Raw genomic sequence first — 144179 nt, forward strand, 5'->3', positions numbered from 1 at the left:
GATGAATAATATGCACCTGTAATAGTTTTACCCATTTCCAGATAGTCGATGAGGATTATCCCTTGCGAATCCCAAAAGACAGTCGCCATAGCCTTTCCGGCCAAAGGAATTTTCTTCGCCTTTTTTGCTGCAGATTCTCCCTTGGTAACCCATTGTTTCGATTGTTGTTTTGTCTCAGCAGTATAGTAATGTATCCATGTTTCATCCACAGTCACGAAACGAGGCTTAAAGTCCTGCGCTTTTTTCCTGAACAGCTACAAACCATCTTTGCAACACTTCACACGATTCCGTTTGTGGTTAAGCGTGAGCAATCACGTAACCCATCTTGGGGATAGCTTTCTCATGTGCAAATGCTTATGCAAAATATTATGTATCCGTTCATTCGAGATGCCCACAGCACTAGCAATCTCACGCACCATATCATGGATTTTATCAATGATTTCTGGATTCGTAACCTCCACAGGGCGTCCAGAACATTCAGCACCACTTGTGCCCATATGGCCACTGCAAAAATTTTGAAACCACATATAAACTGTTCTAATGGAAGGTGCAGAGTCACCGTAATGTTTATCAAGCTTCTCTTTAGCCTCCTGAGGCGTTTTACCTTTCATAAAGTAATGTTTAATCACCTCACAAAATTCTTTTTCCTCCATTTTTTGACAATCACTCGACTTCCGCCGGCCGGTGTGGCCGTGCAGTTCTAAGCGCTTCAGTTTGGAGCCGCGTGACCGCCACGGTCGCAGGTTCGAATCCTGCCTCGGGCATGGATGTGTGTGATGTCCTTAGGTTAGTTAGGTTTAAGTAGTTCTAAGTTCTAGGGGACTGATGACCTCAGAAGTTAAGTCCCATAGTGCTCAGAGCCATTTGAACCATTTTTGAACTCGACTTCCTTGATTCACACGAATGCCAAACACAAATAAATAGACCAATATGACTGAAACTCGGTGTGCGTTGTTTCCAAAGATGCTACTAACTAAACATGACCTCGATACGCGCCAGTGGTGCCATCTCCCGGACTCTGCACGGACTTTTCAAACGCCCCTCGTAAGTGGCACAAGGAAAAGGTGTCCGATGCGTCCGTCGTTCTGTTTCGCCACATATCGGATTTGTCCGGAACACCCCACGTCGATTTCCCTATATTTTCATTTATGCAGCGACCCAACAGTTTTCCTGGCAAATTTTCGTGGTGAAGATGGACGTTGCAGTTTCTGTCGGTAGCGCCGAGGGCTGGTTACGTGAACATTTCCGCTCGCACGTCTACACCTACCGCAGAGACCAGTCTTGTTGAAAAAATGGTTCAAATGGCTCTGAGCACTATGGATCTTAACATCTGAGGTCATTAGTCCCCTAGAACGTAGAACTACTTAAACCTAACTAACCTAAGGACATCACACACATCCATGCCCGAGGCAGAATTCGAACCTGCGACCGTAGCGGTCGCGCGGTTCCAGACTGAAGCGCCTAGAATCGCCCGGCCACACCGGCCGACGACCAGTCTTGTCATTTAGATTTTTGTTAATCATTTGCACAAACTGTTTTTGAAGAATGAAGATGTGAAGACATAGCACAAGTTGCGTTAAAAATTATTTTGTAACGCAACAGGTGTGCTATTTGTTATTCCATTCACACCACCACTCCCACCCGCCCCCTCCCCACCCCCCGCCACACCGCCGCCAGTTCAGTCGAACTTCTTCTTTGTGCTAACTGTGCTTGCTTCACACAGTCAAAGAGAAAGGCTGGACGTGATTAAAGCTCAAAATTCGTAAGACTCTTTCACACAGTGAAAGTAAAATTATGTTTTACAGTATCAAATAACAATTTCAATTATTTACTGAAAATTGCGATAAAAATATAAAATAAAATAAAAATTTCAGCACTCGATACTGCCATTTCTAAATCGATATAATGTGGAAAAGTCTCAGGTAAATATCGATGTCTTTATAAAAATATCGATGTATCGGCTTTTTTATGTACAGCCCTAATTCGATGCAAAAAGAGACTGATAAACATGGGCTCTGAAATGGGTACCTTAATTGCTATGAGCACTTCTTCATTTCGGTCTGTGAAACAAATATCTTTTACTGGAAGCTCTATGGTTTCCCATTTTCGGGAGGAGGTGGTAAAGACTAAATCAGGGGAAAAGAGTCTAGTGAACATGCGCTGTAACATGCATGCCTGCATGGCTGTGAGCACTTGTTCAGTGGAAGAGATGTCTTTCTAATTAGCGAAGATGAACAAGTGCTGATAGCTCTTAAGGTATGCATTTTATAGCCCATGGTCACTAGACTATTTGGCATCGTATGACCGTTACTATCATAACCCTGAATATTGACTATTCCACATGGGATACAGTTTATATACAGGATACATCGTAATTAATAGCAAAAAGAGGAAGGAAAAAGGTTGCAGTAAACATGAGTCCGCCACCGAGGCGTTTGGAGTTGTAATTGGTCGTTGATATTCTGGATATCAAAGGAGTTGACGCCGAGCAGGTTACACAGACAGTTCTGGGAATCTTGCTAGCCATGGAAGTGCCTCAGCATTACACAGATAGTTCATAATGGTATGTGCCATGCGTGGGCGAGCATTGTCCTGTTGAAAACAGCCTCAGTACTGTCGCATTGTAAGTAGGCTGTTTATGTTTTCTTTATGTAAGTAGGCTGGTTATGTTTTCTTATTGGCAACGTTAGGCAGCGCTCTATATGAAAATCACTGACTGTGCTGTGTACAGTCTGTGGCTAGTTTGCATTGTTGTCTGCCATTGTAGTGTTGGGCAGCGGCAGCTGGATGTGAACAGCGCGTAGCGTTGCGCAGTTGGAGGTGAGCCGCCAGCAGTGGTGGATGTGGGGAGAGAGATGGCGGAGTTTTGAAATTTGTAATACTGGATGGCATGAACTGCTATATATATTATGATTATTAAGGTAAATACATTGTCTGTTCTCTATTAAAATGTTTCATTTGCTAACTATGCCTATCAGTAGTTAGTGCCTTCTGTAGTTTGAATCTTTTATTTACCTGGCAGTAGTGGCGCTCGCTGCATTGCAGTAGCTCGAGTAACGAAGATTTTTGTGAGGTAAGTGATTTGTGAAAGGTACAGGTTAATGTTAGTCAGGGTCATTCCTTTGTAGGGATATCTGAAAGTCAGATTGCGTTGCGCTAAAAAAATATTGTGTGTCAGTTTAAGCATAGTCATGAATAATTGTTCAAAGGGGACGTTTCATATGGCGACCCTGCCAGGATTCGAACCTGGAATCTTCCGATCCGCAGCATTGCTGGTTCTAAGGACATTTCAAACAAATTTTTTGTGAGTGGACAAGTGGTGGTTTACGGATTTCCTATATTCTCTGCAACACTCTTCGATGGTGATTGTGCACCTGCACAGTCGCAGCAGATGGCTGCTGGCCATCTCTACAAGGACTACAGTGGGTCTGCATCTTTGATGACCCAACAATACCATTATTTCTACCAGGACTACAGTGGGTCTGCTCTGTGATGACCTAGCTACCAATATTCTTCAAAACGTCGAATGACTCTGCTGTGGGTTTGCTCTGTTGTGGCCCATTACCTGTCAACATGTCAAGAGTCAGCACTGTCTTTCAGTTGGAAGGACAACACTACGTCTTCAAGACTGCATGGAAATCCACTACTTCCGTATGCATTGTCTTTTACTGCTCAGACTTTGAAAAAAGAAAACACTGAAATTTTACTGTGATGAACAATCTGGACTGTCTTTATGGACTGTGAGAAAATTTTAGCTTTTGACCAACATTGTATAAATAAGTGTGTGCATTTGATATCTTTGTTATTGTTATTATGAAAATTTTTTTCAAATAATTATTGGCCACTGCCCAAAACAATTTGTAAAATTTTTTGTGGGGAGCATGGGGGCTATGTAAGTAGGCTGTTTATGTTTTCTTTATGTAAGTAGGCTGGTTATGTTTTCTTATTGGCAACGTTACGTAGCGCTCTATATGAAAATCACTGGCTGTGCTGTGTGCAGTCTGTGGCTAGTTTGCATTGTTGTCTGCCATTGTTGTGTTGGGCAGCGGCAGCTGGATGTGAACAGCGCGTAGCGTTGTGCAGTTGGAGGTGAGCCGCCAGCAGTGGTGGATGTGGGGAGAGAGATGGCGGAGTTTTGAAATTTGTAATACTGGATGGCATGAACTGCTATATATATTATGATTATTAAGGTAAATACATTGTCTGTTCTCTATTAAAATCTTTCATTTGCTAACTATGCCTATCAGTAGTTAGTGCCTTCTGTAGTTTGAATCTTTTATTTACCTGGCAGTAGTGGCGCTCGCTGCATTGCAGTAGCTTGAGTAACGAAGATTTTTGTGAGGTAAGTGATTTGTGAAAGGTACAGGTTAATGTTAGTCAGGGCCATTCCTTTGTAGGGATATCTGAAAGTCAGATTGCGTTGCGCTAAAAAAATATTGTGTGTCAGTTTAAGCACAGTCATGAATAATTGTTCAAAGGGGACGTTTCAGCATGAGAGGTAACCCACGAGGACGCAGGACCTCTGGTGACATAACGTTGTGCCGTCAGATGTCGCTCAGTCACTACCAGCTGTGACCCCCTGAAGTCATCCCCGATGACTCCCCGTAGCAAGACACCTGGGTTAACACTGCTATGACCCTCCGAAACACTGAAACTGTACGACCTCTACTCAGGACGTCGTCATGCTCGTCGACGGTGGTCGCCTTGCATAGCGCGCAACCGCGATTCATCGCTCAACACAACGCGGCGCCATTCATTCCTGGTCACGACACCGCCCCCAACGCAGCCGTTAGTGTTGTGCTGTTAACGGCAGCCTACGCAGTGGACGTGATTCTCCAGTCTGACTGCTACTATACTGTGTTCATCATAAGGATAAACCTGATGTAAACAAACACAAACACAGTGATGGCAGCCAATGTACACTCGTGTTGTTACGACCTTGGAAGTAAGTCCTTCTTATGTATCAGCTATCTTATTACTAGGTTACATTAAATGAAACTGTAAGACATTCTAATGTATTACCAGCCATCAGCGTTCTTCTTAATCATGCTTTAGCTATGTAGTTTTTACTTCAAAAATCGTGTTCAGTCACAGTCTCTGGACTGTTCTGCTCTGATTGCCACACTGTTAATACGCCGTATGAAAATGGCTGAGGTAGCTTCCTGCTCCGTAGTGAAACACACGTATGGAACACGGTTAAAAAGTGCTGAGATAAGTTGTTTCTTAACGTTTTTTCATAAATTTACAAAAAAAGTCGGCTTTACAGTTTTCCGAGGGACTGTATTTAATGCAGTTGAAATACCATTACACTTTGGATGTATAGCGAAAACGGTATCGTAGTAGATAGATGATACGGTGTAGTTTGTGGATCGCTGGTTCAAGTCTCGCCTTTGGCATCCTTTTTTGATTTGAAATACTACCATAGTCATCATTTTTATGGATAATGCCCGTCTCCTTCATTCTAAAGACATATTGCACCGGAATTCCTCTTTCCATTTCACATATAAATTCTTAATTATGGATATTTTATGTAAGATTCATAACACAGTTTCCTTAAATTAAGGAAACATAACAATTCAGTTTTTTGGACAAAAATTAAAACCGAAATACTCTTTATTTGAATTGTGTCCATCATTTTACTCCGCAGATTTAGTCTGATACGAACCAGAATGATAAGTGTCGCAGAAACATAAAGAAACATCTTTTTCGCAGCTCAAATGGTTCAAATGGCTCTGAGCACTATGGGACTTAACATCTGTGGTCATCAGTCCCCTAGAACTTAGAACTACTTAAACCTAACTAACCTAAAGACATCACACACATCCATGCCAGAGGCAGGATTCGAACCTGCGACCGGAGCGGTCACACGGTTCCAGACTGAAGCGCCTAGAACCGCACGGCCACACCGGCCGACATGCATTTTTACATTTTCCACTGTAACATTTGAATATGAAGCCACCAGAACTGATCTGGAGCTAAGTTAACGAAGGTATTTGTCGCGAGAAGTAACAAGGCTGTTAAGCTGCCAGACGTACCGGAACTAACGCACGCAGCTTTTCCACGTGTCACTGCCGAACGCCGGCGGGATATAGAGCGGCACGTCGTAAGAGAAATGCGGCGAGTGGATGGCTTCGTGGTTCCTGTTGTTTATCGACTCGTTATCGACGTAGCATACGACAGTTCCAGAAATGAAATGTATTTTTCGGATTCGGACAAGGAAGGAGCTAAGAAATTACCAGACGACTGACTGTAATTGATACCTTCAGTGGCTTCAGTATTCAACAATACGGTGAAATCCTGCAGTATGCTTTTGCGCCACACATACTTAGCTCAGAAAAATTACCCTGTGTTTAAGTTAGGAATTTTCATCTCTCTTGTTTCTAATTAGAATACTATGTTTGAAGAGAACGAAAGCATTTTATGCTTTCCGTCTTGCCACCTAAGAAGCGTGTGGCAGTGCTAGAGTTTTGCCGAATATCATTTCATTCTCTTGAAAAATTAAACGACATTCGAAGCTATATTGTTTCTCTGCTAGTCTCTGTTTACGCCTGAACTGCAGCTGCTCGCATCATCGCAGGTTAGCTGGGAGAGCTGGCTCGCCAGTGCTGTCGAAGTTCAATGCGCCCGTAAAGCTGTTGTCCCGCATTAGCGCTAAGTCTATAAGCGTGGAACACAGCATAAAACGTATCCTTATGATCGCACTTGACTGTACTGGACACGACTTGGCTTCCGCTCCACGTGAAACGAAATCCAATGAGATTCAAGCAAACGCGGATGAATACGTAGTGTAGTGTTGACACCAGGTTTATTCTTATGATGAATACAGTACAGTCTCCGACCAATGGTGCGGGATGACGACACAAAATGTTGTAGGTTACTTGCTCTCGATTAGTAAGCAAAGATGGCAAGCGATTACTATGTGCTTGCGAAAATGAAGCGCATTTAAAAGCCTGTCACGCACTGATAATGCTGGCGCATGCGAGTACGCTGAATCCCCATGTCCCTCGCAGTGATCACTCATCATCATATGCCGCTGGCACTCCAGGGTGGTCCATTGGTAGTGACCGGGCCAAATATCTCACGAAATAAGCGTAAGGTGTAACGTGAAGAAGCAGTATTGCAGTCCTTGCTGAGTTAGGCCAATAGTAAAGTTCAAGGCGAATTAGATGAGGACCTAATCAGAAACTTCACATTTCAGAAAAATTTGCACTAACCAGGACAATATATCATACTGAATTCAGTGGCCACTCATAGCCACATTTTTTTTCAGTTATGCTCGTTTGCAAGAAAAACTGTCGTAGTGCTTTTCCATCAGTGTTTTCGCTCTTATTTACGATTCAACCTGCAGAGATTGAGTCGTTCCTAGAGGACAGGCGTGAACACATAGGAAGCTGGAAATACGTCCTTACAAAGGAGTGTTTGCGCATATATACAGGGTGTTACAAAAAGGTACGGCCAAACTTTCAGGAAACATTCCTCACACACAAAGAAAGAAAATATGTTATGTGGACATGTGTCCGGAAACGCTTACTTTCCATGTTAGAGCTCATTTTATTACTTCTCTTCAAATCCCATTAATCATGGAATGGAAACACACAGCAACAGAACGTACCACCGTGACTTCAAACACTTTGTTACAGGAAATGTTCAAAATGTCCTCCGTTAGCGAGGATACATGCATCCACCCTCCGTCGCATGGAATCCCTGATGCGCTGATGCAGCCCTGGAGAATGGCGTATTGTATCACAGCCGTCCACAATACGAGCACGAAGAGTCTTTACATTTGGTACCGGGGTTGCGTAGACAAGAGCTTTCAAATGCCCCCATAAATGAAAGTCAATACGGTTGAGGTCAGGAGAGCGTGGAGGTTATGGAATTGGTCCGTCTCTACCAATCCATCGGTCACCGAAACTGTTGTTGAGAAGCGTATGAACACTTCGACAGAAATGTCCAGGAGCTCCATCGTGCCTGAACCACATGTTGTGTCGTAGTTGTAAAGGCACATGTTCTAGCAGCACAGGTAGAGTATCCCGTATGAAATCGTGATAACGTGCTCCATTGAGCGTAGGTGGACGAAACTAAAATGAGCTCTAATATGGAAATTAAGCTTTCCGGACACATGTCCACATAACATCTTTTCTTTATTTGTGTGTGAGGAATGTTTCCTGAAAGTTTGGCCGTACCTTTTTGTAACACCCTGTATACGTCTGTGTCTGTGTGTTTGAGAGAGAAAGACAAAGAGAGAGAGAGAGAGAGAGAGAGAGAGAGAGAGAGAGAGAGAGAGTTAATAATTCCTACTCTCCACACATTGAAATATTATAAATTTTTCTATAGAGTAGGAGCTGCCAAGGACAAAATTTTTCAGATTGTTTTCAAATTTTACTTCGTTGTCTGGCAGACATTTTATAACACTGTGTAAATGATTGAAATTTTAGTTGCAGCATTGTGCGCCAGTTTTTGTGCTAAAGATAGTCTTAATATGGTGCAATGTTTTCTTCTATTATTGTACTTGTGTACATCATAGTTCCTTTTGAACTGCCGTGGACAATTTACAATAAACGTCAGGAACAATGCTGTGAGGCAGTAGTCCAATTGCCCAATTCCTTAAACATATGCTTACAAGATGATAGTGAGTGAGCAGCACATATTATTCTGACACCATGTTCTTGAACAATGAAGATTTTCTTTCTTGAAGATGAGTTATCCCACAATATTACTCGATGCAATATTATTGAACGAAAGTATGCAAAATATGTCAGCTTACTCATTTGTCCGTCCGCAAGATTTGCAATGATTCTAAGTACAGCTGTGGCTGAACTAAGTTTCTTTAGGAGTTCCAAGATTTGCTTCTTTTACTTTAAATTCTCATGAGTATGGAACCCTAAATTACCATTGGTGTCGCACCACTGGAGGTGCAGGACTGAATACTTTATCTCTCTTTAAAATTGAGAGTGAGGTCATTGGCAGAAAACTATTAAATGGCACTGTTAAGAACAGTGTATGTGTCGTTGAACTGATTAAGATAGCAGTCTCATTTGCAAAAAGAACTAATTCTGTTTGTTGTGCATTACACAAAGGATCCTTTGCTATATACGGAACAATGCGGACCTAAAATTGAGCGTTGGGGAACCCCGTATGTGATTTCTGCCCAGTCAGAAGAATCTCCCCTGATTTCATTGGTGGAATTCCTAATTACAATTTTCTGCATTCTTTTGGTTAGATACGACATTATAGATTAGTTGCCAATGCCATCAGTTCCATCAACTCTCAATTCATATACGATGATATTCTGATTCGTACTGCCAAATGCCTTAGATAGGGCGTAGAAAATACCTAGCGGTGCTACTTTGTTATTAATAGTTGTAAAATTTGGTGCGTGAACCTGTAAATGGAATTCTAAGTAGAGGAGCGCTTCTGAAACTCAAATTACGGTTTCGTGGTGGTATGATTGTGGCTCAGGCGGGTTAGTATCACAGAACACATTCCATTTCCAAAAATTTTGGAAAGGGATGATAATATTGAAACAGGATGGTAGTTATTGACATCTCTCCTATCACCTTGCCGAGAGAGAGATTACAGAATGTCGTATTCAACCACTCTGTTAAAAGACCTTAAGTTAGTGAATACCCAAATCAGACAAAGTCTGAGCGTAAGAAGTGTGGTGAAGTTAATAACGTTGTAGAGAAAATGCCGATTTTATTAGTGGCGTTTATGTAATAGGTCTGTGGAAGGCAAACATGCACAAATAACTGGTTTCCCACTCGCTGCGCTAGCAAAGAACACGAAATGCCTGACAGCACAGTGAGATTTACTGAAATAGATACTGGCAAGCACTAAAAGTGAAAATAGTTTGCCATAAACCGATTAACATGCCGAAGTAAATGAACTACCAACAAATTTAATAACTTGAACGAAATTTAAGATTCTCAGAAACGTTGCGAATAAAACACAGTTTCATTCGCAATACAGTTTCATTTCTGTAGCCGTGTGTCTGAAGCATCATGGTAAATAATAGGTCGTAAAACAAAAAACCTGCAGCCGACTTTTGATGTTATTTTATGATATTGCAACCAACTTCGGTGACGCAGAACACATCTTCAGGCCTTAATTGACGCTGGGGAGGGAAGGGGCTGATGAACTCCAATAGTATACACGATTCCATCAATGGCCAACATCTATGAACTGGCTTCCGTAGAATACTGTAACATCAACTTATCGTTTGTTCGTTGCAGGAAATGGTCCAGTTGTGCTGTCTTTCATCAGCCCACATCACACATTCACCTCCTTGCCGTCTCTTACATGTTCTCGAAAACAATGGGGGTCTTCTGAATCCCAGATGGGAATGTCGTGCTAATTAACTTTCCTACATGTGTAGAAGGTTGCTACGTCATAAGAAGACATTTCCTCCATCCGGTCCCAAGACCACGACAGCAAATTCGTGCCGAAACTGCGAGTCGTTTCGCCCCAGTGCTTGCACAATTTTTGTAAGTGAGCAAACACCTTGTGAACTGTTGAACGAGGGATATGTAGCTTTCGTGATTCTAGGAGAACTGCCTTTGAAGCGCTTCTTTACAATGTCTCTATGACCTCCTCTACTATTACGTCAGATAAACCGATTGACATCTCAAAGTAAATAAACTACCAACAAGCTAGGAACTCGTTATTCCATGCTTTAATCGTCTCAACATCTGATGGCTCCCTTTGGGTTCACGTCGGGAATTTCCTCGATCACCAGTGGGTGATTTTTTTTTCCCATTCCACACCAGGCATTGCGCTCTCTTGGCTTGTAGTCATTTCTGGTAATTATTTAGACCCTGCAAAACAAAAAGGATCGTTTGGAAAAAAATCTACAAAAAACTTTCTGAGTGTCGTACAGAATGCGCAAATCACTATTTTCCATATCGCAGTTTTTTAACTGTGTTTGGAAAACGGCGATTTCATGTGGGCTCCATTTATAATACAAAATTAGGACAGAGCTACACACTGAAGACTTACAATAGCAATGTGTATATCGACTTCAACTAGGCGTGCGTTGTTAGCACTAATCAACAAAACAGATATTGTTCGGAAATGGTTGAAACATTCTTAATGTCTATCATTCATATATTATTTCTGAATATTTGTATGTTGTTGTTGTAGTCTTCAGTCCTGAGACTGGTTTGATGCAGCTCTCCATGCTACTCTATCCTGTGCAAGCTTCTTCATCTCCCAGTACCTACTGCAACCTACATCCTTCTGAATCTGCTTAGTGTATTCATCTCTTGGTCTCCCCCTACGATTTTTACCCTCCACGCTGCCCTTCAATATTAAATTGGTGATCCCTTGATGCCTCAGACCATGTCCTACCAACCGATCCCTTCTTCTGGTCAAGTTGTGCCACAAACTTCTCTTCTCCCCAATCCTATTCAATACTTCCTCATTAGTTATGTGATCTACCCATCTAATCTTCAGCATTCCTCTGTAGCACCACATTTCGTAAGCTTCTATTCTCTTCTTGTCCAAACTATTAACCGTCCATGTTTCACTTCCATACATGGCTACACTCCATACAAATACTTTCAGAAATGACTTCCTGACACTTAAATCTATACTCGATGTTAACAAATTTCTCTTCTTCAGAAACGCTTTCCTTGCCATTGCCAGTCTACATTTTATATCCTCTCTACTTCGACCATCGTCAGTTATTTTGCTCCCCAAATAGCAAAACTCCTTTACTACTTTAAGTGTCTCATTTCCTAATCTAATACCCTCGACATCACCCGACTTAATTCGACTACATTCCATTATCCTCGTTTTGCTTTTGTTGATGTTCATCTTATATCCTCCCTTCAAGACACCATCCATTCCGTTCAACTGCTCTTCCAAGTCCTTTGCTGTCTCTGACAGAATTGCAAAGTCATCGGCGAACCTCAAAGTTTTTACTTCTTCTCCATGAATTTTAATACCTACTCCGAATTTTTCTTTTGTTTCCTTTACTGCTTGCTCAATATACAGATTGAATAACATCGGGGAGAGGCTACAACCCTGTCTTACTCCTTTCCCAACCACTGCTTCCCTTTCATGTCCCTCGACTCTTATAACTGCCATCTGGTTTCTGTACAAATTGTAAATAGCCTTTCGCTCCCTGTATTTTACCCCTGCCACCTTTAGAATTTGAAAGAGAGTATTCCAGTCAACATTGTCAAAAGCTTTCTCTAAGTCTACAAATGCTAGAAACGTAGGTTTGCCTTTCCTTAATCTTTCTTCTAAGATAAGTCGTAAGGGCAGTATTGCCTCACGTGTTCCAGTATTTCTACGGAATCGAAACTGATGTTCCCCGAGGTCGGCTTCTGCTAGTTTTTTCCATTCGTCTGTTAAGAATTCGTGTTAGTATTTTGCAGCTGTGGCTTATTAAACTGATTGTTCGGTAATTTTCACATCTGTCAACACCTGCTTTCTTTGGGATTGGAATTATTATATTCTTCTTGAAGTCTGAGGGTATTTCGCCTGTTTCATACATCTTGCTCACCAGATGGTAGAGTTTTGTCAGGACTGGCTCTCCCAAGGCCGTCAGTAGTTCCAATGGAATGTTGTCTACTCCGGGGGCCTTGACCGTAATATTCCACATTCATTTATATAATGTCGTGTTTCATTTCTATAAGTGATTTACGCGTGCGGTTTGAATCTACCGACGCGTATCTGCATAACCGCGCTGAAGAATTTTCGAGTTCCGCTGTGTGCACTACTGCCAGGTTGGAGATACGTAACGCTCAACGAAGCTCGCAACACGCTCAGTTCCGAATAGACTACGAATGAACTTAATTTAAAATATGCGCTGGAAAGACAGTTGGTCCACAGACCGCTACTGCTGCATGCATCGCAGAGTATTAGAGTTATCATATCGCGTCAGCAACGTTTGGATCCCTGTCGTGTCGTAGCACACACGCAGACTGGCATCTTGCAGTTTTCTGTAATAGAAAAATTTCTGTAACGACCGTGGGTCGGTACCGCATGAAGGCAATTAGAGTGGCGCTAGTTGTGGTGTCACCGCCAGACACCACACTTGCTAGGTGGTAGCCTTTAAATCGGCCGCGGTCCGTTAGTATACGTCGGACACGCGTGTCGCCACTGTCAGTGATTGCAGACCGAGCGCCGCCACACGGCAGGTCTAGTCTATAGAGACTCCCTAGCACTCGCCCCAGTTGTACAGCCGACTTTGTTAGTGATGGTTCACTGTCTACATACACTCTCATTTGCCGAGACGACAGTTTAGCATAGCCTTCAGCTACGTCATTTGCTACGACCTAGCAAGGCGCCACATTCAGCTACTATAATCTGAACAGATAATATTGTGAATCATGTACCGTCAAGAGCGACGTTCATCATTAATGGATTAAAGTTAAGTATCAAACTAATTACGTCCGCTTTCTGAATTCTAATTCCTTGTCATGTTCCAGACCTCACGTCAGTAGAGTCCTTCCCCCCTCACGCCAGCCTGCGTGAGCTAAAACGCGTGCATTTCGGCCTCCTCTCGTAACACGGTGTTGGCTCTTCTGCCAACACAACACTAGGGATATAAGTAGTTCATTGCCTAGAGTATTACTCAAAGACTATAAAACCATCGTTTCGGCTAGGGCTACGCTGCCTTCCTCTGGGTCAACAGGACACAACACGGTAACAATAAAAAAATCAGTGGATTGATAGGTGTAGCAGGAATAGCGTGTGTTTTTCTCATCTGTATTCCTCATTCAATTCTTCTCAGCTGGCTGTACAGGTTCCAGCCAGAGGGATCAACAACAGTAGCATGAATTGATCGTTGATACTTTGCAATTGTTTTAAAATGAAGATTACGGCACAACAGAAAAATACGAATACCTATGAAATACACTCCTGGAAATTGAAATAAGAACACCGTGAATTCATTGTCCCAGGAAGGGGAAACTTTATTGATACATTCCTGGGGTCAGATACATCACATGATCACACTGACAGAACCACAGGCACATAGACACAGGCAACAGAGCATGCACAATGTCGGCATTAGTACAGTGTATATCCACCTTTCGCAGCAATGCAGGCTGCTATTCTCCCATGGAGACGATCGTAGAGATGCTGGATGTAGTCCTGTGGAACGGCTTGCCATGCCATTTCCACCTGGCGCCTCAGTTGGACCAGCGTTCGTGCTGGACGTGCAGACCGCGTGAGACGACGCTTCATCCAGTCCCAAACATGCTCAATGGGGGACAGATCCGGAGATCTTGCTGGCCAGGGTAGTTGACTTACACCTTCTAGAGCACGTTGGGTGGCACGGGATACATGCGGACGTGCATTGTCCTGTTGGAACAGCAAGTTCCCTTGCCGGTCTAGGAATGGTAGAACGATGGGTTCGATGACGGTTAGGATGTACCGTGCACTATTCAGTGTCCCCTCGACGATCACCAGTGGTGTACGGCCAGTGTAGGAGATCGCTCCCCACACCATGATGCCGGGTGTTGGCCCTGTGTGCCTCGGTCGTATGCAGTCCTCATTGTGGCGCTCACCTGCACGGCGCCAAACACGCATACGACCATCATTGGCACCAAGGCAGAAGCGACTCTCATCGCTGAAGACGACACGTCTCCATTCGTCCCTCCATTCACGCCTGTCGCGACACCACTGGAGGCGGGCTGCACGATGATGGGGCGTGAGCGGATACGGCCTAACGGTGTGCGGGACCGTAGCCCAGCTTCATGGAGACGGTTGCGAATGGTCCTCGCCGATACCCCAGGAGCAACGGTGTCCCTAATTTGCTGGGAAGTGGCGGTGCGGTCCCCTACGGCACTGCGTAGGATCCTACGGTCTTGGCGTGCATCCGTGCGTCGCTGCGGTCCGGTCCCAGGTCGACGGGCACGTGCACATTCCGCCGACCACTGGCGACAACATCGATGTACTGTGGAGACCTCACTCCCCACGTGTTGAGCAATTCGGCGGTACGTCCACCCGGCCTCCCGCATGCCCACTATACGCCCTCGCTCAAAGTCCGTCAACTGCACATACGGTTCACGTCCACGCTGTCGCGGCATGCTACCAGTGTTAAAGACTGCGATGGAGCTCCGTATGCCACGGCAAACTGGCTGACACTGACGGCGGCGGTGCACAAATGCTGCGCAGCTAGCGCCATTCGAAGGCCAACACCGCGGTTCCTGGTGTGTCCGCTGTGCCGTGCGTGTGATCATTGCTTGTACAGCCCTCTCGCAGTGTCTGGAGCAAGTATGGTGGGTCTGACACACCGGTGTCAATGTGTTCTTTTTTCCATTTCCAGGAGTTTACTAAATTACCGTGACGGGGCTGACTGACGTGTGGAACAATGTTAGCGTGATAACAGTTGTGATATTGTGTGGCTGGTTATGATATCCGGTTTCAGAACTGATCTGAACTCGTAGCTCTCAAAACATAGAACCGACGTGTACGGGGCTGCATTTGAAGTGCACACCAGGAGATGGGGCTGGGGCTGGGTTGTTTGGGGACAGAGACCAGACAGCGAGGTCATCGGTCGCATCGGATTAGGGAAGGACGGGGAAGGAAGTCGGCCGTGCCCTTTCAAACGAACCATCCCGGCATTTGCCTCGAGCTATTTAGGGAAATCACGGAAAACCTAAATCTGGATGGCCGGACGCGGGATTGAACCGTCGTCCTCCCGAATGCGAGTCCCGTGTGCTAGCCACTCCGCCACCTCGCTCGGTGGTACACCAGGAGGCAAATGCTGAGAATCCCACGGACTGACGAGGAGGCGTCTTAGGGACGGTTAGACTGTCATGGCTCGTAGGTATGGAGGTCATTAGAGACGAAACGCTACCTCAGATGAGAAAGGGTGCCAGAAGAACTCGGCAGCTGTCTATTTACGGACGAAACTCGGCATCCACCTTAAATCCGTAATAAACGTTTAAAGTGTGAAACTAATGAAAATGCATAATTGATTATCTGCAGTACATTTGTATTTATATCAAGGCGGTAGTTCATATTCGCTCGCAGTGGTAACGTCGGTTCCCGTACGATCGCCGAAGTTAAGCACTTTTGGGCTTGGCTAGCACTTGGATAGGTCACCGTCCGGGTCTGCCGAACGCTGTTGACAAGTTGGGTGTACTCAGCACTTGTGAGGCCAATTGAGGAGGTACTTGATTCAGAAGTAGCGGCTCTGGTGACGAAAACTGACGACAGTCGGGAGAGCGGTGTGCTGACCACAAACCACTCCACAATCGGCATCCAGCGACGCCTATCGGCATAGGATGACATGGTGGTGGATCGGTACCGTTGCGCATTTTCATGCCTGTTCGGACGGTGTTACCACCTCTTATTCGGATGTATCGACTGCTAGACTGTTTCAGCTGAAGTATGTAATTCATTCATAGTCTTCTAGAGACGATTTATCTACATCTACATCTACATTTATACTCCGCAAGCCACCCAACGGTGTGTGGCGGAGGGCACTTTACGTGCCACTCTCATTACCTCCCTTTCCTATTGCAGTCGTGTATGGTTCGCGGGAAGAACGACTGTCTGAAAGCCTCCGTGTGCGCTCGAATCTCTATAATTTTACATTCGTGATCTCCTCGGGAGGTATAAGTAGGGGGAAGCAATATATTCGATACCTCATCCAGAAACGCACCCTCTCGAAACCTGGCGAGCAAGCTACACCGCGATGCAGAGCGCCTCTCTTGCAGAGTCTGCCACTTCAGTTTGTTAAACATCTCCGTAACGCTATCACGGTTACCAAATAACCCTGTGACGAAACGCGCCGCTCTTCTTTGGATCTTCTCTATCTCCTCCGTCAACCCGATCTGGTACGGATCCCACACTAATGAGCAATACTCAAGTATAGGTCGAACGAGTGTTTTGTAAGCCACCACCTTTGTTGATGGACTACATTTTCTAAGGACTCTCCCAATGAATCCCAACCTGGTACCCGCCTTACCAACAATTAATTTTATATGATCATTCCACTTCAAATCGTTCCGCACGCATACTCGCAGATATTTTACAGACGTAACTGCTACCAGTGTTTGTTCCGTATCATATAATCATACAATAAAGGATCCTTCTTTCTATGTATTCGCAATACATTACATTTGTCTATGTTAAGGGTCAGTTGCCACTCCCTGCACCAAGTGCCTATCCGCTGCAGATCTTCCTGCATTTCGCTAAGTTTTCTAATGCTGCAACTTCTCTGTATACTACAGCATCATCCGCGAAAAGCCGCATGGAACTTCCGACACTATCTACTAGGTCATTTATATATACTGTGAAAAGCAATGGTCCCATAACACTCCCCTGTGGCACGCCAGAGGTTACTTTAACGTCTGTAGACGTCTCTCCATTGATAACAACATGCTGTGTTCTGTTTGCTAAAAACTCTTCAATCCAGTCACACAGCTGGTCTGATATTCCGTAGGCTCTTACTTTGTTTATCAGGCGACAGTGCGGAACTGTGTCGAACGCCTTTCGGAAGTCAAGAAAAATAGCATCTACCTGGGAGCCTGTATCTAATATTTTCAGGGTCTCATGAACAAATAAAGCGAGTTGGGTCTCACACGATCGCTGTTTCCGGAATCCATGTTGATTCCTACATAGTAGATTCTGGGTTTCCAAAAACGACATGATACTCGAGCAAAAAACATGTTTTAAAATTCTACAACAGATCGACGTTAGAGATATAGGTCTATAGTTTAGCGCATCTGCTCGACGACCCTTCTTGAAGGCTGGGACTACCTGTGCTCTTTTCCAATCATTTGGAACCTTCCGTTCCTCTAGAGACTTGCGGTACACGGTTGTTAGAAGGGGGGGGGGGGCAAGTTCTTTCGCGTACTCTGTGTAGAATCGAATTTGTATCCCGTCAGGTCCAGTGGACTTTCCTCTGTTGAGTGATTCCAGTTGATTTTCTATTCCTTGGACACTTATTTCGATGTCAGCCATTTTTTCGTTTGTGCGAGGATTTAGAGAAGGAACTGCAGTGCGGTCTTCCTCTGTGAAACAGCTTTGGAAAAAGGTGTTTCGTATTTCAGCTTTACGCGTGTCATCCTCTGTTTCAATGCCATCATCATCCCTGAGTGTCTGGATATGCTGTTTCGTTATGACGGTGGATCTTCTGGACAGGTAAAATATAGCCTAGAAAAATGTTAATGGCAGTTTTATTATATATTCTGATATGCAGAAGGTGCCACCTCTAAGAAGCTTAGCAAAGTCCGATCGTGATGCAACGAAACTTTGCACGCTCCTTGTCATTGTTGCATGACATTTTTTAAATGTGTATGTGAAATAACAGTTCAGGAGCCATCTGCATAGTATTTACATGGCAGTTGTTTACGAGACCCTAGAACAACAATGGAGTTATCGAAGATCTTCAATATAAATATCAGTTAAACAACGTTAAATGTGATATATTTTGGCAGTGCACTGGAATAACAGTGGAGACGGCTCATCTGCATGTAACTGGCGGTGCCATAAATTTAGTCCCAACACCAGCATCCGAACGTTTTTATGGGGACAAGAAAAATAACTATAACGCGGAAACACAGATCTGATAATACAGTGAAACGTCTATATTATGTGATCTACAGGGACCTTCAGCAACAATATGTGAGACAATTTCGACCGAGTTTCAATTAAAACCACCATAACTTTGGAGCAGTAACAATCGACTATTAAACACAATGGGAGACTGAATACGCCGCGTCCAATTGTGGAGCGCGTAAGGTGTGTTTCCAACGAAGAACGATACCATTAACATTCTCGAACGTTTAGCAGGGTACAATCTGAAAAGGAACAATGGCGGGATAGATCTCTGGCGGTAATAAAGCCGGGTGTCCGACTTGTCGGCCACATTTCGCTACGATGGTCAGTATTTCGCCGTATTTGGCGCTAGTTATCGACTGAATGGTGGCATTTACCACCGGTTGAGTCTAGTTTACCAGCATTACACAAAGAAAAATAGTTTGGCGCTAACGAGTAGTTGTTGCTGGAGTTATTTTATTTGCATAGTGGCCACCGCTGTATAGCACACGTTCAAAAATTTCATAGATTTTTCGTTTCCCTGAGCACCTAATTTCGACGTGTGAAGTAAATAGCTAATACACAAATATTGTTTTGCTTTCCAGTTCATTGTTTCGCTTTCCATTTTCTAAGATTAAAGTTGGAACGTAACTAAACCTTGATTCTTACTTCTCGGAAGATACTGAAACAGTTTCGAAGTACATGTTTCTTAAACTATAGATGTTATTCACATCGTTACCTCGAATCTAAACGGAGATTGTGGGAAGAAAAGAAATCTGAAACACGAAATTAGCGAAGGGCTCAGAAAATGCAGTGGTTAGAAACGAAAACGAAATTACGCATTGATCTTCAGTCATATGTTCTAGTTGATTGTTGAAGTCTCGTATTCAGGTGCTTAATATCAGTATGCTGTTATTCGTTGGCGCAACATTTTCCACTTATTTGTTTCTAACAACTGTTGAACTGGATTAAGACACGGATGATTTGCATCGTAAAACACATCGCTCACTTATTGAAATTGAATATTTGTGTACGTGATAAACGGCACCAATCGTTTGTTTTAATAAAAACTACGATACGTGACATAAGGTGATGTGTCTCTTGCCATGCGTTGCGAATTCAACTAATGGAAAGATCCAAATTGAACCACACTCGATAAAATTATGTTGAAGTCGAACTATGAAATTGAAATGAAGAGATACTTTGAAGAATGAAGAATGAAAAAAAAAATTGTGGAAAGGCCTAAGCAGGAGAAGGTACAGGTTACTGTGACTTGCATTTATAAGTCAAGGAATCATTGACTTAGCTTTGTAGGGGAACAGGTGTCGGGCCAATTGCAGGAATAGTCAAAAGAAATTATTTGTAAGTTATTGCAGGGGATATTACAAGAGGAAGGAGTGTAAGGTTTATCGTAAGATGGGATGATAGGGAGGATGGAACTAAACTAATTGACAATGAAAAATACATACAAAAGAAAGGAACTCTACCAAAGTGTCAGACATTAATACCGAACATTTTCTTTGGTAACGAGATTAGCTCACCTGTGAGAACCGAAAGAACGTGATTAATATCTACTTTTTCATCCGACAATAAAAAAACCTCGACTTACATAAACCCGTCTACCTCGTCTGTACTTTTCATCCAAATTTGTCAGTGAAGCGAGAATTCTCAGTAACTAATGAACGGTATGAGCCTAAGTATGCAGTTACGTTCTCGTTTTCCAGTTATTGAGGGCTCTATCAATCATGGCAAAAGTACTGTAATATATACATCTTTTTATGATAGAAATCAGTCATTTAAATTGTACGGCAATTGCAGCCCTGTTCATGTAGAGTGAGTGAAAGGATCTACTGAACATTGTTGTAGAGCGGCGAAATGATGGAGTACCTAGTCACGAGAGGACAACTGTTAGCTGTGACTATCAGATACCTCTCTTTCTCCTTCCCTTTAATTCAATATGAAAATCGAAAAGTGCGCTTTATCGAACTTTCTGTGTCGGAAATTGTCAGTCCGGACATTTTACTGACATCCAGTGGAAATCGTGAGCATTCGTTGATCGGAAATACGATAATGGACGTGACATGAATACCTGTAAAATTAGTGCACGATGTACGAACCACCCTATGTAATTCTTAACTGACCACTAGATGTCACGAGACGTCGACCCTCCTCCTCTCCCCAGTATAATAGGGGGCTGCGAGTATTGTGCTGTCGGCAGAGGTGCAGAAATAGCAGAATGAGTCGGTCAGCGGAGCACAATTACTTCGAACGTGGACTCCTCGTTGGAGGTCACCTGAGTAACAAATACATCAGGGACATTTCAAACCATCTAAACCTGCTCGAGTCCACTATTGGTGAAGTGACTGTGAAGGAGAAACGTGAAGAAACAACGGTAGCTAAACCAAAGCCAGCCAGACCACATATACTGACCGACAGGGATTGTCAATGATTACCGAGTTCGGTTGCAAAAAATCACATGAAATCAGCAGCAGGAATCACTGGTGAGTTCCAAAGTGCTTCCGGCAGTCCATGTAGCACAATGGCGGTGCGTAGGGAGTTAAAAAGTATGTTGTACAAAGGTCGAGCTGCTCCTCACAAGCCATACATCTCTGTAAATGGTAACTGACTCTTGAGGTGGTGTAAAGAGCGACGCTATCGGTCAGTGGATGACTGGAAACGACTGATTAGGATTGATGAATCACGCTGTACCCTGTGGCAACCCAGTGGAAGGGTTGGGATTTGGCGAGTGGTTGGAGAACGCTACCTGTTAATAATTGTCAACCAATGCTGTTCAATCACAATAAAGCCATGAGATGTTCAATTGACTCTTTTATTAGAACATGTTATGCGTTTCGGTATTACACCCATCTTCAGACATCACAAACTTCAACTTCTTCCTAACCAATCAGGCGTACAGCCTTGACAACTCAAAGGAAGTGTCGAATAACAAATGACTATAGCTGCGACACAAGCAGTCTTGAAGCAGAGCGTATACACTCTGCTTCAAGCCTGCTTGTGTCGCAGCTATAGTCATATGTTATTCGACACTTTCGTTGAGTTGTCAACGCTCTACGCCTGGTTGGTTAGGAAGGAGTTGAAGTTTGTGATGTCTGAAGATGGGTGTAATCCCGAAACGCGTAACATGTTGCAATGAAAGAGTCAGTAGAACATCTCATGCCTTTATTGCTATTCTACAGCATTGGTTGACAATTATTAACATAAAATGATCGCAGGCCTCAGACGGGATTTTATGTCCTGTATATCAACGCTACCTGTTTCAAGTGTAGTATCAACAATGAAGTTCGGAGGAGGTATGGGGATGTTTTTCGTGGTTAGGGTGTGATCCCCTTACTGCGCTTAAGAAAACGCAAAATGTGGAAGAATATCGACATATTTTATGCCACTGAGTACTGCATACAGTACAGGGAGAGGTCTCAGACATTATTTGTATCACCATGGCATCGCACCCTGCTATAAAGCAGCGTGTGAAGCAATGGTTTGTGGACAATGATGTTCCTAAAATCGACTGGACTACCCAATGCCCGCATGAAACTAATGGAACACATCTGCAATGAATGTGAACGTCGCCTTCGCTCCAGACCCCAGCGTCAACGCCACTACAGTCTCCGGTATCGGCTGTCGAGGAAGAATGGGCTGCCATTCCTCATCAAACATTTCAGACGCTTCATTGAAGGTGTTTCCAGCAGAGTTCAATCCGTGATAAATGCGAAGGGTGGACACATCCCATATTAATGTCCTCTAATAGTCGCCCGGATACTTTTAATCAGACAGTTTACGGTTTCTACCCTAAGAAATTTGCTACAGCTGAATCAGATGGATACGGAAATATCTACTCCATCAGGAAGCCACGCCTATGCGCTGCACATACATTGGCACGCCTCCAAGGGCGCCCTCAGCTCGGATTACCTAGCTGCAAGTCAGCTCGGGAATTATGTCGTCACTCTTATTAGCAACGGCGGCTCGTGTGCACCTTGTTCTTCTTTTAGGAAGGAGTAGTTTCTTTGCGACCCGACAGGTACCTCGCTGGCGCAGCAGGTTCTAGGTGCATAAAAAGAGGCTTTGTGTCCGTGGTTAATCTAGCTAGCACTGCTTGTATATGGTTGGAAACCCTCGTTATTGACTGGTTAGATGTTTGCCCAACGATCACTGAAAACAGTCACATTCTTTATAATGTGGGAGCAAACGTACAGAGTGACTGAAAGTAGAACGGGAATGCAAAATTAGCCGAAGGAAAGATACACAGAAATTCATTAGAAGAACAATCGGGAAGTGTAATTCCCCCACTACTGAGTTAGCTTGCTCGATCGGTTTTATCACTCCTCACTCTGAGACCCTTACAAGATAAGTTTGACAAAAAATATGAGATCCAAAGAATCGCAGTACGTTTCTTCACACGTTCGTTTGCTAAGTGCGAAAGCGTCACAGATATGTTCATTCAACCGCAGTGTAGGGGCTACAAGAGGCTTCATGAATCATGGTGGGGCATTGGTTTCACCCACAGGTATCTTGCGATGAGACCAGGAAGATAAAGTTAGAGAAAGTCTAGTTCACACGAATGCGTATCAATGGTCTTTTTTCCCTAGCATCGTGCACTGTTGCACCAAGGTGGCAGTGGCTCAAAGTACCCTCTACCACATTACGAAAAGTGGCTTAATTCTTTTTCTTTGTGAGTCTACAGCAATTGATTAGCCTCGGCATGCTCTAGCACATCATTCCATTCCTTCCTGTCCAGCGTCTTGCGTCGTTTTGTAGCAACGCTGTTTTTGTTATGTTCTCGTGTTTCACGTGAGAAACATGGCCGATCCGTTTCAGGCGGTTTATTATTTCAAGATGTTATATGATCTGTTAAGTTCAACATTATAGCGTACATTCCACGCTCTATCTTTAATAGTCGCCCCATAGGTTTTGCGTAATACCATTCCTGCAGAACATCCTATTAGCTGTAATGAGATTTTCTTTCTGCAGCGGAGTGTGCGCTGGTATGAAACTTTCTGGCAGAGACAGAGACACGAACTCGGGACCTCTGGCAGCGGTCCGGCACTCAGTTTTAATCTGCCAGGAAGTTTCATCCTATTAGCTCTTCATTCTGTTGTGTGTCCATGTTTCTGCGCCATACTTTAATACCTTATGTAGTGAAGTTCTATACAGCTAATCGTTTTGTACTACTGGACAGATTTATGGACGTAAGCTGTGGGGCCAGCGCATAACAGCATTTATTAGCTGGGTGAATGTTCCGTTTATTTTAATATTAACATCGTTCTGTGACGTTACCAGTGTTCCCACACAGAAAATGGTTCAAATGGCTCTGAGCACTATGGGACTTAACAGCTGTGGTCATCAGTCCCCTAGAACTTAGAACTACTCAAAAACCTAACTGACCTAAGGACATCATACACATCCATACCCGAGGCAGGATTCGAACCTGCGACCGTAGCAGTCGCGCGGTTCCGGACTGCGCGCCTAGAACCGCGAGACCAGCGCGGCCGGCGTTCCCACACAGACAAGTCACTAACAGGTTCTATTTACGTCTTGTCATTTTCTAACATTGTATTTACTCATGGTCGTATTATTCGCTTATATTTGGTTTTATTGATGTTCACTTCCAGTTCTGTTTCTATTGTTGCTTCCACCAGTGCCCTATATGTGTCTTTTGCAGCTGGTTCTGTTCTTGCAATAATATCCACATCTCTGCATAGGCCAGAACCTGCACCATTCTATTGTACATTGTGCCTGTTGTGTTGATTTTAGCTGTCCTTGTTACCTTCTCCAGTGCTTGCCTCAGTCCTTGTTACTGACAGAACTTGGTTTTAAATTTCCTTGTATGTGTACGTTACATACTACTTTTCTCAAAGTCAAACTTAGAGGGCGCATTAACTGTTGTGGTATGCCGAGTTCATTCATGGCTTCAATAAGCTTATCTCTTTTTACTGTGTCATATGCTGCTTTAATATCAACAATTATATGATTCGTTTCTACATTGTATCCCCTTGTTTTTTTTTTACGATATCTGCCTCATGGTGGATACTTGGTCAACAATTGATATACCAGATCTAAAGTCTGCCTGATATCTCCCAATTGCTTTTTCTGCAAAATTTTTACGCGGGTACAAATCAGGGAGGAGAATATTTTATATGCACTTTTCAATAATGTAATTATCTACAATCTGAACATTCCAGGATGTTACTTTTCTTATGTGTAGCACATACTACTCCCATGTTACAGTCATCTGGGATGACGTTTAGCGTTCACATATCTGAGACGAGGACACGCATGCATCTAACTCGATGTTCTGCACCAGCTTAGTTGGCAGTTGTTTTTGCGAAGTGACTTATTCTTCCTGTTTCTGTATTAATAACCGAATCCCTTGCATTGAGGGCATCCAATTTTCCTCTTCTTCCGCCTATTGGTTTTCAGTTAGTTCTTATGCTTCATCATTCTCTGACTACAATAATTACTTAAAGTACTCTGCCCACAATACCGTGTAACGGAAAACTAGTGAACAAATAGTAGCACAGGAAGGACAGTAAGGTGGCATCCAGAGTATTGACTTGGATGTAGAACTGACAAGTAGATTGTAGACCGAAGACTATATCTGAAGTTGAGGACAGAGTCATTTTACAGTATGCTTCCGTTTCGCATTTCATTAGATACGCTTTAGTTAAAAACCTGAGAAAGGCTGGTTTTAGATTTACGTTAAGTACTTTTAATTGTTTGGAAGTGTCTCCAAAAATGCTACAACGAAATGCTTTCGTGCGCGTCCACTGTCCCATTATAGCATCTTGATTGAGTCTGAGAGTCCCAGTGTGTACCTTAAAATCTGCTTTGCGTAGTAGTTACTGATTTTATATTAATACTACACTTCTAATAAATATGAACAACTTACTCTAAAGATTATACCATTTCAGTTACAATAAAATATCCTGAAAGATAGGATATTGCGGAGACATGCCTTAGTCACAGCCTGGGGGATGTTTCCAGAACGAGATTTTCACTCTGCAGCGGAGTGTGCGCTGATATGAAACTTCCTGGCAGATTAAAACTGTGTGCCGGACGGAGACTCGAGCTCGGGACCTTTGCCCTTCTCGGGCATGTGCTCTACCAACTGAGCTACCCAAGCGCGACTCACGCCCCGTCCTCACAGCTTTATTCGAGTCTCGGTCCGGCACACAGTTTTAATCTGCCAGGAAGTTTCATATCAGCGCACACTCCGCTGCAGGGTGAAAATCTCATTCTGGACTTTTAAATAAGTTTGAGGTAAAATAATGGTATGTAGCTATACAAGACCAAGTACTGTAGGAATTTATGTAAGCTTCTTCATACCGACCAGGCAAGGAAGCAAATATGAAATCGTACTGCGAGAAATTGTTTAAGAAAGTCGACTACGTAAAAGGCCAGATGTCGAACAGGGCATGAGCGGATTATTGCCGTGGAGTGTACGAGGCTATTTAATGAGCGAAAATGACAAAACATCTTTCCCCGAGGTAAGTAGGTGACATTGATGCTTGGTACCGAGAAAATGAAAACCAGCACCATAGCAACAACAATCTCCAAAACAGGAACAACTTTGACAACAATAACTGTTATAATGATTATGAGGTGAGACGTGCTCATGCAGAAAGGGGTAGAAAGAGAGGAAGTGATGGCGGTCGCGGAAGAGGAAATCAGAATCCGCTACAGTAACGCGGCACACTGGTGCGGTGCGTAGTATGCGGCCCCACCGTCAAAACAATATTACTATAGCAATAGGAATAGAGCGCTCAGTTACCAAAGAAATAAATCTTGTAAACATGAGCTGGTTCAAGTAAGAAACAATGCGCACGAATGTCAGTGAAAGGGCAATTAATTTCGTGGACAAAGTAAATCAAATGCGAATGAAATCGGAAGTGTTGGCGAAGAGAGAGCGGGTCCGGCGCGTACAAGTAGTACGGCGGATCCGATAATGGATCATGGTCCAGCAGCGAAGAGGCGTGTTGTCATTGTTAAGCAGATCGGATCAGTAGGCAAGGAGAAGGAATAGCTAATGCAGTTGAGTAAAATGTGCGATGGGTTAGAAGAATCGAAGACAAGTAGAAAATAAATTTCAGTGGGAAGAAAATAAATAGTAGTGATAATTATTAAGTGTGTGAGACGAAGGGAGCGAGAGAAATGCTGTGTGGCGAAGATGAGGTTGGTATGTGTATAATGAGTTGATAATATTAATGAATAAAGTGAGGAGAAGGGACCACGTGAAGCACGAGTGAAGAAGAATATTGCTGATGCCATTTTCGATTCATTCGAAATCGACAGACTTAATCCGATAGCAGGGAACTGAATATAGGGCAAGAGTATACAGCTTCTGACAACAGTGTGAAATTAATAAGCGAAGCGGATGGTTGCAATAGCTGAGAAGTCAAGCTTGACGTGATTCGGTCAGATGACAGTGATGACGAAGGTGAACCTGCCGATTACTTAGATATATAGATTGTTAAACACATCTTATGTCGCCCGCATCTCGTGGTCGTGCGGTAGCGTTCTCGCTTCCCACGCCCGGGTTCCCGGGTTCGATTCCCGGCGGGGTCAGGGATTTTCTCTGCCTCGTGATGGCTGGGTGTTGTGTGCTGTCCTTAGGTTAGTTAGTTATGTCAAAACGAGGAAAGAGATAGAGGAACACTGAAAGAAATACAGCTTCTGACAACAGTGTGAAATTAATAAGCGAAGCGGATGGTTGCAATAGCTGAGAAGTCAAGCTTGACGTGATTCGTTCAGTTGACAGTGATGACGAAGGTGAACCTGCCGATTACTTAGATATATAGATTGTTAAACAAATCTTATGTCAAAACGAGGAAAGAGATAGAGGAACACTGAAAGAATCCCCATTAAAATTAGCACAAAATGAATCTACTATGCTGGCTAACCTTGATACACCTGTAAATATTAAAGTTGAGCTGGCCTTACTTCAGTGAGTCGCTGCTGGTGCTTCCTAATGTAATAATCGCCGACATTTCATGGCAACAGGCTCTTCTTAGCGCCGCTTTGCAATAAACAATTTTGGACCGTCGGTACTCTTCTTTAATATTGATTCCTCTTAATGCTTTTTGCACCGTGTCTAATTAACACCGTAAATATGCCTGGCCATAATATACAATTCTTCCACTTTGGTACCTTAGAATGTGGTGCAGTACATGCCGCTAGCAACCGCTATGCCTAAGCGCTTTTGTCTACTGTACGCACGGCGACGATATTCCCTACTTGAAATATACGCTTTGACTTTTCACAGAAACAAATCGCCTGACTAGACCAGCGTGATTACTGCATGTTATTACATGATTCTTATATGGATATAGCATTTAAATTACATTATCATATTCATCCATAAGAAAATACACTCCTGGAAATGGAAAAAAGAACACTTTGACACCGGTGTGTCAGACCCACCATACTTGCTCCGGACACTGCGAGAGGGCTGTACAAGCAATGATCACACGCACGGCACAGCGGACACACCAGGAACCGCGGTGTTGGCCGTCGAATGGCGCTAGCTGCGCAGCATTTGTGCAGCGCCGCCGTCAGTGTCAGCCAGTTTGCCGTGGCATACGGAGCTCCATCGCAGTCTTTAACACTGGTAGCATGCCGCGACAGCGTGGACGTGAACCGTATGTGCAGTTGACGGACTTTGAGCGAGGGCGTACAGTGGGCATGCGGGAGGCCGGGTGGACGCACCGCCGAATTGCTCAACACGTGGGGCGTGAGGTCTCCACAGTACATCGATGTTGTCGCCAGTGGTCGGCGGAAGGTGCACGTGCCCGTCGACCTGGGACCGGACCGCAGCGACGCACGGATGCACGCCAAGACCGTAGGATCCTACGCAGTGCCGTAGGAGACCGCACCGCCACTTCCCAGCAAATTAGGGACACTGTTGCTCCTGGGGTATCGGCGAGGACCATTCGCAACCGTCTCCATGAAGCTGGGCTACGGTCCCGCACACCGTTAGGCCGTCTTCCGCTCACGCCCCAACATCGTGCAGTCCGCCTCCAGTGGTGTCGCGACAGGCGTGAATGGAGGGACGAATGGAGACGTGTCGTCTTCAGCGATGAGAGTCGCTTCTGCCTTGGTGCCAATGATGGTCGTATGTGTGTTTGGCGCCGTGCAGGTGAGCGCCACAACCAGGACTGCATACGACCGAGGCACACAGGGCCAACACCCGGCATCATGGTGTGGGGAGCGATCTCCTACACTGGCCGTACACCACTGGTGGTCGTCGAGGGGACACTGAATAGTGCACGGTACATCCAAACCGTCATCGAACCCATCGTTCTACCATTCCTAGACCGGCAAGGGAACTTGCTGTTCCAACAGGACAATGCACGTCCGCATGTATCCCGTGCCACCCAACGTGCTCTAGAAGGTGTAAGTCAACTACCCTGGCCAGCAAGATCTCCGGATCTGTCCCCCATTGAGCATGTTTGGGACTGGATGAAGCGTCGTCTCACGCGGTCTGCACGTCCAGCACGAACGCTGGTCCATCTGAGGCGCCAGGTGGAAATGGCATGGCAAGCCGTTCCACAGGACTACATCCAGCATCTCTACGATCGTCTCCATGGGAGAATAGCAGCCTGCATTGCTGCGAAAGGTGGATATACACTGTACTAGTGCCGACATTGTGCATGCTCTGTTGCCTGTGTCTATGTGCCTGTGGTTCTGTCAGTGTGATCATGTGATGTATCTGACCCCAGGAATGTGTCAATAAAGTTTCCCCTTCCTGGGACAATGAATTCACGGTGTTCTTATTTCAATTTCCAGGAGTGTATTTACAAAATAGCGACAAGATATGTTACATAAAAATTACTCCGTTACTCAGAATTCAACACTGATACTGCGGAAATTTCTTTTGTTAGACACTATGTTGTTGAGTTACGTATGTCCCGCGTTTCATTGATCTATAGTCGTACATGTAGACTCGAGGAAATGTCAAAATATCAACAACGAGTGGCTAGGATTGTTCGTGTTTTATTAGCAAGATATTATAAAATCTGACTAATTATTTTACACGGGCTTTGCTTGAAACATTTTACTCTATTTGCATGACATATCTTTTCAGTTAACATCTTATCTGCTACAAAATATTTTTTCTGATACACAGGCATACACATATGGTTTACATTACCTAAGTCATTTTTAATTAATCATTTTACTGCAAAGCAAATATGTTGTGTGATCACACACAGCTAAGGGCAACTGTTTTTTTTTTTTTAATCTAGCACTTCTCATTAACTAATGTACTGTGCATTTGAATACTATTACTCAAAGCGGTTCATGAAATTCATACATCGCTAATATTACATATGCTCACATAAATTGTTTGATTTTTGTTTTTATGTCCACTACTAAATTTTTCTATTGATGAAGTTCACATAAATATTACAAATATATTTCCGCCCTGAAAATAAAAACGCATTATTAATGCTGCACTGCCTCGTGCATTTTCAGCACCTTCATATCATCCCTGTTCATGCGTACAACTTTTTTATATTACTTTCCTTTTTTCCTTATAATAGGCAACACATAAATCCGTGCTATTATAAGCGTCCATTTATTTTAGGTTTTCACCTGCAACTAAAAGGACAAGTCTATGTTCATCTGGAGCCTCCAAATTTACTAAATGCTGCTCTAGCTGTGCCTTTTCGGAAGTTTGAAGGATATGGAAAAGGTTCAAATGGTTCAAATGGCTCGGAGCGCTATGGGACTTAAAATCATCCCCCTAGAACTTAGAACTACTTAAACCTAACTAACGTAAGGACATCACACACATCCATGCCCGAGGCAGGATTCGAACCTGCGACAGTAGCAGTCGCGCGGTTCGGGACTGAAGCGCTTAGAACCGCTCGGCCTCCGCGGCCGGCTATGTAAAAGGTATCCAACAGGACCAGAAAGTATACAAAATTACCAACTGTTTTGGGTAACACACCGTAAAGGTCCGTTCCCGGTATTTCTGAATTACCTTTAGGTTGGATAGTCTGCATGGGACCACAACTAGATGCATTCGTAACTTTCAACTTCTGACATCTATCACAGGTCTGTTTCCTCTCAGCCACTCTGCGGTTCATATTGTCGAAAAACACTGACTATGCTACCTTGTCTAAACACTTTTTGTCCCATAATGACCAAAAGTTAAACTCAGTTACATACTCCCTTGGCTACTTTACTCGCCACCTTCCTTGCCGGTATCTTTACGTGAGTATAGTATGCTACCGTAGATCTTCTAATGTTTCCGCAATTTCTCATCTTTCTCATCCTGGGTATCGTAATCAGTTTTAACCAACTTCACACACTCATCTTCGTTCTGATAGCGGGACATATTCTTATATCTATTTTCTATTTCCTTTTTTCTGTCAACTCCCATCTAGTACATGATTTTAAACATTCCCTCTGAATTTTCCTTTTTAATTATCCCACCAGGATCATAAGGTAGCCTAGAAAATGCGTCTACAACACTATCGTCTACACCCTTTTCACGAGAAACTTCGTAATCGAATCGTTCCATGTGTTACACTCGTCTCGTCAACCAATCATGCAACAATCTACAACTTTTTAAATACACCAAAGCCTTATGGTCAATGCTCACTGTAACTTTGTACCCCATAAGAAACCGACCAATTTCTTGAGTTCTCATACGGCAGCTATAGCTTCTTCTTCCGATACAGTACAATGGGACGACTGTCCTTATTTCCATCTTCCCCTACATCTTGGAAAATGTCAACTGTGATACCATAGTCGCATGAATTGGTTCCCCATATAAAATAGCACCATCAAATCTGGATGATGTAAACCTGTGAGTATCATAAGTTCTTCGTTTAACCTTTAGAACGCTAGTTGACAGTCTTCTTTCCACACAAATGTACTATTCTTCTTCAGTAAATTACTAAACTCTGAATCAATAAAAACTTGCTTCTTTGTGTAGTACAAAGGTCAAGAGACATCTGCAGTTTTTTTTTTATTCTCAGTGGCGAGCAGCCTCTTTTCGCCTCTAATTTCCACAGGTCTTTTGTTGTTCCAGAAGTTGTAATAACATTTTCAATATCATTCTTCCATGTCTAATTATTTCGAAATGTCATTCAACAGTTCACGATGCTCCTCCCATGAAGAGGTTGATATTAACAAATCGCCAGCGTAAACTGTAGTGCTGGCATCAAGTTCTTTCCCTAGAACGCTATCCAGTTCTCGGATGAACACTGACACAGACGTGTCAAATCTCAAAGGAATGACTTTCTACTGATAAAATTTTCTGCAAACAAGAATGTGGTCGGTTTGCGCGATTCTTGTTCGAGAGCGATCTGCCAATAGCCGGCCATCAGGTGGGGGCTCGTCATGTACTGCACGTTACGAAATTTTTTCAGCACCTAGCCTAAACAATCACATCGATCTGTCTCACGCTTCACAACCGTCTTAAGGCCACGTGAATCTGTTACGACCCTACGCTAATACCTTTCTTAATTACCAAAATGAGCGGGTTATTATATTTTCTCTTAGATCTTTCTATAATGCCCCATTCCTCCATACGGTTTATCACTTATTGTTCTGTTTCTTTCATAGCTAACGGTACCTGATACACTGGTCCAAAAAATGGCTCATAGGCTATCGTTTCTATTTTGTACTCAAATTCACGTACCCGACCGGGTTTGTCTGAAAATACCGCCCTGTTAATGATCGAAATGTCACACAACTCTCCTTCTCTTCGGAGATATACCTGAAACACTTTCTACTGTCTCTGCAAATTTATCATGGGAGGGAGATTCATGTTCACATTTCTGACCTGATGAGCCTCAGACCCTTCACTCAAACCTTCAGTCATAGGTAACGTAATTGAATTCGGCCTTGTAATTTTCAATCACCTGATTAGCATCGTCAAAATTCACTTAGAAATTAATGTCTCATACAGAACACGCCATTGACATTTTCTCACAATCAACAATTACTTTATCTTTCATCATCCAATCTATGCTGATAATAATTTCAATACTTGACTGATATATCACTAAAAATCATGCTCACAAATAATATCTTTAATACGAAACTGCACGAAGACTTGCTTCTTAATTGGTCTCCTATAGACACCAGCAGTATCTACAACTTTTACATCCAAAACAGGCATCTCAATTATATCTGTTACTGTTTTTATATGCTCATAAAATTATTGAGACATGACACTAATTTGGCTACAACTATCAATTAATACTTGAGTTTCTATTTCTCTTATTTCAATAGATATCACAATTTGCTCATAAAACTTCGATTCATTAACTTTATCTTCCCATAACAAGTCTCACTCCACTTCCAGTTCATTCCAGTTCACCGTCCCTGCAAGTCAGAATGTGGAACGACTACTTACTACTGGCAAAAATATTTATGGGTTTGTCGCCTCTCTGTTTTTGGCGTCCAGGTAGCTAACAAAGTACATTCAGTGTCTCTGTCAGTCTCATTTCAAGAGTTGTGTTTCTTACTGCAGTCCTACGACATGCTGCCAGAATACCTTGTATCGGACAGAAAATTTCGAAGCACACGTCTCTATTAAGCCGTCACCTATATCTAAATGTTGTCGCTCCTTTCCGATTCCCTTTGCTTTGTGCGACAAGCTCAAGGCCGAGTTAAGCTTTGGCGGGACCACGACATCATTTTTCCTATCCCTTCGAGTCAGTGGGCCTCCCCTTTGGTGGAGATTCTGAAACCAAACAGTGCCATGTACCTTTGCAGAGATTTAAGCAGACAATGAACGTGCAATGTGCCATGGACTCGGGTCGATTTCTACAGAGAGAGGAGTTGTTGGCGAATTGCTCATGGAGCCAGTAAGTCGTATGCATCGACTTCTGTGATGCATACCTGCAGTTGCCATTGGACGCAGCTTCTTGGAATTTCTTCGTGCTCAACATCCCCAATGGCTTTTATCAGTTTAATTGTTTGACGTCTGGAATCTCATAAGCACAAGTAATTCATCAACGATATTTGGAGCAGCTGAGTCAGTGCGTAAACTACCTCAGTCACATCTGGGTAATGGACTCTATACTCAAGGAGCATTTCTGAATTCTGCAACAGGTTTTCCAACGCCTTCTCGAAAATGGGCTTCTCTGGAAGCTGGAAAAACGCCATTTTCTGACCTCAAATATGCATTTTTGGGGCATGTGCTTAGCAAAGATGGCCTCGTCAAGAACGTAAAGTAGCTCCAGTCCTTTTTGGAGACATTTCTTATCAATAAGTTCATTTCCCAGGTCATCACAGTTGCCATTCCCTTCATCAGGTTTGCCATATGGGTGCCAATTTCGTGTGGTCTGCAGACTTTCAATGGGCTTTTCAGTGTGTCTAGGAGTGTTTGTGGTCTGCTTCCTGTTTCCTTCTTCATACCAGGTAAAGTGTTAATCTGGTCATCGATGCCTCACAGTACGATATTGTTGCACCCAGATGGGACCTAGCAAGTTATATGTTATGCATCGTAGGCATTTTTGTTTTGTAACATAACTACTCAGAGGTGGAATAACTGCGGATGGCTATTATTTAGGGCATTAAGAGTTCCACATTTTCATGAATGGAGCGAATTTGTTACTTATGATTGACCGCAAGCTTCTGGTTTCTTTTTTTTTTATCTTCACCCTAAGCTACAGGAGGGGACTGCCGACTTGTTGCGGATGTGGTCCCTCTTTCTCAGTAATTATAATTACGATATTCTTCACTATTCCACCGCCAAAACTGTCAGGAAGATGCAGTATAGCTGTTGCCAGTTGCTCCTAATCCTGAGTTCAATATATCGGATACTGTAGTTTTTGCTTTAGATGATATGTTGCAGCACATATTTCTGGGTTTTCCTTTGAGACTGCTTGAGGTCTCAGCCACCGTGGCCGCAGACCTGCTTTTCTGGCAAATCGTTTCAGCTGTCAAGGCAGGTTGAACGAAGCATGCTCAGTCAGGAGCAGATTTTGTGCAACGTACGTTTCTTTCGCTGCAATATTGGCTCAGCATTGTCCAAGGGTTCCTCATGCTTGCCGCAGGTGCAGGAAAGCTGTCCAGTGGTCACGCCTCCAGCCCTGCATTGTCACATACAGCTGTTGCTGCATGGGCTTCAGTGGGTTATATTTTGCATGAGACACCTGGTGTGGCATAATGTCTACTGGCCAGTGACCGATTTCAATATTTATCACCTAGTTCTAGAGCCAGTTATGGACCACCCTTGGAAGATGATGCATGTCAGTTCATGCTAAGGTTTAGAAAAAATATGTTTCTGCCTCATAATGTAAAGATGTATTATAAAGTTCTGTAGTCAAGTACCAGGGACACTCGTTAACATGTGCAGTCCAGTGGACCAGTGGAGTGTTCGCTTGCGTTCCAAACTCAGTGTCTTTAGTATTTGTTACATCGAATGTCGCGCATGCCAACCACTGTGACTAGCACTGTTTTCCTCCCAGGATGGCTGTTTGGACCAAGTCTTTCGTCAGCAGAAGGGATGGCTGTATGGTATTTGGGTAAAAGGGTTAGTTGTAGTGTTGGTCTGATGGAAGGCTCCCAAGTGTGTCCACTGCCGCCCCATCAGTGCTTTCAGCTATGCTGTTACCGACTACAGGCTGGAGCACCAGCAGGGGTCATTCCTGTGACACCTGATGTGGAGCCCCAAGACTGACCAGGCACCCCCTTCCACCATTCGCCATTGTACTTTTTCGTGGCGACAGGCCTTGCCTGGCAGTTCTTAAGCTGATTTCAACTATCACGGACCAGTCCTCCGCCTCCACACAACCACTTCTTTACATACTAGTGTCAGTCGTTCGTGATGGTTGAGCTACTGTTTATGTCCGTGCCTCGTCTCTAAAAGGTATTTAAACTCTCTGGCCATCCGTAGATTGACTTGCACGTCGAGTCTGGATCAGTCTCCAGGGTTCAGTTCCTGGCTTGTTGTCGACCTACAGTAGTCAACTCGTATGGTTTTACTACTTGCGGAAAGTGACAGTTTGTGTCGCTGTCATAGCTGGTACGTGTACTAAACCTACGTACAGGAAATTCATTTTAATGTCCTAACCACCACGACACAACTCACGACATCTCACTGCTTCAATACCATCAGTTCCTCTCTTCTACGTTTTTAACAGAGTTATTGGTGGACATAATGGCGTGAGGGTATCTCGTGAGTTGTACTTGGATAGTTTGGTCCTTAAGAGCAAAACTAGTGAAAGACGGGATTTTTAGGGTTCCTGTTGCAGAGTAACACGAGGTTTTCACGTGCCAGGAAGATTCAACACACACTGTAAGTCCGCTGCATAGTAAAAGATTATTTCTGCTAATACATCTACATCCACATCTACATGACTACTCTGCAATTCACATTTAAGTGCTTGGCAGAGGGTTCGTCGAACCACAATCATACTATCTCTCTATCATTCCACTCCCGAACAGCGCGCGGGTAAAGCGAACACCTAAACCTTTCTGTTCGAGCTCTAATTTCTCTTATTTTATTTTGATGATCATTCCTACCTATGTAGGTTGGGCTCAACAAAATATTTTCGCATTCGGAAGAGAAAGTTGGTGACTGAAATTTCGTAAATAGATCTCGCCGCGACGAAAAACGTCTTTGCTGTAATGACTTCCATCCCAACTCGCGTATCATATCTGCCACACTCTCTTCCCTACTACGCGATAATACAAAACGAGCTGCCCTTTCTTGCACCCTTTCGATGTCCTCCGTCAATCCCACCTGGTAAGGATCCCACACCGCGCAGCAATATTCTAACAGAGGACGAACAAGTGTAGTGTAAGCTGTCTCTTTAGTCGACTTGTTGCATCTTCTAAGTGTCCTGCCAACGAAACGCAACCTCTGGCTCGCCTTCCCCACAATATTATCTATGTGGTCTTTCCAACTGAAGTTGTTCGTAACTTTAACACCCAGGTACTTAGTTGAATTGACAGCCTTGAGAATTGTGCTATTTATCGAGTGATCGAATTCCAAGGGATTTCTTTTGAAACTCATGTGGATCACCTCACACTTTTCGTTATTTAGCGTCAACTGCCACCTGCCACACCATACAGCAATCTTTTCTAAATCGCTTTGCAACTGATACTGGCCTTCGGATGACCTTACTAGACGGTAGATTACAGCATCATCTGCGAACAACCTAAAAGAACTGCTCAGATTGTCACCCAGGTCATTTATATAGATCAGGAACAGCAGAGGTCCCAGGACGCTTCCCTGGGGAACACCTGATATGACTTCAGTTTTACTCGATGATTTTCCGTCGATTACTACGAACTGCGATCTTCCTGACAGGAAATCACGAATCCACTCGAACAACTGAGACGATACCCCATAGGCCCGCATCTTGGTTAGAAGTCGCTTGTGAGGAACGGTGTCAAAAGCTTTCCGGAAATCTAGAAATACGGCATCAACTTGAGATCCCCTGTCGATAGAGGCCATTACTTCGTGCGAATAAAGAGCTAGCTGCGTTGCACAAGAACGATGTTTTCTGAAACCATGCTGATTACGTATCAATAGAACGTTCCCTTCGAGGTGATTCATAATGTTTTAATACAGTATATGCTCCAAAACCCTACTGCAAACCGTCGTCAATGATATAGGTCTGTAGTTAGATGGATTACTCCTACTACCCTTCTTAAACACTGGTGTGACCTGCGCAATTTTCCAATCTGTAGGTACTGATCTATCGGTGAGCGAGCGGTTGTATATGAGTGCTAAGTAGGGAGCTACTGTATCAGCGTAATCTGAAAGGAACCTAATTGGTATACAATCTGGACCTGAAGACTTGCCCGTATCAAGCGATTTGAGTTGCTTCGCAACCCCTAAGGTATCTACTTCTAAGAAACTCATGCTAGCAGCTGTTCGTGTTTCAAATTCTGGAATATTCCATTCATCTTCCCTGATGAAGGACTTTCGGAAAACTGCGTTCAATAACTCCGCTTTAGCGGCACAATCGTCGGTAACAGTACCATCGGCACTGCGCAGCGAAGGCATTGACTGCGTCTTGCCGCTTGTGTACTTTACATACGACCAGAATTTCTTCGGATTTTCTACCAAATTTCGAGACAATGTTTCGTTGTGGAACCTATTAAAGGCATCTCGCATTGAAGTCCGTGCCAAATTTCGCGCGTCTGTAAATTTTAGCCGATCTTCGGGATTTCGCGTTCTTCTGAACTTCGCATGCTTTTTCCGTTGCCTCTGCAACAGAGTTCGGACCTGTTTTGTGTACCACGGGGAATCAGTTCCATCTCTTACCAATTTATGAGGTATGAATCTCTCAATCGCTGTTGCTACTATATCTTTGAATTTGAGCCACATCTCGTCTACATTTGCATAGTTCGGAAGGAATAGTGATTGTCTCTTAGGAAGGCTTCTAGTGACACTTTATCCGCTTTTTTAAATAAAATTATTTTGCGTTTGTTTCTGGTGGATTTGGAAGAAACGGTATTGAGCCTAGCTACAACGACCTTGTGATCACTAATCCCTGTATCAGTCATGATGCTCTCTATCAGCTCTGGATTGTTTGTGACTAAGAGGTCAAGTGTGTTTTCGCAACCATTTACAATTCGCGTGGGTTCGTGGACTAACTGCTCGAAATAATTTTCGGAGAAAGCATTTAGGACAATCTCGGAAGATATTTTCTGCCTACCACCGGTTTTGAACAAGTATTTTTGCCAACATATCGACGGAAAAGTTCAAGTCCCCACCAACTATAACCGTATGAGTGGGGTATTTATTTGTTACGAGACTCAAATTTTCTCTGAACTGTTCCGTAACTATATCATCGGAGTCTGGGGGTCGGTAGAAGGAGCCAATTATTAACTTAGTTCGGCTGTTAAGTATAACCTCCACCCATACCAATTCGCACGGAGTATCTACTTCGACTTCACTACAAGATAAACCGCTACTGACAGACACAAATATACCACCACCAATTCTGCCTAATCTATCTTTCCTGAACACCGTCTGAGACTTCGTAAAAATTTCTGCAGAACTTATTTCAGACTTTAGCCAGCTTTCTGTACCTATAACGATTTCAGCTTCTGTGCTTTCTATTAGCGCTTGAAGCTCAGGGACTTTCCCAGCACAACTACAACAATTTACAATTACAATTCCGACTGTTCCTTGATCCAAGCACGTCCTGTATTTGCCATGCACCCTTTGAGATTGCAGCCCACCCCGTACTTTCCCGAGGCCTTCTAACCTAAAAAACCGCCCAGTCCACGCCACACAGCCTCCGCTACCCGTGTAGCCGCCAGCTGAGTGTAGTGAACTCCAGACCTATTCAGCGGAACCCGAAACCCTACCACCCTATGGCGCAAGTCAAGGAATCTGCAACCAACACGGTCGCAAAACCGTCTGAGCCTCTGATTCAGACCCTCCACCCGGCTCTGCACCAAAGGTCCGCAGTCGGTTCTGTCAACGATGCTGCAGATGGTGAGCTCTGCCTTCATCTCGTAAGCATGACCAGCAGCCTTCACCAAATCAGATAGCCGCTGGAATCCAGAGAGAATTTCCTCAGATCCAAAGCGACACACGTCATTAGTGCCGACATGTGCCACCACCTGCAGCTGGCTCTTCACGGCATCCGGAAGGACCGTTTCCACATCAGGAATGACTCCACCCGGAATGCACACGGAGTGCACACTGGATTTCTTCCCCTCCTTAGCCGCCATATCCCTAAGGGGCCCCATTACGGGCCTAACATTGGAGCTCCCAACTACCAATAAGCCCACCCTCTGTGATTGCCCGGACCTTGAAGACTGAGAATCATCCTCTGAAACAGGGCAGGCAGCTGCATCTGGCTCAGCCAGAGACAGTGCCTGAAACCTGTTTGTCAGACGCACTGGGGAGGCTTTCTGATCAGCCTCCGGGGACGTCTTTCGCTGCCTGCCACGTCTTGGAACGACCTCCCAATCAAACACAGGCGAGGGCTCAGCCCCACTGCGGGCAGCAACCGGGGCAACCACAGCGGCAGACCGATCAGGGGACAGACGGGACGAGGTTGACATCCCCACAGTGGTACCCATTGGCAACAGCCTCAAGCTGCGCGACCGAAGTCAGCGCCGATTGCAGCTGTGAGCGAAGGGATGCCAACTCAACCCTCATCCCCCTCATCCGAACACAGCAATCACAGTCCCTGTCCATTCTAATGGATGTTGAACAACAGTTACTGAAACACGAGTCAGTGCCTAGATAACGCAAGGGAAACACGCAAAGAATGTATGAACTAACCTGTACAAATGCCTAACGACTGCGCTACAATCTGCCTGAATTTACGATTACAGTAACTAAGACTCGAAATTACACCTCCTATACGAAACTCACACACAATTTAAGTAAGAATCTACGAGGTAAACACTAAAGCGCGATGCTACAACTCTCAAATACTATAATACGCCCGAAATTTATGAATTAAACAATGCAAGTTCCCAAAAACACGCAAAGAAATTAAGAATTAAACTATGTAACAAATAAGTAAACTAGGGGTATACGACTTGCTGCTGCAGCTGCTTATCCAACGGCGGCAGGGAGCACAGGTCTACTGTTATTCTGTAATTAAAATACCCAACTCTCCAAATAAATATGAGCAAGATAATCTTGGATTTCCTACATGTTTTTATGGATCGAAAACTTTCTTTATACTTCATAACATGAGAATATTATTCTACAGAACTTTACTCCTCAAAGATAAGAAAATTATGTCAACATACAGATTTGCTTTGCTTTCAGTCGCCGGCCACGGTGGTCGAGCGGTTCTAGGCGCTTCAGTCCGGAACCATGCGGCTGCTACGTTCGCAGGTTCGAATCCTGCCTTGGGCATGGATGTGTGTGGTGTCCTTAGGTTAGTTAGGTTTAAGTAGTTCTACGTTTAGGGGACTGATGACCTCAGATGTTAAGCTCTATACTGCTTAGAGCTATTTGAAACATTTGAGACCTTTCAGTTCTGGAATGAAGCGAACTGAAATCTGGCGGAGGTGTGTTTGAAACGTAGAAGAATGAATGCAGAACTCCAAGAGGGTACTCGAGGGATGTTGAAGGAAATAAAAAATGTAAGATAAACACTAACCCAGCTGTGTTTCCGAGAAATTAAGAAAGTTCACAATTTTTATAAGTAATCCGAGCTAGCAGAACTAGGTCTCATTAGCCACCAGCCCTCAAGCCGCCATTTTCGAATGAAACTGTACGCTCTGAATTTTGCGTCAATTAACGTCACGTTCAAGAGTACCCAAATAACGCGCTTTGGCCTAATGTCAAGTAACCAAACGTCCTGAATTACGTTTAAGTTGGCGCCATGTTCAAAAGTATCTGAATTTTGCGCAATTAGTAGTGTTCGTGACAGAGGAAACACACTACTATTGATGTGACTGATCGCAAGGGACAAGTGGACTTTTATTAGATCTAATAAACAAAATATAATAACACAGTTACCTTGGGATGTCGGTCAACATTACTTGGTTGAACGTGGCAGTCAATAACCGATGTTGCACTGGAATGTTCTTAAGCAAACGAAATCCACGAGGTGGTGGCCAGAAGAGTGCGGTAGGCTGCTTGAAGACTTATCGAAGATAACAGTCCAGTGATGTGTACAGTTGAGGTAAGGTCCATTGTGGCGGTGGTTTGAGGTCAGTATAATTTCATGGAGGCTTATGTGAGATACTCCTCATCAAATCGATGAGGTGTGGGCCCAGCCAGCGTAAGCCTGTAGTGTGAACTGACTGCAAAGCATTCGATCTGCAGTTTAGCTCAATTCAGCTTGGGCCTCGAGGGTCACATGACTCACGCATGTTAGGAAGCAGGTAAAACTGTTGTTTAGTAAAACAATAATAAACAACAATTTTAAGTGCTGTTACTGGCGTTTTTCCTAACACCATGCCCTTTTACAGCTGCGGCTGTCCGGAATGTAAAACAGGAAGCGAGATACTTTCATGATGGCAGTGCTGTTTGGAGCTATGCTTGCACCTATGGCAGCCAGGCTGGTACTACAGGGTTTCTTGGCGGCTGTTACGAGTTTCGCCTCAAAACAACCTGGCGCATTTGTGTCGATTTCAGATTGTTTTTATTCTATATCCAGATGTAGTGTCATTAGCAGGCCAGAGCCTCCATAACACATGGAATAGGACTGTATGGTTGGTGGCTGTGTCAAAGCAGTAGCCTGGAGATGCAGCATCCCTCCCCTCATAAGAGGGAGATGGTAGAGCCAATTCACAGACGTCGAGGCACCTGAGAGGAAAAGGACCCCACAGTCAGGGAAGCAGTCCCTGGAATGAGTGCTTGCAACAGCGGATGTCGGGACACAGGGTGTATTGGACTTAGGTAGGCAACTCAGAGTCAGTCACTATCGATGGCTCTGGCTAGATGAAACTGGTAGGAGCAAACGTGAAAAAGACACGTAATGCCATCGCCTGGGAAAGTTGAACGGGCCACCAAAGGCAGCGATGGAGACGGGAAGTCTACATCTTGGAATATTGATTGGGTCACCAAAGACCATGGTGGAGGGTTTGAATCGAAATTTCCATGAGAGGACAAGCAGAGGCCAAGGGAAGTCGAGCAGGGGCCTAAGGAATGTATGTAGACTAGGAACAGCTGGAAACCGAAGGGGCTAAGAGAGGTGGAGAAAGCAGTGGTGGTGGGGCCTGCAGAGGTCAGACTGGCTTCAATGGGGCCAGCTGCAGGTGGGCTGACTGTATGTAGGCACACTGCAGTTGGACTGGCTGTGCTGGTGCCAGTGGTACTGGTGCAGAGGTGTCACTGATGCCAGAGGGGGTGCTGGTTCCAGTGGTGCCAATACTGGTGGTGCCAATGTCAGTGGCGTCATTGCTGATGGTGCTCGTGCTGGTGGCGCCAGTTCCAGTGTCTGAAGGGCTGGTGGCATAGGAGTCAGTAACAGAATAGCTGGTGGCAGATGCAGAGGCAGTTGTGTTGGACGTGGATGTGCACAAGCAGATGTGCTGGTGGTGGAGGTGCTGGGGGGGAGTTGGTGAAGGTGCTGATGGCATAGTTGCTGTATGTGTGTGGAGAATCTTATAGGACCAATGAGAGAGCTGGGGTGTGGTCTGAAAGACGATACAATTTGTAATATTTGCAAATGACCACAGAAAAGAGAAGTATACATGACAAGGTACAAAACATGTGGCATTGAGAGAGGTGGCTCAGAATGGAGAGTTGCGCAGCATTGGTGGTCGTACGTCAGTATGGGCGCTCTATGCAGGAGCACAGAAAGTGTCGTATTAGAAATTAATTTGATCCTATTAATGAACATAGGACACGGTCACATGTTCTTCAACAAGGTTGTGGAGTTGAAGAGCATTACAGGTAGGGGCACTGAGATAGGTGAGGAAAAACTTGCTGCTCCCTACCCAACTCACAGAAGCTCTGAAATACTACTCTAGACTTGTGAGTAAGGTGGGTCCTAGCACCAACTCTTGATTGAATTCCTGAGGTGGTAACAGGTGTGTCTTTGGCCCTGGGGTGAGTGCAGAATCTGGGCAGGTTAACTTCTGTAAGATAAACTTGGAGTCATGTTGTAAATGCTGTAAGCGAATCAGGTGTTGCATTGCTATGTCTAAGGTCTCCGGTGCCATATCGAAATAAAACCGTGGATGTTAAGAGCACACATGTGTAGCGATGAATCAGCAACAGTCCGTAGTAATAGGTATGGGAAGCTAATGTGGACAAATAGAAAAGCATGAGAAGTCTGACAGTATGGACAAGTCTTGTTCTGGACATGGTCTGTCGATCAATTATTCTCATCGTCACTGCAGCGTTCATGATCGACAGCAACAACATGGTACTACTGATGTGCCCATTTAGCCAGGAACAGTTATATTTTTATTAAGTCTAATAAAGAGAAAATAGTAACAGAGTTTCCTTAGGATGTCAGTCAACAATGCTTTGATGACGCTGAATGTCAGTCACTAATATGGTACTGGAATGCTCGACAAGAATTCCATCAGGCAGTGGTCAGTGAAAATCTATCAGCTGCTCAGAGATGAGAGACCAACAAGTTTGTCAGCTTGAGTGCTGTTTAGATGAGGTCCAGCGATGTGGTGGCTTGAGTAGGGTGGGAGTCTGTGGATGCTCCTCATTGGGCTTAGCAATGTGAACTGTGAATGTTAAGCTGATAGGCCCATCTAGCATCAGCTGGAATGTGAACTGAGTGTATAGTGGTGAGTTAGCATGCTAACTACCCACGTGGCTGAAGAATACCAGATATTTACTCCAGGACCACGTGACTGCCAGAAGCTAGGTGGTGTTGCACTGGCAACATTGTTTGTTACGATGTTCACGACACTGTATCTTGGCAATGGCTGGAGTATCAGTTGAAAACAACCTGACATGCTTATGTTTATGTCAGATTGTTTTCATTCAATATCCAAAGGCGGTGTCTTTACTGCCCTGGAGCTTCAACAACGTATGGTTCACGACTGTATGGTTGGTAGCTGTATTTCAGGCCTGAGCATGTAAATTGGTGCCATCTTCATAGGTATTCATTTGGCACCATGTTCAAAAGTATCTGCATGACCTAGACACTGCATGAATTGGCATAATGTTCAAAAGCATCTGTAAAATCTTAATGAGGTGCAAATTGGCGTAATGATCAAATGTATTTGAAAAGTCTGAATCTTGTGTGCATTGGTGCCAGTTTGAAAGCTATCAAAATGACTTGAAACGTGTGTAGATTGGCGCCAATTTCAAATGTATGTGAGGGACCTCAGTTTTGTATAAATGAGCTCCATCTTCAAAGAATCTAAATTATCTGAATTTTACATAAGTTAACGCTATGTTCAAAGGTGAGCAACCGATTTGATTTTTGTGTAATTTGGCCCCATGTGCAAAACGAACGAAACAACCTGAATTTTGTGTAAATTTACATCATGTTCAAATGTATCCTAACGATGTTTATGTTGTGTAAGTGAGTGTCATTTCAAAAGTAGCTGAGCAATCTGAATATTGCATACGTTGACACCACGTCGAAAGCATCCTGACAATCTGAAGTTCCCATAAACTTTCATATTGATCAAAAGTATCTAAAAGTACTGCTGGGTTTTTAATAACACTAAATTATTTAACATAATCAACAATTACACTGCTTAGTTTATGGGTGCAGGTTAAAAATATAACTGATGCTGGTCAACATAATTCTTGGTGTACCTATAACCCATTTTGGAAAGTGTCAGAAATTATGTTATACAGCTAACACTTGTCATAAGTTGATCTGAGTCCACTCAGCAAAGTATGATGATTTCTTGCAGCCATCAGCACGTCTGAACTTTCTCACTAAGTGTCCTACTTGTTGGAAAAGTCTTCATCTTCTGGAATCTGCATGTCTGAAATTATTGACTAATCGCTTTTGCCGTTTTGAACAAGTTTGAATTTGTCAGAACACATCTGCACCAGGTGTAATTAGTTCGAACTTGATGGCACACAAACAAAAATAGGTAATACAAGAAAGGAGAGCCATGCATGCGAAATTATTTACGCTGAGCCATCATAGCGATCATTCAACCCTATCTTTGTGCCTGTGTGACTCTCACGAAACATGTAAGAACGACGTATTATTATTAATAAACTTATACCTTCCGCCTACTAGTTACCTGCTGTAACTTAATGATCCTTTTCACATTATGTGTTGCAGAATTTCAAATAGTTGGAGGGCAGAGAGTGTGGCTGTCCTCTCTGTCCTCTCTGTTAGAAAAAAGGTTCCCAATCAGGGCAGTGGTTAAAAAGGACTGTAGAAGAACAAAGACTATCCTGTGTTTTCCTGAACTCTGTACAAGTCTGAGGTGGCGGAACATTGACCTCTAAATTTGTGCTAGTGAAGAGCCTTTCAACAACAGTGAAAGAACACTGAATATGTGTTAGTGAAGTATGTTGCAAAAATAGTATTTGAGCGTTCTGAGAGGAAGTGTAATAATTCTTTGTGCTCTCTGTTTTGTCTGTTGTTTGCAATAATGGGTTGATTGTCTTCAAAGTGTGTTCAGTTAAATCCAACTAATGATCTGGAATGGGTTTCAGCTAAATTTGCCATTAAATGTCATATGTGCTCAACTATGATAGCTAATCGACTTAGGTGTAGTGACCCTAATTGAACACCTGTTTCCACATTTTTAACAACAGAACATATAAAATTACCTAACATATTAAAATCAATATTTCATCATTCTCGAACTCTTCTTGTTCTATTCAGATGAAGCAAAAGACATATACCTCAATAAATTTAAGTTAAATATCATTTGGAATTAGTGATGAGCGATACTCAACTGATGTCAGTAAAAATGGAAATGTCGTGTGGCTAGGGCCTCCCGTCGGGTAGACCGTTTGCCTGGTGCAGGTCTTTCGATTTGACGCCACTTCGGCGACCGGCGTGTCAATGGGGGTGAAATGATGATGATTAGGACAACACAACACCCAGTGATGAGCTGTTAAAGTAAATAGACATTTTCAGGAGAGAGATTCTGCCAGGGCAATAAAGGAAATAGTTCAAATTCATCTTTAAGAAAATAAAGGGTTTTATGGAGGACTATACAAGAACTGCCAATGGAGGCAGCAAAGAAAACTGCACCAATAAACGTCCACTCAAGAACAACGCCTGTATCAAACAGTCAGTTCTGTCTGATTTGCATCCTGTAAATCAGCATCACAACATATGTCCAGATATTGGCTGTAAGTAAATAAATTAATGTTTCCAACATTATATTTCCTAATGAGGTGAAGCATGTACACATTTTCGAAAAGCACAATGCTAGCATTTCAATTATTGTCCTGGCCTCCAGTATTTTGATTGAGTGGATGGTCATAGACGACAGTTAAGACGAGAAATAATTTAGAATTTTACCGTTATATCTCACCAAACCCCGTCAATCGCAGGATACATACAAATCTAATTATGTTGCAGATCGCTAATACAAATACATACCATTTCTACTACATAAAAACCTTTCAAGGTTTGCATATAGTAGCATTACTGATCATCTGCGTTCAGTTGTACTATGCGATCACTGTTTGTGTTACTTTCATTCTAAATAGAAGCTGACTACACATTTGGTTCATTGTTCACAGCTCACAGCATGCCGCTGCCAGTGAAGAAACAGTTAATAAAATTCTACTGATGTAACAAAGAATTAAAACTGTCACTGGTCATTTATGCAGACATTGAATGCTTGCTGCAAGTAGGTTTTAATAACGAAATAGTTGTGCACATGTGCACAAACTGCATGCAAGTGCTTTCTATGTGTACTGCAGTTACAGTGACGAATATTTAGAGCTTCAGTTGCCCCAGCATGCAGAGTGCGTGGAACAGTTCAGCAAAAAGCTGTACAACATTACTGAACATAGTATTTGTTGCAAAACAAGCGGATTATTGGTAGTAGTAGAGGAAGAAGTGTTTCAAACAGCAAAAACTTTTCACATCTGCCACAAACACATTAAGCAAACAGATGTGAAATAGAGTGACCATTGTCTTACAGGCATATTTCATGTAGCCACATATGATAGCTGCAGTTTCAGCTACAAACCTCATTTTACGTTACCATTTGTGTTTCACAATCGAATGAATAACGATGCACATTTCATAATTATGGAGCTACGCAAGTGAGTGGAAGGAACTACTAAAATAAATCTGGACCATGTTTTTTGCGATTGCAACAAGCAAGAAAAATATAAATCTTTCATTAAAGTAATTCCAGTGGGTTATCATAGTGATGTAAAATTTGGGACTACAGATTTCTTTAATTTTCTCTAACAAAATGTCTCATATTTTTAAAACCTGATGAGTTGGAACTAACAAGAGATTATTTCCCCAACAGCAAGCTGTTGAATTTAATCGGTAAGAAAGGTGTTTCTCCTTATGAGCCTATTAGTAACTAATGAATTTTTCTGTAAAAACTATTGCTGCCAGTTAAGTTGTTCAAAAGCTTAATGACCAATATAATAACAATTGAAGAAATTAATTGTTGTAGAGCATGTGAACTGTGGAGTCTATATGAATGCAACATGTTAGGAGATTACTCTGACTTACACTTGAAAACGAATATCTTGTTTTTATCTAAAGTGTTTAGAAATAACTGTGCCATCTGTCTTGTAACACTCAAAGTAGATGTGGCCCATTATGTAACTTCACCTGACTTGGCATGGGATGCTGTGCTGAAAACTACTAGTGTAAATTTTGAACTTGTTATTGACATAGAACAATTACAGTTCGTTGAGCATGACAATCAGAAGTGCTGCTGTTCACTGTTCACGTAGATGTACAAACGGTAAGAATAAATTCATGGCCGCTTATGAAGAAAATATTCATTAGTCTCCTGTATCTTGTTGGCAACAGTCTGTACAGCTGGCTATGATTCAATACTTACCACTCTGTGGGGTTGGATGGGTGCCTGTGAATGGCTTTGATGTACCAGGTTGTACAGACAGAGGTTACGTTTTAGAATGGAATATGAGTATCTGGGACATTTACATAACCATCATTCTGACTTTCCAACAAGTCCAGAGGAAATTGTACCACCACCCAGTATCAACAAGCCAAGAGTGTCAAAGGTGATGATTTCCACACTATACGATAAGAAAAATAATTTGATTTTTAAAGTACTATCTGAAAATTAATCTCGTTTTGTGCAAAATTCAACAGATAGTGTCAGTCCAGTAAGCTCCTTGGATGAGATCGTACATTGATGTTAATTATTAGATATGTATGAATAAGAAAAACGACTCTGAAAAAGTTCCTCCAAATTTTTGAATAACAGTGTTTTTCTTAAAAATGTATTACATGTGCGAAAAAAGTATGATGCGAAGCTATTTACGAGTTGGAAAGGTGGATGTGGCGTTGCCGCTGTGATTTCAAGACGGAATTTGAAGAACAGTGTTTCATGAAAATTTAGAAGCTAATAAAATTAGCAGACTTAACATTATTTTTGATAAACCTATAGCTTTATCATGGAATGAAACCTATAGCTGTAGATATTTGTAACATACTGCTGGTAGGCTTCCACTATGGGTGTATGTTGAAGAAATTTGACCGAAAAAATGTTATGCAGGCACAGATAGGTTGATGTATCATTTAACTACCCGAAATATTTATGATGTTATTAAAATTTAAGTTCATAGGATGTCTGACACATCGGCTTACCCTGACGATAAAATTTAGATCATCCCACGTGTCTCTAAAAAGAAAGCGAGTTTAATGACAGAGAAATCATCAAGGGTGATTGTTACAGAATACATAGAATTGAGACCAAAAATTTCTCTTGAACCTAAGGCACAGTGCGAAATGCATAGAGTGAAAGGTGTGAAATGCTCGTCAGCAAATGCAGTAATCATTGCTGTATACAGAGTAGGTGTGTTAAGTGATATTGAAAAATCAGCTGTGCTATATATATTTCGAAGTAAATTGCATACAGTTTCGACTGTAAAGGAATGCAAATTATCACATTTGCCTAAAGATGATGAACTTTGCATACCGAATGATTAAGTGAGTATGAGCTCATGGCTGTGTGTGCAGTAGTCGATTTATCAGTAACCTACTGTAATTTTAGCGGTTTTACAGTAAGATACAAATTTAGAATTTGATCTAAATGTTGTACATTCACATTCACACAAACACAACACATACTATACATATATAGGGGATAGTTCACAACGTTTTCCCATACATATATTCACAATAATGTATTCGCCTTCACTACTTACAAGAGTCTGCCAACGCTGGGGAAACATTTAGATTCGGAGATGGCAGAAATCGCGTGTTTTTGAGGTAAAGAATTCGTCGAGCCTTGTTCGGTGCACATTACTGCCTTGAAGGTTGTTCGAAAGGGAGCCCAAAAGGTGAAAACCTGAGGGCAGAAGATCAGGTAAATAAGATGGTTGTGGAATGACTTCCAAACCCCACTTCTGTACAGTGCTTTTGTCGGTCTAGCACAGGGGCGGGCAAATGTTGCACGCGGCTCATGAGCGCACAGCGCTGCACGTGTGCTGCTCGCGTGCAGGCGTCGACCGGGGCTGTGGCGACAGCCGGCAGGTTGCGGCAGTGTAGTGCCAGGCTACGCTGCGGACGTTGATGCGAAGCGAGCACTATGTAGTGAACGTTGTATTTCAAGAAACGGAGAAGTGGAGATTTGCTATCTTTTAAAAAGTAATGGGAGAATCATTTTTTCTTTGTGCAAAAACGTGAAAATTCGAAATGTTTAATATGTGGCAGTATTCTCGCCTGTCAACGGAAGTTTAGTATTGAAGGCCATTACAATAAATTTCACAAGGACGAGTACAATTTATTGTCGGATTCTGAGCGGATGGGGAATTGACTGAGCTTAAGAAGAGCGATCTGACAATACCAGATGAATCTGTCGTAGTTGGCCGGCCGGAGTGGCCGAGCGGTTCTAGGCACTACAGTCTGGAACCGCGCGACCGCTATGGTCGCAGGCTCGAATCCTGCCTCGGGCATGGATGTGTGTGATGTCCTTAGGTTAGTTAGGTTTAAGTAGTTCTAAGTTCTAGGGGACTAATGACCACAGCAGTTAAGTCCCATAGTGCTCAGAGCTATTTGAATTTGTCGTAGTTGCTGTTGTCACGAGAGATCTGCGACTTTCTCTCGTCATGTCTCTCATCTAACTGATTTAACATTTTATGGAGCACTGTTTTCAAGTTTTCAGGACGACAACAATAATAACCCAGCGGTATGTGCAAGTTATAAGACTGCGCTTCATATAGCGAGAGCTGGAAAACCATTTGCTGAATTGATAAGTCTAGGTTAAGAGCAAACATCAGTGATGAAAATTTACGTAACTGTTTGTGTCTGTCTGTATGTAGAAATTTTGTTCCAGATATTAAACGTATTGTAAACTCCACCTGTGATAATTAAATAAAACGTATCGTAGGTAATAGGTACTCTTTCAAACCATGATTTCTTTCAAGCACTCCTACTTACCATATTCATTCACTCAATAGAGCAAGCTAGGAAACAAAACGCATTACAGAGGAAGGAGCGAACAGAAGGTATGGTAGGGATGGGAGATAAGCGGGTGGCCAGCTTGCCCCTGTGTGCACGCGGAACACCTGTTAACTGCACGCGTGCAAGTGCACCGCACATGTGCAGGATTCCGGCCCGCCCCTGGTCTAGCAGAATACTGTGATGTAGCATCACTTGATGCAGTCTTCTTGCTAGTTGTTCTTGGACTGTGTCTCCAAGACGTTTCACTTGTTGGCAGTAAATGTCAGCGGTGATTGTTATGTCTCTGGGAAGCAATTCGTAGTACACTACACCGCCGCTGCCCCATGAGATACATAACATTACCATTTGTGCATTGGCACAGGTCTTTGTACATGGAATTACTGCTTTGTTTGTGGTCAACCATTCAATTTCTTTTCATTATGTTAGCGCAGAGACACTATTTTTGTCACATAGTGATTTTGGCTTTGAGCATGCTGTACCGGTACACCCGATTTTTGAAATTTTCATATTGTATGAAAATATCACACGACCGTGGAATGATCACAGTTCATCACGTTTCCCATTTATCGAATGTTTAAAAGATCGACATCAAACAATGAATGTCTTCCCGAATGTCGGGATCTACTAACGTCCAAACGATCCTCCTCAAAATGAGAAAACAATTTTCTTTCTGTGTTCTGTCCAGCGGCACTATCCCCCCCCCCCCCCCCCCAACACACACACACACGGCGCAAATGTTTCAGACTGCCCACGCTGCTGTCACCCCTCTATTGAACTCAAATAAAGGACTATGCCGGAAATGCCGGAAATGTTCCGATTTCTCCACTTAGAATCCCATTTCCTAGCGTCCACAGCTCCGGTCACTATCTACAAATGACAGAATGAATGTAGACTCAAATATCAATAATGAACTACAAATGAAAAAGACACTCGATAAATAAATCCATAGTAACCATAATACCAACATGCAAAATAAAAGCACTAGAAAGTTATCACCATCGTAATATGTACATATAAGCTAAATGTTGTAAATATGGAAAAGACATGAAATAATATTGTAAACTTTATACTGCAGATATAGAAGATGATGTAAACTGAGAAATGTCTCCTATATGCTGCAGATGGATTGTTAGTCATCTGAACTTTCATAACTGAATATTCCATGTCCTTGAGTGAAGCACAGAAGATAGCAAAGAAGTGAAGTTTACTTAAGAGGCAGTACGGTATCTGACATTGACAGTGAAACTATAAGACAAAGTAATGTTCCATCTCTAAAGGATGACTGTTGTAGTTCTGTTTATGATTTGCAACCAGTACAATGTTATTGGTTCGCTATGATATAAAAATCTTTTCAGAAGTAAATGTGAAAATAATAGTTACTCAAGAGAGACTTACTATAGTGTCTGAACACTCTGTAACATTTTAAGTGTACAGTAAGTACCAAAGTATTTATTCTAATGAACTGCTTCTGATTCATTACAATAGACTATTTGATCGTTACATGAAAGGTATCGACAATATGGGCAGTTTTCTACAGTTTCGTTTGATACTTGTCTGTAATGCTGCAATGTATAGAAAAGCGAATTGATGCAGTGTCATGGGAGCTACATTTTGAGAAATTATACACACAATTTGTGACCCTCTAAATCAGATTATGGCACATGCACTCTCAACTTCTGGTGTAGAATACCGTTTTAAGATCCAGTAGCTGAAACGCACTGTTAAGTTAGGCCTACATACACTGTCAGATTCTGTGGGGATAACACTGACATAAACACTGGGTAGAGGTGTCTGTGTGTGTGTTTACGTATTTTTGATGTGAAAATACTGTATTGCCAATATCTTTATTGTTTTTGAAACATGACGCAGACTGTTTGGATATCTCTCCCCAGGCGGCAAAATTTAGATCTTTCAGAAACTTTTGAATTCTTCAGAAAAATTAAGATAGTTTGAATACGGCGAAAAATTACGACTGGTCGCATACTTTTGATCATGACATCAGTTTTTGCAGAGCAAGTCGTTCGGTTGTTTTTGGCATTGTCAGTTACATTCTGTATTAAAAACACTGGTCGGCGACTGGGTGAGCGAAATGTGTGTGTGTGTGTGTGTGATTGTGTGTGTTGTGTACGTGTGTGTGTGTGTCTGTGTGCGTGTGTATGTATGTTGTTGGCGAGGAGGAATTGTTGCTGACGACGCGTTGTATCAGGTTTCTGATGACATAGAATCTCGCCACATCATGTAGGGAACACACACAAGTGGCATCATGCGTCCAAGGTCAATGATCGCATGTGATTTCACAATTGTTCAAGTTCCGTCAAAGTGGCTTGGAGTCACTACAATACCCTTAGACGTAAGGTGCTCTGCTAACTTGTTCTTTGTATATTTGGAGACGCCTTATAGTATTTAATATATTCTGCACAGAGTCAGTGAACATTTTGTAGGCTATAAGAGCCACCTTTGGATATGTTTGACTTAGGGTTCTGTCATGAAACACCCCTCAATAACTCTTAAAATTGTATAAAATTATGTTAAGAGAAGATCTAAGAATACGTAATCTAATGCCATATGAAGGACGTTGTTTCAAGTTCAGCATGTCGTTACTTATGTATTTTGTGGCAGATTAATCGATTTGCGATTTCGTCTCAACATTAACTGCATTGATACGGCCTTGTTTTAGTTTGCTTAAAACACCAGCCATATGAATAGCTGTTCCTATTCCCGCTCAACAGTTTATTTGCCACTCCAGCTGAAAGAGTTCGATACAGTAGAGGAAGCCAAGGGGAGTGGAGGGGGTTAAAATCAAACCGGTCAGACGACTAATGATTCGTTAAGATGATAAATTAGAAAGTACTTTATTTTTTCCATAGTTTAAATGAGTTTTACGCTAATGCAGTCCGTGAATTCAACTGTTCCAAGCTTGTCACGTAAGCTCTGAACTGATGTTAAATCAAATTAACGGACTGTATAATGGACACAGTAAAACCAAGTGTAGAATATTAACAGCAAGGTTGCACAGTATGGGCACAACAAAACGTAAAGACAGTTTCCTTAAGCAAAAGACAATAGACTGACTTTAGGCAGCAGGGGGGCTCATTTTACGTACATGTAAGCCACCTAAAAGTAATCTGTCGCAGGCTCAAAGGAAGGCGCTGAGGGATATAAATGGAGATAAAAACATTATTGTTCTTAATGCAGATAAGGGTAATGCCACCGTCATACTGAACAGTGAGGACTATCATGGAAAAATCAATGATATTTTGGTTCCCTCCAATTACAAAAAACTCCAGAAAGATCCGACTAGTAAGATTTTAAGAATGACAAATCATCTGGTGAAAGCGTCTTCATTTGGCTCCGACGCTAAGAAGCTGCTTTGTAAAACAGAAGCGTACCCACCTAGACTTTATGGCTTACCCAAAGTTCATAAACCCGGGATTCCGTTGAGGCCAATTGTCAGCGCTATAGGCGGACCAACACACAAGTTAGCTAGACACCATGCCTCCATGCTGCAGCCTTATGTTGGTAGGACGGACAGTCATATTAAAAATTCAGCTCATTTCATTGACAAGTTAAAGGAAACGAGCGTGGGCCCGGATGATATCCTCGTCAGTTTTGACGTTGTGTCGTTATTTACCATGATTCCGGTAAACGAAACTATCTTATGCATAGCTGATATTTTTCCTACCGATATTGTGGCATTATTCCGACACTGTCTCACCACAACCTACTTTCAATACAATAATAACTTTTATGAACAGATTGACGGGGTGGCTATGGGCAGTCCTCTCAGTCCTGCTGTGGCTAACTTATTTATGGAGGCTTTTGAACAACGGCCGTTGCAGACTGCCAGTAAGAGACCAGCCAGATGGTATCGCTATGTCGATGACACGTTCGTAGTATGGACACACGGAGCAGAGGAGTTGGATGCCTTCCTGACACATTTAAACAGCATTAATACGAAAATCCAATTCACTATGGAGACGGAAAGGAATGGGCAATTGAAATTCCTGGATGTGTCTGTGATTAAACGACGGGACGGAACGTTGGGCCATAAGGTGCATAGAAAGCCCACACATACTGATCGTTATCTACACAAAGAATCAAACCACCACCCTAGACACAAAAGAGGTGTAATGAAAACTTTGGTAGACAGGGCGAACAGACTTTGTGAACCTATTTATTTAAAAGATGAGATTGAACATCTACGGTCAACTTTCGTGAAGAATGGCTATATAGATCGAACACTTCGCTCTAGGCAGAGAATCAGGGGTAACGACGAACAACAGTCGCCCAAGGGCAAAGTTTTTCTTCCGTTCATTAGTAAGGTCACATATCGCATTGGGAAAGGATTAGGCAAGTATGGGGTGGAAACTATTTTCAGACCCACCAGGAAAATAAAAGAATTTTTAAGGTCGGGAAAAGACGCACGACACCCTTAGGCTACCCCGGGGGTATATAAAATTCCTTGTAGTTGTCGACAGGTTTACATCGGTACCACAAAGAGAATTGTGAACACCCGTCTTGTTGAACATAAGAGGAATTGCCGCCTGGGTCACACGGATAAATCGGCCGTAGTGGAACACGTTTACCAGGAAGGCGATCATGAAATAAAATTCAGCGAGACGAGCGTCATATCGAAAACCTCGTATTATTATCCACGCTTGTATAGAGAGGCTATAGATATTGATAAACATCGTAATAATTTTAACAGGAAAGACGAAGGTGTTAAAGTGGATAAAATTTGGATGTCAGCGTTGCACCGCAAGCGTGACGATCGATTACTTTCAATGTAGAATGTTGGCATTACCAGAGACAATCTCATAGCCGACGCCACGTGATCGACAGTGGCGCCCTCTGTATTGCCTATATAATCAGCGCTACCTCGAGTTCTCTTCGCAGTTCGCCGCTTTACCTCCGAGGATGTCTCCCGCAGTCGGAGACGAAACGTCAGGAGAGAGTTTTATACTTCGACCACGGCCTATCAGCCCGGAAGTTTTAAGTGAAGACAATACCGGCCGTGAAAGCTTACATTGTATGATTTTAGATAGATTCACTTTGGTACTTAAATAACGCGACAAGAAAGCTGGCGCTGCTACTGAACATGGCACTGGTTTCTAGGTGTTGCGCAGACGTATATACCCGTTGCCGATGCCTGCCACGCAGTATTTGGTAAATCAGTGCTACATGAAAAGCTTTGAAATGAGTTGGTGCCGTATTGCAGGGTGGTTATAATCAAACTATTGATACTTTAGAGGGCATCCATGTCAACCGAGCGATTATAGTAAACTGAAACATTTTAGAAACGTTTGTAAGGACATGCGGAAGAGAAATAACGAATAAACCGTTGAATGAATCACATTTTAATTTCTACATTAGAGGTTAACATTTGCTAACTGCGTACCATGTTTACGTTCCAGGTTACAAACATTGCTCTACGATCTGCAACCACAAGAGCCTGGAACAACACTAAAGATACCATTTCACCGTTACTCTCAGCAATTTTCATTTGTTGTGATGCAGCTTCTGCACTTCTTGAAGATTGCACGTTGCATCCAACATTCTTAGCCATGGCACCAATAACGTCTTCAACAATTTCTGGCACAGTTGGGCGTCGGCCTCTCCCGGGAGCAATTCCAAAATTGCCAGATAATTCGAACACCAGAATCATGTTCTTCAACCACGGTGCGGAAAGAAGACCTCTCCGCATTCCTCTAATACGTCGATACTTACTAAGAGCAGGAGCACTATGGCTGCTGTTTTGTACCGACTCGTAACGGCAAGTCATTACACTAACTACTAACAATGCAAATCCTGCAACGTACAGTGTTCTTATCATTCCTATTAAGTTGGGTGTCCTTAAGATAAATAGTTTTCCGTCTACCCTCGTTCAAGTAGCGAAAGTTTAATTGCAACCATCCTGCACCACGTATAGGGCTCCAGCTGGAAATTCAGTTATATTTTCATTGTGATAATACTCAATTTTTTTTCAACACAGCTGTTCGATCGCGTTAATACACTACTGGTAGCCAAGAGGATCCTTTGGGCTTCTGCAGATTGAGTAAACATGTTAATACAACACAACATGTTGTACATGAGTTTCTTCATTGATACGTGCGCCGCTCGCGTTAAATTAGGGTGAAGCTGCCCACGAAAGTCTGCAATTATATTTTCCCTCACAGCTGTCTTTCTAAACATATTCGATTTCAGATGATAGATGGCAGATAGTGCCGCTGGGAGCTGTACCCACCACGTGAATGTAATGAAGCCGGTTGTACAGTAATTCCAACGTATTCCACATTTCCTACCATAATTAAGTTTTACAAGTTCCTCTACAATTACGGCGACTGCCGTTTCAAATTACCTGTCTCAGAGTGCAAGGGAAAACACTGTCCCATCGTAAGCTTTAATGAAACACGGTGGGATTAATTACACATTTTTCAGCCAGGGAGCATGTAGCACCACCTTTGCCCTTGCATAAGAGCGAAAGATAGGCATGCGGACCAAGTCGTCCATAATTAACTTACGCATTTCGTTTTTGGGTCAACGGAGAAAACTATGCTTTCGACAGTGTCATCATCGAAATTACACAGTAACTTTCCAGTTTTAGCTCACAAGATTGTGTAAACTTGTAGAAGAGTCTGTTTCGCAATGTCTGTTCCTTTCTTTTTTTGTGACAGAATCCTTGAGATATGAAACGCAGGTTCATAATTGATATCCCCCCCCTCCCTTTTTTCCGTCATCTGACCAGTTTCCCCCCACCTGCTCTCGGGTGGTATGTCATATTTGTGCCAACTTTTTAATGCAGTGTTTAAGTGAGTGTTCAGTGTTGTGCGTCTTGCCACAGTGTTGCGAGCAGAAATCATGCTGTCGCTGGGTGTGCATTTTATATCTCTTGCGAACAGAAACCAGACTGTCGCCGTGTTTTTTTAATTCTCTGTCTATTATTTTTTCTGCTTCCTGTGTATTTTATTAGCATCATCCACCCTGTGTTTTATGTTTTAAGCTCCACTATTTTCTGCCATTTTACCTTTAAGTCACCGATTTTATCGCCAACTGTTATTATTTTTTTATTATCTTCATCTTTTTAAAACAAATTCTGTAGGCTGAAGAGCGGCGTAATAAGCTGCTGCCAGCCCGCCCCCTTTAGGGGGAATCGAAACTCAATAAAGGAAAAAAAAACATAATTGATACGTTTAGTGTACTGTTCACATTTGCTTGTGGATTCTGTAACTTTCTGATCTTGATTTGTCTTCAGTTCTTCGGGTGACCTTAACAAGAAGATCTGTTAATAATGTGGGTTTGTTAGATGTATTAGCAACACCCATCATCGTTTCATGAGATTCTGCTCCATCGTGTTGTGTTCGATTCAATTGTAATTTGACAGTTCTCGAAACAAACTTCTGGGGCTTCATTGTGTTTACCGAGTGGTGTTGTCCATTTAGTTATTTCCTTCTTGTAATATGCAACATATTTGAAGGGTTCGGCTGCAAGTAATAGTGAGGAAGAAGTTGGTTGTTTTGACAAACTGCACAGTAAAGTTTCAATAAAATCTCACAAATAAAATATTTTTCTTACACGTAACACGATTTTTTTATGCGGACAAGTTGTTATTTTCAAATATACCTAACAGTTACGACATATTTTAAAATAGTAAATTATACACAAAATTTTATTCTTAAAAATTCGTCAGAGGGTAATTAACGTTGCTTGAAACATGGGGCAGCACTGATTTACCACAGTGTACTCGCCGGGCAAATTAACGAAAAATTGCTTCTAAACCTCTCATAAACACAGAGTAAAAAACCCGAACTGGTTCAGTTTTTCATATTAAGGTTTGCATTAACACGATTTATGCAAATAAAGCATAACAATCTCAAAAATTAATCATAATTCAGCACAAAACGAAATCAATTGTAGCAGTACGTAGACAATGTTAAGGATGTGCCTTAACATTTCTGCCATCACTCTGTTACGTAAACGGTCGTAACCGGTGGTAGTTTACAAACGGTTTTCACTTACATACATAAATAATAACATTTATCTGATTAGCAAGAACTTTTAAAGCTCACTTGCATTCAGGAACGTATTTAGGATCTTTATCTAAATGGTAGTTGTCCACATTATCCTCAGCTTTGTACAAATCGTCCATGAAATGCATTTTTCTGGTACAAACACTGTACGCAGCTTTTTTTTTTTTTTTTACTGTGTTTGGCATCCTGTCAAAGTGGTCATCAGGGATTATCTGGAATTTGGGGCAGCGCTATATCTTGATTTATAATGGAACTATCAACCAATATAAATAAAGCAAATCGCTTACCATGTCTTACATGTAGTGACTTTGTTTCTCATCAACTGATTCCTGTCACTGTTTACACGCGGCGTCTTCATTCATCATTTGTCTTAGAAGACATTTTTTTACATAAAATATGTGTTTGCTAATCTGAACTGAGAGAAAAATGAATCGTTATAACAGTAAAACATCAATAAGCTGTGCATTTATTATGTCTCTCTACACATATCAATTTCATTGTGATTTTCCGTGTAACACTTTGAACATTATAAGTACCTTAAGGCAATTATGATGTTCAAAGTAGCTATGCAGTTAATTCACTGTATTTACTGTGAACTAACGATCCCAGTGAAGGAACTGATCATTATACAGCTTACGGAGTAACTATCGTATTTAAAGTTTTGGCTGAAGTGTGCCTGCGAGTAAAGGTATTCAAATCATCTGACGTGCATCATGAAGCGAATGAACGATACCAGCTTGGTAAAACTGTATAAATAATATTCTTTCTGAATCAAGTACAATATAATGGATGTCGCTGCATGTTTAGTTCACTGAAACTGCTGTCACGAAGACAATGCTGCTATATGTTTATCGAATAATCTAAGTACAACAATATTTCATGGGTGCAGTTGTGTTTACCGAGTAGAACTGTCTTGTTTGAAGAAATAATCCAAATATTCTCCTCGGTTGATTAGAGGAACCACGAAAATTGAGATTCAGGATGACCATGTAAGAGCTCCAATTTTGCGTTCAACAAGAAACGGGTTACAATGTCCCTTGCGAAACGTAGTAGCTTACGTAGCCGATAGCTGCAACACTGCTTCTTATGACCCATAGCTAGTGGTCATTGAGGAACTTTTCTTTTTCTTTCAGTTACTCGACCCCGTATCGCTCACTTATCCTCGGTAGCTAACTAGATTCCACGCGGAAGAACAAATAATAATAAAATTAATAAGTTCACATAGGAAATTTACCTGTAATGGTTCAAGATGCTTACAGAGTGATTTTGATGCCATGTTGACACTGTTATTACATAAATGAACTACAAATATTACTATTTGTTCTTTTATTATTTATTATCATTTTTCCTGAATGGTCTGCCACATTTACGCACTTCTGTTCCTTAATTTCCTACAGAGTGACGATAAACGTTCTGCAATTGCACTTATTACGTAGCAAACGACATATCGATACTGAACAACATTAATCAGTCCGTCATAGCCATGTAAGTTCTGTAACTGCTGAAGCCTAGGGAAATGAGAGTCTTGTGAAAATGAGTAAGACTTGCGCTGTTCTTTTGGTTCATCAGGCTTCTGACTGGTTTGATGCAGTCCATTACGAATTCCTCTCCTGTGCCAACCTTTTATCTCAGAACAGCAATTGCACCCAGTGCCATCAATTACTCGTTGGGTATATTCCAATCTACGTCTTCCCCTACACTTTGTATCCTCTATTGTTCATTGAAGTAGTTGTTGTTGTTGTGGTCTTCAGTCCTGAGACTGGTTTGATGCAGCTCTCCATGCTACTCTATCCTGTGCAAGCTGCTTCATCTCCCAGTACCTACTGCAACATACATCCTTCTGAAGCTGCTTAGTGTATTCATCTCGCTGCTTCATCTCCCAGTACCTACTACAACCTACATCCTTCTGAATCTGCTTAGTGTATTCAACTCTTGGTCTCCTTCTACGATTTTTACCCTCCACGCTGCCCTCCAGTACTAAACTGGTGATCCCTTGATGCCTCAGAACATGTCCTACCAACCGATCCCTTCTTCTAGTCAAGTTGTGCCACAAACTTCTCTTCTCCCCAATCCTATTCAGTACCTCCTCATTAATTATGTGATCCACCCAGCTAATCTACAGCATTCTTCTGTAGCACCACATTTCGAATGCTTCTATTCTCTTCTTGTCCAAACTATTTATCGTCCACGTTTCACTTCCATACATGGCTACACTCCATACAAATACTTTCAAAAACGATTCCCTGACACTTAAACCTATACTCGATGTTAACAAATTTCTCTACTTCTGTAATGCTTTCCTTGCCATTGCCAGTCTACATTTTATATCCTCTCTACTTCGACCATCATCAGTTATTTTGCTCCCCAAACTCCTTTACTATTTTAAGTGTCTCATTTCCTAATCTAATTCCCTCAGCATCACCCGACTTAATTCGACTACATTCCATTATCCTTGTTTTGCTTTTGATGATGTTCATCTTATATCCTCCTTTCAAAACACTATCCATTCCGTTCAACTGCTCTTCCAAGTCCTTTGCTGCCTCTGGCAGAATTACAATGTCATCGGCGAACCTTAAACTTTTTATTTCTTCTCCACGGATTTTAATACCTACTCCAAATTTTTCTTTTGTTTCCTTTACTGCTTGCTCAATATACAGATTGAACAACATCGCGGAGATGCTACAACCCTGTCTCACTCCCTTCCCAACCACTGCTTCCCTCTCATGTCCCTCGACTCTTATAACTGCCATCTTGTTTCTGTACAGATTGTAAATAGCCCTTCGCTGCCTGTATTTTACTCCTGCCACCTTCAGAATTTGAAAGAGAGTATTCCAGTCAACATTGACAAAAGCTTTCACTAAGTCTACAAATGCTAGGAACGTAGGTTTGCCTTTCCTTAATCTAGCTTCTAAGATAAGTCGTAGGGTCAGTATTGCCTCATGTGTTCCAATATTTCTATGGGATCCAAACTGATCTTCCCCGAGGTCGGCTTCTACTAGTTTTTCCATTCCTCTGTAAAGAATTCGTGTTAGTATTTTGCAGCTTTGACTTATTAAACTGATAGTTCGGTAATTTTCACATCTGTCAACACCTGCTTTCTTTGGGATTGGAATTATTATATTCTTCTTGAAGTCTGGGGGTATTTCGCCTGTCTCATACATCTTGCTCACCAGATGGTAGAGTTTTGTCAGGACTGGCTCTCCCAGGGCTGTCAGTAGTTCTAATGGAATGTTGTCTACTAGCGGAGCTTTGTTGCGACTCAGGTCTTTCAGTGCTCTGTCAAACTCTTCACGCAGTATCATATCTCCCATTTCATCTTCATCTAGATCCCCTTCCATTTCCAAAATATTGTCCCCAAGAATATTGCCTTTGTGTAGACCCTCTATATACTCTTTCCACCTTTCTGCTTTCCCCTCTTTGCTCAGAACTGGGTTTCCATCTGAGCTCTTGATATTCGTACAAGTGGTTCTCTTTTCTCAAAAGGTCTCTTTAATTTTCCTGTAGGCAGTATCTATCTTACCCCTAGTGAGATAAGCCTCTACATCCTTAAATTTGTCCTCTAGCCATCCCTGCTTAGCCATTTTGCACTTCCTGTCGATCTCATTTTTGAGACGTTTGGTTTCCTTTTTGCCTGCTTCATTTACTGCATTTTTATATTTTCTCCTTTGATCAATTAAATTCAATATTTCTTCTGTTACCCAAGGATTTCTACTAGCCCTCGTCTTTTTACCTACTTGCTCCTCTGCTGCCTTCACTACTTCATCCCTCAAAGCTACCCATTCTTCTTCTACTGTATTTCTTTCCCAGATTCTTGTCAATTGTTCCCTTGTGTTCTCCGTGAAACTCTGTACAACCTCTGGTTTAGTCAGTTTATCCAGGTCCCATCTCCTTAAATTCCCACCTTTTTGCAGTTTCTTCAGTTTTAATCTACAGTTCATAACCAATAGATTGTTGTCAGAGTCCACATCTGCCCCTGGAAATGTCTTACAATTTAAAACCTGGTTCCTAAATCTCTCTCTTACCATTATATAATCTATCTGAAACCTGTCAATATCTCCAGGCTTCATCCATGTATACAATCTTATTTTATGATTCTTGAACCAAGTGTTAGCTATGATTAGGTTGTGCTCAGTGCAAAATTCTACCAGGCGGCTTTCTCTTTCGTTTCTTACCTCCAATCCATATTCACCTACTACATTTCCTTCTCTCCCTTTTCCTACTGACGAATTCCAGTCACTCATGACTATTAAATTTTCATCTCCCTTCACTACCTGAATAATGTATTTTATTTCATCATACATTTCTTCAATTTCTTCATCATCTGCAGAGCTAGTTGGCATATAAACTTGTACTACTGTGGTAGGTGTAGGCTTCGTATCTATCTTGGCCACAATAATGCGTTCACTATGCTGTTTGTAGTAGCTTACCCGCATTCCTATTTTCCTATTCATTATTAAACCTACTCCTGCATTACCCCTATTTTATTTGTGTTTATAACCCTATAGTCACCTGACCAGAAGTCTTGTTCCTCCTGCCAGCGAACTTCACTAATTCCCACTATATCTAATTTTAACCTATCCATTTCCGTTTTCAAATTTTCTAACCTACCTGCCCGATTAAGGGATCTGACATTCGACGCTCCGATCCGTAGAACGCCAGTTTTCTTTCTCCTGATAACGACATCCTCTCGAGTCATCCCCGCCCAGTGATCCGAATGGGGAACTATTTTATCTCCGGAATGTTTTACCCAAGAGGACGCCATCATCATTTGACCATACAGTAAAGCTGAAGTAGGATGCGTAACAAAACTGGTTATGGTGCGATAACCGATCTTCAATCATATGAAATGACCGATTCCCGAACTAAAGTCTTAAAACCCAGAAATCCACTACCATATAGCTATGTGATAATGTAATTACGATGGGGATTATGGACTTCGTAAAAAGATAAGCAATTATAAACAATTATTTGTACTTTATTTTTGAAACACATGTCGATAGATGATAGTACTTTGCTTGCTACATGCCGTTACAGAGAAATCTTTGTTCTTGGGCCGTTCTTAGTAGGAGTTTCAAGTGCGAGGATGGAGCACAAGTTACGTGTGTTGTGTTAGCGTCGTGGTTGATCTTAATTTGTGTTTTGAATTGAAATGGTTACTGGTCTGATGAAATGTAGCTGAGTTGTATTCCACGTCAGGGGCTGATCAATGCGGCGTGCTCAGTTTTAACATGCGCCACGTGACAGTTTACGAAAGTTTCTGCTTTGGTTGTCCCTGCTCCCTGAAAAATCTGAAGCGATCCTGAGCTCAATAATTATTTTTTTTTGGTGTTGTGGGGAAAGATTCATGTATTTACGATCATATCGGTGTTCAGTACAGGAACAAGAGCTTGTAGGTAAAGAAAATATCATGGACAGATTTAATTCTTGGCAGGGATAAGGCAGATGTAACTAAATTGAATGTTTCAAGTGATTTTCTGTAAAATGTGTCCTGGATGTAACATAATAGCAGGTTCTCGGTATGTAGCTATTTTCTGCTAAGAGTAAGCTCCGCTTGGGCTAAGAAAGAAACAACAGACCAGATTTTTCAATTCCATAAGATTGTTTGTGTGTCTCTGCTGGTTCCTGGAGTTTGAGGGAATTCTTAATATTTTGTGCTGCACAGATTACTTAGAACGTACATCATGCTACGTAGCAATCAAATACACTGACGTACAAAATTAAAACAATAAAGGGAAATTTTGCAAGCTTGCTCTTATTCTTCCACAAAATAGCATAAACGGGTGATGATAAAACAGAAACGGAGGCAATACAGAAAAAATGTTCAAATGTGTGTGAAATCTTATGGGACTTAACTGCTAAGGTCATCAGTCCCGAAGCTTACACACAACTTAGCCTAAATGATCCTAAGGACAAACACACACACCCATGCCCGAGAGAGGACTCGTACCTCCTCCGGGTCAAGCAATCATCATCATCATCTTGGACAGTTTCCAGCCACTGGCTGGGTCTGTCGGGAACACAAGCCTCTCCATCGTGTTCTGTCTTTCCACCATTCCCCCTCTTCCACCTTCGTCCAGTTCTCTCCTCTTCTCATCCCACATTCCTTCACTCCCTTCACCCATCTATCCGTTGGTCTTCCTCTGGGCCTCTTCCCCTCCAGTTGCAGATCAAACATCCTCTTTGGAATTCTTCCCTCATCCATTCTCTTCATGTGTCCATACCACTGCAGTCTTGATTTTTCTATCCTGTCCTGTACTGGTTCCTCCTTTAGTCTTTCCCTCACATACACATTTCGCAATCTGTCTCGTGTTGTTACACCCAGCCTGCTCCTCTGGAACTTCATTTCACTAGCCTGTATTCTACTTTTGTCGCTTTCGTGCATTACCCATGTCTCACTTCCGTATGCCAATATGGGGACAAAGTAGGTTCGGTATATAATTCCCTTGGATTTCTGTGGGACCTCCTTGCTCCAAATAAGCCCCCTACTGCATTTGTAGAACTGCCCTGCTTTTCTGCACCTTTCATTTATTTCCATTGCGTTTCCCCCCTTACTTTCAATCACGCTTCCCAGGTACTTGAAGTTCTCTACCACTTGTAGTTTTTCCCCTCCACAAGTTATATCCACATTTGGCCTATTCTTCTTCCTTGTTGTGACGATTATTTCACTTTTCTTTGCAGAGAAATGCATTCCATATTGTGCTGCCGTTGCCTCCCATGCATCCAACTGCTCTTGCACCTCCTTCTCGCAATTTCCCCATAACATCAGGTCATCGGCAAAAAACACTGCTTTCATTTTATGATCTCCAATTGCATCAGATACTTGCTGTAGAATTTCATCCATAACAATAAGCAATACAGAACGTAATTCATTGCAACGTGCATAACGGTGGACAAAAACATTCTTCCTTTTTTCCAACTTAACGGATCTGCACACACATTCCGACAACTAGTTAATGGGCTCAGTATGGCATGTGACCGACTCTGGCTGCAGTACTGGCCCAACAACGACGGGGCATGCTGTGAATGATGTCATCAATCTCATACTGAGGCAATAACGCCCTTTCGTCCTGCAGAGCACCTCGTAAGTCTTGGAGAGTGGTTGGTGGATGCTGATGTGATGCAACCCGTCTCCTTAGTGCATCCCAGACATGCTATATGGGATCCAAACCGGGAGAGCGTGCAGGCTACGCCATGTGTGCAGTATCTTTCGTTTCCAAGAAAATATCAAGCACCCGTGCTCTAAAAGGTCGAGCATTATCGTCCATCAATACGAAGTCTGGGACCACAGCACATCGCAACAGCAGAACGTGAGGTCCAAAGATCTCGACACGATACCTGACAGCAGTTAAACCTTCCCGATACACCCACACAATTTCATAAAAAGGTGTTCGAGTGGTCAACATAACCACTGCCCAAGCTATTAGGGTCTCTTGCCACAATGTTTGATTTCCGAGGTCGTGTTGCACGTTACCTCCAGATGGGAATCCATCGAGAATCACTATCCAGACCGAATCAGGACTCATCTGTGAAAACAAAACATTGGTCCTCTGTCCAACTATTCAGGACGCATGTTAAAGATTCCATTCTACACGTTCCCTTCTGTGAAGACGGGTCGGAGATACACATATAGTAAGTCTCCGACAATAAGGGCCGCTCTGCCGAAGCCTTCTGTACACCCTTTGTCTCGTTACATCAACTCCAGTGGATGCAGCGAAGTCAGATGTCAGCTGGCGTGCAGTACTAAGATGGTACCGTCGTGCCATTACAGCCAATTAACGGTCTTCTCCTTCTGATTCCACAGGTGCTCGGCCCCGTGCTGGTCTACGGGATATAGTTTCTGTCTCTATAAACTGTAGCCACATCCGAGAAACAGCGGAACGATTCACGTTAAGGGGCTCCGGAAAGGCTCAAAATCATGAAAAGTTCAATTTTTACTTTTTTTCGTTTTCTGAATCTGCAGACTATTACCTTTTAATAGATATATAATTTATTCAATTCCGAAGACTACAACTATTTTAAAATTTTTTTTGAAATGTGATGATGATGATGATAATGTTTGGTTTGTGGGGCGCTCAACTGCGTGGTTATCAGCGCCCGTAGAATTTCCCAACCTTTGCTCAGTCCAATTTCGCCACTTTCCTGGATGATGAGGAAATGATGAGGACAACACAAACACCCAGTCATCTCGAGGCAGGTGAAAATCCCTGACCCCGCCGGGAATCGAACCCGGGACCCCGTTTGAAATGTGTTCTACATGGGCGTGACCCACTGTGGCGCTGTTAAACTGCTGTCAAATGGTGTTATTATTAACGTCCGTGTTCATCAGGTACATTTTAGTGCTGTGAGATAAAGTATGTGTTGTGGCTAACCTGTGATGGTTCAATATATATCGCTGGTGTGATTGTCGATTGTTTCATGTTTATTTACTCTGTCGTTATCTCGAAAATATTCGTAATTAATTCTGTTTCTTGAGTCTCTGTTTTGTTGAAGTATAATAATGAGTAAAAATAAAGTTATTAGAAATCCTCTGAAGGCTTTTAAGAAAAGGAGAAATGTTGGAAAGCCAAAGGTATGTGTTATTACTGTAAACAATAATGACGATAACTAAGAAAGTATCGCCCATATGTAACGACGCAGAACGCCTTCGGGCTGCAGACAGGGCTGTAAAGAGTCTAGAAATACAAGCAAGAGTAAACAGGAGGAGGAACAAGAGGAAGCTGGAGGAGGAGTTTGCAGAGGATGAAGATAATCCATCCTATGGACCTGGAATGCACTAAAAAGTTAATCCAATCTTTGTCGCTCGATTCCCAAAACTTTTATTTTCTCGTACTAATTACATGTTTTCTAAGGGTCTTCCAAACATATTTGTTTCAAACTTTCCGTAAATGTTACACAGTACCTTCTGCATAATTTAACACAGCCTTTTTCCAAAAAACTGTATATTTTTGAATATATAAATAAAAAATTGCAAAAAAATGTTGTGAATTTTCATTACAATTGAAAAAAAAATCATCTTTAATAACTGAACTAAAATTTTGTAAAATCCCTGTGTTAAGTTGTAGCCCATATTCCAATAAATAATCTGTAAAAAGTTCAACTTCCTACCTCAAATACTTTGTGAGGAAAGATGTAATTTATAAGCGTTATTTTAACATTGCAAGTATAGGGCGTTCCGGAGCCCCTTAAGCCATCGGGCCCCATCAGTTTGCCACTGTCCTGCTTCCATTCTTCCTACGGCCCTCTACCGCAGAGAGTGCAGTAAGCGTCTTCTCTGTCCCATACTGCATGCACCGACTGTGACTGTGTGCACAGCGCCCTGACGTCACCGTAGGCGTGGTTTTCCTGTACCAGAATGACGTCTTCCGTGCAGAACACGATCGTACGGACACCTGTTGACAGTTTGTGTGAGTACATTGTGAACTAGACACAGGATGGAGAAATAACGGTTTGTTGCTTTGATTTTTGGACACCAGTGTAGTTTGAAATATCACATCGATTTCATTTACGCGACAATTTATTAAAGTATCCAACACCAGGAACTTGGATACTACCATTCCAAACGAGCATTTTACAAATCTTCTACCCCCATACAAACTAGAATTGAACATGCATCCTCCATTAGTTAATTGTCTATGAGAATTTCCTCTCAGTATGTGACTTACGCTAGGAAAAGCATCATCAGCAACAAATAGTAAGGAAACTTGTAGCCGTCTTGCGGTAAAGATATAACAAATGGGAGATCGCCACCAAATAATGTTTCACCTAATGAAATTAGTTTTGTATCCCGTTGTAATGTATCACGATCAGAAAAGAAAGATTTTGTAATTTAAACTGGGATTCTGATGCATTCTTCCGAAGTCTAATCGTTCGAAAGCCGGGACACATCACAATGAGCACCGCGGGATTGAAATACAGAAATCATAATAAAAAGTAATAAATTCAGCGTTGAATTATTTCCACTGCGGATGGTCAGTTTAATTTCATTCGGATACCCGCGTTGCCGTGAGGCGTTGAATCTTCGTTGGCGAACAAATAAGTTTTGTGACAGTAAACCGAGTTTGCATGAAATATAATGCACGAAATAATTTGCATTACACTGTATACCACGAGTCTGACTTTGTTAAAGATATTTAGACCACAAGGTTCGACTTTTTCTCTACAGTGGAAATCCGCACACAATGGCGCGCCGATGGCGTGGAAATCGACAAGTCCCCCAACTGACTTCCTACCAACGCAGATAACACTCAAACGTAGCAAAAAATTTGTATGTAATCAGCAAAAGTTATTAGTATCATTTCTCACAAATAAAACATAGACTAAATCAGAATTTCCAGTTATTATTTCAGGTATACTAGGAGCAAATAAGAAGGCATGCTGACACTCTGTAAATCAGAAGAAGATATAAAGTATAAAGGAGGCGATTCGTGCGTCTGTTATTGTGCAAGATTAACATCGAAATACGGTAATAGTTTTATGTAATTTTATCTTTGAAGAGCGAAATACATTCTTGGAAATGGAAAAAAGAACACATTGACACCGGTGTGTCAGACCCACCATACTTGCTCCGGACACTGCGAGAGGGCTGTACAAGCAATGATCACAAGCACGGCACAGCGGACACACCAGGAACCGCGGTGTTGGCCGTCGAATGGCGCTAGCTGCGCAGCATTTGTGCACCGCCGCCGTCAGTGTCAGCCAGTTTGCCGTGGCATACGGAGCTCCATCGCAGTCTTTAACACTGGTAGCATGCCGCGACAGCGTGGACGTGAACCGTATGTGCAGTTGACGGACTTTGAGTGAGGGCGTATAGTGGGCATGCGGGAGGCCGGGTGGACGTACCGCCGAATTGCTCAACACGTGGGGCGTGAGGTCTCCACAGTACATCGATGTTGTCGCCAGTGGTCGGCGGAAGGTGCACGTGCCCGTCGACCTGGGACCGGACCGCAGCGACGCACGGATGCACGCCAAGACCGTAGGATCCTACGCAGTGCCGTAGGGGACCGCACCGCCACTTCCCAGCAAATTAGGGACACTGTTGCTCCTGGGGTATCGGCGAGGACCATTCGCAACCGTCTCCATGAAGCTGGGCTACGGTCCCGCACACCGTTAGGCCGTCTTCCGCTCACGCCCCAACATCGTGCAGCCCGCCTCCAGTGGTGTCGCGACAGGCGTGAATGGAGGGACGAATGGAGACGTGTCGTCTTCAGCGATGAGAGTCGCTTCTGCCTTGGTGCCAATGATGGTCGTATGCGTGTTTGGCGCCGTGCAGGTGAGCGCCACAATCAGGACTGCATACGACCGAGGCACACAGGGCCAACACCCGGCATCATGGTGTGGGGAGCGATCTCCTACACTGGCCGTACACCACTGGTGATCGTCGAGGGGACACTGAATAGTGCACGGTACATCCAAACCGTCATCGAACCCATCGTTCTACCATTCCTAGACCGGCAAGGGAACTTGCTGTTCCAACAGGACAATGCACGTCCGCGTGTATCCCGTGCCACCCAACGTGCTCTAGAAGGTGTAAGTCAACTATCCTGGCCAGCAAGATCTCCGGATCTGTTCCCCATTGAGCATGTTTGGGACTGGATGAAGCGTCGTCTCACGCGGTCTGCACGTCCAGCACGGACGCTGGTCCAACTGAGGCGCCAGGTGGAAATGGCATGGCAAGCCGTTCCACAGGACTACATCCAGCATCTCTACGATCGTCTCCATGGGAGAATAGCAGCCTGCATTGCTGCGAAAGGTGGATATACACTGTACTAGTGCCGACTTTGTGCATGCTCTGTTGCCTGTGTCTATGTGCCTGTGGTTCTGTCAGTGTGATCATGTGATGTATCTGACCCCAGGAATGTGTCAATAAAGTTTCCCCTTCCTGGGACAATGAATTCACGGTGTTCTTATTTCAATTTCCAGGAGTGTAATTAACTGAACCATCACCGTTGATTCCATATTTCCCAAAGTTCCCTGTTAAAAATAATCTATCTGAATTTAATTCTGTTAACAAGACTATGGAAGGGAAGACTTTGTAATTATAAAATCTAGATTTAGCAGGAGCCTTAACTCAGATGTGCTTTCCGACTAATCTACCAATACAGATCGACAGATTTCGTAGTTTCCTGAAATTATCAGCAGTTTTGTGCCAGATTTTTTGCGCCGGTGTTGGTAAATACTGAGGCTTCAAGTGTTCAAACATTTACATCGACGTCTCTGCCGCAATTCGAAAAAAATTGATAGCAGGATGCATATGAAATTCTCCAAATACCTTAAAACTAGCACGTTCGTTTACATTAGCACTACGCCAGTAAGGCCGTAACCAAGAACGCCTTTTAGACTTTATTTGATTAACATCAGTTACGTTGACTAAAGCCAGAACGTCTTCGTCATCCGAGGGAGACATGGTGCCACGTTACTAACGCTTGTATTGGCGGCGGCGAGTCACACGTATGCCCTGCTCGTGCCGTTCTGCTGCCATGCGTCACGTCGCTTATCACGCCACGCCATTTTTTTAATAAAGGATGGGGCCCCTTCACGCCCACACCAACGTGGTGACCAAACCAAAAGTTCTACTGTCACCTCTGTAAACATGTTAGTTTTTGAATCAGGCGTCACAGGATGCGGGCTGTGATGTTGTCCATGCGTCTGGGTAAGATTACTCATTAACGTGGTCCATCAGGAGATAGAAGTGGTCGAAAACGATTGAAGGGTAGTGGTTGTAAGTGCAGAGGAAAAAAAGTTCCAAGACAAGAGCCAAGGGGTAAAAGCCTCTGCGACAGTAGGGCGGGTAGTAAGGGCAGTAGCGGCTTGCTATCTGCGACAGTGCATGCAAGGTGTGGTTGTGTTAGTTCGAGGTATCGTGCATCGTTACCTTTGTCGTTGTTGGAGCTTGTTGCGGCGCTTGCTGCAGTTGCTGCGTCCCTGCAACAGTTCAAGGTCGTTGTAGATTAGTGGGCGATCGGTCATAGATCGGCTCACAGACGGTGTAGGGGTGTGTGTGTGGCTGGTTTGCGTGCGGTTTCCCTGCGGTTGCCTGTTTTTCGGCTGGTCGCACATCTGGGTTTCCAGTAATAACTGTGTTGCAGGGGCTCGCCAGTACAGTCGTGTTAGCGTTCTATGGTCCATAGATGTTTAGTTCCCAGTCAGTAATGTCTTCTGTTATGCTTCCATCTATGGTTGTGGTCGTAGTTACCCAGAGAAAGGATAAACGGGTTGCGCGAGTGTCTCGTGTTATTGTAAAGTCGTGTGGAGAGTTTTTGGAATACCTGCAAGGTGGTATCTAGCCGGTATTCCCGGTGAAGGTCCGCGATGCGTGTGTAGCGCGGAGCGTTGCTTATGATTTTGAGTACTTTGTTCTGTATGAACTGCAGACGGCGCAGGCGAGTTTGCGCAGCGTATCCCCAGACAGGGGCTGCGCACGTCATCAGGGGTCTAATAAGTGTTATGCACATGGACCTAGACACCCTCCTGTTCAGTGTGCTACGCCTGTTAAGCATAGGGTAGAGTTGTTTGAGCCTCGCGTTAGCTTTGTTGGTCACGTGTTGAATGTGGTCCCCCCAGAGTAGTTTCCTGTCCAGCCAGACACCGAGGTATTTGACCTTCTCGCGGAAACGTATTGGGCGTGTGTGTAGTGTTATTGGGTTGCACTGCTGATGTTTGCGCAGTTGCTTCGGTCGTCTAGTGAACAGAACGGCCTCGCACTTGTCGACGTTTACTCTAACACGCCATTTCACCAGCCAAGGCTCCGCCGTTCTGAGTGCAGTCTGTAGTCGTGAGTTAATGTTAGACGGCTTCCAATCTTGAGCAAGGGTGGCAGTGTCATCCGCGTAGATTGCTACCGTCGTGTTATGTGTAGCTGGGAGGTCGTTAATGTAGAGGTTAAACAGCAAGGGCCCTAGGATACTTCCTTGGGGTACTCCTGCCTGTATACCATGTCGTGTCGATTGTTTGCCCTGTACGTCGGTGTTGAAACTTCTGTCCGTGAGATATAAGTGTATGAGACGTACGAGCCCGTCGGGGAACCCTGCGTCGCTAAGTTTGCGTATTAGGCCGTTGTGCCATAAACGATCGAAAGCTTTTTCGATGTCCAGGAACACCGCCCCAGTTGCCTTGTTTGTGTTGTATCCGTGTGTTATGTATTCAACGACGCGGAGGAGTTGTTGTGTTGTTGAGTGGTGATTCCTGAAACCGAATTGCTCCGGTCTCAGGGTGTCGTTTGTGATGCAGTGCCTGGTGAGTCGTTTTAATATTACCTTCTCAACGATCTTGCTGAGCGTGCTCAGCAGACTGATGGGTCGGTAATTTTGTGGGAGGGAGTGGTCTTTCCCCGGCTTCCTGAACATCAGGACCTTGGCCGTCTTCCAAAAGGCGGGGAAGTGTTGGTGCTTGAGTATGGCATTCGTGATGTGTGTTAGGTAGTCTACAGCTTTGTCCGTGAACTCCTGGAGGACACGGTTTTGAATGCCATCGTGACCAGGGGCCTTCCTAGCGGTGGTATGCATGCATGATGGCCCATTTGACTTCTGCTGTACTAGCTTGTCGGATGTTGTTGCGCGCCGGTTGGGCCAAGATGCGTGTGACCTTCTGGTCCGTAGCAAGTGTGAACGCTGGGTCTGAGGGATCCAGGTTCGGTGTGAATGACGCTGCGAGTGTGTGGGCCATCAGTTCCGCTTTTTCTTCCGCAGAATATGCTGGTCCGTCGGGCCCTTGTAACGTGGGGGTGTACAGTTTCTCCCTGGTGAAGTGTCGGGCTAGCTGCCACACGCCAGGTGGCGTGGTGTCCAGCCCTTCGAGTTTCTGGTCCCACTGTTGTGTCTTGGATGTTTGTATTTTTTCCCGGATTATACCCTGGAGCCTGTTAATGTGCTGTTTGAAGTGCTGGCGCCTGGTACGCTGCCAGTGTCTCCTGAGGCGGTTCCTCATTGAGATTAGGCCCAGGATTTCCTGGGGCAGGGCAGCACTGTGTTGTTGTGGCGTGCGGATTGGTATGGTGTCGGCTATTGCGTCCTGGACGGCGTCAGTGAGGGTTTCAACTGCCTCGTCAATTTGGGCTGTCTCGTTAATCGCGTGGATGGGTGGGATGCGACTGTCAAGCGTTTTCTTGAACTGGGTGCAATTCGCGCGCCTGTAGTCTAACATCTTGCGTTGTTCCATGTGCTGCAGTGTTTCTTCAATGTACAGTATAACGGGTTGGTGATTTGAGGGCAGATCGTTTTCGACGGCAACGTTGAGTGTCGTTGTTATGTCCTTGATGAGGGCCATGTCTAACACGTCTGGCCTGTGTCCCCTCCGGTAGGGAATGTGCGTCGGTTCGGTCCGCGCTAGTGTGATGTAGTTTCGTCCTAGTGCGTGTTCGTATAGTTTCTTGCCGTTGGAGTTTCGTATTCGTGAGTTCCAGTCCGGGTGTTTTGCGTTAAGATCTCCAGCGGCTATTACGCGCGGTGATATGTTGAGTATTATGCTGATGTCGCGTGTTTTAATGTTTTTAGGGCTGTTGTATACTGACACCAGTGTAGTGTAAGCTCCGTTGAACTTGACCCTGACGGCGGTTGCCTCTAGTTTTTCAAGTTCAGGGAGCACTATGTTTGTGTGTTCTATGTCTTTGTGTATGATGATGGCTGTTCCGCCGTGACCGGAGCTGTCCGGTCGGTCGGTACGATAGACGCAGTAGCCGGTGAAGTTTAGTTGGTTGCGTGGTTTGAGCTTTGTTTCGCTCAATAGGGCGATAAGGATGCCCTTACGCTCCATGAGCGCGGCAAATTCCGCCCTTTTGTTGTTGTTCCCGTCTGCATTCCAGAACAGGATCCGTGTTAGTGTCTGGTTGTTTGCGATGGGGGTGGGGTGTGGCGTGTCACCATGTATGGGTGTAAACAGTGTGGTGAACGCTGTTTGTATGGCGGCCCAGTACTACCCAGGTTGAACAGTCGAGAGCTGCGTGAAGAGTGTGGTGACGACCGCCATGATCTTGCTAAAGATCTGAGCGGTCGTGTAATGGGGTAATATTGTTTCCAATAAACCCCCAAATGTTGTGTCGGTGTTGTGTGTGTCGGCCTGTGGCTCGGTTGTGGTGTTGGCGGCCGCTGATGCGGGTGTTGGCGTTATGTGTGGGCTGACGCTTGTGTTGTTGTTATGTGGAACACTTTGAGGTGCCTGTGTGTCAGTCGTGGTGGGGGGTGGAGTAGTGTGTGTGCTGGTGCCGCTGGCTTGCTGACTGTGTGGCTGTGTGTCATTGTTTTGTTGTCGCTGGGTATTTTGTTGTGGTGCACGTGTGTTCCCGCTCCGCGTGTTCGCCTACGCCTTCTCTGGGTTTTTGGTTCTGGGGTTCCTTGTGTGAGTGTGTTTTCCTGTGTGTCGTGTGTAGGTTCGCAGGCAGTGGCTTCAGGGGGTGGGGTTGTGTTGTTTTTGGGGGCTGGTGTTGGTACCGGTGTGGTTGCAGTGTCGTGTGTTGGCTGAGGCGACTGTGTTGTTGTCGCAGCGGTTGTGTTAGGTGCGTGTGCTGGGCGCAGAGGTTCCGCGGCCTGCTCCGCTCCTCCAGGGCGTGTAGCCATGGCGAACGACACTCCGTTCCTCACAGGGTTTGGTGCGGGCCTTGGACGTGTTATGACGTTGGGTGGCTTCGACTTTTGATTTTTGCGCCTTTGCGCCTCTCTGTATACGTCGCAGCCCCTGTAGTTGGCCGCATGGCCTTGGCCACAGTTGGCGCAACGGCGTATGTTTTCGTGTATTAGTGTACATGCGTTGGATGCGTGTTTGCCAGCGTATCCGCGGCAACGGGGTGCCAGGCCGCAACGGAGGGCCGAATGACCGAACCGCTGGCAGTTGTTACATTGTTGTGGGACCTGTGGCGGTTCGTATATCTCTACCCTTACATCCATCCGCAGAAGGCTTTTCATCTGCAGAAGGCCGCGGGAGGCGGCCGTGTCGGCCATCTCGACCAGGTAGTGTGGTAGTCGGTGGTGGGAGCGGAAGCCTGTCATCCTGGAAGCACTTTTGCAGTCGAATCCAAGGAAGTTGCGCGCGCCGGCCGCGGTGGTCTGGCGGTTCTGGCGCTGCAGTCCGGAACCGCGGGACTGCTACGGTCGCAGGTTCGAATCCTGCCTCGGGCATGGGTGTGTGTGATGTCCTTAGGTTAGTTAGGTTTAAGTAGTTCTAAGTTCTAGGGGACTTATGACCTAAGATGTTGAGTCCCATAGTGCTCAGAGCCATTTTTTTTGAAGTTGCGCGCCGCTTGTACTGTGCTGTTTGGGGTACTGGGGTCCACTCCCTTTACCACGTACTGCTGTGTCCGTTCTTCGGCGGTCCTGTACGTGTAATGTTCGATCCCCTTTTTTTTGAGGAAGATAAGGAGATCTTTATATTCATTGTTAGTTGATACGTACAGTGAGGCCCTATCCCCAGAGTACTTCGTGTGTAGCGTGCAAGGTGAGTGCCTTTCCGCGAATGTTGTGTTGAGGACGCTGAGGTCCCCGTAGTTCTGTATAACGACGGGGAGAAAACCAGTCTTCTCTTGTGCGGGCGTAGCTGCGGTTGGTACTTGTGTGGTGTTGCTGACCGCAGGTCGGGTCGTGTTTGTTGTTGTGTTGGTGTTCCTAACCGGAAGTGCGGGTTTTGGTGTAGGTAGCAGCGCCTTTCGGCTACCTTGCGAGTGTGGTTGCTCGCTTGTTTGCGTGGTGTTTCTCTGTTTGCGTCGTGGGCCCTCCACCTGCCAGGGCCCAGTGTAGTGTTGTTCTGTGTCCGCATCTGGAGCTGCTGGTTCCGCCGTTGGAGTCAGGTGCCGCAGTGGGACAGTGGTGCATGAGTCACCAGTTGCAGGTGAATGTAGTGTACTTGTCCGCGTGGGGGACTCACTTGGGCCGCAGAGGTCGGTTATCAATCGACGTTGGCTCAGCAGTTCCTGCGCTTGCGCAGCGATCTGCCGGTCCTTGTCGGCCAACACCTAATCAACGGCGGCAAGCGGGACGCTGACGTCGACGGGAACAGCCGACTCTCGCGCCTCTTTAGCTGCAGCCTTGCTGCGGGTTGGGGCGGGGGAAACACCGGCGGAATCTGCCATCTTAGTGTTTGCAGGAGCTTTATTTGGTGTGGGTAGGCACGACAATTATACTTTTTCTGAAAAGAAAAGGCTAACAAGTAGGTCCTACAGAAGAGGGGGAATGCCCTACGACCTAGCGCGCGCCGTTGGTGCAGTGGCGCGGCACCTACAGGAGGTGCGGAGGAAGAGAAGTGGCCTACAGAGTGTAACCCTGATCCTATGTCCGCACCACTGTCCTGTTTGACAAGGCTGACAACGGAAAGATGGTGGCTCCTTACCCCAAAAGTTTTCGGCGGCCACTGCTGACGTTATTTTTTAATAATTGATGTTAGAAGCCTGGATCGAACCTAGGACGTAAAGATACGAGTCTCTGCGCAGACATCGTCAAGTACGTATGTAAATGATGACAACAACATCTAATGAAGAGATCTACCACCTTATGGTGTGCTGCAAAGGGTATTGCTGGTACCATTGTCACTTTGTCCATTAAATGTCGGGCATGCAGCCGCGCAGATAAAATTTCCTCCACTGATATTTCGGCCGACTACCGTCCGGCCATCCTCAGAGTAAGTCACAAGACTGACGACAAGATGCCAAGCGCGGCCTTATACGCTCTACCGCGGCGGTACAGCGCATGCGGGGTCACAGATGCTGGTCGGCGGCAGAGAAATACGCTTACACATGCGCCGCCTGTGGCGAAGGCGTACAGTAATTCGATTCGCTTATAAATGCATGATCGGCGTCGGTAACACCATGACGACTTCTCTGTAGTTCAATTACCCCACGAGCCGGATTCCATGCTTTGTCTAAATTAAAACAAATATCTCTGTTTATTCAATTATTGCCTAATCTAATCTCTATAGCTTCCTTGAAGACAGATTTCCAAAAGGAAGAAGTGGATGTTAAAATCACAGTAATTCACGGAATGCCCTTTATCAATACAATTTTCGGCCACATCTGACTTGTCTGGGTGTAACAAGCGTGTGTATCTTCGATGCTCCACACATCTCTCATGAACTGTCCGTGTTATTTGACCTATGTACGACTTCTCACAATTTCCGCAAGGAATCTAATACACACCCGCTTTACGAAGCTGTAAATCGTCCTTCTCAGAGCCGAGTACAGCTGAAATCTTCGTGGGGGGCCGAAAGATCACATTAACACATTGTTTCTCAAGAATACGGCCTGTTTTCGAGGAAAGAGCACACACATAGGGCAAAAAAGGCACTAGATCTGAATGAATTACTATCTTATTCCCCATCACATACCTGCATTCTAGGAAGAATACGGCCTGTTTTCGAGGAAAGAGCACACACATAGGGCAAAAAAGGCACTAGATCTGAATGAATTACTATCTTATTCCCCATCACATACCTGCATTCTAGGTTTTGCATTGAATGTTCTACGAATTTGTCCGCAGCTCGTGGTCGTGTGGTAGCGTTCTCGCTTCCCACGCCCGGGTTCCCGGGTTCGATTCCCGGCGGGGTTAGGGATTTTCTCTGCCTCGTGATGACTGGGTGTTGTGTGATGTCCTTAGGTTCGTTAGGTTTAAGTAGTTCTAAGTTCTAGGGGACTGATGACCATAGATGTTAAGTCCCATAGTGCTCAGAGCCATTTTTTGAACCTCTACGAATTTGTTGCAGAGAAAATCAAAAATGGTTCAAATGGCTCTGAGCACTATGGGACTCAACTGCTGAGGTCATTAGTCCCCTAGAACTTAGAACTAGTTAAACGTAACTAACCTAAGGACATCACACACATCCATGCCCGAGGCAGGATTCGAACCTGCGACCGTAGCGGTCTCGCGGTTCCAGACTGCAGCGCCAGAACCGCGCGGCGGAGAAAATCCGTTCGATTTAAAAATGCTCTTGAGGTATGTGAGCTCTTCTTACAAATTGTCTTTATCGGATATACAGTGCGACCTATGCATTAAGGTCTTAAGCACATCTCCTTTCAGAGAGGCTGCGGTTTGTAGTAATTGACGGAAAGTAATCGAGTAAAACAGAAGTAATTTCTGGCGTTCCCCAAGGTAGCGTTATACGCACTTTGTTGTTCCTTATCTATATAAACGATTTGGGAGACTATCTGAACAGCCGTCTTAGGTTGTTTGCAGATGACGCTGTCGTTTATCGATTAATAAAGTCATCAGAAGTTCAAAACAAATTGCAATACGATTTAGAAGAGATATCTAAATGGTGCGAAAATTGGCAGTTGACACTAAATATAACGATGAGTGTGAGGTTATCCACATGAGCACTGAACGAAATCCGTTAAACATCGGTTACACGATAAATCAGTCAAATCTAAAGGCCATGAATTCAACTAAATACCCGGGAATTACAATTGCGAACAACTTAAATCGGAAGGAATACATAGAAAATGTTGTGGGGAAGGCTAACCAAAGACTGCGTTTCATTGGCAGGACACTTAGAAAATGTAACAGATCTACTAAGGAGACTGCCTATACTACGCTTGTCTGTCATCTTTTGGAATACTGCTGCGCGGTGTGGGATCCTTACCAGATAGGAGTGACGGAGTACATCGAAAAGTTTAAAGAAGGGCAGCATTATCGTGAAATATGGGAGAGAGTGTCACTGAAATTATGCAGGATTTGTGCTGGACATCAGTAAAACAAGGACGTTTTTTGTTGCCGCGGAATCTTCTCACTAAATCCCAAGCACCAACTTTCTCCTCCGAATGCGAAAATATTCTGTTGACACCGAGCTACATAGGGAGAAACGATCACCACGATAAAATAAGGGAAGTCGGAGCTCGTACGGAAAGATATAGGTGTTCGTTCTTTCCACGCGCTATACGAGACTGTAATAATAGAGAATTGTGAAGGCAGTTCGTTGAACCCTCTGCCAGGCACTTAAATGTGATTTGTAGAGTATTTATGTAGATGTAGATGTAGATGTAGAAGACGATGATTATTTTAGTTCGTGGGGCGCTCAACGGCGTGATTATCAGTGCCTGGACTAATTCCCAATCTTTTCTCTGTCTAGTCTCTCAATTTTCCTGAATGACGATGAAATGATGAAGACAACGCAGACACCCAATCTCCGGGCGGAGAAAATCCCGGACCCGGTCGGGAATCGAAGCCTGGACCCCGTGATCCAGAGGCAGCAACGCTATCTCGTGATCAGAACAGTGTTCTGTGAACTTGTGGCCGCATTATGTCGGAGCTAAGTGAATTCGAACGTGGGAAAATTGTTTGTAGTCGCATGGTGGTTGTTTCATTAACCAAGATAGCCGAAGAGTGTGGCGTACCGAAGATTCATACGGCATACAGGGAAAGAAGAGAAACGTCGTACGCTAAGTTCAAATGGTTCAAATGGCGCTGAGCACTATGCGACTTAACTTCTGAGCTCATCAGTCGCCTAGAACTTAGAACTAATTAAACCTAAGTAACCTAAGGACATCGCACACATGCATGCCCGAGGCAGGATTCGAACGCGCGACCGTAGTGGTCGCTCGGTTCCAGACTGTAGCGCCTAGAACCGCACGGCCAGTCCGGCCGGCATCCGCTAAGTCACTGCGCTGACTGAAGCGTGTGTTCAATGATCGTGACGGTCGGTCGTTGAAAAGGATTGTGACGAAAAGTAAGAGGACAGCTGAAAAGGTGTATTCGCGAATCCTCTCAGCAGAAGCTGCAAGTGGCAGGACGAGATGAAATTCCAGAACCACTCATCAGTAATGCAAATGCCCGTAGCAGGAAATATGGTGCCAGGGCCATAAAACCTGAACTATGGGGCAGTGGAAGAAAATAATTTGCTTGCATGAGTCTTGTTGCACATTTTTTTCTGAATTCTGGCCGTCTTTGCATTCCTACAGTGAAACGGCGGGGAGAGCTGCGTACCAAGACGATAGGGCCCTTGTTTAAAGAGCTTTCACTGTCCAGGACCACTTCATTGAGAACGAGGATGAAGTCTCACATCACTCATGGCCTCTACAGTGACCAGATCTCAGTGTTCAAATGGCTCTGAGCACTATGGGACTTAACATCTGAGGTCATCAGTCGCCTAGAACTTAGAACTACTTAAACCTAACTAAATTATTTATTTGCTTTCGTACGGTAACCGTCAGGTACGGCGCAGTGGTAAGGTGTGGGTGGATCATAATTCTCGAGTACGGTGGTTCAAATACTCGTAAAGGCCAATTAATTTTATGTTTTCCAGGTGTCGCTAAATGCTTTAAGTCGTATACCGAGATATCGGATTTTCATAGTCGTTTCCATTTCGCGACCGATCGTAACTTACTTTCTGGACAGCCCTCGTAGAAAATACTAACACAAGAAGGGGTAGGTTCATCACACACATCCATGCCCGAGGAAGGATTCGAACCTGTGACCGTAGCGGTCGCGCGGATTCAGACTGAAGCACCTAGAACCGCTCGTCCACACCGGCCGGCGATCTCAGTGTTAGTAAACCTTTGTAGTCTACTTTGGAGAGAAGGGTGTGTGATGGTTACCCCACCTCCATCATCGTTACCATGTCTTGCCACAATTTTGCAGGAATAATAGAATAATATTCCCTTGAAAAGCAGACAGGACCCGTATTTATTCCGTAACCACTGCAAGCTGTTCTTATTGCCAACGGTTAACCTAAACCGTATTTAACCTGGTAATATAAACCGTTTTTGGGATTTCCATATTTTCCTCCACCCCTACTAACTTGCGCGCGCTTCATTAGAACAGACTGATGCAGCCACCACACATTCCGCTCTATAAAGGCCCCATTTCTTAGCCCGTCATTTCTTGGCGTGAAGAGACACTTCATATGGATTACGTAGCACCAGTTACATTTTATCAGTTGAAATTGACTGCCGATTTCATAACGGCTGTGACTTCGAAAATAATTTGCCAGACGAAGCTGGCTTACCAAAATGTGTTTTTCGATGTGGAGAATGCTTCGACAATGTAAATCGGTGCGACAAATTTGAAATTCACAGGAAAAGAGGTGTAAGCTTAAGAAAACTAAAGGTGATATACAACTTGTACAAGAGCGAAGACAAGAATGGAAGACGAAGAGAGATATGTTCAGATTAGAAAGAATGTACGGAAGGGATGCATTTCTCTTTTCTGCACTGTTAAGCTTCCATACTGAAGAAGGATTGAAGCCAAAGAAAGGATGATTATAAAGCTAAATAAAAACTAGAATTTAATATTTGCTGACAATAATGTAGGTTGCAAACACCAAGTCTCGTTTAAATCTTCAGTGGAAGTCAAGAAGGAATATAGAACATACACTCCTGGAAATGGAAAAAAGAACACATTGACACCGGTGTGTCAGACCCACCATACTTGCTCCGGACACTGCGAGAGGGCTGTACAAGCAATGATCACACGCACGGCAGAGCGGACACACCAGGAACCGCGGTGTTGGCCGTCGAATGGCGCTAGCTGCGCAGCATTTGTGCACCGCCGCCGTCAGTGTCAGCCAGTTTGCCGTGGCATACGGAGCTCCATCGCAGTCTTTAACACTGGTAGCATGCCGCGACAGCGTGGACGTGAACCGTATGTGCAGTTGACGGACTTTGAGCGAGGGCGTATAGTGGGCATGCGGGAGGCCGGGCGGACGTACCGCCGAATTGCTCAACACGTGGGGCGTGAGGTCTCCACAGTACATCGATGTTGTCGCCAGTGGTCGGCGGAAGGTGCACGTGCCCGTCGACCTGGGACCGGACCGCAGCGACGCACGGATGCACGCCAAGACCGTAGGATCCTACGCATTGCCGTAGGGGACCGCACCGCCACTTCCCAGCAAATTAGGGACACTGTTGCTCCTGGGGTATCGGCGAGGACCATTCGCAACCGTCTCCATGAAGCTGGGCTACGGTCCCGCACAGCGTTAGGCCGTCTTCCGCTCACGCCCCAACATCGTGCAGCCCGCCTCCAGTAGTGTCGCGACAGGCGTGAATGGAGGGACGAATGGAGACGTGTCGTCTTCAGCGATGAGAGTCGCTTCTGCCTTGGTGCCAATGATGGTCGTATGCGTGTTTGGCGCCGTGCAGGTGAGCGCCACAAGCAGGACTGCATACGACCGAGGCACACAGGGCCAACACCTGGCATCATGGTGTGGGGAGCGATCTCCTACACTGGCCGTACACCACTGGTGATCGTCGAGGCGACACTGAATAGTGCACGGTACACCCAAAGTCATCGAACCCATCGTTCTACCATTCCTAGACCGGCAAGGGAAATTGCTGTTCCAACAGGACAATGCACGTCCGCATATATCCCGTGCCACCCAACGTGCTCTAGAAGGTGTAAGTCAACTACCCTGGCCAGCAAGATCTCCGGATCTGTCCCCCATTGAGCATGTTTGGGACTGGATGAAGCGTCGTCTCACGCGGTCTGCACGTCCAGCACGAACGCTGGTCCAACTGAGGCGCCAGGTGGAAATGGCATGGCAAGCCGTTCCACAGGACTACATGCAGCATCTCTACGATCGTCTCCATGGGAGAATAGCAGCCTGCATTGCTGCGAAAGATGTATATACACTGTACTAGTGCCGACATTGTGCATGCTCTGTTGCCTGTGTCTATGTGCCTGTGGTTCTGCCAGTGTGATCATGTGACGTATCTGACCCCAGGAATGTGTCAATAAAGTTTCCCTTTCCTGGGAAATTGAATTCACGGTGTTCTTATTTCAATTTCCAGGAGTGTATTTAACGAATTGCATAGTGCACTGGGGACATAATACGAATTGGAAGTATACAGAAAATGGGCTTACTAAAAACTAAACTAAACCCCGTCCGAACAGGCCATGAAGGCCCAAAGGTACCGACAGCCACCGTGTCATCCTCAGCCTACAGGCGTCACTGGATGCGGATGTGGAGGGGCATGTGGTGAGCACACCGCTCACCCGACTGCATGTCACTTTACGATACCGGAGCCGCTACTTCTCAATCAAGTAGCTCCTCAGGTTTCCTCACAAGGGCTGAGTGCACCCCGCTCGGCAACAGCGCTCGGCAGACTGGATGGTCACCCATCCTAGTGCTAGCCCAGCCCGACAGCGCTTAACTTCGGTGATCTGACGGTAACCGATGTTACCACTGCGGCAAGTCCATTGGCTGAAAAAGGACTTACTAAGAAACAGAAAAGAGATTATCGACAAACATGATATAAAAACTTGGGCACTACATAGCAGATGAATTAAAGGTCGCCTGATACCTTGGAAGCTAAATAAGGGAGGACGGACTAATCATGGACTTCAAGAAGCAGAACGGCACAGTTAAAGAAGTCTGCCGAATGTCTAGACCTTAATCTGAGAAATAAATTTCGCAGAACGTATTGTAAATATGGAGTGGGTTATGAACTGTGGTAAATTCGGAGTGGAAGAAGACTGAAGCGTTTGAGATATCTTAGAGAAGAATACAGAAATGAAGCGGACTGATTAGACAACAGACAGTCGGTGAGGAACGGAATATATACGAGGGCAGTCCAGAAAGTAAGTTACGATTGATCGCGAAATGAAAATCACAGTGAAAATCAGAAATCTTTCATTTGTAACAGTTAGCTACACCTTTCAGCTACTTCTCTACGTAGTCGCCGTTCTGACTCAGACATTCGTCGTAGCGTTGTACCAACTTTCCAATACCCTCATCATAGAAGGCAGCCACCAGTGCTTTCCGCCAGTTCTCTACGCTGGCCTAAAGCTCGTTGTCTGTGCCAAAATGTTGTCTTCATAGCCAGCGGTTCGTTTGAGCAGAGATGAAACTCAGTGGGAGACAATTACGGGCTGTATTGAGGGTAACCAAACATTTCCAATTGAAACGATGCAGGAACATCTTCATTGCCCCTGCAGAATGAGGCTGAGAATCGTCTTGAAGAAGAAACCACACGACAGTTATGTAACGTTGGTTGCATAGCTTCAGGAAAAAATTCTCACCAGGCCCTCGTACTTGGCGGGAGACACTATTTTCTATAACATCTTTACGCGCTCACTAAGAGCTCAGGAATTAAAAGAGCGACATAAGTCTACCTAGAGTCATACTGGAGACACTGCCCAACACATCTTTGTAAAGCTTTATCGGATTTTCATAGTCGTTTCCATTTCGCGACCGATCGTAACTTACTTTCTGGACACCCTCGTAGAAAATACACTCCTGGAAATTGAAATAAGAACACCGTGAATTCATTGTCCCAGGAAGGGGAAACTTTATTGACACATTCCTGGGGTCAGATACATCACATGATCACACTGACAGAACCACAGGCACATAGACACAGGCAACACAGCATGCACAATGTCGGCACTAGTACAGTGTATATCCACCTTTCGCAGCAATGCAGGCTGCTATTCTCCCATGGAGACGATCGTAGAGATGCTGGATGTAGTCCTGTGGAACGGCTTGCCATGCCATTTCCACCTGGCGCCTCAGTTGGACCAGCGTTCGTGCTGGACGTGCAGACCGCGTGAGACGACGCTTCATCCAGTCCCAAACATGCTCAATGCGGGACAGATCCGGAGATCTTGCTGGCCAGGGTAGTTGACTTACACCATCTAGAGCACGTTGGGTGGCACGGGATATATGCGGACGTGCATTGTCCTGTTGGAACAGCAAGTTTCCTTGCCGGTCGAGGAATGGTAGAACGATGGGTTCGATGACGGTTTGGATGTACCGTGCACTATTCAGTGTCCCCTCGACGATCACCAGTGGTGTACGGCCAGTGTAGGAGATCGCTCCCCACACCATGATGCCGGGTGTTGGCCCTGTGTGCCTCGGTCGTATGCAGTCCTGATTGTGGCGCTCACCTGCACGGCGCCAAACACGCATACGACCATCATTGGCACCAAGGCAGAAGCGACTCTCATCGCTGAAGACGACACGTCTCCATTCGTCCCTCCATTCACGCCTGTCGCGACACCACTGGAGGCGGACTGCACGATGTTGGGGCGTGAGCGGAAGACGGCCTAACGGTGTGCGGGACCGTAGCCCAGCTTCATGGAGACGGTTGCGAATGGTCCTCGCCGATACCCCAGGAGCAGCAGTGTCCCTAATTTGCTGGGAAGTGGCGGTGCGGTCCCCTACGGCACTGCGTAGGATCCTACGGTCTTGGCGTGCATCCGTGCGTCGCTGCGGTCCGGTCCCAGGTCGACGGGCACGTGCACCTTCCGCCGACCACTGGCAACAACATCGATGTACTGTGGAGACCTCACGCCCCACGACTTGAGCAATTCGGCGGTACGTCCACCCGGCCTCCCGCATGCCCACTATACGCCCTCGCTCAAAGTCCGTCAACTGCCATACGGTTCACGTCCACGCTGTCGCGGCATGCTACCAGTGTTAAAGACTGCGATGGAGCTCCGTATGCCACGGCAAACTGGCTGACACTGACGGCGGCGGTGCACAAATGCTGCGCAGCTAGCGCCATTCGACGGCCAACACCGCGGTTCCTGGTGTGTCCGCTGTGCCGTGCCTGTGATCATTGCTTGTACAGCCCTCTCGCAGTGTCCGGAGCAAGTATGGTGGGTCTGACACACCGGTGTCAATGTGTTCTTTTTTCCATTTCAAGGAGTGTACTAACAGAAGAAGGGGTAGGTTCATGGTTCATCTGGGAAAAGTTTTCGTGGTATTACAAGGAAGAAAACAGAGCGATGTTTTAATTCCCCATTATCACAAGGTCACTGGAGACAGAGCACAAGTGTCGTTGAGGGAATGATGGAGGAACGAAACAGGTTGTGTGTGATCCATAAGAATTATCTCGGTATACGACTTAAAGCATTTAGCGACACCTGGAAAACATAAAATTATTTGGCCTTAACGTGTATTTGAACCACCGTACTCCCGAATTATGGTCCACCCACACCTTACCACTGCGCCGTACCCGTCGGTTACCGTACGAAAGCAAACAAAATTGCAAGGGAAGATTGATATAGGAAAAGGCTACATCTACTCTGATATGAAAATAGTAGCACAGGTGAGAATTTCGTGGTGTGATGCACCAAACCTTTTAGAAGACTGAGGAGCCAAAAACAAGGTCATTAGACAGGCATGTGGAATAGATTTCGGTCTTCCTAGATAAGGGCCTCCTATTCTAAAACTCCCTGTTTTCTTACCCTCAAGCCGAATGTGGCGTAGCAAATTATTACGAGTTGTCATCTTGAATTCGATAGGTAGCTTGGCATGCAGCCGCGAGGAGAGCAGATTTAGTTCTCACGCTGGCACAGACGAAAACGGCTACTGGACCGAGCGAACCGTATACTTATTTAATGCTGAAGAGAAAACACTAGAGAGGAGATCGAAACATTAGATTCTGAGGAGGTGAGAGGGATAAGACGAGAAAGAACAACGAGGTTCTGGGAAATGAGGCAGCCGGCCGCTGTGGCCGAGCGGTTTTAGGCGCTTCAGTCCGCAACCACGCGGCTGCTAGGGTCGCAGGTTCGAATCCGGCCTCGGACATGGATGTTGTAGTGTAACGACGTAAGTTCTTTATAAATGATTTTCTTTCGACATATGACCATATGTAGACTTCGTCACCTACGTCAGTTACAACCCACTTCAAAATTATTTATATTCTTTTTAAATTGTCATAGAATGGTTCTTGAACGAAACTGTAAAACATCATTTGAGTCGTATGCACAGAATTACGTCACTCGGGTCAATTGGTTTGCGTTAACTTTTTCAATTTTAGATGTCGTTTGTTTCTCCTCAGAAATTATATTGATACACGTTATCTGATTTAATCGAAATTAGAACCACACATTGAATAAACTTTTTGAGATTCAAAGTTGCGATGAACGCTGTCAAAATTCAATAATCTTGTCAAATATATTATTAATCCATTCACATAATTCTTCATAAATAAATCCTCAGAACACGTATTTCAACTTTAGTTGCATCCACTAGTTTATTATCTTCCTACATACAGACGTGAACCTGAGCCTTGACAAGATAGGACTAACATTGTCAATAAGATTAAACTTCCTATGATATCATTGTTGTACAAAAAATTTACATATTTTCATTTATTAATTTTTAGAAGCACGACGCAACAAATCGGTTTCAAAATCTTCTGTTGCTCTTTGGCTGTCGACCCGTGACGTGTAGTGGCCAGCAATTTTCTCTCTGGTCCCGGCAGCGAAGATGCTGTCTCCGTTCGTTGCGCCGCCCTCTCCGTACATGAAACATAAAAAATAAATACAAAAACTTTAGATAATTCACAGCTATTACAAAAATATTACAAAAAATACATAAACAAAATAAATTAAACTTATATTCACCTGCAAACTGGGCTGACACTGGTGGATGGGTGACGCTTCAATTTCGCGTCCCACTACATGTGTGTGATGCCCTTAGGTTAGTTATGTTTACGTAGTTCTAAGTCTAGGGGACTGATGACCTCAGATGTTAAGCCCCATAGTGCTCAGAGCCATTTGCATTATTTGAAAGTAGGAAAGGAAAGGCTAAGAAATCTTATATAATACTGGTGCCATAGTAGGACAAATTCGTGAGAAAGAAGTAAGTGTTGCAGTTCAGTTCATCAGTTTTTATACAGGTTAACTGTATACTTCGTTCATGAAAAGAATATACCTGATGTCAACACAAACGCGACGACTGATCAGCAGCCGCAGCACACGTTCACTCGTGATATTACGCCCTTGGAAGTAGGACCTACTTATGTATTAGATATCTTATTACATTGTTCCTGTAAATGAAATTTTAAGATATTCTAACGTGTTAACAGCCACGAAAGTTTTTTTCCCTATCTAACATCAGTTACGTAATTTTTATATAAAAAATTGAGAGTCGCAGTCTCTGTGTTGTTATGTTCTGATTGTCGCGTTGTTAAAACGCTATTTTGTAAAGAATTCGTGTTAGTATTTTGCAACTATGACTTATTAAACTGGTTTCTTTGGAACTGAAATTATTACATTCTTCTTGAAGTCTGAGAGCATTTCGCCTGTCTCACACAACCTGCTCAGCAGACGGAAAAGTTTTGTCATGGCTAGCTCTCCCAAGGCAATCAGTAATCTAACGAAATGTTGTCTACTGCAGGAGCCTTGTTTCGACATAGGTTTTTCAGCGCTCTGTCAAATATTTCACGCCGTGTCATATCTCCCATCTCAGCTTCATCTAGGCCCTCTTCAATTTTCATACTATTGCCCTCAAGTACGTCGCCCTTCTATAGAAACTCTGCATATTCCTTGCACTTCCTGTTTTCCCTTCTGTGTGTAGAACTAGTTTCCATCTGGGATCTTGACATTCATACAAGTTGTTATCTTCTCTCCAAAGGTCTCTTTAATTTTCCTGTAAGCGGAATTTGTGCTTCTAAAGCCTTACATTTGTGCTATATTTTGCACTTCCTGACAATCCCATTTTTAGACGTTTGTATTCCCTTTCGCCTGCTTCATTTACAGCGTTTTTATATGTTCTCATTTCAAGAATTAAATTCAATACCTCTTGTGTTAACCAAGGATTTCTATAAGCCCTCATCTTTTTAGCTACCTGATTATGTTCTGCCTTCAATACTTCAGCTCTCAAAGCTGCCAATTTTCTTCTACTGCATCCCTTTCCCCTATTCTTGTCAATCGTTCCTTAATGCTCCCTTAGAAGCTCTCTACAACCTCCGGTTCTTTCTGTTTACACAGGTACCCTTTTTGCAGTTTCGTCAATTTTGATCTGCAGTTCATAACGAATAAATTGTAGTCAGAGTGCACATCTTGCCTCTGGAAATGTCTTACAGTTTAAAATCTGGTCCATGGCGGGCGGGTGTCTAATAAACACACTGCACAGAAAATTCCTAATAACGTTTTGCGCACAAGTTTCCAGTTTTCATTGGAAACGTGAATTCTTACTAATCGATATTTTATAAAAGATTGTTAATAAAGGTTGTTTTAAATAAGAAAACGTTATAAATAAATTTTAGGGTAAAAACAGAAAAACAAATACATTTTATTTGAGCTACTTCCACTGTTTTATACCACGTATGTCGTTTCAGACGTGCCAGAATGATAAGCGTCGTATAAATATGGAAAACAATAATTTTCACGGCATCGAGCACATCCCCGATTGGTGCATCTTTACAAATGCCACCGTAGCACTGCAATATTAACCCAAAAGAACTGACCTAGCGGCTACTGAAGGTATTTGTTGCGAGAAAAGACGTTTTTACGCTGACAGACGTAAAAAGCTGTGTCACACGCCATTGCCGAGTGCTGGCGGGGCCCAGAAGGGCACGCCACAGAAGAAGAGGTAATGTGGCCCTTGGAGGCCTTTGTGGATTCTGTTGTTGACAGACTCGTTAGCAACGTAGCTTAAGACAGTTACAGTATTCAAATGTATTTCTCGAACTCGGATATGGAAGCAGTTCAGATATCAGCAGCGAACTGGCTGTAAATAATACCTTTAGCGACTTCAGTAATTAAATGTATGGTGAAATTCCTGAAATACGCTTTCGCGTCCCACGTAGCTCATGCAGAAAAGTTACCCTGTATTTAAGTTACGAAGTTTCGTCACTCTTGTTTTCAGTTGCGATACTATGTTATCTAAGAACGAGAGAATATTACGCTTCCGCCTCATACCACAAGGAGCGTACGGTAATGGTGCAGTTTTCTCGAATGTTATTTTATTCTGTTTAAAAATTAAATGGCATTCGGAGCTACACGGTTTCTCTGCTCGACTGTTTTTACGTCTTAACTGCAACTGCTCACATTGTAACATCCCCTTAGAAAAATTACTGAATTACTGTGCTGATAGACCTCTTACGTTAACTGATTTTCAAACAGCTGAGCAGAACTGAACGTGGTCAGACATTTCTGTCTTTACCTATTCTGATCAACACTAAACTGACACACAATATACACTCCTGGAAATGGAAAAAAGAACACATTGACACCGGTGTGTCAGACCCACCATACTTGCTCCGGACACTGCGAGAGGGCTGTACAAGCAATGATCACACGCACGGCAGAGCGGACACACCAGGAACCGCGGTGTTGGCCGTCGAATGGCGCTAGCTGCGCAGCATTTGTGCACCGCCGCCGTCAGTGTCAGCCAGTTTGCCGTGGCATACGGAGCTCCATCGCAGTCTTTAACACTGGTAGCATGCCGCGACAGCGTGGACGTGAACCGTATGTGCAGTTGACGGACTTTGAGTGAGGGCGTATAGTGGGCATGCGGGAGGCCGGGTGGACGTACCGCCGAATTGCTCAACACGTGGGGCGTGAGGTCTCCACAGTACATCGATGTTGTCGCCAGTGGTCGGCGGAAGGTGCACGTGCCCGTCGACCTGGGACCGGACCGCAGCGACGCACGGATGCACGCCAAGACCGTAGGATCCTACGCATTGCCGTAGGGGACCGCACCGCCACTTCCCAGCAAATTAGGGACACTGTTGCTCCTGGGGTATCGGCGAGGACCATTCGCAACCGTCTCCATGAAGCTGGGCTACGGTCCCGCACAGCGTTAGGCCGTCTTCCGCTCACGCCCCAACATCGTGCAGCCCGCCTCCAGTAGTGTCGCGACAGGCGTGAATGGAGGGACGAATGGAGACGTGTCGTCTTCAGCGATGAGAGTCGCTTCTGCCTTGGTGCCAATGATGGTCGTATGCGTGTTTGGCGCCGTGCAGGTGAGCGCCACAAGCAGGACTGCATACGACCGAGGCACACAGGGCCAACACCCGGCATCATGGTGTGGGGAGCGATCTCCTACACTGGCCGTACACCACTGGTGATCGTCGAGGGGACACTGAATAGTGCACGGTACATCCAAACCGTCATCGAACCCATCGTTCTACCATTCCTAGACCGGCAAGGGAACTTGCTGTTCCAACAGGACAATGCACGTCCGCATGTATCCCGTGCCACCCAACGTGCTCTAGAAGGTGTAAGTCAACTACCCTGGCCAGCAAGATCTCCGGATCCGTCCCCCATTGAGCATGTTTGGGACTGGATGAAGCACGTCCAGCACGAACGCTGGACCAACTGAGGGACCAGGTGGAAATGGCATGGCAAGCCGTTCCACAGGACTACATCCAGCATCTCTACGATCGTCTCCATGGGAGAATAGCAGCCTGCATTGCTGCGAAAGGTGGATATACACTGTACTAGTGCCGACATTGTGCATGCTCTGTTGCCTGTGTCTATGTGCCTGTGGTTCTGTCAGTGTGATCATGTGATGTATCTGACCCCAGGAATGTGTCAATAAAGTTTCCCCTTCCTGGGACAATGTATTCACGGTGTTCTTATTTCAATTTCCAGGAGTGTATTTAGCGCAGCCCAGTCTGACTTCGAATAATCCCTACAAACGAATGGCCCTGACTAACAATAACCTATACCTTTCATGAATCACTTACCTCACAAAAATCTCCGTTACTCGAATTACTGCAGTACAGCGAGCGCCAATACTGCCAGCTGAATAAAATATTCTACCTACTAAAGGCACTAACTGCTGATAGGCATAGTTAGCAAATGAAAGATTTTGATAGAGAACAAATAATGTATTTACCTTAATAATATTCAAAAGTCATCATATATATATATATATATATATATATATATATATATATATATATATATCAGTTCATGATATCCAGTATTACAAATTTACTCTTTCTGATGGACACAAGTCCAGATCGTCCGCTCTCAAAATTCTCTCTCCCCACATCCACAACAGCTGGCGGCTCACCTCCAACTGCGCAACGCTACACGCTGTTCACATCCAACTGCCCAACACTACAATAGTAAATATTCCAACAATGCAAACCTGCCACAGACTGCAGACAGCACAGTCAGTGATTTTGATACAGACCGCTACGTGGCGTTACCAACATAAAAACCTAAACAGCCTACTTACAACATGACTGCAGGTCAGTTGGACCAGCTAGCTGGCCAGTGCTGTCCAGGTTAAATGCGCTGGTAAAGCTGTTGACCCCTATTACCTCTCAGCCGATGTGCGCGTAACGCACAGCATAAAAAGTATCCTTACTGTCGCACCTGACTACACTCGAGACAGCTTTGCTTCCGCTCCACGTGAAACGAAATGCGATGAGATTCTAGCAACTGCGAAAGAATAATGGTGTATGTTTGCATCAGGTTTATCTTTATGATGGACATTGTACTGCATTGTATTGAACCAGAGACCTACAAACGAAGGAGAGGTTCCGTCCCCACCGTAGCCCTCAGTGGTACACAACCCCACAACAGCCTACAGCAGTCCACTCACCCCACCGCCGCCGCACGCCAAACCTAGGGTTATATGATGAGCACAGTATGACTTACTGTTCAAATGGTTCAAATGGCCCTGAGCACTATGGGTCTTAACTTCTTTCACCAGTCCCCTACAACTCAGAACTACTTAAACCTAACTAACCTAAGGACATCACAAACATCTATGTCCGACGCAGGATTCGAACCTGCAACCATAGCGGTCGCGCGGTTCCAGACCGTAGCACCTAGAACAGCACGGCCACTCCGGCCGGCGACTTAGTGTTCGCGACATCACAATTCCTACAGGATGCCCCAGGAGGAATGGCTACTACTCAGAGATATGACAAGAACAATCATTCGAAGCAAAAAAAGTCAAGTAAAGTGGGCTCTAAAATGCTTACCGTAAGAGCTGTGAGCACTTGTACAGAAGAAGAGGTGTGTTTGACAGTAGCGAAGATGAACGATTGCAGATGACTCTTTAGGTATGCAGTTTAGACCCGTTTTTACTAGATTTTTTTCTTTTTGGTTCGAATGATCGTTCGTACCATATCACTAAATATTGGCCATTTTTCCTGGGACACTCTGTACGTGGAAGCCCCGATGCCTTGTGATACACGTGGCTTTTCCCATCGCTGCCTGTTAAGCTGTTAAGCACCTTTCACACCACCAATTGTCGTGTGATTATTACTGAAGCAAGGCAAAAGTCAGGACAAATCATTTCGATACAGACAAGGAAGGAGTGCAAGTGGAGAGCAGGGCCGTCAGAGGGAGCACTGTTAACTCCGGCGGACCAGCTGCTGCAGAGGAGGAAGAGCTCCGCTGCGGGTTTGTGTGGCGCTGCGGTGTGTTAATTCGCCGTCGCGTGGCTATTTATCGGTGTGGCCCGGGGCGTCGCGGCGGCGTTGGGGGCTGTGGGAGCGACCCGGCCGGCTGACCGTGAGAAGAGGAGAGGAAAGTGTGGGGTAGAGGGGGAGGGAGGGGGGGAGGAGCGGCCGCGCCTGTGGCCGGCCGCCTGGCTGCACTCCGCCGCTCCTCCGCCTCGCACGTGCTGCCCGGCCACTGCCGGTGGTAGCCGCAGGGGCAGGCCGACCCCGACCTGCGACCCAAGCACAGCACACCACGGACCAGCACGGACGAGCGCAGCAACAGCCGCGATCCGGCCGCACACAGCCCCGGCGGCCGAGGCGGTGTATCCACTGTGCTCGCTGCGCGCGTACTGCACACGCACGTGGCGCAGTCTGCAACACCCACGAAGAGTATATGAATGCGTAGTGCCTGTTCCTTCGATCTTGTCCAAAAGAACAGACACCACGCATTAGTGCAATTGATATCCCTGGATGGGGTTTGGATGCACATCCGTCAGTGTAGGTGGACATTTACGTTCGACGTCCAGGAGGAATCTAAAATTTGCGAGCACGGAGGACATGAACGGGGGGAATGCGGATAAATTCAGATGGTTCAAATGGCTCTGAGCACTACTGGATTTAACTTCTGAAGTCATCAGTCCCCTAGACCTTAGAACTACTTAAACCTAACTAACCTAAGGACGTCACACATATCCATGCCCGAGGCAAGATTCGAACCTGCGACGTAGCGGTCGTGCGGTTCCAGACTGTAGCGCCTAGGACCGCTCGGCCACCCGGCCGGCGTGGATGAGTAGTGGCGCTAAGCGGGAATGTGACTTGTATTACCCGCATTACGATTAGCACGACGTCAATTCACAGGGTCCCGGGTTCCATTCCCGGACGGGTTGGGGATTTTCCCCTGTATGGCGACTGGGTGTTTGTGTTGTCCTCGTCCTTTTTGCAGGCACGGTAACTCAGCGTGTTCGGTCAGAGGGTTAGCTGCCCTCTGCCATAAAAAAAAAAAAAAAAAAAAAAAAAAAAAACTGAGTTAATGGATCAATGACGAACTGAAACGGGTGTCCTGCGGCGTCCGCCCCGAGCAGATACAATGAACAACAAAAACGAACAAAATGAGATTAATAAAAAGAAGTGGCGCAGTGGTTAACACAACTACCTAGTAAGCCGAAGATCACGGGTTCGAATCCCGGCCCAGAACACATTTTAACTTGTCGTTGCTGAATCCACGTGAACTCCAGATGCAGCTTACGGCAAGTTGATAAAGAGAGGGGGAGAGAGTGGTATGTACGTGTGTATGATAAACCCCTTGCCTCGAAAATTTCTCCCCTTCGTAGCTCCTCTGTTACCACATACGACGTGTCACTGATTTCATTTGTACTAAGATTGCAGTACGCACGAGATACCTATATGCCTCCACAGCCCTGAGTGCAATACATAAGTTCTAATAAACGTTCAACAACATCCAGTCTTCTACAGTTGTCCCATGCGGAGAAAATAGCACTTAGGTCGTGAATCCGTTATCTTGAGGCTGTAAGAAACTCTTGGTGAGGAACTGATATTATGTGAATAATTAACTTTTCAATTACTTTGTTTTTACGAGATGCTGCTCGCTTTTTAGTGGCATAACACGACAAACTCCACAGTTACATTCCAGTTTGGAGTCGCAAATAATTTCCATTCTTCAACAAAATAGGCCGGCCAGAGTGGTCGAGCGGTTCTAGGCGCGCCAATCTGGAACCGCGCGACCGCTATGGTCGCACGTTTGAATCCTGCCTCGGGCATGGTTGTGTGTGATGCCCTTAGGTTAGTTAGGTTTAAGTAGCTCTAAGTTCCAGGGGACTGATAACCTCAGAATTTAAGTCCCATATTGCTCAGAGCCATTTGAACCATTCAACAAAATAATGAACTGCGTATTTCCGGAATTATTATCACACTTTTCTCAATTACATGCGCAAATAACCATATATTGCTAATAAAGTCTTGACTGACACAGACAGCGGCAAACATGTCTGCCCTCCGAAACTGCCGAACCAGCTCCGATCTTATAGCCGAAACACTTCGCCCGCCATCCAAGTTGGGCGCGATCCGAAGATCACCGAAGTGCTTCGTCTGCCTTTTCGTTTATCAGTTGTTTATTATTCTACTGGTTATTAATACTGGTGAAACAATGGAATGATAGCACGCTATTGAGACATACTTTAATGTGAAATGCAAGTAAATATGCCGTTTACATTGTAAAATATCAATAACAGAAGATTATAATTTTGCAGTGCATCTTCCGAAAGCAGCAGCCGATCGCCGAGTACCGAACAAACCGTCCGCCATCGGTACCTCACACCACTGCAGCCTTCTCAACTGTTATGAGGAGAGCATCTTGTACCTTAATATGATGGCTACAAAGCCAGAAATATTACAAGCTGATTTCATCAGTTACTTTCCTTTCCATCCCTCCCCATCCCCCTCGACCAAACGTTAACCGTTTTACAGTCGCCATTTAAACCTATTCAACACAAAATTCTGGTGAACGAACTTCGAGTCGGTTGACAGCGGCTAAATTTGACCGTGACTCACACCTGATTTTCGTGATACGACCAGGGTTTTATAAGTATAGGGTACTGAAACGGCGCCGCGTTTCTATGTAATGAGAGACACTCAGGGCATGTATACTGTATCCTGTACATATTATCAGCTCAGATAGATTATTAATTTATGAATCAAACTTTCAAGAGGGGAATTAAATTGTGCCTCCACATGTAACCACATTGCCTGTTTTTTCTCTGACGATGAGACCACACGACAAACGGATTTTTGTAATTTTTTACATTTATTGAATGCCAAGTTCAAAACTCAAACATACCTCTCCAAAAGCACTTCGATGAATGTCTAAAAAATTCTTGAGAAAATAGACTCTTAAGCTTTTCGACCGTATTTAATATGCACACTCCCTTGCTACATGTTGGGTGTGAGTTCGAGTCCAGGTGTATTCAAAGTTTTAACAAAGGCGCATGTTCTCTGAGCGTTTACTTAATGAGTAAAATACAAAAAGACAGAAAATATTTAATTTGTAATTTTTTTAATCCTACACTCTTGATTAACAATCTTTTATAAAATATCAGTAATTAAGAATGTTTATTTGCAATAAAAACTGAATTTTTGTGTGCAGTACATAGTTAGAAATGTGAAGACGTGTATTTTTCATAAAAATAACCATTAAATGTGTCAAAAACAAATACTTCACTAACTTTACATTTAAATGGCCTGGATTTTCGAAATAAATGGGAAAAAAACGAAACAAAATCGAAATGAGATAGTATACACGTCTTCTTTTCACGCCAATCGTCATTTCTTTTATTCTGAAGAATTAATGCATTCGTACTGACGAATTCGAGAAGTAAATCCACTTCGTTCATCGAAAAATTTAGTAGTGTCTTCTGTTTCACATTTCGTCAAAAAATGGTTCAAATGGCTCTGAGCACCATGGGACTCAACATCTTAGGTCATAAGTCCCCTAGAACTTAGAACTACTTAAACCTAACCAACCTAAGGACATCACACACACCCATGCCCGAGGCAGGATTCGAACCTGCGACCGTAGCAGTCCCGCGGTTCCGGACTGCAGCACCAGAACCGCACGGCCACCGCCGCCGGCACATTTCGTCAAACATAAACTAACGAACTAGTAGGGACATATAAACACACTCATACTTGTTGGTAAAAGTGAGAGCATAGGGCGCCTTCCATTGCAATACACGCCGTTAAGCGCCGTCTAACGCACTGTTGGCTGACGAGGGCTTGCTGACTGGCGAACAACTTATGTGCACCGCAGAGACATTTTAAAGTCTTTGTACTTTCAGCCATGATCACGGGACTTTGGTTATCTTGCTTTTTGAACGATGTCGGTGTACTCATCCGTAACCAGTAATCTCTGAGGTTTCTCAGCCTGACTGTTTAAAGGTGCTTTCGGGTGTTCTGCCAAGCTGTTGTTTCCATTTTGTGCAAAGTTTTTAAGCGATTGTCGCAGCCGTCTTCTTCGGGTGTTGCTAGTCCTGCAGTCGTGTGTACTCGCTGCCTGGACACAAACCAGTCTGTGAACCATTACTGGTCTCACGCTGTCACACTGGTGTCCAAAATTAAAGCAGCAAACGGAAATTTTTGAAGGTAGGCTTTATTTTGCCACGAAACAGTATAAACAGTTGACAGTAGAGTAGAAACAATGTAAAGAATACAGAACGCAAACAAATAAAACGTGCAAAACGTTAGACAAAATTGTTGTTCGTTTTTTCCAACTTAGGATTTTGCACCCACATTCCGACACTGGTTAATGTTCTCAGTATGGGGTGTGATCACCTCTGGCAGCAGTATAGGTCTGACGATGACGGACGATGCTGGGAATGATGTCATCAATGTAATGTTGAGGCGGTAGCGCCCATCCTGAGACCTGCTCGCAAGTGTTGGAGAGCGATTGCTGGATGTTGACGTGACGCAATTTGTCTTCCTAGTGCATCCCAAACATGCTCTATGGAATCCAAATCGGGAGAGCGAGCAGGCCTCGCTATGCGAGGAAACATCAACCATCCGTTCTCTATGAGGTCGAGCATTATCGTCTAACAATTGGAAGTGTGGACCACAGCACTTTGCAACGACCACACATGATGTCCCAACATCTCGTCACGATACCTGACAGCAGTTAAACATTGCCGATACACCAGTACGATTTCATAGAGGTGTTCGAATGACCAACAGAATCACTGCGCAGGCTGTTAGGGATGGAAGTAGGCTGTTTAGGTTTTTATGTCGGTAACACCACATAGTGCTCTGGACGAAAATCACTGACTGCGCTGTGTGCAGTCTGTGGCCGATGGACTCATTGTTGGAATATTCATTGGTGTAGTGCTGGGCAGTTGGATGTGAACAGCCCGTAGCGTTGGGTAGTTGGAGGTGAGCCGCCAGCAGTGGTGGATGTGGAGTGAGAGGTGCCAGAGTTTTGAGAGATTACTATGAGCGGACGATCTGGACTTGTGTCCGTCAGTAAAAGGAAATTTGTAAGACTGGTTTTGAACACTCTTAAGGTAAATACATTGTTTGTTCTCTATCAAAATCTTTCATTTGCTAACTATGCCTATAAGTAGTTAGAATCTTTTATTTAGCTGGCAGTATTGGCGCTCGTTGTATTGCACTAGTTCGAGTAACGAAGATATTTGTGACGTAAGGGATTCATGAAAGGTATAGGTTATTGCCAGTCAGGGCCATTCTTTTGTAGGGATTATAGAAAGTCAGACTGCGTTGCGCTAAAACGTATTGTGTGCCAGGTTAGTGATGATCAGAATAAGTAAAGTGTGAACTGTTTGAGTACGTTCAGTTTTTCTCGGCTGTTTGAAAATCAAATAACGTAAGAGTTTTTCCAGCACTGTCATTCTTCACATACAAAGTTCCATATGTCGACCCTTGGCCGAGTTTGAGTAATTAGTGTAGTTATTGTTTATTGCTAGCACGTAGTTCTAGAGAGAATTTCCTTTGTAGTTGTAGTTTTTCATTGTTGTACAGTAAAACAGTTGTAGCATGCATGTAGATTTGCACCAAATATTTCGCAGCCGTGCTTGCAATTAATTAGATATTTTTTTCAGTGCTATGTTAATGTTGTTTTCTTATTTCTGCTCTTCAAATTGTAATTTTTTGTGTTATTGTGTGAAGTACGTGATAAGTATGGCGTGTGAAAAACTTAACACTGTACTCCAAAGTAAACTGAGAAACTATAGTGACGGCGAGCGTAGCTTACCAGCACCACAGTGTAATGAATTAACAGACATTCAAAGTAGTAATTTGGAAATTGTGCACAGGGAAATGGACCAGGCGGTAAATAAATGGCGTAGACAGTTAAACAGAAAAATGGCTCTGAGCACTATGGGACTTAACATCTAAGGCCATCAGTCCCCTAGACTTAGAACTACTTAAACCTAACTAACCTAAGGAAATCACACACATCCATGCCCGAGGCAGGATTCGAGCCAGCGACCGTAGCAGCAGCGCGGTTCCGGACCTAAGCGCCTAGAACCGCTCGGCCACTCCGGCCGGCAAGACAGTTAAACAGCTAGTGAACAGGGTAGTATTGTCGATCGATCGGTCGGCAGTAGCTCGCCCCAGGAATCCGAAATGACAGGACAAATTCTTGCAGATACTGTAGATTCAGGTTTTGTGTCATTACGCTTTTCTCAATCAAGTCCAGACACTTTTTCTGCTTTTCAAAATGCGAATGTTGCCGGTGCAAATGCACTGCCGAAAAGTACAGAGGAACATGTTTCAGACAGCAGTGCATTGTTATTACAATTAATGCAATAAATGGGACAAAGACTTCAAAAGTTAGACACAGTGGAACAAAATCTTCAAAAGTTAGACGTAATAGTACAAAAGATGGAGAAGTCGTCCACAAACAAGGAACATAGTACTGGACGTCGCACTATGGTGGTAATAGTACTGATTGCAATGGCGAAAGCCGTGACACTTAAAACACTCCCTTGAGGGACACCATTCTCCTGCTTAAAACGGTCAGACAGGGCATTCACAACCCTGTATCTAAAATATCTATCCGAGAGAAAGGATCGTGTGAAGGTTGGTAGACGTCCACAAAAGCCCCACTGATGGAGCTGCGACAAAATATTATACCTCCCGGCAGTGTCGTCCTCCATCTGTGGTGCTCGACGCTGTCGACCATTGCCAAGCATTACAATGAAGTCAGCGCGTAATGATGATGATGATGATGTTTGGTTTGTGGGGCGCTCAACTGCGTGGTTATCAGCGCCCGTACAATTTCCCAACCTTTGCTCAGTCCAATTTCGCCACTTTCCTGGATGATGATGACATGATGACAACATAAACACCCAGTCATCTCGAGGCAGGTGAAAATCCCTGACCCCGCCGGGAATCGAACCCGGGAGAACGCTACCGCGAGACCACGAGCGGCAGACGCGCGTAATGCATTCTCAAAAAGAAGCTCATTGGGAAAGATCACAGTGTCATAACAACGATGACAGGTGAATGTACCGTTTTCAAAGATATGAGGCTCAGTATACGTACATCATAACACCTGGACCACAAAAACTATCATGTCAGTGTGTTCCAGGTTTAAATAATATTTGTCAAGGGGCAGACGGAAGTGGCAGGCACGTTTGATAGGAGTGCTTTAGTGCAAGTCATTTTCCAGCCGATGTTCGTCCTGCTAGTGGCACGTCTGACTGAACACTGGAGTCGGCTGGCTGCATGTCATGGTGGCAGCTCGGAGGTGGCGGGCCGAGGCCAGAGATGAGCATCTGGTGCTCAGAAGCCAAGGTCTCTTCAGGGCCATAATCTATGTTCCTGCTCGGCATCTCCAGGTGAAGCAGTCTCTTCAGTCGAGCCCCACTCGGAAGTCAGCTCTCTTTGTTAGCTTTCTGCAGAGCTATCTTCCCAGACATGGCCTATCACCCCATTGGCCAGATTGAGTCCTTATTCTGGCCAATCATATTATTGTTCAACTTCCTTGTTAACGACCTTGCCACAGCAGTAACACCGGTCCCCGTCAGATCATCATAGTTAAGCAATGTCAGGCTTGTTTAGCACTTCAATGGGTGACCGTCAAGATCTGCTGAGCGCTGTTGGAGAGCAGACTTTGTGAGGCCAAATTAGGAGCTACGTGACTGAGAAGTAGCCGCTCCTGTCACGGAAACTGTTAACGTCTGGAGGAGCGTCAGCACACCGCTGACCACATACCCATCCATATCATCATGAAGTGACAACTATCAGCTGAGGATGATAACTAGATCAGTCTGCACCATTCAGCCTTCAGAGGTCTGTTCAGATGGAGTTATCAACTATTTCGTTTCGCCCATAATTCTCCCTGCAGAAGGACCACACACAAGCACCAGTGTAGTTGTCCATAGAAGGCATTACCCCACCCCGCAAGTAGCATTTCGCCCATTAGGGAATTGCCGTCCTGTGACCTGTCGTCGAGTCCATTTGTCACCTCCGCTTATTATGTGCACATATCTGCTTTTCTCCAGCTTGACAATATGTGTTTGGGTGCGTCAATGCCCCTATAGCTTTCCTGACGTATCGTACCGACTGTGTTATAGCCCTGGGGCGTCTCCCGGCGTGTGCCGCCGCAGGATTTTAAAGTGGACGGCATTGCACTGATATTAGATGAAAAACGTTTGTGGTCTAAAGATGGACGGCATTGCGCCAGCAACATGTATTGTTTAGTTCCTATCATATATAAACATCGACAAGTGCAGTGAGTGTTTATGAGGAGATTTAATGGCCCAGGTGCCGATGTTTACCGTTGAACAACAAAACTACAGAAAATTTAGATAACAGTTATATGCTGAAAATCATAAATGATATTATGTAGTATAAAGAAGTTGATGATGTAATGTGTGCTTAGTTAATTATTTTTTTTAGAATTAAGATGAGAAAGTTTATGTTTAGCATGTAAGTCAGTGATTTTGGGTCTTCTTCTTCATGTGCCGTCTCCTCTAAGAAGGTTGGCTGTCATCATGGCAATTTCTGATCTTGATTTGGCTGATCTAAGGAGTTCTGACGTTGAGCAGTTGTACCAATTTTTTAAATTGTCAATCCAGGATGTCCGTCTTCTACCCCTCGTTCTCTTCCCACAAATTTTCCCTTCTAGTATTATTTGCAATATTTTGTAATTTACTCCCCTAATAACATGGCCTAAATATTGTAGCTTCCTTACTTTAATAGTTTTAATTAATTCTTTTTCCTTTCCCATTCTTCTTAGGACATCTTGATTAGTAATCCTCGACACCCAACTAATTCTAAGTATTCTTCTATATGCCCACATTTCAAAAGCTTCTAAACTGTTCATGTCCTTCTTTTTCAATGTCCACGCTTCCATTGCGTATAGTAATTTTGAGAATACATAGCATCTTAGCAACCTCATTTTTGTGTTTAAACAAATGTCTCTCGAACAGAATGCATTTTTCATCTTATTAAAGATACTTCTGGCCTGTCCTATTCTCGATTTAATTTCTTCTGAGCTTTCAATCTCCTCATTTACAATTGTTCCGAGATATTTAAATTTACGTACTTGATCGACTCTTTCCCTATTGATTGTAAGATTTTCTTGTTGGTGTGTTTTAGATATCACCATGAACTTAGTCTTGCTTACGTTAAGAGTCAAGCCAAATTCTTCACTTTTTTCTGCGACTTTGTCAAGAAGTAATTGTAGATCTTTGAGGTTTCCAGCTAGTAGTGCAGTGTCATCAGCAAACCTAACATTGTTAATGTTTAGCCCATTCACTTTAATGCCAGCTATTTCATCTGATAGAGCTGCCTGGAATATGTCTTCTGAATACATATTAAACAATAAGGGTGAGAGAACGCAACCTTGTCTCACACCCCTCTTTATTTCTATATCATTCGATAACTCATTTTCTACCTTCACGGTTGCGGTTTGATTGTAGTAGAGGTTATATATAATGCGGATGTCTTTCTTATCAAGTGTTTTCTTTTCTAACAATTCTATGAGATGATCATGACGAACTTTGTCAAATGCTTTATTATAATCCAGGAAGCACACATATAGTGGCTGATTAACCTCCATACATCGTTGCGCTAATATGTTAAAAGCAAACAATGCTTCTCTTGTACCGAGGGAACTTCTAAAACCGAATTGTGTTTCACTTATACCTTCTTCTACTTTTTTGTATATTCGTTGGTGTATAACTTTTAGAAATATCTTTAAGGTGTGACTCATTAAGCTTATTGTACGGTGATCATTACAAGTTTTGGCATTAGCCTTTTTGGGTAATGTAACAAAGGTAGATGTCAACCAATCCCTAGGAATAATTCCCGAATTATAAATATCATTAAACAATTGTACAAATATATCTATATGGTCTATTCCTATGAGTTTCAGGATGTCATTTGGTATCTTATCCGGTCCAGGGGCTTTTCCTGTCTTTGATTTGTTGATAACATGTAATATTTCTTCTTTCGATATGCTTGGTCCTCATTCTCCAATCATGTTATCATAAAATTTTTGATCTTTTCTTGTATCTTCAAATAGTTCTTTGACATATTCTGTCCACCTGTCCAGTTTACCTTTAACATCAGGAATTATTTTGTCATTTTTATCTAACAATAAACTTGTACTTTTCTTTTTATTAAGTCCAGCTAAATCTTTAACTTTTTTGTGTAAGTTGAAACTATCATGTCTTGTTTCATAACTCTCAATTTCAGAGCATTGTTCCTTGTACCATTCTTCTTTTGCTCGCCGTGTTTCTTTTCGTATTTCTGCATGTAATCTTTTATACTCACTTTCATCTCTATTTTTAAGTATTCTTCTTTGTTCCATCAATTGTAATATCTTCTCTGTCATCCACTTCTTTTTCATGTTGTCGTGTTTGGTCGCCATTGTGTTTTTACATGCATTATTTAATGTGTCTTTTATAAGTTCCCATTTGCCATCAATGTCTTCTGTTTGATTATTCTTTATCCTAACTAATTCCTTATTAATCTCTTCAGAAGTCTTTTGTTTAGTCAAGGGGTCTCTTAGAATAGTTGTATTTATATAGTCCTTCTTTTGTTTCTTTTGTATGGCTTTCAGTTTCACATGGAACTTTGCTACTAAAGGGTTATGATCAGAAAATATATCAGCTCCTGGATATGTTTTCACACCATGAATAGAATTTTTGTACCTCTTGTTTATAAGTATGAAATCGATTTGATTTCTGCAAACTTCTTCATTACAGTCTCTTGGTGATTTCCAAGTATAAAGTCTTCGTTTAGGGAGTTTAAAAAATGTGTTTGTAATAGACAGATTGTTTTCCTGGCAAAATTGTGACAGCAAATCTCCTCTTTCATTTCTTGTTCCTAAACCAAAAGGTCCAATAAGATCACCTTCACTTCCTTCACCTATTTTGGCATTAAAATCTCCCATGATGATAATAATGTCTCTGCTTTTTGAGGTTCCTATTGCTTGTGTTAATTCTTCATAAAATTTTCCTATTTCTTCTTGGTCTTTGTCGGCTGTTGGAGCATAGATTTGGATTAAATTAATATTTGTTTGTTTCGTTTGTAAATGTAGACTGATTACTCTATCTGAGATTGGTAAAATGCTTTTGACAGATTTACTAGCATACTCATCTAAAATTATTCCTACCCCATTCCTGTGCTGGCTATCAGAATTTCCCGAGTAATATACTTTCATGTTGTCAATGGTCATTTCTCCTGAGTCAGGCCATCTTGTTTCACTTACACCCAAAATGTTAATTTTTAGGCGTTTCATTTCTTGTATAACATTATTTACTTTGCCTGGTTGGTATAATGATCTTACATTCCAAGTTGCTATTGTTGCATTATTTTTGTATTTACTTGTGGCATTGTTCAAGGCTCTCCCCCCCGGAGATCCGAGTGGGGGAGTTGAAACTCCGGATAATTTGACATTGAACCCTGCCATGATGAGTTTTCCTGGGGATATCCATTGGATCTTTAATGCTGTGGTTTCCCGTTGCCTTCAGCATCCTATGCCGTTGACCACACTTGGTGATTCTTCCGTCTTTAGGAGTGATTTCTCACTCCAAGGACAAGAGGGTGCCCTTGCTCTACCAGCTCATCCGCCCTTCTAGAAGGTCGTTGACTTAGCAGAGGGTTCTCCTTATCCCGGGAGAAACTCGGTCGCCAGAGCCTCGTTAGCGTAGCAGGGGATACCACGTGCCGGAGAGGCTGACATTTGTGTGGAAGAGGCTATTGGTGACGCATCCCACACCTAATTATCAGTCCAGGGTCGTGGTCCCACGTTCGTTACAGTCCTCTGTCTTACAGCTTCTCCACCAAGGACATTGGGGTATAGTGCGAACGAAACAACTTGCTCGTCAGCACTGTACTTGGTTCGGAATCGATGCTGCGATTACGAATATGTGCTCTTCTTGCATGGCGTGTGCCGAACAACAATTCGCACCACCACGGAAATTTTTTGCATGGCCAAAAGCAACTTCCCCTTGGCAACGCTTACACATCGATTTTGCTGGGTAATTGGGATTATATTTTAGGAACAGCAATTTCCTAGTTCTTTTTTTTTTTTTTAAGTATTACCAAGCATGAAAGAGTAGGGGAGCTACTGGGGGATTGCAAACTTCAATTTTTTTTCTTTTTTTTTACATGGGGCAAAATTTTCTCATTTCCAAACTTGTTAGTTGTCCTCAAGAACAGGCCAATTTTGAAAATCAAAGAAGGAAGGGGATGTGTGATATTCCTGGCTGTGGCCGACAGTATTTTACCTTGCTAGAAGCTCGCCTTGATGCAGCTTGATACACGTGAAGTAGCATATGGTACAAAAGTGGAGTGAGGTACAAGCAGCAGAAGGTACCCAGCTAGACGAGCGGTCTAACGCACTGCTTCCCGAGCGGGATGGCATGCCAGTGGTCGGCACGAATCCACCTGGCCTGTTGATAGTTTTTAAGGCGGTTTTCCATCTACTTCGGCGAATGTGGGCTGGTCCACTTATTCCGTCTCAGTTACACTGTGTCAGCATATGGCGCAAACACTGTTCCCGCATACGCTTACACCATACTTGTGGTGTCACAGCCAGACACTACACTTGCTAGGTGGTAGCCTTTAAATCGGCCGCGGTCCGTTAGTATACGTCGGACCCGCGTGTCGCCACTTTCAGTGATGGCAGACCGAGCAGCACCACACGGCAGGTCCAGAGAGACGTCCTAGCACTCGCCCCAGTTGTACAGCTGACTTTGCTAGAGAGGGTTCACTGACAAATTACGCTCTCTGTTGCCGAGACGATAGTTGGCATGGCCTTCAGCTGTGTCATTTGCTGCGACCTAGCGGGGCGCCATTATCAATTGCCATTTATCTTGTGATACCTGTACCGTCAGACCGATGTTCGCCAATTGTGGATTAAAGTTAAGTATTCCAGAAACTCCGCACTTTATTTACTAGATGGTTGGTTGGTTGGTTGTTTTGGGGAAGGAGACCAGACAGCGTGGTCATCGGTCTCATCGGATTAGGGAAGGACTGGGAAGGAAGTCGGCCGTGCCCTTTCACAGGAATCATCCCGGCATTTGCCTGGAGTGATTTAGGGAAATCACGGAAAACCTAAATCAGGATGGCCGGACGCGGGATTGAACCGTCGTCCTGCCGAATGCGAGTCCAGTGTCTAACCACTGCGCCACCTCACTCGGTATTTACTAGACTCAACTCCTTTAACTGTTCCAGACCTCACGCCAGCCTGCGTGAGCTTAAACGCGTGCCTTTCGGCTTCCCGTCCTAGTGGATTGGCTGTCTTGCCAGTCCACAACAATTGACGACGAGGAATTTGCGTTCGTATTGCTCTAATTTACTTGTGTCATGGCTTCGCCCACAATCTCCAGATGTACTGTCCGAATTTTATCGCTTGCGGAATCAGCAGACGCAGGCCTTAATGGATGCCCTTGGACAGCTCGTCCAGGGTCAACGTGCAATGCAAAACGATGCGGCAGCCGCCGCTTCACCGCTACCGCAGCCACAACACGCAGTTGCACGGCCTTTTCGTCCTTTTGATGCGGCACTGGAAAGCTGGACGGAGTGGTCACGCCAATTTGGATTCCATCTCGCCGCCTACGGAATTCAAGGTAATGAGCGGTAGCCTTTTCTCCTTTCCTCAGTAGGCGTCCAGAAGTACCGTGTGATAGTGAAATTATTTCCCCGACGCGACGTAGCAACTCTGTCCTACGACAAAATTTTGTCTGCATTAGATGTGTATTTCAAAGAATCAGTCAATGTAGTTGCAAAAAGGTATACCTTCTTTCGTACAAAACGTACGGCCGGTCAGACTAATCGGGAGTGGGTTGCAACCTTGCAAGGCCTTACTAGGGATTGTGCTTTTGAGTGTCAATGTGGACTCCCTTATTCAGATACTATGGTGCGTGATGCAATTGCACAGAACGTTTCTGATGTTCGTATATGGAAACAGATTTTGAAACTAGTCAATCCATCCCTTCACCAAGTGATGGACATATTGGATCGGCAGGACACACTTGACTTTGCTCAGGCATCATTTGAAACTTCGACACCTGTCTGTCATGTTAACCGGCCCACCGGGCGAGCTGCATGGAACAGTAAACAGTCCTCGCGCCCGGCCGCACCAATGCCGCCTGGCTTTCAGCCACGTGTCCCGCATCGGCAAACAACTGCTGTGAAATCTTGCCCGCAGTGTGCTACTAGACATTCGCGTGAGAATTGCCCGTCACGCCAGGCTATTTGCTTTTTCTGTAATAAAAAAGGACATGTTCAAAGTGTTTGCCAGAAAAAGCTCCGATCGGACACTCACACCCATTCCAGGCCCTTTGCTTCGCGCCGGAATCGTAATCGAACCAAGGATACTCAGGCTCATGACGCTTCGCCCATGGAAATTCATGTAGTCCATTACACTCCGCCCAGTGCCACTCTCTCTAACAGTGACTGTGTTCGTCCCACAAATAGTGTGCGTCGACATCGCCGGAAATCCGGTCAAGTCGCAAGTGATTCTGTACCAGAGTCAGTTCACGTTGCACGAGACAGTCGCTCTTGTCGTCAGCAGGACAATAAACTTTTTGTAGATTTGGACATTACTGGCAAAGTGATACCGTTCCAGCTCGATACCGGAGCTGCAGTTTCACTGATCAATCACGACAGGTACAAACAGCTGGGCAAACCTCCATTGTGTGCCGCAAATGTTATGCTAACTAGTTATTTAGGTCACAAGCTCCCTGCGTTAGGACAGTGCAGTCTTCTTGCAACATACAAGGGACAAACAAAACTTGTGTCATTTTACGTACTTCGTTCTTCTGCTGCAGTGAACTTGTTTGGCTTAGATTTATTTCAGTTGTTTAACTTGTCTATAGTAAATCAGGTCCTATCAATGAACCAGACTGTGCCTTCAGACAGTGTTTCTCGTCTATGTGAAGAATTTGCAGACTTTTTGCACTGGGCCTTGGTTGCGCCAAGTACTATAAAGCACATTTGGAACTGAAAGTCAACGCGCAACCGAAATTTTTCAGAGCGCGCAATGTTCACCACGCATTGCGTGATGAGGTCGCAAGAACATTACACGATTTGGAATCACAAGGTGTCATTGAACGTGTGCAGGCTTGTCTCTGGGCATCACCCTTAGTCATTTTGCAAAAACCTTCCGGAAAATTGAGACTTTGTGTGGACTTCAAGGCAACCGTGAATCCATAACTAGTGACTGCAACTTTTCCTTTACCCCGCCCGGAAGATGTTTTTGACAAACTGTGCCCGGGTAAATATTTTTCGAAGTTGGACCTAGCAGATGCGTACTTGCAAATACCGGTGGCCGAAGAATCCCAGCGCATTTTGGTGGTTAACACGCATCTTTGGTTGTACCGATTCAAAAGATTGCCATTCGGGTGTGCATCCGCCCCTGCATTGTTTCAGCAATATCTGCAAACTGTTTGTGCGTCTATCCCAACTGCAGCAAACTATCTGGACGATATTGTGATCTCCGGAAAGACAGAAGAAGAACATTTAGCCAATCTTAGAACATTATTTCAGGTCTTGCGACAAAAGGGTCTTCGCTTGCGGAAGGACAAATGTGTGTTTTTTGCGCGTGATTTGCCATATCTGGGACATGTACTCAATGCCCAAGGCATACAACCCAGTCCCGAGCACCTCTGTGCCATACAAGACTTGCCTTCGCCGCAGACTTTGAAACAGCTACAGAGTGTGCTGGGAAAATAATTTACTACCATAAATATGTGCGCCACGCCTCTTCCATTTCAGCTCCGCTTCATCGCTTACGCCGTAAAGGTGTTCCGTTCATCTGGACGACGGAATGCGAACGCGCCGTCCGCCAGTTGAAATCGGCGTTGCTTTCCAATACTTGCCTTACGCCATTCGATCCCCGGAAGCCCCTTTTGTCGATGGTGGATGCATCGGATTTCGGGATCGGTGCTGTGCTTGCGCACAAAGATGGTTCACACGATCGCCCTATTGCCTTTGCGTCCAAATTGCTCTCGTCTGCGCAAAGAAATTATTCACAAATCGAGAAAGAAGCACTGGCTCTCGTATTTGGTGTTACAAAGTTTCATGATTTCTTGTATGGTCGTCACTTTACCATCATCACAGACCACAAACCTTTGACATCGCTTTTTCATCCGACCAAGCCTGTACCTCCACGTACAGCGCAGAAATTCATTCGCTGGTCTATTTTCCTCTCGCAACAGCGCTACGATATCTTGTATCGGTCCACTGCTCAGCACGGAAACGCCGATGCGTTGTCCCGTTTGCCTGTTGCCGAGGATAGAGCATTCGATTCCTCCGAACTGGCTTGCATGTTCATTGATGCGGAAACCGATGACGTGGTAGAATCGTTTCAAATTGATTTTCGTCGTGTAGCTACAGCCACAGCTGCAGACCCTGTCCTTGCTACCGTTCTGCGTTTTGTTGCTACGCAATGGCCCTTGTCAAAGTCACGGATCGAGGATCCGTTGGTTCGCCGATTTTTTGCTCACAAGGACAGACTTTTTGTACGACGTGGTGTTTTGCTGTTGCGTTCTGATAATTATCAGTCCAGGGTCGTGGTCCCACGTTCGTTACAGTCCTCTGTCTTACAGCTTCTCCACCAAGGACATTGGGGTATAGTGCGAACGAAACAACTTGCTCGTCAGCACTGTACTTGGTTCGGAATCGATGCTGCGATTACGAATATGTGCTCTTCTTGCATGGCGTGTGCCGAACAACAATTCGCACCACCGCGGAAATTTTTTGCATGGCCAAAAGCAACTTCCCCTTGGCAACGCTTACACATCGATTTTGCTGGTCCATTCTGGAATGCTCGGTGGTTGGTTGTGGTCGATTCATTCAGTAATTTTCCTTTTGTTGTCCGGATGTCTTCCACGCCGTCTTCTGCCACCATCCAAGCGTTGTCCGCAATCTTTTGCACTGAAGGTCTACCACAGACTATTGTTTCCGACAAAGGCCCACAATTCATGTCCGCAGAATTTCAGTCATTCTGCAAGGCCAATGGTATTCAACATCTGACGTCCGCGCCGTTTTCGCCACAGTCAAACGGCGCCGCTGAACGTTTGGTCCGGACTTTCAAGTCACAGATGTTGAAAGAGTCGCATTCGCGGGAGGACGCGTTATTGCTCTTTTTGTCCTCGTATCGCTCTCAGCCCCGCGATGGTCGCTCGCCGGCTGAGTTGCTTCACGGTTGCCCTCATCGCACCTTGATGTCTTTGCTACATCCGCCGCATCAGGTTCCTGTGCAGCGGCAGCCACCTGCTTTTGCTCCAGGCGACGTTGTCTATTATCGCAACTATCGCGGTTCACGGCGTTGGCTCGGAGGGCGCATTCTTCGCTGCCTCGGCCGCGCTATGTATCTGGTTTTGGGGGCCTCTGGTGAGGTGCGTCGGCATCTCAATCAGCTGCGCTTCTGTCGTCGCACGGGATCTGCCGCTCCCCGTCTGCTTTCAACGACGGTGCCGTCCGGTCAGCGCCCTGGGGACCCATCTACTGGCTCGCCTCAGCCCCAGGTGTTACCGACGCTGCCTTCCATTTTGCCTCATGGCGACGCGCCGCCGCCGCCGCCGCCGCCTGTTCTCCCGCCGGCGACGCCCGCAGTGGACGCGTCGCTGCAACCGCCGGGCGCCTCCCTGGGTCACGCGCCGCCGATCGCTTCCCGTGACCAGTTGTCCTCCGCCATGGAGCTTTTGCCCGCTCCGGACCATCTGTCGTCTTCGCCCGTCGGGTGCTCCGGCTCGATGGAGGTCGACCCTTCGGCGCCTCCTGTCTCTCTACGGGCGCATACACCGCATGTTGGCGTGCACCCTGGACTAGGTTTTCAGGCGTTTCCTAGCTCCCCTCGGACCGAATGGCAGGGTGCGGGTGGCACAGCCTCGCCTGTTGTTAGGCTCCCCACCTCGTCGCATACGCCAACATGGGGTCCTCTCCACGGCGGGCGGAAGCCTTGTACCACGACCGTTCGCCGATTTGCGGGGGAGGAATGTGGTGTCACAGCCAGACACCATACTTGCTAGGTGGTAGCCTTTAAATCGGCCGCGGTCCGTTAGTATACGTCGGACCCGCGTGTCGCCACTGTCAGTGATGGCAGACCGAGCGCCGCCATACGGCAGGTCTAGAGAGACGTCCTAGCACTCGCCCCAGTTGTACAGCTGACTTTGCTAGAGAGGGTTCACTGACAAATTACGCTCTATGTTGCCGAGACGATAGTTGGCATGGCCTTCAGCTGCGTCATTTGCTGCGACCTAGCGGAGCGCCATTATCAATTGCCATTTATCTTGTGATACCTGTACCGTCAGACCGATGTTCGCCAATTGTGGATTAAAGTTAAGTATTCCAGAAGCTCCGTACTTTACTTACTAGACTCAACTCCTTTAACTGTTCCAGACCTCACGCCAGCCTGCGTGAGCTTAAACGCGTGCCTTTCGGCTTCCCGTCCTAGTGGATTGGCTGTCTTGCCAGTCCACAACAGTACTTATCCTACCACACAAATATTTGGTGTTACAATCGTCTGGTATGAGGCTTTCCTGGGGGAGGGCGGTCCACTGTGGGCTGAATCACACAATAACCCTGGGTTCGGTGTGGGGCGGTGGTTGGATGGGTGGACAGCTTTGGCCTGTTGTGAACCACTGAGGGCTACAGAAGGACGAAGGCTCTCCGTCGTTTCTAGGTCCTCGGTTTAATACATACATAGATGTACTGCTCCCGTGGGAGAGTCTCCCAATTGTACTGAATTTTCTTCTGATTGGTTGGCACATTCAGGTGTGAGGTGCTAAAACGCCTAATTTAACTTATTAATTATTTATATACTTTTCTTTTATTTAAACCAGTTTTTAATATGACAATCTGTCATTGTTACCCTTCGAGTCTACCGTTTTTGTTCGTTAAATTCACTAGATTTTAGAAACATAAGAGTAACGATATTACAACCAAAATGCTTCGGACAACTTCGGGCGCTCTGGCGCACCTGGGAGACGAAGTACTTCGGCTGCGCTAGTCACTCTGTTTCGGCTGTTCTTCAGAGTCGGAAGTGTATCTCTGTTTCAGACGGACATGTCGTACTGTATATCGGAAGATGCCAGAAAAGTTACCGTACTATTATGAAAGCTATGTGGAGTGATGTAGAAGACAGTGTAAAAGGTGATGTTTTAAAATACACTCCTGGAAATTGAAATAAGAACACCGATGAATTCATTGTCTCAGGAAGGGGAAACTTTATTGACACATTCCTGGGGTCAGATACATCACATGATCACACTGACAGAACCACAGGCACATAGACACAGGCAACAGAGCATGCACAATGTCGGCACTAGTACAGTGTATATCCACCTTTCGCAGCAATGCAGGCTGCTATTCTCCCATGGAGACGATCGTAGAGATGCTGGATGTAGTCCTGTGGAACGGCTTGCCATGCCATTTCCACCTGGCGCCTCAGTTGGACCAGCGTTCGTGCTGGACGTGCAGACCACGTGAGACGACGCTTCATCCATTCCCAAACATGCTCAATGAGGGACAGATCCGGAGATCTTGCTGGCCAGGGTAGTTGACTTACACCTTCTAGAGCACGTTGGGTGGCACGGGATACATGCGGACGTGCATTGTCCTGTTGGAACAGCAAGTTCCCTTGCCGGTCTAGGAATGGTAGAACGATGGGTTCGATGACGGTTTGGATGTACCGTGCACTATTCAGTGTCCCCTCGACGATCACCAGTGGTGTACGGCCAGTGTAGGAGATCGCTCCCCACACCATGAAGCCGGGTGTTGGCCCTGTGTGCCTCGGTCGTATGCAGTCCTGATTGTGGCGCTCATCTGCACGGCACCTAACACACATACGACCATCATTGGCACCAAGGCAGAAGCGACTCTCATCGCTGAAGACGACACGTCTCCATTCGTCCCTCCATTCACGCCTGTCGCGACACCACTCGAGGCGGGCTGCACGATGTTGGGGCGTGAGCGGAAGACGGCCTAACGGTGTGCGGGACCGTAGCCCAGCTTCATGGAGACGGTTGCGAATGGTCCTCGTCGATACCCCAGGAGCAAGTGTCCCTAATTTGCTGGGAAGTGGCGGTGCGGTCCCCTACGGCACTGCGTAGGATCCTACGGTCTTGGCGTGCATCCGTGCGTCGCTGCGGTCCGGTCCCAGGTCGACGGGCACGTGCACCTTCCGCCGACCACTGGCGACAACATCGATGTACTGTGGAGACCTCACGCCCAACGTGTTGAGCAATTCGGCGGTACGTCCACCCAGCCTCCCGCATGCCCACTATACGCCCTCGCTCAAAGTCCGTCAACTGCACATACGGTTCACGTCCACGCTGTCGCGGCATGCTACCAGTGTTAAAGACTGCGATGGAGCTCCGTATGCCACGGCAAACTGGCTGACACTGACGGCGGCGGTGCACAAATGCTGCGCAGCTAGCGCCATTCGACGGCCAACACCGCGGTTCCTGGTGTGTCCGCTGTGCCGTGCGTGTGATCATTGCTTGTACAGCCCTCTCGCAGTATCCGGAGCAAGTATGGTGGGTCTGACACACCGGTGTCAATGTGTTCTTTTTTCCATTTCCAGGAGTGTATAAACAGAGTGGATACATTAACTAGAGGAGTCGCCTACCATCATTGTCAGTACTACAGATCTTGCCCTATGTAGATACAGAGACTTACCTGGGAAAGTGGCATGCCACAACAAAAGCACAAAAACAGGTTCAATTTGACAGCATAGCAGCCTCCGCTGAAGAAGATCCCACGACCGATGAGCTGTCTTCTGCACTGGGGACACAACTGTAGAAGATGTCAGGTCGGTGCAAAGAACGTTTAGGGACTGATATTCAATCTCTACAGATCTCTCCAGCCTCCGTATCTGACTGCCAAATGGACAACGTGTAATTTATAACTAAACACTTTGTCCATGGCGTACTCCCACAAATAAGTCAAGAGCCACTATGTCTGGTGGCGTGATGGCCATGATTTTTGACCGCCTGTAGTGCTGCAAATGTTACATTAGCACTTTGTACGCATGGTAACGCAGACGTTTGCGTTAAACGTTCACTCCAGTGCTCTGGGAAATGTTTTTTTCTCTGGAAACACAAAGAGTCGAATTCGGCGGAATGCGTTGAAAGGCTATACACACATAACCGATTGTGTCGACACTCACTCAGTATCTACCGCTTCTTGCCTTGTTGTCAATAATGTCAGACTAAACTTTTCATTTTACTTTTCGATGCTCTTCACATCTAACGGATCTCGACCATAAACTCTTCCGAAGTGTCGCTGAACTGTAATAAACGATCGTTTTCATGATACCACAAAAGACATTGCACATTCTCCTGCATAGACGCCACAGTGACAGAAGCATCACCAAATTACGCTACCTGTAATAAGAGAGACAGTAAAGGGATCAGACGCTGTCAGAGCACATGTTGGTGGGCATAAAAATATCATGAATTAACCCACACACATAGAACGACTCCCTGATGAAAATGATCAAGAAGCAGGATTGAAAGCGGCGCTAAACTTCTTTGGAAAACTGTGGTTAATTGACAGTATAACTCTGTAGCTGAAAGACAGGAAAAGAGCAGAGCTTAGTATTATTATTTGGGTTTCTTCAGTAACATATGTATATCTATGAAAAGGGAGTTGGTAGGTGACCTTGGATATTATGTTGTTAATCTCTGTTTTGGAAATAAGGGTGGCTATTTCTTTGTTTCCCGTTTTTGACAGCCACTGCTAGTGATTTCGTCCCGATTATAAGTGTGTTAAACTTTAGGTGATAATAATTTATTCAGATGGATCTAGACTCTCATTTCTTAGCGAAAAAAGAACCATAAACATCATTGGATTTATTTAGAACTGCCAAGTGACCGGGATAGTAAGTATTGTGCGCTGGTGAAACACTGTAATACGGCTTCACCCAGCAAATGCCTTTACGATTTCTTGTTAGCAAATCGTACCTACGTCTCAGTGAATACGAAGCACGGTATCCGAGAAGTGAAATAATTTTCTCACTTGCGTAACCACGTAAATTTCAGATCCTTTTCCTCGTGCCACTAAACTTGCTAAGCTGTGACGAATCATTTTCTGGCCAGCCCGGAAAGAAATACGCCAATTTACAATTTGACGATGCAGCGGCATGGTTAGATTGCTGACAAGAAATACAAAACACATTTATGATTCGTATAAAACTTACTGTTATGTGATTTTGATGTTAGAGCACTTGCCCGCGAAAGGCAAAGGTCTCGAGTTCGAGTCTCGGTCAGGCACACAGTTTTAATCTGCCAGGAAGTTTCATATCAGCGCACACTCCGTTGCAGAGTGAAATCTCATTCTGATTTTGATGTTGCTCGCCAACGTAATCTGCCTTTGCCTGAGCTGCGACTGAGGTAAATGTAAAATTCAAACGAAACTTGAGATTACAACATCTTGAAGTATAATCAATAAGAAACTTCAAGAGTTAAGCTACAATTTTCAGTCAACCGAGTAGCTGAAACTAGAGTAATTCCTTATAAATAATTTTTTTGTAACCAGGGAATGAATTTACGCTCACCTTGTTTGTTAAACGACGTCGTAAAATGAGCCAACCGCAGACCAGTGTTAATTTTTTTAAGCTCAATATTTGTCTATTTTTACGTTTAGGAGTACAGATTAGCCTTAGACGCTTTTTCCCCTAGCAGCACAGTGTTTCAGCACTACTGCTGTATTAGCATACGACCCCAGGGCTCCATCAGCCAGCACACTCGGCCGCGCCACATCTCTCGAGGGCAGCGCCGCGTCTGCGAACCATTAGCTTGCCGGCTAAGTGGCTGCTCGATAATTACAGGAAGACGCACTCGGCGTTGACAGTGGGTCGGGTGGTTTGTTGCCCCCGCGGGCCTCTCTGCTGCTCTCCACGGCGGCGACCTCCAGCGCAGAGCGGCGCGGCGCAGCCGGTGCGCCCGTTTCACCGCCGTCGGGAATTCCTCGCACCGCCAACGAATCACCGGCAGTAAATCAACGGCGCTCACGTGAGGACGTTCCTTCATTTACCGTCGAAAGCAATAGCCGGGCCGGCCGGCCGTCCAGAGGCACAGACGCAGACTGAGCGGGTGTCGCCGCGGGCGGCGCGCCGCTCCGTTACGTCGCGTCGGCCGTTCTCAGCGGCAAGAGCGACCGGCGTCGGCTCAGCTCCAGCACGAGGCCGGCACAGTCGTACTGACAAGGGAACCTCCCCATCGCACCCCCTTCAGATTCAGTTATAAGTTGGCACATTCGATAGGTCTTGGAAAACTAAACACAGATTAATCGAAAAAACAGGAAGAAGTTGTGTGGAACTATGAAAAAATAAGCAAAATATACAAACTGAATAGTCCATGTGCAAGATAGGCAACATCAAGCACAGTGTGAGCTAAGGAGCGCCATGGTCTCGTGGTTAGCGTGAGCAGCTGCAGAATGAGACGTCCTTGGTTCAAGTCTTCCCTGGGGTGAAAAGTTTACTTTCTTCATTTTAGCAAAGTTATGATCTCTCCGTTCGTTCATTGACGTCTCTGTTGACTGTAATAAGTTTAGTGTGTGTTTTGCGACCGCGCCGCAAAACCGTGTGATTAGTAGACGAAAGGACGTGCCTCTCCAATGGGAACCGAAAACATTTGATCGTAAGGTTGAAAGGTGGCTACACTGAGCCACAGCGCCAAAGATCGCGCCAGAGAGAATTGTTCCGCCGCCTCCACTGGCAGTGATTATTGAGACGTAGCGGCAAGCAGTTCTTACCGAGAAGTTGTGGTGGACACTGCTTGTCGTGAAGTCAGAGTGAGACGTGGTAGTGGGGAGTGTTGTTCCATGTTTTATGCAGTGGTTTGATGGGAGAGATAGCAGATGTTGTTCTAATGGAGATATTGTAATGGTCAGAGTGCATTTCGTCAATATATATGGAGGTATTTTCTTTTATTCTTTCAGTGACCTGAATAATGTGTCATTACAGGTTCAGTCAACAAAGCATCTGGCGTGTGTTCTTGTATTAGAGTGTAATTCTGGTTTTCTTGCGCAATTATAGTATTTCTAATTTTCTTTTATCACGTCAGTATAATTGGTATTTAAAAATTCTTGTCTTGTTGAAGAAGAACCGTGCCAGATGTGCGTTGAGTCATACTACCACATACAGAACAGCTACACTTGTGTTTGTTGTTTCGTAGGTTTTATAGTTGCTGGGGACTTAATTAATTAATTGTGCTAACAGAAATTTTTTTACATTCTTGTTGTCATTCTAAGCAGTCAGATTGCGTAATAATACTAGTCAGGGCCAGCCGTTTACGAGACTTGCGTAATCGGACATACAGCTACCAAAAATATTTGCATTCTTATTATATATATATAAATAAAAGCCCCCATGCAAGGTCATAGGTCAACCGATTCCTGCACAGGAAAACACGTCTGATTTATTCTATACGACACTGGTGACGGCATGTGCGTCACATGACAGGAAAATGTTGTCGACTCACCTGACTTGTACACTTGGCGAATGGGTAAAAACGTTCTTCTACCTTGCCCGATTTAGGTTTTCTTGTGGATGTAATAACCACTCCTAAAAAAGTGATGAAACATGAGCGTATGTCACATAAACTGAAAATAAAATGTTAAAATTTTCACCCGAGGTAAGGCTTGAACCTAGGACCTTTCGTTCCGCAGCTGCTCACGCTAACCACGGGACCACGGCAAACGTGAATTTACTGTTCCTTGTTATTGCTTATCTTGCACATGGACTACTCAGTTTGTATATTTTGCTTATTTTTTCACAGTTCCACACAACTTCTTCTTGTTTTCTCGATTGATGTGTGTTCAGTTTTTCAAGGCCTATCCACTGTGCCAACTTATAACTAAATCTGAAGGGGGTGCGATGGGGAGGTTCCCTTGTGAGCAGCGCACGCGCGACAATCCTGCCGACATCACTCACTCTGTGCTCCGTAAGTCTGCGGCGTATTAGCGAGACATCTGTCTGACGTACTGCTTGGTCCGGCACTACACTAGCAGTTAATCTGCACTGACCTGCCAGAACATTATGATCACTTCCCACAGCGACGTTGTATGCCGCCTGGCGGCTTTGCGTGCACGTGACGTGGTAAAAAAGTGCACTACTGGCCATTAAAATTGCTACACCAAGAAGAAATGCAGGTGATAAACGGGTATTCATTGGACAAATATATCATACTAGAACTGACATGTGATTACATTTTCACGCAGTTTGGGTGCATAGATCCTGAGAAATCAGTACCCAGAACAACCACCTCTGGCCGTAATAACGGCTTTGATACGCCTGGGCATTGAGTCAAACAGAGCTTGGATGGCGTGTAAAGGTACAGCTGCCCATGCAGCTTCAACACGACAATCCTGGCGTATTGTGACGAGCGAGTTGTTCGGCCACCATTGACCAGACGGTTTCATTTGGAGAGAGGTCTGGAGAATGTCCTGACCAGGGCAGCTGTCGAACATTTTCTGTATCCAGAAAGACCCGTACAGGACCTGCAACATGCGGTCGTGCATTATACTGCTGAAATGTAGTGTTTCGCAGGGATCGAATGAAGGTTAGAGCCACGGGTCATAACACATCTGAAATGTAGCGTCCACTGTTCAAAGTGCCGTCGATGCGAACAAGAGGTGACCGAGACGTGTAACCAGTGGCACCTCATACCATCACGCCGGATGATACGCCAGTATGGCGATGACGAATGCTCGCGTAGAATGTGCGTTCACCGTGATGTCACCAAACATGGATGCGACCATCATGATGCTGTAAACAGAACCTGGATTCATCCGAAAAAATGACGTTTTACCATTCGTGCACCCAGGTTCGTCGTTGAGTACACCATCGCAGGCGCTCCTGTCTGTGATGCAGCGTCAAGGGTAACCGCAGCCATGGTCTCCGAGCTGATAGTCCATGCTGCTGCAAATGTCGTCGAACTGTTCGTGTAAATGGTTGTTGTCTTGCAAACGTCCCCATCTGTTGACTCAGGGATCGAGACGTGGCTGCACGATCCGTTACAGCCATGCGGATAAGATGCCTGTCATCTCGACTGCTAGGGATACGAGGCCTTTGGGATCCAGCACGGCGTTCCCTATTACCCTCCTGAACCCACCGATTCCATATTCTGCTAACAGTCATTGGATCTCGACCAACGGGAGCAGCAATGTCGCCATACGATAAACCGCAATCGCGATTGGCTACCATCCGACCTTTATCAAAGTCGGAAACGTGATGGTACGTATTTCTCCTCCTGACAAGAGGCATCACAACAACGTTTCACCAGGCAAAGCCGGTCAACTGCTGTTTGTGTTTGAGAAATCGGTTGGAAAGTTTCGTCATGTCAGCACGTTGTAGGTTTCGCCACCGGCGGCAACCTTGTGTGAATGCTCTGAAAAGCTAATCATTTGCATATAACAAAATCTTCTTCCTGTCGGTTAAATTTCGCGTCTGTATCACGTCATCTTTGTGGTGTAGCAGTTTTAATGACCAGTAGTGTATGTAAGCGGAGCAGATGCGGACGGGGAACGTCCTACTAGTGAAGAAGTGCCCTCCAAGTGGAGGAATCCGCTGAGATAGGCGACTTTAACATAGCGCAAAAGGATGATTAGACAGAGCCTGTGAACGAGTATCTCATAAATGGCGAAGCTGGTCGACCGTTCACGTGCTACTACCTTGAGCATCTACAGAAAGAGGCGGAAGGACAGTGAAACTACCATTAGGCGATAAGTGGTTGGACATCCACGACTCATCAGACAACGTGATGGTAATCTGTAGCATCTCTGCCGAAAAGAGCACAATGCTGGGGCACACACAAGTGTTACGGTGGATACCGTTTATCGTTCATTGTTGAACATGGAGCTTCGCAGCAGACCACCCCTACTTGTTTACATACTGACACAACCACATCGTCCATTGCGATTGCAGTGGGCGCGGGACCATCGGGATCCGACTATCGATCAAGGAAAACGTGTCGGCTCTTCGGGTGAATCACATTTTTGCTGCACTAGGTGGATGATCGTCTCTACTAACGGTGTCATCGACGTGAACAGCGACTCGAAATGTGAAGTGCGCAGCGGACGGAGCAGTATTGTGCTATGGGAGACATTCTCCTCCGCTTGTATTGTATCTGTGGTAGTAATGGAAGTGACGCTGCTGCGAACCACCTGCATCTCTTCATGATTGATGCCTTCCCCGACAGGAGATGATGATGATGTTTGGTTTGTGGGGCGCTCAACTGCGTGGTTATCAGCGCCCGTACAATTACCCAATCTTTGCTCAGTCCAATTTCGCCACTTTCCTGGATGATGATGAAATGATGAGGACAACACAAACACCCAGTCATCTCGAGGCAGGTGAAAATCCCTGACCCCGCCGGGAACCGAACCCGGGACCCCGTGCTCGGGAAGCGAGAACGCTACCGCGAGACCACGAGCGGCGGACATTCCCCGACAGCGATGTCATCTTTCAGCAGTACAATTGTCCGTGTCTCGGAGCCAGAACAATGCTACAGTGGTTTGAGGGGCGTTATAGTGAACTCGCTTTGATGTCTGGGCGACTAAATCCGCCTGATGTAAATACTGCGCAATCCACCTGGGTCGCTATCGGGAGCCACCACTGTTCACGCGAACCAGCTGTTCGTTATTTAAGCGGATTACATAACCTAACGCGACATACTTTCACAAACCTACCAACAAATTTCGGATCCCCGATACGCAGATTCAGAAATACATTTCGTTCGTAACACGGACAGAAGCTATTAGGCACGCGGTTGTAATATAATATATAAAGGCCGAATCACATTAGATGTCAACGGAACGCCGAGCGACGTCACCGTCGAATGGTGGAGGGTTCACATTAGATATATATCCGAAGTGTTATCCAAAATGCTCCATGTTTTCAACAAGATTTACAGCAATGTGTAATTCTACAATAATTTTAATACTAAAAAAATTAAATCAAGGGCCACTTCAGTTACTACACCACATGCTCCACGTTGTCAACTATATTTACGGAAATGTGTAATTCCGCAATAATTTTAGCAATAAAAAGTTAAATTAACCCTCCAGAATGAGATTTTCACTCTGCAGCGGAGTGTGTGCTGATATGAAACTTCCTGGCAGCTTAAAACTGTGTGCCGGACCGAGACTCGAACTCGGGACCATTGACTTTCGCGGGCAAGTGCTCTACCAGCTTAGCTATCCGAGCACGACTCACGCCCACTCCTCACAGCTTTACTTCTGCCAGTACTTCGTCTCCTACGTTCCTAACTTTACAGAAGCTCTCCTGCGAACCTTGCAGAACTAGCACTCCTGAAAGAAAGGATATTGCGGAGACATGGCTTAGCCACAGCCCCTGGGGCATGTTTCCAGAATGAGATTCTCACCCTGCAGCGGAGTGTACACTAATATGAAACTTCCTGGCAGATTAAAACTGTGTCCCGGACAGAGACACGAACTCGGGACCTTTGCCTTTTGTGGGCAAGTGCTCTAGTAGTTTGGAAGGTAGGAGACGAGGTACTGGCAGAAGTAAAGCTGTGAGGACGGGGTGTGAGTCGTGCTTGTGTAGCCCAGATGGTAGAGCACTTGCCTGGGAAAGGCAAAGGTCCCGAGTTCGAGTCTCGGTCTGGCACACAGTTTTAATCTGCCAGGAAGTTTCCTAAAATAGCCCTGTTATCAATGAAAGAGTCAAGATCGCAAATAATCATTAAAGTAAAAATGATAACTGGTATCGGCCTCTGTGCGGCCATCTTCAGTTCTACAACGTTGTAAAGATATACAATAGCCCGAAAATAGGGAAGTCAGAAAATAACAACAATGAAGCGAAAAGAACGATAGAAGAGCGATAAGAACATATTTATAAAGCAGTAGTATCTCGTACACAAGGTATAAAAAGGCAGTGCCTTGGTGGAGCTGTCAAGCGATACGTTTGAGAAGGTTTTCGAAGTGATTGTGACAATACGACGAGAACTAACACACACTGAATGCGGAATGGTAGATGGAGCTAGACGCATGGGACATTCCGTTTCGGGAATCGTTCTGGAATTCATAGTCCAGGATCCACAGCGTCAAGAGTGTGCCGCAAATACCAAATTTCAAACATTACAACATCCACGGACAACACAGTGGCCGACGGTCTTGTTTAACGACCGAGAGCAGCGGCGTTTGCATAGAGTTGTCAGCGCTAACAGTCAAGCAACACTTCGTGAAATAACCACATACGTACGACCGACTTATCCTCTACGACAGTGCGGCACATTGTGGCGTAAATGGGCTATGGCAGCAGACGATCGACGCGATTGTCTATATTAACAGCACGACATCGCTTGCAGCGTTTCTGCTGGCCTAGTGACCATATCTGGTGGACCCTAGACGACTGGAAAACCGTGGCCCGGTTCGGATGACTCCCTACTTCAGTTGGTACGAACTAATGGTAGGGTTCGTGTGTGGCTTAGACCCCATGAAGCTATGGACCAAGCTGTCAACAAGGCATTGTGCAAGCTGGTGGTTGCTCAGTAATGATGTGGGCTGTGTTTCCATGGAATGGACGGCGTCCTCTGGTCCAACTGAACCGATCACTGACTGGAAGTGGCTTGTTCGGCTGCTTGTAGACCATTTCCAGCCGTTCATGGACTTCATGTTCCCAAACAACTATGGAAAATTTATGTATGTCAATGAGGCACGTCACAGAGTCACAATTGTAGGCGAGTTGTTTTAAGAACGTCCTGGACGATTCGAGCCAGTTATTTGGCTACTCAGGTCGTCCAACAGGAATCCCATCACCAGCGACACTTTCGCAATTATGGACGGCTGCAGAGGCAGCATGACTCTGTATTTCTGCAGGGGACTTTGGGCTACTTGTTGAGTCCATGTCAGCTCCAGTTGCCGCACTACACTTCGCAAAAGAAGGTCTGACACCATATTAGGAGGTACCCCATGACTTTTGTCACCTCAGTGTAGAGTGCAAAACAGTAGAACTACGAACGTAGTAAGGTAGCATTAACCCAATTGGCTGAGGCCGGTAATGAACAGCGCAGTTGTGTGATGCCAAGGTCGTTTACTGCTGCTGATGGCTAATCTGCCACGGGTTAAAAAGAGGGTAAAATGAGCGCTAATGCTGCATGGTTTCAGAATCAGCCAGTGAGCATCGATTTACTGAAAATGCGTTCAAAATAACAGATAAACGAAGTCATCAAAATACACTCCGGGAAATGGAAAAAAGAACACATTGACACCGGTGTGTCAGACCCACCATACTTGCTCCGGACACTGCGAGAGGGCTGTACAAGCAATGATCACACGCACGGCACAGCGGACACACCAGGAACCGCGGTGTTGGCCGTCGAATGGCGCTAGCTGCGCAGCATTTGTGCAGCGCCGCCGTCAGTGTCAGCCAGTTTGCCGTGGCATACGGAGCTCCATCGCAGTCTTTAACACTGGTAGCATGCCGCGACAGCGTGGACGTGAATCGTATGTGCAGTTGACGGACTTTGAGCGAGGGCGTATAGTGGGCATGCGAGAGGCCGGGTGGACGTACCGCCGAATTGCTCAACACGTGGGGCGTGAGGTCTCCACAGTACATCGATGTTGTCGCCAGTGGTCGGCGGAAGGTGCACGTGCCCGTCGACCTGGGACCGGACCGCAGCGACGCACGGATGCACGCCAAGACCGTAGGATCCTACGCAGTGCCATAGGGGACCGCACCGCCACTTCCCAGCAAATTAGGGACACTGTTGCTCCTGGGGTATCGGCGAGGACCATTCGCAACCGTCTCCATGAAGCTGGGCTACGGTCCCGCACACCGTTAGGCCGTCTTCCGCTCACGCCCGAACATCGTGCAGCCCGCCTCCAGTGGTGTCGCGACAGGCGTGAATGGAGGGACGAATGGAGACGTGTCGTCTTCAGCGATGAGAGTCGCTTCTGCCTTGGTGCCAATGATGGTCGTATGCGTGTTTGGCGCCGTGCAGGTGAGCGCCACAATCAGGACTGCATACGACCGAGGCACACAGGGCCAACACCCGGCATCATGGTGTGGGGAGCGATCTCCTACACTGGCCGTACACCACTGGTGATCGTCGAGGGGACACTGAATAGTGCACGGTACATCTAAACCGTCATCGAACCCATCGTTCTACCATTCCTAGACCGGCAAGGGAACTTGCTGTTCCAACAGGACAATGCACGTCCGCATGTATCCCGTGCCACCCAACGTGCTCTAGAAGGTGTAAGTCAACTACCCTGGCCAGCAAGATCTCCGGATCTGTCCCCCATTGAGCATGTTTGGGACTGGATGAAGCGTCGTCTCACGCGGTCTCCACGTCCAGCACGAACGCTGGTCCAACTGAGGCGCCAGGTGGAAATGGCATGGCAAGCCGTTCCACAGGACTACATCCAGCATCTCTACGATCGTCTCCATGGGAGAATAGCAGCCTGCATTGCTGCGAAAGGTGGATATACACTGTACTAGTGTAGACATTGTGCATGCTGTGTTGCCTGTGTCTATGTGCCTGTGGTTCTGTCAGTGTGATCATATGATTTATCTGACCCCAAGAATGTGTCAATAAAGTTTCCCCTTCCTGGGACAATGAATTCACGGTGTTCTTATTTCAATTTCCAGGAGTGTATTTACACTCATGCACATAAATTAAGGATAATTGCAGAATGCGGTGCCACACAACGTGGCACTACACAAAACACATGTGCTACAAAACGCCACTGTTTCCTGCGCATGTACCCCATCCTCAGTATGGGATATGATCACCATGCACACGTAGACAAGGCGCACAACTGGTTGGCATACTCTGGATCAGGTGGTGGAGCAGCTGCTGGGGTATAGCCTCCCATTCTTGCACCAGTGACTGTCAGAGCTCCTGAAGCGTCGTAGAGGTTTGAAGAGGTGCAGCGATATGTCGAAAGAGAACATCCCAGACGTGCTCGATGGGGCTTGGAGAACAGGCAGGCCACTCCATTCGCCTGATATCTTCTGCTTCAAGGTACTTCTCCACGATGGCAGCTCGGTGGGGCCGTGCGTTATCAACCATCAGGAGGAAGGTGGAACCCACTGCACCCCTGAAAAGGCAGACACACTGGTGCAAAATGACGTCCCGATACATCTAACCTGTTACGGTTCTCTGTCAAAGACATCCATGGGTGTACGTGCACCAATCATAATCCCACCCCACACCATCAAATGACGACCTCCATACAGGTCCCTTTCAAGGATATTAAGGGGTTGGTATGTGGTTCCTGGTTCACGCCAGATGAAAACCGGCGAGAATCGCTGTTCAGATTATACTTGGACTCGTCCATGATCGCAACCTGTCACCACTGTTCCAATGGCCATCTACGGTGTTCCTGACACCAGGCTTTACGGGCTCTCCTATGACCAGGTGTCAGTGGAACGCACCTTGCGGGTCTCCGGGCGAATAAACCATGTCTGTTCAGTCGTCTGTAGACTGTGTGTCTGGAGACAACTGTTACAGCGGCTGCAGTAAGGTCTCGAGAAAGGCTACCTGCAGTACTCCGTGGCCGTCTACGGGCTCTGATAGTGAGATATCGGTCTTCTTGTGGTGTTGTACACTGTGGACGTCCCGAAATGTCGCGCCTGGACACGTTTCCTGTCTGCTGGAATCGTTGCCATAATCTTGCGATCACACATTGTGGCACACGGAGGGCCCATGCTACGACCTGCTGTGTTTGACCAGCTTCCAGTCGCCCTAGTATTCTACCGCACCATAACATCATCAATCAGAGTTCTCTGAGCCATTTTTAACACACAGTCACCATTACCACCTCTTAAAACGTCTGCACACTTACTCGCTACACCGTCCTCTGACATCCATCAACATACGTCTGCGTATGTGGACTGCTGCCAGCGCAACCGTACGACGACTGCAAGCCAAATTCTCCGCATGGTCATGCCACGAGGTAATTTAAACCGCCCACCAGAGCGTTATTTCACCAAGTATCAGCATTATCCTTCATTTATGAGCATGAGTGGTTTTTTTATTATTATTATTATGGGATTTAACTGCTAAGGTAATCATTCCCTAAGCTTACTCACTAATTAACCTAAATTATCCTAAGGACAAACACACACACCCATGCCCGAGGGAGGACTCGAACCTCCGTCGGGATCAGCCGCACAGTCCATGACTGCAGAGCCTTATAGCACTCGGATAATACCGCACGGCTGAGCAAGAGTGTATATAACATTATGCAAGCAATAGCCTTTCAGGTAACTGTATCAAATCGTTAATGGTAATAACGTAAGCTAATAAAAGGTTTTAAATACAAAAGCCAATGTGATAGGATACATCGTATTCGACCGCCGCCTGGTCGTATTGGTCGGTACTTTCAGGGACATTATTGCCGCGGGGACGTGTCAGATTGGCTGCTAGTGGTCAGTGATGCACCAGAAGACACCGTTTCTATGACGATGGCTTGTAATTGTCGATATGTAGCAGCAAAGATGAAGCAGTAAGATGTCGCAGCCTGTACTGGCGCTTTTGTGTTGAGGTGCTGTTGCCGCAGCCAAAATGTTTGTTGGATGTCCAGTACAGAACAGTCAAAATGAGGTTCAAGATTCCATTCGTCATACAAGGATACGAAATATAGTATCTGAATTAAGGAACTCCTGATACTTCTCAACGGTCCTTCCTGCTCAGGCTCTACATCTACATCTTACATTTACACTCCGCAAGCCACCCAACGGTGTGTGGCGGAGGGCACTTTACGTGCCACTGTCATTACCTCTCTTTCCTGTTCTAGTCGCGTATGGTTCGCGGGAAGAACGACTCTCTGAAAGCCTCCGTGCGCGCTTGAATCTCTCTAATTTTACATTCGTGATCTCCTCTGGAGGTATAAGTAGGGGGAAGCAATATATTCGATACCACATCCAGAAACGCACCCTCTCGAAACCTGGCGAGCAAGCTACACCGCGATGCAGAGCGCCTCTCTTGCAGAGTCTGCCACTTGAGTTTGTTAAACATCTCCGTAAGGCTATCACGGTTACCAAATAACCCTGTGACGAAACGCGCCGCTCTTCTTTGGATCTTCTCTATCTGCTCCGTCAACCCGATCTGGTACGGATCCCACACTGATGAGCAATACTCAAGTATTGTCCGAACGAGTGTTTTGTAAGCCACCTCCTTTGTTGATGGACTACATTTTCTAAGGACTCTCCCAATGAGTCTCGACCTGGTACCCACCTTACCAACAATTAATTTTATATGATCATTCCACTTCAAATCGTTCCGCACGCATACTCCCAGATATTTTACAGAAGTAACTGCTACCAGTGTTTGTTCCGCTATCATATAATCATACAATAAAGGATCCTTCTTTCTATGTATTCGCAATACATTACATTTGTCTATGTTAAGGGTCAGTTGCCACTCCCTGCACCAAGTGCCTATCCGCTGCAGATCTTCCTGCATTTCGCTACAATTTTCTAATGCTGCAACTTCTCTGTATACTACAGCATCATCCGCGAAAAGCCGCATGGAACTTCCGACACTATCTACTAGGTCATTTATATATATTGTGAAAAGCAATGGTCCCATAACACTCCCCTGTGGCACGCCAGAGGTTACTTTAACGTCTGTAGACGTTTCTCCATTGATAACAACATGCTGTGTTCTGTTTGCAAAAAACTCTTCAATCCAGCCACACAGCTGGTCTGATATTCCGTAGGCTCTTACTTCGTTTATCAGGCGACAGTGCGGAACTGTATCGAACGCCTTCCGGAAGTCAAGAAAAATAGCATCTTCATATGGTAAACTTCAGAGATCTGAAACATTATTTCGAGACATTACCACTTATTTGTTAGCGAAAATAAGTATATACAAACACAAAAGATACCAACATTTGTAATGGAATACGTAGAGCCTGTTTACCTTATTCAAGGTATTTTCTTTTCCACATACCAAACAATGTGAGAAACTAAAATTACTCTATCAATTTATGTTCTTATTTACACATAGTGTAGACATCAGGTCTATCGAGCTATTGGATAATATAAACCATTTTTTGCTGTCTGCTATATAACCTGTCTTGAGGAAGAACATTCAGTCTACAATTATGCGCGGTATCGTGAAACATTAACAATTTGTCATAAGAGCAACGCAAAATAATAAAATGAAGACTGAGAAAACGCAAAAGCATAAAACGTACTGCTGCAACATAAGTGAGAGCTGCGAAAATAGGTTAACTTCCAATGTCAGCAGCTGACGACACCGTTACCCACAGCAACGCTAACGCCATACAAGATGTTTGAGAGCCAAAGGGCATGATAGGGAAGCATTGGCCAAGAATAGAATGGGACAGGATTGTAGCCCATATCCGGTTTTATTCAATCTGTACAGTGAGCATGAAGCTAAGGAAATCGAAGGGTAATTATGAAAGGGAATTACATTTTAGGGAGCAGAAATAATAACTTTGACGCTGGCCAGCGACACTAAGATTCTGGAATGCATAGCAGCTAAGAAGAGCAACTGCATGGAATGGATAATGTCTTGAAAAGAGTTTATGCGCATAACATAAACAAAAATAAAGCGAGGGTAACGGAATGTACACTCCTGGAAATGGAAAAAAGAACACATTGACACCGGTGTGTCAGACCCACCATACTTGCTCCGGACACTGCGAGAGGGCTGTACAAGCAATGATCACACGCACGGCACAGCGGACACACCAGGAACCGCGGTGTTGGCCGTCGAATGGCGCTAGCTGCGCAGCATTTGTGCACCGCCGCCGTCAGTGTCAGCCAGTTTGCCGTGGCATACGGAGCTCCATCGCAGTCTTTAACACTGGTAGCATGCCGCGACAGCGTGGACGTGAACCGTATGTGCAGTTGACGGACTTTGAGCGAGGGCGTATAGTGGGCATGCGGGAGGCCGGGTGGACGTACCGCCGACTTGCTCAACACGTGGGGCGTGAGGTCTCCACAGTACATCGATATCGTCGCCAGTGGTCGGCGGAAGGTGCACGTGCCCGTCGACCTGGGACCGGACCGCAGCGACGCACGGATGCACGCCAAGACCGTAGGATCCTACGCAGTGCCGTAGGGGACCGCACCGCCACTTCCCAGCAAATTAGGGACACTGTTGCTCCTGGGGTATCGGCGAGGACCATTCGCAACCGTCTCCATGAAGCTGGGCTACGGTCCCGCACACCGTTAGGCCGTCTTCCGCTCACGCCCGAACATCGTGCAGCCCGCCTCCAGTGGTGTCGCGACAGGCGTGAATGGAGGGACGAATGGAGACGTGTCGTCTTCAGCGATGAGAGTCGCTTCTGCCTTGGTGCCAATGATGGTCGTATGCGTGTTTGGCGCCGTGCAGGTGAGCACCACAATCAGGACTGCATACGACCGAGGCACACAGGGCCAACACCCGGCATCATGGTGTGGGGAGCGATCTCCTACACTGGCCGTACACCACTGGTGATCGTCGAGGGGACACTGAATAGTGCATGGTACATCCAAACCGTCATCGAACCCATCGTTCTACCATTCCTAGACCGGCAAGGGAACTTGCTGTTCCAACAGGACAATGCACGTCCGCATGTATCCCGTGCCACCCAACGTGCTCTAGAAGGTGTAAGTCAACTACCCTGGCCAGCAAGATCTCCGGATCTGTCCCCCATTGAGCATGTTTGGGACTGGATGAAGCGTCATCTCACGCGGTCTGCACGTCCAGCACGAACGCTGGTCCAACTGAGGCGCCAGGTGGAAATGGCATGGCAAGCCGTTCCACAGGACTACATCCAGCATCTCTACGATCGTCTCCATGGGAGAATAGCAGCCTGCATTGCTGCGAAAGGTGGATATACACTGTACTAGTGCCGACATTGTGCATGCTCTGTTGCCTGTGTCTATGTGCCTGTGGTTCTGTCAGTGTGATCATGTGATGTATCTGACCCCAGGAATGTGTCAATAAAGTTTCCCCTTCCTGGGACAATGAATTCACGGTGTTCTTATTTCAATTTCCAGGAGTGTATTTCAGTTAAATCAGGCGATGCCGAGGGAGTGAGATTAGAAAATGGGACACTAAAATTATTAAACGAGTTATGGTATTTACGCAGTAAAGCAACTGATGATGGCTGAAGTAGAGATGACACAAAATGCAGACTGGTAATAGGAACTAAAGCATTTCTGAAATATAGGAATTTGCTAACATCGTATAAAAATTTAAGTTTTAGGATATACTGTATAGATGTGAAATGTGGATGCTAAAGAGTTCAGACGAGAAGAGAATAGAAGCTTTCAAAATGTGGTTCGACAGAAGAATGCTGAACATGAAGTGAGTAGATGGAGTAACTAAGGAATCGTTGTTGGTAGTAGGAGATGTGGGAAGTAAACATTTTACAGGTGACCAAAGATTGAATGCGATAAGCAGGTTCAAAGGGATGTGTGCAACAGCACTTAGCAGGGTACAGGGTAGACTAATGTGGAGTGTTGCATCAAACCAGTCTTGAGACTGAAGACCACAACTACAACAACAACTGGTATGCGGATGAACTGATTATATTCGTGAAAGAAACAGTGTTCTGCCAAGAAAAGTTTGACCGATCGCGACCCAGCTCCAAGACTCCGTTATTTCCATGTCTCTGTGTTATGTTGATTAAAACTTCATCTTTAATGTGATTTTACTTTCAGTATTTTCAGTACTGAAGAAAGCCGGTCTTAAGGATGATGAATTGTGTTAGTACATGTCGGTTGTTGGGTATCAAAGATAACCGGATCATTTCAGGAGGATATCAGAACACAGCATCCCTGAAAGACATGTGTGACAAAGTACACACACAGTTAGCTGTTGTGGAGTGACTGCAGAACAGCTGGTGGGGACATGGAATAAAGAAAACAGTGTGCAAGGTGAAAATCACAGGGCCTTCCAGAAGGGCAACACAACGAGAAGATTGTCAGAGTTTCACTCTGTTGAACGACATTAGCTAAAATCCGATATGACTGTGATCTTGTATTCTTTACAGAGCAGTTGGTGGTGTAGTGCCTAACTGTGTTTTCGTTATTCAAACCAGTGGTCGGATTTCGCACTTTTTTGAAAGTGTCGAAATTAATACATGGCACTGACTAGTGATATCAACACTGTCTTATGAATCAAAGCGAGGCTGGCAACTCTTAGTTAGTTTGATAGTATATGTGCAGCAGTGCACAGAAATTATCCAGGTCCCTCAGCAAACATTTCAGAGAAAGTCTATGGAGCAATGTGTCACGCAATTTGTCTCACACAGGCTATGGTGTAAAAAGTTCCCGGACTAGCTGTGGCCGTGAATGGGATTCCATCAGATGGTACAGAGGCCGAGGCAGCACGAGAAGACACGTTTCAGATGTGCTACTTCTCTATACGAAATTCGTCAAAGACATCCAGTTCAAGTGTATTTCAGTGATTACTCACGACAGAATAAATAATAGGAATGGTCTGAGCAATTAAGCATATTTTGCATGACAGCTGTTATACGAGGTGCATTCAAGTTCTAAGGCCTCCGATTTTTTTCTCCGGACTGTAAAGAGATAGAAAAATGCGCATTGTTTTAAAATGAGGCCGCGTTCATTGTCAATACGTCCCAGAGATGGCAGCACCGTACGGCAGATGGAATTTTACCGCCAGCGACGAGAATGAGAACTGTTTTAAATACTTAAAATGGCGACGTTTTCCTTACTTGCACAGCGTGCAATCATTCGTTTTCTGAATTTGCGTAGTGTGAAACCAATTGAAATTCATCGACAGTTGAAGGAGACATGTGGTGATGGAGTTATGGATTTGTCGAAAGTGCGTTCGTGGGTGCGACAGTTTAATGAAGGCAGAACATCGTGTGACAACAAACTGAAACAACCTCGGGCTCGCACAAGCCGGTCTGACGACATCATCAAGAAAGTGGAGAGAATTGTTTTGGGGGATCGCCGAATGACTGTTGAACAGATCGCCTCCAGAGTTGGCATTTCTGTAGGTTCTGTGCAAACAATCCTGCATGACGACCTGAAAATGCGAAAAGTGTCATCCAGGTGGGTGCCACGAATTCTGACGGACGACCACATGGCTGTCTGTGTGGCATTTTGCCAAGCAATGTTGACGCGCAACGATAGCAGGAATGGGACTTTCTTTCATCGGTTGTGACAATGGATGAGACGTGAATGCCATTTTTCAATCCAGAAACAAAGCGCCAGTCAGCTCAATGGAAGCACACAGATTCACCGCCACCAAAAAAATTTCTGGTAACCGACCAGTGCTGAAAAAATGATGGTGTCCATGTTCTGGGACAGCGAGGGCGTAATCCTTACCCATTGCGTTCCAAAGGGCACTACGGTAACAGGTGCATCCTACGAAAATGTTTTTAAGAACAAATTCCTTCCTGCACTGCAACAAAAACGTCCGGGAAGAGCTGCACGTGTGCTGTTTCACCAAGACAACGCACCCGCACATCGAGCTAACGTTACGCAACAGTTTCTTCGTGATAACAACTTTGAAGTGATTCCTCATGCTCCCTACTCACCTGACCTGGCTCCTGGTGACTTTTGGCTTTTTCCAACAATGAAAGACATTCTCCGTGGCCGCACATTCACCAGCCGTGCTGCTAATGCCTCAGTGATTTTCCAGTGGTCAAAACAAACTCCTAAAGAAGCCTTCGCCGATGCCATGGAATCATGGCGTCAGCGTTGTGAAAAATGTGTACGTCTGCAGGGAGATTACGTCGAGAAGTAACGCCAGTTTCATCGATTTCGGGTGAGTAGTTAATTAGAAAAAAAATCGGAGGCCTTAGAACTTGAATGGACCTCGTATATTGAATATACAAGGTGTAACAGGTGTAAGTGCGGACATTTTTATGTGTAACTTTAATATGTACACACATCAATGCATTGACTGTTTTTTCTCTGTCGAACAGCATTACCACAAACACATCACATACTTTACTAGTTGATGTTTTCGGCACAGTCGTCACTGCAGCACTAAGTGGACTACCCCTTTCAGTATAGCCTAACTACCTTGTGTCCATGCATTCACATTTCAACACCTGACCTGCTGCCCAGGGGAAAATGAGCGTTAATAGCTTCCTCTTCCCACATGTACTTGAAGGTACTACCCAACTTAAAAACATACTACTCCGAATAGCTAGAATTAGAGACCGGATTATGTTCATCATAAAAACCTTAAAATATGCATGCAAACATGCATGAAAAACGCTTAAAATGCATGAAAAGTGTCGAAATATGCAACATCAAATAATAAAAGAACATGATAGTTGCTGTCTGCATTATATGTCAAAGTCGAACCTGTACATATCAATTACGAGGAAGAGCGCCGGCCACGGGAAAAATCAGTATGTTTAGAACGCTGATATTATTTTCTGAATTCTTTCTGGTGGAGATTAGGAACGGGGCCTTTCTGGGATTATTTTCTAAAAATTTGCAAAATTAGGATGCATACCGTGTTGTTCCTTCTTTGCTATTATTGTTGGCAACAACCGGATGCGATGCGAGTGAGTCGCAGTGAAGCAATCGATATGTACGGCACCAACTTCGAGATATATCACACGCAGAGGGGCACGCTACAAAACTTCGTAATATTTCATTTCTAAAACAACATACAATCGTGAATTGTTTTAAAAAGCTTAACTTTTAATTAATACTATTGGACCAAGGCATCATTCATAATTTCTTTTAAATTTTTCTACTATTGTAAACGTAAACGACCAAGTACCGTTCCAAATGTTCGGTAGTAAGATTGTCTTCGATCGCCCAAAACATTTTTATGAGCAGATAAGGATCGTTCTACATCAATTGAGGTAACTGGGCAGTATTTTAATCTGTGTGCTATGTTGCCACCTATCGTTTCTGGCAAAAGTACACCTGTCCGATTAAAAAACTATCAATTTCCCACAAGGGTTCCAAGCATGGATTATTGTTTAAAATGTTTTCAAATTTGTCTTTAAGTTTTCTTGGGGATTCCTCTGGCAATAAAAGGTTCACTAGAATAATTTTATTCATTAACGGAATACATTCATTCAAAGCCAAACCCTGAGTTTCAAGCTTTTTAATACTTGCTGGCAAATGGGAAAAATGAGTGCTAATCAAAGCAATGACTTTTTTAATACTGGAATCATTAAAAGCTTCCTTGCACTGACAAACTGCCAAAGACTCTCCACTATCGAAGTCGTTTACTACCCCCCTAATGGCCTCCAAACGTTCATTGTAAAACAACACAGCTTCGACCCACGTACCCCAACGAGTTACTACGGGTTCTGGATGTAAAACGACATTTGGTAGTTTCCCTTTGTGTGTCTTTATGCGAGCAGGAGCGTTTAGAAACAGTTCCTTTGGGGAATTAAATCAGTTTATTTACATTCACAAACGCGGAACTTAGGCGATGTGCTCCAGGAGCAAAGCACGTCACATGAATAAAATTGGGATAAAATAATCGGAGGACTTTTCCTGTTTCGATCATATAGGGAGCAGCATCTGAAATAAACACAAACACCATTTCATCTGCAGAGGATTCTGGAAATATTTCTGTAATGCCTTCAGTCACAAATCTGGCGATCGTAGACTGACTTTACTTTCTTTGTAGGCCGCTTAGAATGATTTAATGTATTTGCAGGCCGCTAAATAGAAAGAAGAAGGCTCTTCTTTTATAGCACCAACAATTAAATTTGCAATTTAACGGCCGAAAGTATCTGTAGTTTCGTCAACTGAAATCCAGATAATGCTCTCCTTGAGTTCATTGCGCATTTCTTCCAGAACTTTCATGTAAATTGTCGGTATGTATTTTTTACACAGTGTTGATTCATCTGGCTTATTTTGATTTCACCAATATTTGCACAGGAAGCCTTTAAGGATAGAGTCTGTAAGTTTGCAATGAATGCTTCACACAGGTCCATGTTAAAGTGACTTTTTTTTATCTACTTTTGGACAAATCCCTGCTACTGCAACTTGCTGTTGTCAGCAGTGGCGGATTTAAAAATTTTGCCGCCCCTAGGCACACCAGATTACATGCGCCCACCCACAAAATTAACATGTTTTAAATATTAACTATTACCCGTTCACAGTTGCCGTTTTGGGTGAGAGCGCAGTGAGTTGTTTCCTTACTCTGCTACTCGTTGTTCTGAAGGACGCGTGAGCGCTCTAGTCATACTCAATCAAAATGTAATATCTTTCCTGAACTGTTCTTGGTGTACGGCAGCGGACAAAACAAACTTAAAACTACATTGTGTCAGCACATTCTTCTGTCTAAAGACAACAGAAGCGAACACAAGGAATATAACTTTTATTTTGTGGCCTAAAAGTTCAGCTGAGCGTGCAGGAGACAACGGATTTTTTTTATGTATTTACTTTTAACATGTTCTTTTACACGAAACCGTTGAAAATGAAAATAAAAAATTTGTGTTATGATCTAGAAATTAATACATACTTTTACAAAGATGCGTTCAGAATTAAAATGAAACTGTCGTTTTACGATCTATAATTTGAATGTGTAGCAAATAAGAAAAAACACGTTCGGTATTAATACGTGAATCTATGAGAAAGCGTAAGAAATTAAAATGAAATAGAGATTTCGGTGCACGAACTAATAATTAATTACAGACGAACAAACACGGAACTGGATTTGCTATTACAAAATTTTACAGATTAGCGTGAAAAAATCAAATTTGTTTCATTATATAATAGTTAACCCATTAAGCATTAGGGTCTGTGTAGCTAGATGCTGCGTAATAAGTGTACACAATACCGTTAATCCATGTAAGGGCTGAACAGTTTTGTACAGCTACTGCTCTCACCATAGCTCTTCTTACTGGTATCAGCAAAGCTTTTACATATTTATCGACAGAACTGAATTACGTTATTTACTAACACTTTCTCATTTGAGCGTACTCTCCGATAACGCATATTTCCGCGATAACTATACATTTCAGCAGACGCCAAAAATACGCGTCAGTTGTATATACTACAGCACTAGTATGACTTGACTGTACGGCGCCGAGCAGCCTGGGTCATTGCGTATTGTTTAGTATTGTCGGGCGCCTTCGATCACGTCTGCACGTAGACGAGGTTTACATCCGATTTCTGCCATCGACAATTGTAAAATAAACAGTAATACGTAGTTCTTAAATCCAACAAATGTGCTCTAAGTTATATTAAAAATGACATTATAACATTAAATTTTTAAAACTAATATGAACAAACAAACCAACTCACCAGTCAGAAAAGTTTTAGCCTGGCTTTGACGGCAGAAAACTCTTTGATCAAATTTCATGGTTCAGACGGTTATCTGTTGAAGAGGTCGGCTACGATGTGAAGTATGGACAAGACGTTCAATTTCTCCTCCGACAACCGTAGAACACAGGTCTAAAACGAGAGTTCCGCGAAATGTACACATTCAGTAGGGAAGGAAGGATCTAAATTTCTGCACGTTCAGAAATATCATCAGGTGACCTCTTCTTAAGGTTACTGAAAACTGTGAAGGAGTCCAACAGTGTTCTGTAGACTTCCTTCCTCCTCAATAATTCGGCGTACAAGTTGTCGAGTACTGGAGGAAGTGTTTCGAATCTAAATTTGTCCCTTCCAGTCAGAAAAACTTCATCAGAGTCCGCTTCTTTGTCATCGCGAAGTTTGCGTTTTCGTTATCTTTTATGGGTGCATTCATAGTCTATATTACTCACAGTCTCCATTGTTTTATTTTCATATTAGTCGAACATGCCACAAATAGATGCCATAAATCCTACAATTGTTTCACATAATTCATGCACTATTTTAGTATCAGTATTTACACTTTGCAATTTCAGATTTACACTATTAAATCTCATCATGAATACTGTTTCTAGTCTGCTGAGTTGGTTCAATAAAGCTGAAGCCTCATTTGGTACAAGTGGTTTTTCAAACGTATTATTGGCAATATGTGTGAGGGCATTGATAATGCCCTTCCAGTTTTCATATAGACTTACACACGCTTCCTCTCTTGCCAACCAACGTGTTTTTTATAAGCTTTTTGCCGTTTTGCTTCCTGGTTTCATGACAGCGCTGTGTATAAGCAGAGAAAACAATAATAACTACACTAAAAAATCAACATTCTTCCCGACAACAGCTTGCAGCACTAGTGCCGACTAAATTCAAAGAATGTGCTGCACAAGACACATAATGCGCTTTCGAATTTCGTTCTTTAATGCGTGCGTACAAACCAGTGTAGGCTCCTGACGTATTGCTTACGTTGTCATATGACTGGCCTCTACAGCCAGTAATATCAATGGAATTTGTAGACGGGACTTTTAGTCGGCCTTAGCTAAGTTTTCGGACTTGTGTCCCGGGTTTGGTGAAAACAGAAGGAAACGTTCAACAGGTTCACCACTCTCGTTCACACATCTTAATATGAAAGAAAATATGTGAAATGACGGGAGTAGAATCTACTATTATATCGAAATATTAGGCATCTTTTATTTCACTTTTAATAATTCTTTTTACTCGTTCAGAAAGAAGCTTTATTATTTCATCACAGATTATTGAAGAAAGATAACCTGTATGTCCCTATCCTGGATTTCTATATCGTTCAATGTGCTCTGCGAGAAAAGTATCAAACTCGGCTATAAGTTCAAGAGACATCATAAATTGTCCACTATGTAATTAATGGAATTTTTCAACGTGTCCACGAATGGGAAGTCCACGACTTGTTAGCTTTTTCACTACTGCAATAACCCTTTTCAACACACTGCACGAGTACATTTTTTCTGTTTCAACATATGACTCGAAATGGTTATCTATTGTTCGAAGTGACTTTTTTCTTGTTAAGAGAGGTAACTCATAATTTTTTTCTTAAGTGATTCTCATGATGAGATAAAGTATTAGAAATATTTTTCCAGTCTGCAATACCATTAATGCCAATCGCGGCCTCCGAACAATTTACATGGTGCACAAAAAACAGCACCAGTGCTAAAGGAGTATATTAGAAAAACACGCAAAATTAATTCACCATTTGAAAGTTTATGGTAAAGTACACTTTTGTTAAAATATCTGGTTTTCTCGGCTATTGATCTTCTTCAATTAGAAAAATCACCGTTACAATTTTGATTAATGCCACGTTGTAAGAGAATGTCGATTGTTGATTCATTGACACACCTTTTGCGGAGGATCATCATTAATCAGGTTATCTTTTTCTGTAATGTCTCACTCGACACTTAGTTTTTCGTGAAACTCGAAATCAGGAACAATTTGCTTTTCTTCAGTTTTAACTTTTGTTTCGTCTGCATTTACTTCTCTTACAACAACTGTTGTGACAGAAATATCATCTGTACTACTTGGACTCGAAAGCGTTTTTAGAACACCGACTTCTCGTTCTCGTCCTTCCTTCAATAATTTTCGAAATGCCGCCCCACTTACTTTTGCATATTTGCTTTTTTCACTGTTATTCATGCAAAGGCAGTTACAAAATTCTCAAGAAACAGTCAAAACAAAAGAAAAAACTGTAAAAGGAAAGATGTATCCAGTTCAAATCGCACTACACCGCGCACGAGCACAAAGATTTTAACTTTAAACACGGAGCGATGATGTGACCAACTTGGATTACTCAACGGAACTGTGCTATGAAAGAACGACAATGCACAGTAATTTAATTTCATTGTCTCCTGTTTTTCTGTTGTCAGTGAACTGTAGAAGCACACCTGCCGGCTGGAATTCGTCTCGCAAAGAAAACGGAACAGTCCCTTTTTTTTTTGGCTTCTGTTTCCCGCGTCGCTGGAATTTTAGCTGGGACGCAAATATGTTCTGAATATTCTTGACACTGTCTTTCTAATTTAAAAAGCAAATAATTTTTGCAGTTTCTTGCAGTGAGGTATGACGGATCGACTCATATTCCACTTATAGCATTTTAGCGGTTCCTGTGGGCAGAGAAGACAGACTACAAAGTTTAAAAAAGTCTTGTTAGCAGTTGATGTGGTGTGTTGCCATTTGTGTGAACACTGCTGTCATGTCTACACGCAAATGCCCCTTTTGTTCCAACATAAAATAAAAATAACCTTTCCTCTAAGAAAAAGAGCTTCAGTTCACTATAGTTCAATATAAAACTTGCAATGTCACGTACTATTCGACTGCACAGAGTGGAACCTCTGATATCGTGCAGGCTGCATCACAATAAATTAGACAAACGAAAGTTGGTTTCTTCTACTTTTTTCGCCAAACGAAGTATCTAAGTAAATAAATAAATAAAAATTTTAAACTGCTGTGTAGTGTATTTCATACATTATTAGATATTCTGCATATGTTCTTTCGTAAAAAAGTGTGTTTAAAAACGTAAAACATTCTCAGTATCAACATGTTTTGTTAAACGGGTGTCATAAATTGAAATTCAGAAATGGAAGACCACAGAGCTTTCACAATAGTTACAGTAATGGAGGGTTGACTTGATACTTGTCTGTAATTTCTACAAGAAATTTAAGTAGAGTCGGGTTTTGCTTACTGAGGCCCACACATGTTACAGTATTTAAGAAACTGCTGATTAGTTTATCACAGCTTTTCAGGGGTCCCGGTATTTTCACGGGGAAAGTACGGTAGGGTTAAGTAGAAGCCGAAAACATTCTCGGAATATAACGTTTCAAACATTGTATTGTAGATTGCCGTCCTGACAGCTTACTTCACAATATTTAGAACAATTACGAAGATGATACCAGACAGAAACCCCATGTTAAATTTCCATTCAGTCACCAAGTAAACTATTTATATTTCTAAGCTTGTATTGTCGAATTTCATTCTTAAGGCTTATTTAAATTAACAAGTTGTTTAGCAAATATTAAAAAATTTTCTCGTTTGCAAGCGCAGTTATTTAAAAAGGTAAAATGTTAAAATGAGTACAGAGCAAAAAATGCCACCCTCCTTAAGGTGCCATACCTAGGCCCGTGCCTTGTGGGCCTATATGTAAATCCGCCAATGGTTGTCAGAAGTTGTCGTGGTTCTTTCTTCTGCATTCATGCAATATGAAGACTTGTCTTGACATGCTGGTCCATTTGAAACTTATTTTTTTGCACGAAACGTTTTTCTCACAGACTCGACAACAGAAAATAATTCCGTCATATGTAAATGTTCCAGGGTGGTCAGCTATCTACGAATATCGTTTTTCGGGCGGAATGGCGCACAACACGTTACACACTACCCACCTTAAACACGTTCTACTGTGTACAAGTAAACAGAAGGCTAAACTGAAACAATGGACGTGCGACTAGAAGCTTGCGTAGTTTTATTGTTGCCGACGCGTACGGTTTGACAGCGGAGGAGATTAACCGAAGGCACGGGCGCAGGAGCATTGTCTGCCTGTTCCCGTTCCTCCACTGTAATGATTTCGCTAGGCAGTGGCCTCTCGGTTAGCGATTGCACGCAATTCTAGGTCGCGATCAATCTGTGAGTCGTCAAAACTAGACGAGCTACAGACCGCAAGTCTAAATTTTTAAAATACTGTAAACACTGAGCGAAAATATGCATCATCACTAGTTTTTAGCTAAAATATCCAACAACCGGTGGAAAGGAACCAAATATGCAAATGCATGTGCAACATGCAAACGCATTTAATCCGGTCTCTAGCTATAATTATCCGTCTGAAAATGAAGTAAATAATGATCTTAGTCATCATTAAAATACCTGCACTTTTAACTGTTGCACCCCGAATAAACTGAAAATTTATTTTAAAACTGGTAGTCTATAAAAGAATCTGCTGTTACTTCATGGTACACTCAATTTTTCAGTTTCTATAATGTGTACTAGTACCCAGAAACTTTAGTATTACTGTACTTCCTTTTTTGTGTCAGAAGAACGTTCAAATATGCGACTTCTTTCAACGTTAAATAGGAAAGAGGGAAATGAAATAGGTTTCGGGAAAAAAACACTTATTTGCTTGTATCTTACACATATTATCACTTCATCTTCGTCCATGGATTCTGTTTCTAAGGTGTGTCCACTATTCTGCATATTAACCTGACCTTCTTCTACGTATAATCCACATTATAAGGATTCACTCCATGGTTCACTAAAATTAACCTGCTGAGTACTTTTACGCACATAAATACTTTCATTTAACTATTATTAAGCTTCCACTGTCAAAACAATTTGTAGTGCGACTTGTGGTTACGAGGTGTACGGCTATCTTTTCTATAGATCTTTACGGTTGAGAACCTCATTTCAGTAATTTCATGGAGGCGTGCGCGTGAGAAGATATTCATTACAGGGTGAGTGCAACGTTATCCGATGATTGTGTTGTTTGGTTTGTGGGGCGCTCAACTGCGTGGTCATCAGCGCCCGTACAAAGTCTCAATTTTTCACAGTCCAATTTTGTTCACAGTTCAATCTAGCCACTGTCACGAATGACTAGGATGATGACGAAATGATGAGGACATCATAAACACCCAGTTCCCGGGCAGAGAAAATCCCCAACCGGGCCCCCGCGATCCAGAGGTAGCAACGCTAGCCACTAGACCACGAGCTGCAGATAAAGCGTTATCCGCAAGCAGCTATACACGGCGCCGCTGGGAGTTTTTTAAAACCCTTGAGCTTCTTCCTAATACTCCTCGGCCATTGTCATCGTCTTTTGGGTGCTGCTACTGTTCTTATACAGGGTGTTACAAAAAGGTACGGCCAAACTTTCAGGAAACGTTGCTCACACACAAATAAAGAAAAGATTTTATGTGGACATGTGTCCAGAAACGCTTAATTTCCATGTTAGAGCTCATTTTAGTTTCGTCCACCTACGCTCAATGGAGCACGTTATCATGATTTCATACGGGATACTCTACTTGTGTTGCTAGAACATGTGGCATTACAAGTACGACACAACATGTGGTTCATGCACGATGGAGCTCCTGCACATTTCAGTCGAAGTGTTCGTACGCAACAACAGATTCGGTGACCGATGGATTGGTAAAGGCGGACCATTTCCATGGCCTCCACGCTCTCCTGACCTCAACCGTCTTGACTTTCATTTATGGGGGCATTTGAAAGCTCTTGTCTACGCAACCCCGGTACCAAATGTACTGTAGAGACTCTTGGTGTTCGTATTGTGGACGGCTGTGATACAATACGCCATTCTCCAGGGCTGCATCAGCGCATCAGGGATTCCACGCGACGGCGGTTGGATGCATGTATCCTCGCTAACGGAGGACATTTTGAACATTTCCTGTAACAAAGTGTTTGAAGTCACGCTGGTACGTTCTGTTGCTGTGTGTTTCCATTCCATGGTTAATGTGATTTGAAGAAAAGTAATAAAATGAGCTCTAACATGGGAAGGAAGCGTGGCTGGCTCTGAGCACTATGGGACTTAACAGCTATGGTCATCAGTCCCCTGGAACTTAGAACTACTTAAACCTAACTAACCTAAGGACAGCACACAACACCCAGCCATCACGAGGCAGAGAAAATCCCTGACCCCGCCGGGAATCGAACCCGGGAACCCGGGCGTGGGAAGCGAGAACGCTACCGCACGACCACGAGATGCGGGCGGGAAGGAAGCGTTTCCGGACACATGTCCACATAACATATTTTCTTTCTTTGTGTGTGAGGAATGTTTCCTGAAAGTTTGGCCGCACCTTTTTGTAACACCCTGTATAGGCATGCTGCAGAGTTTCACTGACGTAATAACTGGTGTCGAACAACCAATTCGCGGGATGCTCGGTGAAACTGCAGAAAAAATTCGGAAAGAAGCCGCATTTTTACGAATTTAACGACCTCAAACATGTCAAGAGCTGAGCATAATAGCCTTAAAAAGTCCACAGCAGTCCTCTCCTCGTAGTCCTGCCAGCTGACAACGGCAGTGCAGTCTTCGTTATAGAACGAGCAGACTATGATGCGTAGATTTGGTTTATGCTGGAGGAGGATGCATATTAATAACTACCAAGGGACCCAACACCGAGAATTATGAGGAAAATGTTGGAGCTTCTCAAGAGGTCTTCTTTGGAGGAGAATATCATTGGAAGTCCCCTCCATCGGGCACCTCGACCATCCACATTGTACGGTCTTCCAAAGACTCAGCAGAGGAACACACATCTACATCCCATCGCTAGTGCCACTAGTTCGCTGACTTACAGACTGACAAATCATATGACCATCGTCCTTCCCATGCATGTTGGTCCCTCCGTGCACCGCATTAAGAATATGACTGACTTCATCACTCGAATTGAACGCCTGCATCTCAGAGTGCCATATGGAGTGACTATTAGCTCCAGTTATACCCAACCTGTTTATTGAGTTCTTTGAGAACGTCACCCTGCAGACGACTGCTGTAAAACCTACTTTATCGTTACGGCGATGACAAGTACTTTGTCTGGTCTCATGGACCTGAAAAGCTGGGAGAATTCGTGGGCCACGTCTGCAATGTCCATGACAGCATCAAGTTCTCAATGTTGGTAGAGAAAAACGGCACCTTGCGATTTCTTGACATCCTCGTCCACCATAAAACAAGAGGGGTGTCTCAGCCACAGTGTTTCCTGCAAAACACGGAATCTGCATACTAACAGCTATCACCATCTGTTGCAGAAACGTTCTGTTATGAGAACCTTGATACAAAGAGCGAAAGGCATTTCAGATACTGAAAACTTGATGAAGGAACTGACCCACTTATGGAAATTATTTAAGAAAAACTGCTGTAACAGCCGGCAGAATCCGCAAGCCATCTTTACAAA

This window comes from Schistocerca cancellata, chromosome 1 (genome assembly GCF_023864275.1).
Source record: "Schistocerca cancellata isolate TAMUIC-IGC-003103 chromosome 1, iqSchCanc2.1, whole genome shotgun sequence".
In the NCBI taxonomy this organism is placed as follows: domain Eukaryota; kingdom Metazoa; phylum Arthropoda; class Insecta; order Orthoptera; family Acrididae; genus Schistocerca; species Schistocerca cancellata.